This window comes from Acromyrmex echinatior, chromosome 1 (genome assembly GCF_024713525.1).
Source record: "Acromyrmex echinatior isolate Ae372 chromosome 1, ASM2471352v2, whole genome shotgun sequence".
NCBI lineage: Eukaryota > Metazoa > Arthropoda > Insecta > Hymenoptera > Formicidae > Acromyrmex > Acromyrmex echinatior.
In genome coordinates this window covers 24342971-24487149 of record NC_141852.1, presented here as the reverse complement: position 1 = coordinate 24487149, position 144179 = coordinate 24342971, and the positions used below count along the sequence as shown (strand labels likewise).

General features: G+C 31.9%; 14 protein-coding genes, 3 long non-coding RNA genes, 1 other non-coding gene and 1 pseudogene across 51 annotated transcripts in view; 7 read left to right on the top strand and 12 right to left on the bottom strand.

Annotated features, from left to right (window-relative positions):
- Nucleotides 1-20317, bottom strand: part of BNIP3 (BCL2 interacting protein 3) — a 30873-nt gene extending 10556 nt beyond the window's left edge. Inside the window, exons 1-3 of the mRNA XM_011052929.2 lie at nucleotides 20022-20317; nucleotides 5865-6042; nucleotides 1927-2014 (exon numbers count right to left, since the gene is read on the bottom strand). Coding sequence (XP_011051231.1) covers nucleotides 1927-2014; nucleotides 5865-6042; nucleotides 20022-20064 — 309 coding nt within the window. The 5' untranslated portion in view covers nucleotides 20065-20317. The remainder of the gene's footprint in view (nucleotides 1-1926; nucleotides 2015-5864; nucleotides 6043-20021) is intronic.
- Nucleotides 20318-21430: 1113 nt separating this feature from the next.
- Nucleotides 21431-26854, top strand: Paip2 (polyA-binding protein interacting protein 2). 2 transcript variants are annotated; one of them, XM_011052930.2, is made up of 4 exons: nucleotides 21431-21602; nucleotides 22408-22619; nucleotides 22692-22883; nucleotides 23225-26854. In XM_011052930.2, the coding sequence occupies exons 2-4, from the start codon at nucleotides 22443-22445 to the stop codon at nucleotides 23330-23332; spliced, it is 477 nt and encodes a 158-aa protein (XP_011051232.1). In that variant the 5' UTR covers nucleotides 21431-21602; nucleotides 22408-22442; the 3' UTR covers nucleotides 23333-26854. The 2 variants fall into 2 exon arrangements, with proteins under 2 accessions (XP_011051232.1, XP_011051233.1); XM_011052931.2 differs by having other exon boundaries at nucleotides 21572-21988.
- A 122-nt stretch (nucleotides 26855-26976) lies between these two features.
- Nucleotides 26977-36000, bottom strand: alpha-Cat (catenin alpha). Of its 2 annotated transcripts, XM_011052933.2 has the most exons (8): nucleotides 35651-36000; nucleotides 34235-34573; nucleotides 33403-34135; nucleotides 32326-32352; nucleotides 31454-31687; nucleotides 30728-31333; nucleotides 29977-30654; nucleotides 26977-29462 (listed from the first exon to the last, which is right to left on the bottom strand). In XM_011052933.2, exons 1-8 carry the CDS (start codon nucleotides 35659-35661, stop codon nucleotides 29298-29300), a joined length of 2793 nt encoding a protein of 930 aa, XP_011051235.1. In that variant the 5' UTR covers nucleotides 35662-36000; the 3' UTR covers nucleotides 26977-29297. The 2 variants fall into 2 exon arrangements, with proteins under 2 accessions (XP_011051235.1, XP_011051237.1); XM_011052935.2 differs by lacking the exon at nucleotides 32326-32352.
- Nucleotides 36001-38203: 2203 nt separating this feature from the next.
- Nucleotides 38204-46243, top strand: SF2 (splicing factor 2). The gene is made up of 4 exons (XM_011052937.2): nucleotides 38204-38656; nucleotides 39733-40117; nucleotides 40598-40792; nucleotides 43569-46243. Exons 1-3 carry the CDS (start codon nucleotides 38487-38489, stop codon nucleotides 40787-40789), a joined length of 747 nt encoding a protein of 248 aa, XP_011051239.1. The 5' UTR covers nucleotides 38204-38486; the 3' UTR covers nucleotides 40790-40792; nucleotides 43569-46243.
- Nucleotides 46244-46997: 754 nt separating this feature from the next.
- LOC105144228 (farnesol dehydrogenase-like) lies at nucleotides 46998-48515 on the bottom strand (annotated as a pseudogene). The gene is made up of 3 exons (XR_015544353.1): nucleotides 48390-48515; nucleotides 47509-48000; nucleotides 46998-47160 (listed from the first exon to the last, which is right to left on the bottom strand). The product of XR_015544353.1 is annotated as a farnesol dehydrogenase-like (transcript).
- A 2159-nt stretch (nucleotides 48516-50674) lies between these two features.
- Nucleotides 50675-52666, bottom strand: LOC105144197 (farnesol dehydrogenase). Its single transcript, XM_011052949.2, has 5 exons — nucleotides 52536-52666; nucleotides 52021-52233; nucleotides 51448-51701; nucleotides 51103-51249; nucleotides 50675-51008 (listed from the first exon to the last, which is right to left on the bottom strand). Exons 1-5 carry the CDS (start codon nucleotides 52621-52623, stop codon nucleotides 50967-50969), a joined length of 744 nt encoding a protein of 247 aa, XP_011051251.1. The 5' UTR covers nucleotides 52624-52666; the 3' UTR covers nucleotides 50675-50966.
- LOC147911090 (uncharacterized) lies at nucleotides 52602-53914 on the top strand. Its single transcript, XR_015547176.1, has 2 exons — nucleotides 52602-52737; nucleotides 53377-53914. It is a non-coding gene; the product is annotated as an uncharacterized LOC147911090 (long non-coding RNA).
- On the bottom strand, nucleotides 53404-79636 carry Rab3-GEF (Rab3 GDP-GTP exchange factor). Of its 8 annotated transcripts, XM_011052945.2 has the most exons (34): nucleotides 79447-79636; nucleotides 76216-76446; nucleotides 75731-75899; nucleotides 75483-75648; nucleotides 74993-75173; nucleotides 74443-74600; nucleotides 74039-74339; nucleotides 73539-73871; nucleotides 73400-73432; nucleotides 72911-73023; nucleotides 71932-72653; nucleotides 71509-71747; nucleotides 70871-71068; nucleotides 69071-69454; nucleotides 68774-68839; nucleotides 68487-68687; nucleotides 68181-68376; nucleotides 67766-67861; nucleotides 67543-67676; nucleotides 67310-67468; nucleotides 66998-67192; nucleotides 66773-66860; nucleotides 66384-66520; nucleotides 65901-66041; nucleotides 64972-65116; nucleotides 64743-64872; nucleotides 64095-64311; nucleotides 63753-64025; nucleotides 63001-63180; nucleotides 60450-60458; nucleotides 56639-56711; nucleotides 56438-56484; nucleotides 55924-56071; nucleotides 55491-55664 (listed from the first exon to the last, which is right to left on the bottom strand). In XM_011052945.2, exons 2-33 carry the CDS (start codon nucleotides 76309-76311, stop codon nucleotides 55961-55963), a joined length of 5691 nt encoding a protein of 1896 aa, XP_011051247.1. In that variant the 5' UTR covers nucleotides 76312-76446; nucleotides 79447-79636; the 3' UTR covers nucleotides 55491-55664; nucleotides 55924-55960. The 8 variants fall into 8 exon arrangements, with proteins under 8 accessions (XP_011051240.1, XP_011051241.1, XP_011051242.1 ...); XM_011052938.2 differs by lacking the exon at nucleotides 55924-56071 and having other exon boundaries at nucleotides 53404-55664; nucleotides 79447-79635; XM_011052939.2 differs by lacking the exon at nucleotides 55924-56071 and having other exon boundaries at nucleotides 53404-55664; nucleotides 74993-75164; nucleotides 79447-79635.
- A 2168-nt stretch (nucleotides 79637-81804) lies between these two features.
- On the bottom strand, nucleotides 81805-94892 carry bbc (choline/ethanolaminephosphotransferase 1 bbc). Of its 6 annotated transcripts, XM_011052955.2 has the most exons (11): nucleotides 94287-94892; nucleotides 92934-93081; nucleotides 92739-92861; nucleotides 92415-92518; nucleotides 91121-91255; nucleotides 89939-90073; nucleotides 88470-88601; nucleotides 87130-87288; nucleotides 86908-87033; nucleotides 86695-86833; nucleotides 81805-83035 (listed from the first exon to the last, which is right to left on the bottom strand). In XM_011052955.2, exons 1-11 carry the CDS (start codon nucleotides 94521-94523, stop codon nucleotides 82959-82961), a joined length of 1515 nt encoding a protein of 504 aa, XP_011051257.1. In that variant the 5' UTR covers nucleotides 94524-94892; the 3' UTR covers nucleotides 81805-82958. The 6 variants fall into 6 exon arrangements, with proteins under 6 accessions (XP_011051257.1, XP_011051252.1, XP_011051254.1 ...); XM_011052950.2 differs by lacking the exon at nucleotides 91121-91255 and having other exon boundaries at nucleotides 94287-94890; XM_011052952.2 differs by lacking the exons at nucleotides 88470-88601; nucleotides 89939-90073 and having other exon boundaries at nucleotides 94287-94888.
- Nucleotides 94893-96018: 1126 nt separating this feature from the next.
- mRpL21 (mitochondrial ribosomal protein L21) lies at nucleotides 96019-101242 on the top strand. 5 transcript variants are annotated; one of them, XM_087402612.1, is made up of 5 exons: nucleotides 96019-96690; nucleotides 97363-97488; nucleotides 97567-97887; nucleotides 97964-98077; nucleotides 101218-101242. In XM_087402612.1, exons 1-4 carry the CDS (start codon nucleotides 96591-96593, stop codon nucleotides 98062-98064), a joined length of 648 nt encoding a protein of 215 aa, XP_087258738.1. In that variant the 5' UTR covers nucleotides 96019-96590; the 3' UTR covers nucleotides 98065-98077; nucleotides 101218-101242. The 5 variants fall into 5 exon arrangements, with proteins under 5 accessions (XP_087258738.1, XP_087258744.1, XP_011051261.1 ...); XM_087402618.1 differs by lacking the exon at nucleotides 101218-101242 and adding an exon at nucleotides 100327-100646; XM_011052959.2 differs by lacking the exon at nucleotides 101218-101242 and adding an exon at nucleotides 99439-99773.
- Nucleotides 98949-102066, bottom strand: LOC105144201 (DNA-directed primase/polymerase protein). The gene is made up of 3 exons (XM_011052957.2): nucleotides 101585-102066; nucleotides 99333-100120; nucleotides 98949-99215 (listed from the first exon to the last, which is right to left on the bottom strand). The coding sequence occupies exons 1-3, from the start codon at nucleotides 101900-101902 to the stop codon at nucleotides 98993-98995; spliced, it is 1329 nt and encodes a 442-aa protein (XP_011051259.2). The 5' UTR covers nucleotides 101903-102066; the 3' UTR covers nucleotides 98949-98992.
- A 55-nt stretch (nucleotides 102067-102121) lies between these two features.
- On the top strand, nucleotides 102122-120768 carry LOC105144204 (molybdenum cofactor sulfurase 3). 6 transcript variants are annotated; one of them, XM_087402562.1, is made up of 9 exons: nucleotides 102122-104233; nucleotides 113329-113433; nucleotides 114877-115201; nucleotides 115820-115970; nucleotides 116055-116723; nucleotides 116776-117740; nucleotides 119203-119388; nucleotides 119465-119667; nucleotides 119735-120768. In XM_087402562.1, the coding sequence occupies exons 3-9, from the start codon at nucleotides 115105-115107 to the stop codon at nucleotides 119918-119920; spliced, it is 2457 nt and encodes an 818-aa protein (XP_087258688.1). In that variant the 5' UTR covers nucleotides 102122-104233; nucleotides 113329-113433; nucleotides 114877-115104; the 3' UTR covers nucleotides 119921-120768. The 6 variants fall into 6 exon arrangements, with proteins under 6 accessions (XP_087258688.1, XP_087258706.1, XP_087258698.1 ...); XM_087402580.1 differs by lacking the exon at nucleotides 102122-104233 and adding an exon at nucleotides 107845-113251 and having other exon boundaries at nucleotides 119504-119667; XM_087402572.1 differs by lacking the exon at nucleotides 102122-104233 and adding an exon at nucleotides 107845-113251 and having other exon boundaries at nucleotides 119501-119667.
- On the bottom strand, nucleotides 105445-107224 carry LOC105144203 (uncharacterized). Its single transcript, XM_011052960.2, has 2 exons — nucleotides 107086-107224; nucleotides 105445-106630 (listed from the first exon to the last, which is right to left on the bottom strand). Exons 1-2 carry the CDS (start codon nucleotides 107095-107097, stop codon nucleotides 105776-105778), a joined length of 867 nt encoding a protein of 288 aa, XP_011051262.2. The 5' UTR covers nucleotides 107098-107224; the 3' UTR covers nucleotides 105445-105775.
- On the bottom strand, nucleotides 110910-110991 carry TRNAS-GCU (transfer RNA serine (anticodon GCU)). Its single transcript has one exon. It is a non-coding gene; the product is annotated as a tRNA-Ser (tRNA).
- LOC147911088 (uncharacterized) lies at nucleotides 120053-123596 on the bottom strand. Its single transcript, XR_015544052.1, has 2 exons — nucleotides 123509-123596; nucleotides 120053-121654 (listed from the first exon to the last, which is right to left on the bottom strand). It is a non-coding gene; the product is annotated as an uncharacterized LOC147911088 (long non-coding RNA).
- Nucleotides 121381-127478, top strand: mal (molybdenum cofactor sulfurase). The gene is made up of 7 exons (XM_011052967.2): nucleotides 121381-121629; nucleotides 123563-123713; nucleotides 123787-124458; nucleotides 124547-125529; nucleotides 126153-126347; nucleotides 126414-126631; nucleotides 126704-127478. The coding sequence occupies exons 1-7, from the start codon at nucleotides 121545-121547 to the stop codon at nucleotides 126887-126889; spliced, it is 2490 nt and encodes an 829-aa protein (XP_011051269.1). The 5' UTR covers nucleotides 121381-121544; the 3' UTR covers nucleotides 126890-127478.
- Nucleotides 127175-129981, bottom strand: LOC105144205 (migration and invasion enhancer 1). Of its 10 annotated transcripts, none has more exons than XM_011052964.2 (5): nucleotides 129431-129589; nucleotides 129082-129182; nucleotides 128896-129008; nucleotides 127496-127593; nucleotides 127175-127391 (listed from the first exon to the last, which is right to left on the bottom strand). In XM_011052964.2, exons 3-5 carry the CDS (start codon nucleotides 128922-128924, stop codon nucleotides 127231-127233), a joined length of 288 nt encoding a protein of 95 aa, XP_011051266.1. In that variant the 5' UTR covers nucleotides 128925-129008; nucleotides 129082-129182; nucleotides 129431-129589; the 3' UTR covers nucleotides 127175-127230. The 10 variants fall into 10 exon arrangements, with proteins under 10 accessions (XP_011051266.1, XP_011051265.1, XP_011051267.1 ...); XM_011052963.2 differs by having other exon boundaries at nucleotides 129094-129182; XM_011052965.2 differs by having other exon boundaries at nucleotides 129094-129182; nucleotides 129401-129554.
- Nucleotides 129982-130548: 567 nt separating this feature from the next.
- Rab27 (RAS oncogene family member Rab27) lies at nucleotides 130549-135548 on the top strand. The gene is made up of 5 exons (XM_011052969.2): nucleotides 130549-131146; nucleotides 131318-131388; nucleotides 131931-132045; nucleotides 133104-133216; nucleotides 133311-135548. The coding sequence occupies exons 1-5, from the start codon at nucleotides 131003-131005 to the stop codon at nucleotides 133492-133494; spliced, it is 627 nt and encodes a 208-aa protein (XP_011051271.1). The 5' UTR covers nucleotides 130549-131002; the 3' UTR covers nucleotides 133495-135548.
- An 857-nt stretch (nucleotides 135549-136405) lies between these two features.
- LOC147911087 (uncharacterized) lies at nucleotides 136406-143769 on the bottom strand. Its single transcript, XR_015544783.1, has 2 exons — nucleotides 141729-143769; nucleotides 136406-140860 (listed from the first exon to the last, which is right to left on the bottom strand). It is a non-coding gene; the product is annotated as an uncharacterized LOC147911087 (long non-coding RNA).
- Nucleotides 143770-144179: the final 410 nt, after the last annotated feature.

Here is a 144179-nt window from a genome sequence, read left to right as displayed (position 1 = left end):
AAATGTCGTTGGAACTCTCGCTGCACTTGGCGCATGAATAGTTAACGTCGTATTTGCATGTAAATTGTCTTACAATTAGTCGCGACTTGCTCGTACAATTATTTAACCGTCTAACAACACAAAGATATTGTATTATGCGGCATTTTTTTATCTGACTTTTTTATCTATTTATTATGTGTACACGAACATTTGTTTTCATTTTATATGAATTACAAAAATCGATTTAAACATCATTATATGAATTATTAATTTATTTTAAAATTATCTTAATTCTTTTTAAAGAAAATTTATTGTATACAAATATGTCACTTTTTTAAGGAAAATCTTTTTGTGTATACATGTAATAAATATATGTGATTTCAGAAATCTAATTCAATTTAAATAAATGTAAACATTAAAAAATGATAATTCAAGATAAAATGTTAAATTTCGAAGAATTAAATGTTGCACAAAAAATCATATAAATAAATTGTATACATGTAAGATCTTTTGATTTAAATACTGCGTGCTTTGCCGAACAGACAACGATCCCGACTTAGAATTGTATTGCGCAATATCAAAGATCATCGTTCCGACCGAGACGAAGGAGCCGTACAAGAACCGTGCCGAGAGGCATGACGTGTTGCAACGCGATTTTGTTAGTCTCTAAGAAACTGGGGCACGACGAAAGGAAGAATGAGATTGCAGCGGCGTTAGGCTTTGTGCCGATCGATACACGTGGTAATCCAATAGCTCATGGCTACAAGGGACACAGCGCTAATGGAGTCAGTGATCCGCAGACCTTGTACAAGAGAAACTGTCCGTTCGATAAAACCAGTTGCGCATCGTTATAAGCGAATACGGAAACTCGTGCGCGTATAGAGGTATACGAGTTCAATCGATATTATTCCCACCCCATCTTTTATATCTAATATAGCTATATAGCTTTGTTGGAAATTGTTTGCATTTTTTGAAATGAGAGAATTTCGAATTTTTCCTTTGCATTTTTCCTTTACAATTATTTCTCACTCTATATCGCTTTGTAATTTTCTTATCTTTAGTGTATTATTTTTAAAAAGTTATGAAATGACTTTTTAAAAATAATACATGTTATTTTTTTTTTAAGTTCGATAAAGGAAACAAAGTTGGACGTTATACTTGAAATGAGAACGAAGTTTCAACTGTCGCGTGAGATCGGCGAAGTCCTTGGAAATTATAATCGCCATAATAGGGCTTGAAATGATATCTCGATGTTATCAACTTATATTACCAATAGTTTTTTAACATGATATTTTATTAAAAGGGAGAAACGGATTCCACCCTTCTTTTTCGGGGAAATTTTAAAAGTGAAATTTCATGTATTAATTTTTTTGTATCTAAAAAAAAAACATTACAGAAGAAGGGAAAATATCGCAGACGGAAGGTTAAATAGCTGAAACAATAATGAATGAAAGAGAGAAATTATGCAAATTACTCATTAATATCATTCGTAATAGATAGGATTTCAAATTAAATGTATAGTAAAGAAAGATGTATAATATAAATCGCGTGCCGAGATATAATATCTTGCTTCAAGCATATAACTCTAAACTTTGCCAACTTTATGCGACAGTTAAAACTTCGTCCTCGTTTCAATCATAACGTTCGACTTTGTTTACTTCATTGAACTCGAGTAACGTGAGTCAAAAGTAAAATGATAATATATAGTACAGTGAAGGCAATATTGATGGCAGATGTTTTCCGAGAAAAAATCCGATTGCGATTGCAATATATTTCTAGAACGATTCCGATAGTTATCGTGCATATTCGCAACCGAGCATATCGCGCGACATAATAGGGACGAACGTAATTACGCACATATAAATAAACACCATACACGCCATACGTGCTTTTATATAGTCAAGCAGATCGTAAAGAACACGTAGTAAAAAGTCGATTGAAACTGACCTTATTACAGCCGTAATTTATATAGACTCCTTTGAGCTCATCTTCAGTTGAGAGTTCTGTGTTCGGGCTGTTCGGCGGGCTCTTCGGGCTGCAAATTCAAGGAAAAAACTTGTTATGATCCATAAACGTTGCAGACAATGTAAATGGTGACTTCCCGTCACGAAATCCTCCAATAGAGATTGTTGCTGTTTATGCTTATTTATTTAACCAACATTACTCAACACACTTGTCGCTATGGCTCACTTGATTTAAAACTGCGACGATTTTTCACGTGCTGTTTTTACAGATAATCGGAATGTTAAATTATCAAATTATATTGTATAAAATTTAATATTTTTGGTCACTTTTTTAAAATAAAATGCTTTAATTTAATTGTTTGCATTATTGAAATGAGAGAGTTTTGAATTCTTTCTTTGTGAAATTATTTCACGTCCAATCTACATCGTTTTATAATTCTCATTTGATTTTGATATTTCATATATTTAAAATTCTCGTTTTATATATATATATATATATATGTATATACCAGCAATTTATTAAAGCAACAGAAATGGAGTCGACATATTAAATAAATATATCAAAATAAAAATCAAATATTCTATACTGATAGTATTAACCATAAAGAGACTAATTTTGAAATTTATATATATCAAAAATCAAGATAAAGAAATATATTATTTCTATTATATTATACGATTCGTAGAACGCAAAATGAACGTTATATTTTCTCCGCTTTTTTTTGTTGATTAATTTGCGCAAGAATCGCCGAGAAGTGTCGCCAAGTTGCTTATCGCCAGATTCATTCCGGTCAAGCGATAAAACGACGCGCGAAAAATCGCCACGATAATATGTCACCTTGGAAGTTTGCGACCTCTCGCGTATTATGTGTAATCCATCAGTACATCGTAAACCGTGATCGAACCGACACTCGCAGTTGCAATGCGGTTGACGGCTGCGGTTATCCTTGCGCTCCAATATCGATATCACGACGAAGGGCAGCGCAATCACTATCGAGCTCGTAATCATCGATGCATCTCGGTGAAGAGTTGCAAGTCGCGATAAGCGCATTTATATCAAGTGCATCACATATACACGTATTACGCGTTATCGACTCTTCTACTTTGATTTTTCTTTTTTCAAGATAAAACGCATTATGTTTAACTTTGTAATCGTTTAAATATATAAAGATTAATATCGTAGTCTCTCTCATATTTTAATGTGATATCTTAATCTAATGTAGTTTATCGTCATATATATATATATATATATATATATATATATATATATATATACATATATTTAATATTGATTAAATTAATTTTTATTAATACATCTTAGCGGAACAACATTTCTAAGAAACGTTCGTTTTTACTGGATTATGTGTGTGTGTGTGTGTGTGTGTGTGTGTGTGTGTGTGTGTATATATATTAGATATATATATATATATATGTGCGTGTGTGTGTGTGTGTGTGTATATACTATTAAAAATTTCATGAAATTATAAATTTAATATACTTTTAAATTACACAATTTAAATTTAATTTCATGACATTACATTAAATTAATGTATTTATAACTGAAAAGTATATATATTTATGTACCTGTACATGAAATTCAATGTACTTTTCATGAAAATTTATGAAATTTAACGTATACGTTCATTACATTTAAGTAATTACTATAACTTAATTTTCAGTTAAACCATTCATTATTTTTAATTTCGTTCATAATCACAAGCTTCATTTATATAAAAAGAAGCTCATGGTTACATTTCTAACAGTGTATATTTATATAAAAATTACTTTTTTATAATTTTTTACCTTTTTAAAAAATCAAAATTTATTAATTCGTGTATAATAATGATAAAATTTTTCGTGAGAAATGGTATTTAATAAATGTATATTTATTTCCTTGTGTTAAAACGTTTAGCAACGGTCGTACTCGTGTTGTTTGTCAAACTGATTAAATAGCCTATGCTAATTTTCTTCTTCAAAATTTTTTTGCAAAGAAGACGGATGATAATAACGCCGAGTGTACAGACGACGCAGTAAATAATGTCCATTTCTATTAATATAGATTAACTTTAATTTACTTTTAATTAGAGATTTAATTTATTTTTAATCTGTTTCTAATTTTAAATTAATTAGAAAAAGATAAAAAATAAATTAAATCGAAATTGAAATTAATTTACATTAATAGAACTGAGCATAAAGCGAGTTAAATAATTCAATACGACGTTACATATCGCAAAATATCGTCTTGAAATTGAACTGGATATTCGTTGTTGCGCAGATATTGTAATAACAGAATCGTGACTTTCATGCTCGAGATAATATTACTTATTGTTAGAGAAACACATACAAACACAAAGCATATACACGAGTGTGTCACAGATCAATGCTTTTTATTATGACGTGTATAATATTTTTTGCAAATCATTACAAATTTTTTTGCGTCAAAGAATCAGCGACTATACTTTTAATAGATCAATCTGTGCATAGAGATATCGAACTATGTTCCTTTGTCAGCAACAAAGCGTATAAACGCGTTTAGTTGTTCTGCCAAGATATTTACGCGGATCTCTCAATGATGCTATTTTAATCCTGTTAAGAGCCACATGTTAATTTAGCCGTCTAAACAACAAAAGTAAAAATATAAATGTTTACTTGTAACTATAACTTTGTTTACGAGCGATATGCGACATTGCTATGAATATTGCGACACGATCGCAACTGAAAATCAATTTAACGCATTGTTTAAAATCAATTTAAAAGTGCAGGTAATAATGCAGTAATTATAATAATTATACATCGCCTAAATTCTGCTCGAATTAATGAAAAGTTTGCTCTAAAAAAATAGTATGAATTGTTGCAGCCTTTCAATCAGCCGTGCATCATAAAATTCAAAAAATAAGGAATTATTCTTTCAATTATGATTTTGAATTTTTGCTCTAAAGTTATTTCTATGTATATAATTCGCAATTCGCTAAGCGAAATTATAATGTACTCAGTAAGGTCATTCGCTTTCTACAGTTTTTATCTACGCGACCTTGAGCCACACCCCGACGCTTGATGATGAAGCGACTAAAAAAAAAAAATAGTTCTCCATGTGTATGGATCATCATTCCTCGCCTCTGAGTCACGACGCTTCTTTTCTTACTCCGAAGTCCTTCCCAAGAAGGAAAGGGAACGGAAGCGAACGTTTTCTCTCGTTGTACTCGTGCAGGATGTGTGAAAGGAAACGCCGTCTTTTGCCCACCGAGAACTTGCGTGAATATAGGTAGTTGAACGGCCGGCTTTGTTGGCTGAGTCTTCAAACCCGAGATTATAAGAGTTGACTTTATACTGTTTCTCAAAGCGCCTTTCGAATCCCCACGTGCTTGGCTCTGTTGTGTGTATAAAGTACTTTTTCATACTGATACTCAACATTCATTTTTAACGTCAAAATAGGTCAAAAGTGACGTTTGATATTCGTCAATTTCTATTGTACGATCTATTTTGACGCTAAAAATTAGTTGAGTATCAGCATGAAGGACACTTTAAAGGCCATGGCACATAAAAATTGAAGCATTACAATTCAAACAATCACGGTAGATATCGTAAAGCAAGTATCACAACGTATTGATTTTTTTTACTACTTAAATCTCACTGTTTAATTTTTTTTGTGCCATGGCTCTATAAACTCTGCAGAAAGTTAACTTTGGTTAGAACTATCCAAGTTCAATCGTCGCAATTTTCGAAAATCTTAATCCGATTTCTAGCAAATCGGACGATCGAGAAGATTTTCCCAAACTTCTCGAAAAGCGGTATCTTACTCTGAAATCGCTTACTTTCTAGTTGTTAAAGTATCGAAAAATTATGTGTCCCACGCGAGGCGATTTTCGCCGAGGCGTCGCCAACTTACTTGGAAGATAAAAGATCCGGAAAAGAAAGTCTTACCTGTCCCTCGGAGTGTCCCGGCGCGAAGACGCCAGGGAATGCTTCGCGGATGAATGTGTGGAATCTCTCTGTGCTTCCCTGAGAAGTCGCAGGTATTCACGTTCGCCGGTAATGCTAAACGGCGTCGGCGTTGTCCGGGCCGCCAGCGGCGGGTCCGGCACCAGCTCCACCCAGGACTCTGCGCAGTTAGAAAAAAAATTGTTATTCTCTGCTGAATGCTTATCCAATTCCGCGAGCTTTTACAATAGTTGCGGCAATTCGCGCAGCAGCCACTTTTCAGTGTCCTTCGATAATAATACAATGTTTCCGCACACGAGGAAAATTTTATCTCCTAGAAACGAACGAAAGAGAATGAATAACAATTGCCAACAGTAATTTTCTGAATAAATTACTCAATTATATTTTACTCGCATTGTCATGAGCAAATTTCTTACACAGAAATAATAAAATTTATTATTACAGTAATAAGTAATACCAAAAAGAAGAACCTCGTTCTTTCTGTATTGAAAAGACTTTTGATGAAATTGATATTTATGTATCTTTAGTGAAAATTTAATGAGACTCCATCATAATATGTATCGTAATTTTTCAATTTCCTTCCAGAAATAATAAAATTTATTATTACAATAAATACTAACAGAAGCAATTTCTGTATTAAAAAAAACCCTTGATGAAATTGAAATCCATATCTCTTTAGCGAAAATTTAATGAAACGACACTGCATGTATCGTAATTTTTCAATTTTAATTATTAATGTATTAGGTATTGGAATTAATTCGTAGCGTTTTTTAATGAAAGAATGTTATTTATTTCACATGAGCATTAAAAAATACATTAATGAAAGTACTTCCCATCACTTGTAAAACGCTACGAATTAATTCCAACACCTAATACTAATTGAAATATTTTAATGTTAAATGTTGTTTCTAATATCTTTAAAGTGCTTTTAAATTTTAACACGCTGATGTTAATATATTCGGTGCATATTATACGGAGAATGAATGTCGTTGAACGACATACACGATGACACACTATAATATCTTTAAAAATAGCAGCAACAGCCACCATATCGATCACGATAACCCCACGAGGTCAAGTTGAAGGGAAATTTCATATTCTTTTCTTGTAAATAATATAACGTTGATTTTTATATCAATTTTCATCGTACATGTATAGTACTAATCTTTGCAAATAAAATTATCAAAAACATAGAAGAAAAAATTTAATATTTTAAAGCAGATAAATATTAAAATTACAATTTCGAAAATAATTATTACATCTAAAAAAATCATTGCATACAAAGAAAATTATTTTTTAAATGATTCACGCTTTGTACACACATGTATACTTAATAGATAAAAAAAATATGGTGAGTGCGTATTTACGATTTTTCAAGGACAGGCTCGTCTCTTCGATGTACATAAATAAATGCGATATACAAATAAGACCTCCGACGCATTTATTTTAAAATGACTGTTTTAGCGAAAAAATTTCATTCTTCTCACTGTATGCTAATAAAATATTCAGCATGCATTACAAAAGAAATAGTTATAAATGACGCGTAACGATTTAACCGTCTCATTATAAGATCAAACGAGATCAATATTAATTTTTATATTGTATATTTAATAAAATTGAAATCTATGAGTTTGTTAATTAGTTAATTGCTTTGCTAAATGTAGATCGAATGAATCATCAGACTTGGACCGTAAGAGTAATTATCTTGATTAATAATGATATAATGATAAATAATACAAAATTATGCATCTTTTGATGATACAAATCTTTTGCTAATTTAGAAATAACGAAGAATCGTACTTCGCAATTTGCAAATTGTCACATAAATATGCAACTCTTAACTTCTGTGCAATGAACTGGGAATACTAAATAGCACAATACAGAGTTATCGATATTGTCTATAGCTGATGTATAATCGAATAATAGAAGATTTATTTAATGATAAAGCTACTTAAACAAAATATATAAGAATCTTGAGAAAAAACTGTCTTTTGTGTGAGACGGAGAGAGAACAAGAAAATTCTACTATCAATATTCCGTTTTAATTGGAACTGAATAAAAGGAAATTTGATTGTACATAAATGATGCAGATCATAAGACGTATCTATGTCTAATGATAGACATAAATGATAGACTTTTTTATTTTCAAATCTTGCAGTTTCCCCACTTCATTTTGTTATGAAAATTCACGAGATTATAATTGTCATATTAAATAAGAATAAAAAAAAATATTTCAATAAAATATATAAAACGTATTATTAGAAAATAAAAAAGATAACGTTTATAAAATTGAATAGTGGATAGATAAATAAGATTAAATTTTAAATAACAACTTTATGAAATTTTATATTAATTTAATTTTCTTTTATTTATAACTAATTTCATTAAATTGTACTACACTAATATTGTAATAAAAAATTATGTATTACGTCGCGAATTAATTACGTAATTATTTTTATGAGAATTTAAGCTACTCATAACATATAATTTATTAAAGTTTTACATATGTGAAATGGTACGATAAATATCTGCGCTTGCAAGCTCAAGCATAATCACATAACGAGAATGATCTCATCGCCATAAAATCTCGAGTTCATCTACCATCGTTATGACGATAAATTTGCTAACAGCATAACGGGCGTGAATTTATATTTCTCGCTCCAATGTTGCCTTATTCCCTGCATAATTACGAAACGACCGCGCTATCGATGCGCATATATTTTTATCATACTTAATTTTCAATATGCAAGCTTCGTCGTAAAAATGATTAATAAATGATTTTCGTAAACAAGTTTCATTCTTCATAATTCAATTAATATACGTTACAAATATACGTTATCACTGATCAGAGTTCACGTTCCGCACTCCTGATTTTCTCGGCGACGCAACGCGTTCTATTCTAAAACGCGCGACACTTTTTACTTAAAATTTTTGACCTCCGAAAATGTTTATATTAATTATATTAATAAAACAAAAAATAAAAAGATTAACCACAATTAATTAACGGTCAAACTCCTATCCATCACATTCTTATCGATTGCGTAAGCAAATTTCTAATGTATCACGAGAATTGACAGGACGAAGGGAGGAATAAAAACAGGTTGGTCGATTGGAACAATCAGTTTGTCGGTCGGTTTGACCATAAATCGTCGTGATGTTCACGCGGGTCGTTACGCGTCACGTGTGATGCACGTGCGACATTAGCATGCTCTTCCGCTCTTTTAACCGTACAAATCATCCGGGTGATAAGGTTTACTTCGAGTTCGTTCACCTATTCGTAAACCGTCGTTAGTCATGTTTGCACTTTCGCCTAATTGAATGCGTCGATATCGCAGCATAAACATAGTTTTAAAATACCCTCGAGACATTCTGCGGAAAGAAATGAAAATTCGCTCTCTCGTACGATTATTCCAAATAATTGCAGATAAAAATAAACTACAATAACGTCGAATATTGTTTTTCTGTATGCGAGATTAACGCTCTCGGCGATATATAAATAACGTGAAAGACCACACAATAAATTCGTTGTTACGCACGAACTTCCGAAAATTTACGACATGCTGGGTTTATCACGCGATCTCTTGCCTTGGAATGAATAATCGACTGTATGTAGGCACGACTATATGTGATTAATGCTCTTGCAAGGATGTGAATTGTAAAAATTAATAGTTACTGTGCACGCAGCGTTCTATAGCTGGTATTCATAGTGGGTTCTTATATATTTAAGATCGTTTTAAATACAGCCTTAAGATATCATAAGTCAATCATACCGTTTTAACATCTTAAGACATTAAGATGGTTTTAAAATAAGAACCGATTATGAATATATACCTATCTATAATTCGTTCCATTTGTCTAGATATTAACGCATTAAGATTATAAATCAGATTTACGAGATTTTTTTTTCAAGGAAAATGCAGAAACATTGCGGCGATATTTATCTGTTTATCAGATTGAAATAATTATCCATCATTTTAAGCATACTGATTATGAATTATTATTTTATATATTATTTTCAAATACGATAAAAAGAAAAAAATTATAAGACTAGTGGGAATCGACATTGTAGACAGTACGCTAATATTTCAATAAATGATCCTTTTGTTGATATTAAATCATTCGAAATATTTGCTATAAAAAATTTGACAATTGGTCATTTAAATGTACGTTTCGATTAATTTTTTAATCATTATCAAAGAAAATAGCATGATCGTGGTACATACTTTAGATATATAACAAATATTTTTTCGTTGAAATATTTTTAAAACACAATTTTTCCAACAAAGAATTTCCGTAGATATTGTTTCGCTCGAATATGCAAGATTATGTATATTGCAAACAATACAGCAGGTAGATAGGAAGGTCGAATACGACACATCAATTTGCATTGTTAGTCGTTTCGAAAAGATGCGCGCGATAACGCCATAAATGTACATGATGTTAGATCGTAGCGAGGTCGTCGGAAAATAGAAAAGTTGATTTAATAAACGATTGACATCGTTCGAAACGTGCGAGACATGCATCGCTTGACGTAAATTCTTTAGACATACTTCGTCACTCGATGTTTACCGTGCAAGATATAACGGAATTTAAAATTATGTTGCACATTACTAACATTTGTTCCGTTTAATTTTCCAGATGCGCCGATGCATCAAAAATTGTGACAAAAAAATCGAACGTAACGAATTCCTGATATCTCTTGCGCGATATCAGATACACAGACAAGGACCAATCCTGAAAAAATTATCAGGGTTTTTCATTTTTGGTTAACTCGTGGTTGCTCTCAACCTAATAATAATGTAAAAATTGTATTTTTATAGCTATGATTAATTAATAAATTGATGGTTTTGTAGTAACTTTAAAGTTATTATTATAAATCAGTTTAGTGATTAATCATAAAAAAATACAAATTATTAATATTAAGAAGTATTAAAGCCAATGCTGATTCTTTTCGCAAAATAATTTTTTGTTTCGTTGTTATATTGTGTAGTTGATTTAAATTACAAATGTTTTGACTTCTTTAATTGGATCATTTTCAGCGTTCCAAACAATGCATATGCAATCATTAAAATTTTTAAAAAATAAGAGCATAAAAAACCACAGCACAAGTTATAGTTTGTGATATTTAATTATTATTACATTAATTAAAACATTATGCTCTTATTTTTTATATGTTTTAATATTAAAATTTTTATTTTAATTCTTCAACACTAAAGATGATTCAATTAAAGAGGTTGAAACTTTGTTTGTGATTTAAATCAACTACGTAATAATAACAAAACAAAAACAATTTTGCGAAAAGAATCAGCCTTTAATACTCCTTAATATTAGTAATTTGATTTATAATCATAAAGCCTTTTTATAAATTAAAAGTGAGAAAAATACAATTTTTATATTTGAATTAAATGAGCTTAAGTGTAAACTAGAAAGTGAAAAGTTAATCTATATATTAACTTACTTTAATCTCTGTTTTACTTATTATTTATCTTTTTTTAATTCTTAGAGTTAGAAAAAGTTAAAAAGAAAATTAAACCAAGATTAAATAAGTTAGTCTACATGGAACAGGATCTTAATAACCTTAAACGATTTTACGTTATGTCATTGAGCATTAATTTTATACACGTTACATAATGATGGTACGCATAGAAAAACAATCGACGCATGGCGGGAACCTCTTGTTTCTCACGTCAGTTCTGAATCCGTTTTGTCGTCTGGACGTTTTCTCGCGTCGTACGGGATTACATCCCACAAAAATTCCGCACGTTTAAATTCGCAGCTTATAAACGCCAACTCGCAACCTACGCCGCCATTCTCGTTACGTCTGAATCCATCCGGATTCGTAACGGACAGCCTCGACGCGCGAAGCGGAACGTTGTTTACTCGGTATACGTTACCGCGCAAACCGCGTTTACTTGCATAACCCTCTCATATTATTCACGAGCTGCGAGTTAATCGCGGCCACGCGCAGAATTCTTGCTTGATTACGAACGAACGAACGAACACACTTACCGCACTACTTTGTGCACTCAGGCTGCGAACGTCGATGGACGTCGGGAATCAAAGCATCGGAGTGCCTATTCAGAGACTCGACGATTGCCATTATTTGATCAGCGGCGATCTCGTGCGAATCAACGTGGACAGATTACGTCGTTTGGTAGCGCTGACAAATCGGAGCTTCTATCCGCAAGATAAATCGCCCACTAAACGCAAATCTAACGCGACGATTAAGATGGCAAGCCGCGGCAAAAGGTGCATGTAAAACATTTCCGACGTGAAACTGCCACGTTCAGAAATGCAAGGATTAGAATCTCGAAGTATGAAAAAAAAGATTTTATTTTACTAACATAAATTAATATAATACTCGTCATTAATTTTTTTTTTATTCATTTCTTGATTGTTTTATATATAAAAGTTTAAGGCTTCTGTTCCCTCGCCACTATATTGTTAGATGTCAAGTAACCTCTTGAATTAAATAACACTTGGTAAATAATAAATTACTTGAGTCAAATTTAATATATTTTTGAGTTAAATTATTTAACTCCATTGTTTTAGTTAAATTAACATATAGAGTAGAAACAGTGGCAATCTATAGAAATGATTAAAAAAAAAAACTCAAATTGGATATAATTTGACATTATGAATTTAACATTATCTATGGTATGAGAGTCTTTATATCACCTCGAAATAAGACAGTTTTCAATTTATTATATCATAATTGCAAATAATATTTTATTGAAAAGTACAAATATAATTTGCAAGAATTTTTATTGTGCATTTTCGCTTCTGATGTCGCAGAAGATAGTAGTGAGTGAACAGGTGTCTTAAACGTTGCACTAATTATTAATGTATTTTAACGGCTTGTTAACTCACGTTGCTGCGTTTAGTTTCAATTTGACCTCGCGGTACGACTTTGTCTATATAAATATCGCTACAATTGATTACTAAAGATATTTTGCTATTTCACGTTAAGCATGTACGATTTCTAGTCACATCATTTGCTAATTCCTATCTATCCCCATAAATTAATTTACGATAACTGTCGCTTAAACTTCATTAACCTGACTTCGGGCCATTAATCGGTGAGCTTGATTACTTTCAATCGCACTGCCCATTCCAACTCAAGTATGAAAATAACAGCATATTTTTAACGTTTATCCAGAATTTATTCGCGTGGAACGAAAGATAATTTTATTGTTTCTCAGTAAATGTAACATGTTATCAGTCACTCGTCAAATAATCATTCACTTGATACACAGTTGATACAAGTGACAGCAGAAGTACGTACATTTATGAAAAATTTGACTTAATTTAACCATATTTAAAAAATTAAACATATTTCATAACGTCATGATTTTTCATTCCGTACTCAAGATATGATTAAAGCCTGTTCTATATACGATGTGCTTTTTGTTTCTTATTTCTTGCTTTTTATTATTTTTTTACACCTTGTCTTTTTGCTTCTTATCCAGTTTTTTATTTTATATCGTCCGAGATAAAAGTTAACGAACTTCGAAAGAAACAATTGTTGATAAAACGAGAAAAAAAAGCAAAAAGTAAAAAACAAGAAATAAGAAACAAAGAGCATTGTAGGCTTAAGAATTTAGAAAAGCTGTATGTACTCTCTCTCTAAAGTGGCACTTATCAACTAGAGAAAAAACAATGGTAGCGTTCAGCAAATAATTTTGCAACTGTTGCAAAATTCTTTAATATGATTGGTTCTGCCTTTAGTTCCTCACTGGATCTAAATGTATAAACCAAATGATATTACAAAAGTTTACAACGGTTGTAAAACTGTTTTCTCTGCTGAACGCAGCCAATATTGCACCAACTAGCCATAAGTTGACAGTATATGAACAAACACGTGCTTGTCAAGGCAGCACGTGTTAACACTACAAGAGTATCATGATACCGCAGAATGTGCAAGCTGATCTCCAACGCTTTGTCACTTCTTGCGTAAACGTGCCTGGCAAAAGCCTCCATTGTATCAACAACAAACCGCAAGTAGAAGCATCGCTGTATTTAACCTGTTTAAACGTTTGACGTGGTCATACATACTTTAAATAAAAAATTCCGAACAAACTATTCAGTGATAAAGATCATGATAATTATATAATTTGCTTCAAACTGAACATTATTTAATAGCCTTTAAGCCTAATAAGCTTTAATAGCCGTTTATTCTCAACATTATGAAAGTTAATTAGAAACACAATGGAAATATTTCACGCGATATTTAACACATCTAGTCTGCACAAAGAATATCTATTTAACATTTTAAGCGCTTTTATATACTTTTATATACGCTTAACTAATGAAATGAGTAAGCGTACAAATTCTCATCTATTTTAAACCGCAAGTTATAAAACGTGCCGCCATCTCATCGTGAGAAAATTTTCGCAAAATCGCATCGCATTCGAAAGACGTTCACCACGTGTTACGTCTGTGAAATTGCTACTGGGTAGCTTCAATCAATCGGATTAAGGACCGGCGGCGAAGCTCATGGCTAAAAATAGAACCTCTTCCCCTTTTCGACAGTCTGCCGTCATTTCGATTAGTATATCATGCTCATAGACGTGCACGCAGCCGATAATCACGAACGTACCGCTTATCTGTGCGTTAAATTAAACATCCTTTTGTTGACAACCAGATAAAGATGCAAATAGGCGAGCGCAAACTACTCTGTGTCTAAATCTTCTCTTATTTATTTATGCATGGCGGCAGTCATTGCACAAAGTGCAAATTTATTACATTCGAAGTTCGGCGCTTTCAAGTCGACTCTATTTATAGCTGTGAATACTTAGTATTTATCGATACACGTGTTAGTTATCGATCATATTGTGATTTTAGTAGAAACGAGCGACGACATATGTAAATCATTTTAATACTACAAGTATCAAGATTTTTTACTCACTAAAATGAAATCATTATAAAAATAAAGAAAGTGGTGAAAAATCAAATATTTCATCAAACGAAATAGTTTGAAAAATATTGAAAAATCAAAGAATTTCAAAATTTTATCTTTTACATAAAAAAAAATATAACATCAATTTAAAAAATAGAAATAATCAATAATAATCGCTGGATACTTCTAATGTACGACGATAAGTAAATTATAACCGAATAAAAAAAAGTCGTTAAATACTTATCTTAATAATACAAATAATGATCAAATGGATAGTTTCTAACTGATACCGATGATTATAATTTACTTTAATCTATCTATCTAAAAATATCTATTTATACATTTATATATAATGTAACTTAATCACCGATATTGACGAGTGAATCATCATATTGGCACATATACTTAATATTTAAATCCGTGTATTTATCGAAAGTCTTTGTCGAAAATTGCTCAAACAGTTCAATGGAAATTCGGACACTTCTGTCAGGTCAGTGGTTTGACGAGCTGCTCGAGAGAATGTATCCGAGTATTCACGTGAGCCGAGTCACGTAGGCTCCTGAGTACGTTCTCATGATTTCGGGTCAACGCCGCTCTAATAAGTCCCAGGTTCCTGAGGACGATCACGTAGGTCCGTTAGAACGACGTGCAGAGGATCGCGTATCACGTTACCGCGAATGAGAACGAACTCGCGAAGATGACTCACACTCTTCCGAAACGCAGTTTCTCTCTTGCACTAGTTATCTCGGAGACATCCAAGTATTTACTTCATGTTGCGGTATAGTATTAAATTCTCGAATTAAAGAAATTAATTTTCGCATATTAATCGCGCAATTAATAAACGCAATTAATAAACTTATTTAGGCGTGGTTTTTCATTTTCTGATTAATTCGTGATTTAGACTTAACTTGATGATAATGTAAAAATTGTGTTTTTCTAGATATGGTTAAAATTACTATTACTATATTATTAGTTTAATGAACCGTAGCTAGAAAAACACAATTTTTACATTATCATCAAGTTAAGTTTAAACCACAAGTTAATCAGATGAAAAACCGGATTTTATTTATCACACTTTGCAAATCAAAGAGTGCAGACAGAAAAGAGGAGTAGATTTCAAGATTTTTTTCGTTTTCTAAAATCATTCAGAAATTCTGCAATTATTTCATTGTATGAGCTGTAATAATTACGACTTAAATTTCGGGAGGAATAATAACTCAATCTCTTAAATTCAATAATATTTCATTATTTATAATTCCCGTGTATGTCAAAATGTAAATCAATCCATTAATTTGTGTGATTGTAGTTTCAAAGTAAACAATATGATATTAATGTATGCATTTAGTAAATAATATATTAAATTTGAGATTAACGTATACATTTAATAAATTAATAATTAAACTTGAGTCAAACTTATATTTTTTTTTAGTTAAATGGTGCGACTTCATTGTTTCAGTTAAATTAACGATGTATTGAATTGGAACAATGGCAACCAATAGAAATGATTAAAAATAACTTAAACTGGGTATAATTCTTTTATCAGTAAATTTAACACGCGCCGCAAAAATAATATCGATAATTTAAGTAGAACATTCAATGTCATTCTTGATCACAAAGTAACATTACTTATTATCAATATCTAAATTATCTAAACTGATATCGCTCCGATAATTTAGACCTAACAAGTATTGTAACATTATTTTTCGATCAAGAGTGACATTGAACGTTCTAGCATTAGATTGTTCATGTTATTAATTATTCTGCTGCGCACGATACATTATCTTGTTATACGATTTCAATTAACGATGAGAAAGACATGACGATATTCATTATGATAGATATGGCTCTGATCTTGACCGAGTGACGTACTCATTAAGATTCGTCCAATTTAAATAAAACACTCGGGCCACTCGAGTTCGCAGGACATTGATCCAATTCTATTCGATGAACCAGCAGTCAAAGAAGGCAAAAGAGGAAATGATTATTTTTAGAGTATCAAAAATGATTACAATAATTCCAAAAGAAGAAGCAAAAAATTAATACTTTTTTATAGCACAAAATTTATATGCTGTTTTACATTTTCATTCTTTTCGACTTCCATTTCTGCTCTCCGAAGAACAATTAAGATTTTTTGTTAAATTCGCTTTGAAATAATCATTCAGAAATTCTCGCTATTCACTTCGGTCCGACATTTACTCGGCTGCCTCTGAAGTTAAAAGTTAGTAAATACTTTGCCGTGTTAATAGGTGCGAGCTATACACGATTTATGGACGATTTCCGCGAGTCGGAATATACGTGAATAAATCACGCAGTGTAGATACCATTAGACGTTTACACGAAAACAGCATTGCAATTGAATACACAGAAAAAAAAAATTAATGCTAAATTTTAATGCATATTTCTTTGAATAATACTAAACGTTTACTTACAACAAATAAATATTTATTTTAAAAAATGGTAGTTAAATCAAATGATTTTTGTATCAAATAAATATATGTTTGTATTTAATAAATATTTACTTAAAATTATTCAAACAAATATTTATTAAAATTTAATATTTTTTCAGTATAAACTCACGTGCAAAAAGCAGAATAGAAGTTTACATAGAAGTAAAAAAATAGACAAAAATTAATTATTTTACAGCGTTAATAAAGAAATTCAGAAATTATAGATTACAGAGACGGTGTCTAATTTCTCGTAATACGACGAGGGAAACTGGAGGCCGTAATCCGAGCCGTGGATAAATTTAGCGTTGCAGTCTTTATAGCGTCTCGAATACTTTTTGCAAAGCATTATTTTACCTCGCGATTCATATCGCCGAGAACGACACCGGCTATTGTTAACGTTAAAAAGATGCGACTTGTAATTCAATACGTGCGAGAGAAGACGCGTGGCGGCGAAGAAGAAACAGATAGGATCGCGATGCGACCACAAGATGAAAGCAGGTGCCTCTGTCTTTTTTCGTCGGGGCTATCGACCAGACGACACTTTGCAAAACAGAGATAAAGATTGTAGTAGTAAAAGTATATACGCGTGCCCGAGCTCAAGTGACTTTCGTATGTAAGATTCACATGGCAAAGTGAGTATTGTGAGTAACGAAACAATTTAAAATTAATAAAATGAGCACTCTACATAATTCGACTTAAAAGATACAATTAAAAGATTTTATAAACAAAAGCACAGATAAAATTTAATTAAGAAATGTAAAGATTTTATTATCTCGGTGATCTCGGCATAATGATCTTAGCAATTACGGCTTGAAATTTAATTAGGGGAGCAGAACAAAGACTATATGAAGAAAACGTATTGAGTAAAATATTTTTTGTAGAAATCATTACGAAAATGATAAAATTATTTACAAAGTCTCGCATATTTTTTAGATTATTATCGGCATGTTTCATGAAGTATTTAATAGAGCAGCTGACCTCTTTTACTGTAAAAGGATAACCACGTAGAAATATCGGCTTCATCGCAGTCTAAAGTTTCCTGAGGAAATCATAAAGTCATATTACGAGATTGTAAAAAATTGTAAAAAATATTGGCAGGTGTCTACGGAAATTTTTTCGCGCGAAATGCGCAATTTTAGCTATGGAATTAATTTCGCGAGTTTGTCAAATTTCTTTTTCTTTTAATTCAATCAAGTACAAAATAAATGTTTATTAAATATAAAAATTTATTTGAACACAGAAAGGCCATTTTGCTAAAGTATCTAAAAATTTAGATAGATACAAATTTAAACTTATAACTTCATTAAATCGAAAAAATTATGTAGGAGCCTCAAACTAATTGCTAGAATGTTAAAACTTTTTATTCATCATGTTTGAAATTCCTACGTATATTTTCAGATTTGTAACTATAGCTAAATTTTTAAATACTTTAACAAAATCGTTCTTCCCTTGCAAGAACTATTAATTTGATTTAACAATCATTTTTTTCTGGAGTAAATATTTATTTAAATAAATGTTCAATTTATTATTCAAATAAATATTTATTAAAATTTAGTTTTTTTTTTCACGTACAAGTCATTGCTCTTAGATTCTTGATAAAGCAATCATTGATAATCTACGACTCCTTTGACACATATATTGAAACATTCAGCTCTTATCTTACTTTATTTAGAAAAAACGAAAGAAAAAACAGAAATGCATTATTTATGGACAGAAAATAATTAAGTCTTTGATCTGCAATTATAATAGTTATTATTGAACATTTCCACGAATGTCCGTGCTATTTTTATTTCTAAATAAATATAGAATGATTAAATCGCTAACCACAAATATTTTATCTATAATCTGCGTATATCAAAGGAAGCGGACATACGATAAAAGATATTTGCACTGCTTAAATTGGAACCAAACATTCTGCAATACTATACAAAAAATAATGACTATTTCATAACGCTTTATATATTTAAAAAAAAAATCAAAAAATAACTGAAGATAAATCTAAATGTAGAAAAGAGTATCTCGAATGTATCGAAAATATAAAATGTACAAAAGAATTTCATAAAATTAAAAAAAAATCAAATTCTAGAAACAGAGGAGTGCTTCTTAAAAAAAAAAACTAGAAAAAAATAGCGTATCGAGAATGTAGAAGTACACAAAAAATTAAATGATTTAGAAAAAATTGGAAAAATGACACTGAAAGTGTCGGGAGGCAGGCATTGTTACTTCCACGAGAAGCGCGCGACCGGACTTTACAAATCCGGCGTATTTCGCTCCCCGTGCAACTTCACGCGAAGCTCCAGCCGGGGTAAAATATCGATTCACGCGCGCGAGACATGAAAAATTGAATCTTGCACCGGGCGCGACGCGGCGCATTGAAAGTAGGCCCGAAATGGCGCCAAAACTGCGCCGTGACGCGCGGCGTCGCGTCACGCCACTTATTTCGGCGTGACCCAACGGGTTGCTCCGATTATCGGAGACGCGCCGAGATCGTCAGATGACGAACGAAAGCAGAAATTTATCGGAGAAACAATCGTTCTCCAAGAATATCATTAAAACGGCAGCGAGACATCGGTCGAATCTGACAGTCGCTTTTTCTCGACGTTGACGCTCCAGACAAACGGAGCAACATCGGCGATGAAGTACGTTTGTTTACGCTTTACAGGAAGGAGGACGAGAGGCAGGCGGGCGGGTGGGTGGGCGGACACATACATCGCGCGAAATGGCCGTCGCATCTGACGTGTAGATGATCAGTGCGACGCGTATAGTTTTTCCAACTTTTTGCGCTTTACTTACCGCTCAGCTGCTCGTCCGACGTGTACTTCGCCGAGGACGACATCGCCGTACGATGCGTCGTATATGGCACTCGTGGGAGTGTAATCGCTCGCGATGAGGAAATAGAAAGAAACGGAGCTAAGGGGCGAGCAAGCACCAGAAACGAGACGCCAGAAACGCACGTAAACGTATAGTATAATATAGTATATATGCGCGACAGGACGCTCACGACTCGACTCGAGCAACGCTACAATGCAACCTGCCGCTATGGACAATCGCGATAAAATGCTGCCGGGAGGGCAGCGCTGCCGTGCTTTGTTTTGACGCACGTCGGCACGCGCATGTGTCAGCTGCGCCAGCCGTCTCCAGCCGTCTCTCCGGGCCAATCACGTCGCGCCGCGGTGTAAATAGACCGCGTGAGTCGACGCGACGTTCGCGTGCGTGGTCAGCGTGATACGACGCACTCGGCACTACGTGCGTCAACCCGCGCGCCGTCTCGGTCGTCGGCTGTCGGCCGGTCGGCCGGTCGGCGTCGCGCGACTTACCGCCGCGCGTACTTTCGAGAAATAAATGCCATGTCATTCCCCTCCCGCGTAAAAAAAATAAAAAAAAAAGAGGAATTCCTTCGAACGACGCGATGATTCGTGATCGCTTCGATCGTCCGCGATTTGTCGTCAGGGCCGACATCTGTCGGGGATAAAGGCGCCACGATAACTCCATATTTATTTTCTTCTCATCGTTCGTTGTACTATATAATTAGCATTACAATTGGATTACTCTAGATTGCGAAAATAGTGGTAATAATAACTATCGAATGTATAAGAGAGATAATGTTATATATAGGCAAGTAGCAATAAATAGAAAATGTCATGTAGACAGTAAATGTTATATGTACAATAAATACTTATATATATATATATATATATATATATATATATATACATCATCTAATTAATAAACACAAGTGATTAGTGACTAATACAATTTATAATATTTCATATTTCTAACATATCCTATTCTAATTATATTTAAAAATGTGATTTTTGAATAAATAATTATATTTACATAATTTAATTTAAATATACTTATTTATTACATAGAATTTAAAGTAAAATTCTTCCTGTAAAAATCTTTTTGTGCAATTTTTTAATTAAATTTGATTTCACTAATTCACATTATAACGTCGTAAAATCGATAAAATTAAGACGCCGGCGGAATATTTTTATTTTTTGCGAAGCAAGTAGCTTCGCGTTTCCGATTTATCGACAGACGTTTCTCGGGGCTCGGCGATTTCGTCATCTCTCGCGACATAATCCTCGGAACTTTCGAGAACCGAAGTACCTGAACATCCGCAATAGGCGGTCCACTGGTGAAAATTTGGAGTAATCGGAGTTTTACCAACGCTCCCGCTGTAGATTTTAACAACAACGCCGGTGGCAGCACTGTGCGATCGCTAATTTGCGTTGAACGACACGTATTTCGGTACGTGTCCGTGAACTGCGTAAATCACGAGCATATTTCGCGTAACGACCACAAACGATCGACGGGAAGGTGAACGAAGAACATAGAGCGAGTCCGAGGACCCTTTTATTACAGAAGAAGGTACGTTCCGCGTGCGTGATCAAGTTCGATGGGGAAAACGCAACCATCTCCCTGTTACTCCTCGGGAGGGTAATCCGGGCCAACCGTCGTTCGATAAACAATAAGGGGAACAAGAGAGCGAGAGAGAGAGAAAGAGAGAAGAAAGCGAGAGCACGAGAGAGACGCGCCAACCCGTCCGATTTCGATACGATACGAGTACGATACGCGCTCGCAAATATGGTCGCCCGTGCGACCTCATCTGTCAAGTGACTAGGACGATTCTCGCGCCGTGCGTCTCGCTATGTGCCGTTAGCGAGAGGAGCGAGGGAGAGAGAGAGAGAGAGAGCGCGAGAGAGAAAGACAGAGCGACATCGAACTGTCTCGGCGGCCGGGCCGCCAAATTTCAGGTAAACACTCCGGGGGAGTACTAAAAAATCGCTAGAAAAGCCGGATCGGTGGGTCGCCGTTCCCATATGTGCGAAAGTTCGAGAATTTCGCGATTTGTTAACTCAAGACTCCTCCGCGTCCCGGCTCGAGGTTGCGCGCGGCACTCTCGCCTGACGTCGCCTCGAGCCCTCCGCCCGTCAAGGGACCGGTGAGAGCGCACTCGGAATTGACCACTCGAGGGAGTATCTTGTTTATAAGCGGAGTGTTCGTTTGGAGAATCACGTTTCAACACTATTAAAACTGTTTATTTATTTCTGAGCGACTGTCGATAGAAACACGGCGCGGCGCTCGTGTGTCAATAAAATTGTCTTTAAGTCTCTTGACGTTATCTTTAAAACGGTGTTGAGTGGAATGAGACACTGATAACAAGAATTTGCAGGTAATCAGTAGACGCATCGTTCACATACACTGGCTATGAAAATGAAGATCCCAAACGGCGGGTCTGGAAATGGGACGTATTATGGACAAGAGACAGGCATCACTTCCTATGTGGACAACAACAGCGACACGGAGGCTGAGGTGCAAGCGATAGGCGATGGCGACTTTTCGGAGTACCTCTGGATGGAAAATGAAGAGGAGTTTGACAAGCAGGTACCTTATTTATAGATATAAAGCTTCTCACATTATTCTTTATTCCGCACTCGATGTTTTTATCGGCATTAGGTGCTCCAACAATTGGAAGAGGAAGAATTGATGGAGGAGTGCTTAGAAGCCATGCTAGAAGAAGAGAGGCAACATCAAAGAAATATGAGCTCTACTGCTTGGTCCACAGCTACTGGTACTCCCGACAATAATGCTGCTGAACTTTGTCAACAACTAAGCAGTCTGAGGATGCAAGATGATCTCGCCAAGCAGGTACCTGAAGAAATGTTTCTTTTCTTTCAAGTTCTACATTGTGTTTTTGCCTTCTGTTTCTTATATTTTTACTATTTTTTATCTCTTGTCCAATTTCTTTGTTTTCTGTTGTCCAATAAAAAGTTGACAAACTTTGGAAGAGAGGAGAAACAAAATTGTCAATAAAACAATCGCAAAGAGGAAAAAAGCAAGAAACAGAAAACAAAGAGCACATTGTGCTTTAATGAGAGAGAGAGAGAGAGAGAGAGAGAGAGAGAGAGAGAGAGAGAGAAAAGAGAAAGCAATATTCTTTATTTAAATCTTTTAACTAACAATTGCCACTTGTACATGTGAATTTTCAGAGCACGCTAAATCCAGATGCAGCTGAATTTATTCCAGCGTACAAATCGACTGTGGTACCACCTGTAAGTACATCATCAGAAACCACAGTCACTACAGAACCATCGTAGAAATCTTCTGTGTATTTTCTCTCTTGTCCGTTCTCTATTTAAGTCACGTATAAAATCGGGCTACACGTAATGATTAGAATTTACTATTTCCAATCCGACAGTCGTATTAAACGGATCATCGTGTTAGGTGTTCAATGACTGTGACTGTAGGTACAAAGATAAAGAGAGAGATAAAGGGCGCGAATTGTGCATGCGCGTCATCCGAAGCATCAGTTACACAATTAGATGGAACGATAACGCGGTATCCCGAAACTTTTATAGACAAGAAACACGTTCACGTGTATCGTGCGGGACAATTACGTATATTTTTTTGCCAAAATACTAAAGAACGATCGCTTTTACAAATCACTCGTTAAAACAAATTTGCAATTTGCATCTCTTGTTCGATGCCATCTATATTGAGAATCGTTTCTCGCAGAGGCACATGTTTTTAGCATTTTCAATCTTTGTATAATTTGTATAAATTGAAATCAATCATGTACGTCTACGGAAATAACCCACTATTCAAGTTAAACTGAATAGAAGGAACAAAATGCACTGCATGGTTTAAGGAAAGGACTTTCATAAGTTTACGAAATATGTATATGAACAGGAATATAGATATACATATATTATTCTGTAAATTATGTTCATATCTTATATATAATATATATAATATATATATATATATATATGTATATATATATATATATATAATATATATTATAGATATGTTATATATATAATATATACATAAATATATATTATATATATAATATACATAAATATGTATGTGTCTCAATCAGATCTTATCATTCTTGAAACGTATGTAAACCATTTTACCTTTTACAATATTTACTCTTCATCAAGCTGTAAAACCTTTCATGCGCGCGCACACATTAATAAAACTTTTTACAGCCTGAGAAAACGTTTTACAGCTTGGTATTCTATCTGTCCAATAAAAACTTTTCTTAAGAGTTCCTTTTATAATACTTATAGTAGAGAATGATGAGATGTTTACAGAATCATTAGCAGGACATACCTCGCACAATGCGAGATATTATACACGAATAATATAGAGTATGATAAGAAGACTCACAACATCATGTTATTTTTTACTAATATTTTCGATAGATGAATTGGCAACAAAATAATCGTGAGAATGTAATCGGAAAAATCAAAGTTATATTATTTATACAAATATATCGTCTTACTTGAAAATTTACGCAAGCTGATTCTACAGGAACACTATTGTCGAATCCTGCTTCAGCAATCATTTAACAAACTTAAGATCTCAAGTGAAAGTCTTACTTAGGCTGTGAGGGACTCTTTTTACGACTCGTTTTTAGTGACGCTGAGAATCAGGACACACTGCTTACTTATTTTTTAAACCGATTAATATATTTCCACGAGTTAATATTTCGAAATTTTAGACGGTCGTAGATTGTAGAATGTAACTACGATGAAACATGAAAATAGGGTAAATGGTGAATGTACTTCAAATGCTTGAATGGCAAGAAGATTGATTTGACTTTTGATGCAGCATAATATATCTATATATATATATATATAGGCTATTTATAAAAGTTATTTACAAAAGTAGATATCACATCATATATATTTGTACAATATTTGATAGTACCTATTTGTTTGTTTTTTTTATTTCTTTTAAACTTGTATTTTTTTTTTTGAACACAAAAATGATTTCTGAATTGCATTGTCTCGTGAACTCCATTTAATTGATAAAATTTTAACAATTGTATAAATTTAAATCAAACTTTTTGCGATCCAAGATTCTAGTGATTAAAACGCATTCGTGCTTACTTAACGGTGATATCTGCCATTCTTTTTAATTAAGAATAAGTACGAGTTTTAATAAGATCTATACATTGAGATATCTATATATTGTTATGTTTGCATTCTATATACTTTATGTATGGCAAACGTGCACTTTAATCACAATCTGGTTTTAACATGAATGTAGAAATTGTAATTATATATCAAAACAGCGTTACTAAAACTAAATTTGTTGAATATTCAGATATAAGAGATATCATATATTAATCTCTTATAATGTATTTAATTTGGAATTGTTTTCCCTACCACTTTTTGTCTTATGAAACAGATATTAAACATATAATGCGCTTAGCTATAAATCTAATTGCCGACAGAATGAAAATTGAGTAAAAAAAAACGGCTGCACGACTTTGGAAGTAATCGAATATTTTATGATGCGATTAAATGAAGATAACACGAGAAAATAATTAATTTTGTGACGCTCGAGAAAGAAATCAAATCAATGCGAGTGTAAAATAGAGACTGATTTCACGTCCATTTTTACGTCAGCTTTAATCCGAGAACTAGATCGTAATCCATCTTTTAATTATTACTTTACAACTATACAACTAATATAGATTCTGTGTAATATAGAAAATCATTTTGCAATACTATACTATGCTGCATAATATAGTTGATATACTAAATACCAATACGTTGACTATATATTGATCTGTGCGTCTAAAGTTTTAATCATTTTTAAAAAATCTAGTTTATGCTACGTATGTCTTGAAATCTTGTTTCCCAAGACCATTAAAATGAATTGATTTTACAAAGAAAAAGAAACGTATATAAAAAAAAGTGCGATTTATTTGCAGATTATATGAAATAAGGCAATTATATGTGAAAAATATATATCATAAGTGTAACCATGTATATCCATCATTGTTCCATCATTGTTCAAATTTGACTTCGTCTTGACCTCAGATATCAAAACTCAATAACACATTATACGTGACACTAGAAATCGCATCACAATAGACTTGCGAACTGAGATTTATAATACTTATAAACGTTGTATAATTTCTTAGATTTCTTACGCCTATTAAACTTGTCTCGAATTTTTGGTAATTACTACAACACTTCTTGAATTCACGTGCATATATTGGTATCTCTATATGTAACATTAAGAACATTAGGTTATTCTAGATTTAAGAGATGTGCAGCTGTAATCTTCTCGTACAGTACAATATGAAGCAGTACTACAATAAACAGATAGTCATTACAACATCGTGATAACTGATTATACGTATCTGCAGTAACCAATGCGAACGTTGTAACTCGAGTCTGTTGTAAGAAAATTCGACCACTTGAGTGTTTATTGAAAATAACTATCTTTTTAGCATTATGTTAATCAAAAAGAAAAAAAAGTACAAAAGCAAAATGACATAAAAATATAAGTTTTATGTTTAAGTCATGTTTCTGGAAGAATGGTAATTGTCATTCTTCATTATTATTTACCGCATCATATCTTGTGCAATGCAACGCAAATTGGATTGTAAAATAATTAATATGTAATTCAAGATAGGTGATATTACTTTTATATATATACTATTTTAACTTATAATGTATTTCACCACTTCCAGTAAATTTTTTGCATTTGTGGTTTTTTGTGCCTGTACTCCTTATTTTTTTTCTGTAGCATTTAACACGTGTACGTGTAAAACGAGAAATATAGAGATATATGTATTAAAACGTAGATAAAAATTAGTTTTTGTTATTTTTTAATCCCCACATCGTAATAGGAGCTATTTGTGTAACATTATGTATAACATACATTATTTTAAATGAACATAAGTCAACATACATGCTAAATAATAAACAGGTCATTATTATGAGAAATGCATCGCCTTATATTTGGCAGCATATCAGTTACAATGTTTTATTCTTAAAAGTAACTTCAGTATAATTAATACTTATTTTATAATAAAAAAGGCGATGCCGATTTATTATATAATATTGGCATCCGTTTTATATAGTAATCGATGGCTCGATTTTACGTAAAGTATCTAAACTCTAAACCATAATATAAGAATATGTGTATATGCGTCTGTATCAGAATACTGAAATAATACGTTATGTAAGATAAATCGGAAGTACAGCATTATTATCTACATAGTTAGTGCACAGATAAGTAACAAATTATGTTGATATGTGTAGCATTAATAAATCTTGTACCATTGCGCGCATTTTTTGCAATTATAAAAATTATTACGAATCAGAGAATGGCATTGATACATCATAATTCTATCTAAAGAATTATGCAAAACAAAATAAAATTATCCATGTGCATAAAAGGAAATTATCATACCGAAAAAATTAGTTATGAATAAATCGTCTTTGATATATGACATATAATCTTATATCTATGTTATCTTTCTATCAACTCTATTTATAGACGATAGAGAACTATTTGAATGCAATACTTGATATCTTATTTGAGAACTTCGTATATTACAAAATACGAAAAACGTATTTATAAATAGAAAGATATATATATATATATATAGATATATATATATATATATATATATATATATAGATATATATATATAGAATTACTTAATATATAGAGCAATATGTATACTGCTCTAGGTTTCTTTTGGCCTTTCAATAATTGAAATCTTATTAGTATTGCAAATGTGTTGCACGAAGTACAATATCTTTAATATGTAACATCAATCCTCGATTATTACAGTAAAAGATCATTATCGTTAGTAAAAGATTATTATCGTTGCAATATGGACTAAATGGGAATTGAAATTTCCTTTCTTCGCGCACATACTCCTTTTCTCATTTAGTTGTTCGTTATACAAAAATTAAAAATAATATGGGCATATTTTACTTATATACAAGTTAATATACTAAATAGTTTAATCTGCAGTCTCTTTATTTCGATACAATACTGTGTCAATCCATGATTAAGTTTCATCGACTCTATCTGAGCTTCGTATGAGAATTACCAAAAGATAATAGAATTTATCCACGAAAAGAAAAATTTATATACAAAAACCATTTCCAATCTATATATCATAATTGGCCAATATTCATAGTCCGTTCTTATTTCAAGATCGTGTTAAAGTCATGTCTCAATGCTAATACTCTGCTAAGGCTCTCTATTTATAACAGTTTAAAAGACTATTTATAACTACTTATCTTAAATATGAGAACTGACTATGAATGCTGGACATTGTTCGCAAAAATATTAATAATAAATCTTAATGATAAATATACATATACAATAAAAATGACTAAATACACAATATAAAACAAAAATTGTTCTCAAATTAATAAACAGGAAGTACCAGGACCTTTGCAATTTGCTGCTTGAGTAAGCTATACATATCACTCTTACAGCTAGAAAAAATAAATGATATAGGAAATCTAAAAATTCTCGAATATAAAGATGATCATGCAGCATAAATTCATTAACAAATATACTGTAACGTAGAGTCATTATCTTTAATTGTGCCCCTATAAGACCTGAAATATACGTACATATCAGCCTTTTTTAATTCGTAACCTTCCTCTGAAATCTTCCTCAAAATCGAATATTCATCAGGATTATGTGTATTCATCTGTATTATAATTATTGTATTCGCAATTAACAAATAATAACATACTTAAAATACTCATGTATAGCATACCATATAATTATTAATAGATAAATGTAAATATAAATGAAATATGGATTCCCAAACTATTATCATTCACCTTATATTCCTTTACTTATAATGTTCAACTCTCAAATAATGTTTATAATCTCGATAAAACCGAGATATACATGAAATATGAGAATCAGGATTACTCAGAACCTCATCTCAGACTACAAGTCGATCACTCTCACACAGAGAGTTACACGTCACTTCATAATGATTAATAGATATTCTTCTTAAACATCTTAAACATCATCGAAAATAAAATATTTTGGCCTTATACAATTCTTAAAAAATGATGCTGTATAATAATACGTCTTGCAATGTCGTGCTACAGTATTTGTACTATGTCCGATCAATATCTGATGGTTCTAAACATGATTTTTTTTCATGTTGGTCGTCTCGCATTGATCGAGCAAAAATTACAAATATTGTAGTATTACATTATGTTATTCCTGGTACATTATGTTATCGTTTACTTACATCTAGAGAGCTTATACGCTCTCGGTAGGGCTCTGAAATTCTGAGAGTGCATGTATAGGATTCTGCACTTTCTTCTGCGAACCTTTACGTACTTTCGCTCTAACTTCCTCAGGTCTCTCAGGACGCACTAACGGTTTCTTCTCTGGGGCTTTCATCTTCCATATGACGATAGGAGACTAATCAAAACATAATAAATTCGTATTATTATATATACATAATCTATATTTTTGTAATTAATTTTATAATCATATCATGTTCAGATTATATTAATTATTTTGTCGCTGTTATATTTTAACATATTTATATGTAACATAATATTAAACTTATAATATTAAATATAACTATAAATTTTTGAATCTCTAATATTTAATAAGATTATTAAAATTCTATAATATTTGTGCATGGATGATTTGTGTTAAACTGACATACTTACATACTGAAAATCCATGTATATTAGTGTACAGCAAAAAAATTTCATAAAAAAAATAGGATACGCAATTAATTTTAAAGTTTTAAATGGAGATATGTAGCATTTTTATTGTCAAAAATATTATATCTAGTGCTGATGAAAGATAAAGAATACAGGGATAAACTTTAAAAGATGATAAATTACTACCTAGTTTCTAAGAATAAATTAAATTGATAATATATCGAGCTGCTGCAGAATTAATAAATATTAATGCAACTTACCGTTACTGTAGATTGTCGTGGATACTTCGTTGACGCGACGTAGGAAGCTTTGACGGTAAGCACGACGGCGTTCATCAAATTTTTGGCAGCCTGTATGAGGGAGGTTGCGCTGTCTAGGCCGGAAACGATCAGCTCGCCACTGATATTCTGCACATCCGCCTTCACTTTACTTGTGATATTCATCTGGTGGCAATAGAGCGCTATGCGTTGCAAGTATGCAAGGAGATCCTTCTTTGTGGAACTCTCTGGGCACTGATCGGCAATCTGTCTAGTCAATTTATCCAATTTCGTACCAGCTTCGGAGATCTTTTTTGCCGCGTTTATGACATCCATGGTAGTCTTCAAGGGGCCTCGTCCACGAGTAAAGTCAGTCATCTCCATCATAATCATGCACATATGCTTAGCAAGAACAATGATATCATTGCCAGCGTCATCCCATTTCGCTACCTCTTTGTCGAACTTGAGTTTCTCGCTTCTGAAGTACTCAACCTGCTGCAGAATCTTCTGCTTGTCCTCTTCTGGCATTTTTCTCATCGCTTCGCGGGCAGTTGTGATGCCACTGATCTCTGGATACTCATCCACGCCGTGTTCTCCAGTCTGAGCACTAGACTTGCTGCGTGTTTCCAATGTGTAATGCTCATCCAATTCCACATCTTCAGGATCCAGGTCTTCGTCCGCCTGAAAAATGACAACGAATTAAAATAATTACAATTTACAAAATTTAGACAGACATGATGACAAGTTTTCTTACCCTATTCATGAGCACAGCTCGCCTGATCTCACGAACTCCATCGTATACCAATCTGGATGCATCAATGAAGTCATTCTCGTCCACTTCCTGTGCCGGATTACTGCGCAGCGCATTTACAGCCTCTTCCACACGTTGCTCGAAATTGGGCATCACTTGTTTCCTCAGAACCTTCACCGCTTCGAGAACTCGCTTGGTATAGATGCAAGGCTCATAGTTGTCCATCTCGGCTTGCACAACGTTGCACACTCTGGCGGAACGGCCGAGTATCGCGCCCGCATGTCTATCCAGGGTATCGGCGTCGCCAGGACGTACTTGTAACGCCAGTACGCACTTGTTGACATCATCAAGGATATGATTCTCAGAAACCGCTAGAAAATCGTCGATTGTGGTAATGTCATCCACGGCCTCTGTCAAGACACGCATTTGATTCTCCCACGCTTGGCGGAACACCTTCATGTTGTCCTTCGCAACGTCCGAGTTTCGTGCGGCCCACACACGCGCTGCATTAATCACTTGCGGGCACAAGTTCTCGATCTGCGCAGCAGCATAACGAACCATCTTTACGCCATCTTCATTGTTAGACATACTGCATACTAAATTGGCCACCTGTTTCAAAGTAAACAAACAATTAATCTTCTTATCACACAAGGTATTCTAAAATATTTGTGTATGACATATGTAAAATGTGTATTCAGAAGAACATTTATTTATATAAGGATCGTTTACCTCAACTAATTTATTCGCGTGCTCCGTGAAAATGAGTGCGTATTCTTCTACTTCCTTGACCCAGCCTTTTTCCGCAGCTTCATACAGAGCTTGTAATGGTGCGCTTGTTTCCAGAAAACTATCTGATACATGATCCACCACGGCTTTGCGCAACTGTCTACGAAGATCACGGGTCTTCCTACACATGTGATCTATAGCCCTTTCTAAGCCTTCAGATTGTTCCTTAACACCCATCTGTCAACATAGATTCATCGCTTAATTTCGGTCAAACTCAAAAATATTTTTATATTAAAAATTTACAGCTATAAACAATTGCTTTATTCGACATTATTGTTAGTTTAAATCCGATTATAAAAACAAATAAATGTATATATTATATAGGAGAAGGATACATAACCAAATCGTCAAAATAATGTTATTAATATAAATGGGAATAAAATATCTTAAAAAATACTATTTGATCATATGATAATTTTTAGACATGATTGCAAGCGGTATATTTACAAGTTTTATATATATATATTTATACACTACATGAATTGTGTGCATAATTATATATACAGTTCTAATTTTCTACAGTTATGCTAATCTATTATTTCGTTTATTGCATTGTTTATTGTGTTTAAATTTTTGTTATTTTACGTAACTACAATGTGAGATATTAGTTATTTAATATTCACATATAAGAGTGAAGAGAATTACAAAAATAATTAAAATGAATCATAAGCACATAACTAATTACAAGCTAATGATTAGTGCTGGTCATTAAATAATAATAATAAATATGCATTGGTAGTGTGTGAGAGATCTAAGGTAATGTGTATATGCGCAACAAAACCCATAGAAATTGTAGAATTACTTCGCATATTTACCCGTCTCCCACCCCGAGCGCGCTGTAACTGGCCATCACCAACAAAAACAAATCAATAGAATAAATATCATTTTAATAAAAAAAATTAATTGCATCCTATATGTGTAAATACCAGTATGCTGTCTAAAATTTTATGTATTTTTAATGTAGAATATTGTAGAACTAATAACAAACAAAATCTTGTTTAAAGCTTAAAAATAGAATGAGTAATATATATATATTATAATGAGTAATATATATTTATGTAAATAACACCTTGGCTTTTTAGTTTCAAATTATTCCAATTAAAATAATCACTCTATTTCATAGTAAAGATACAATAAATTATTACTAATAATATTATATTAATAATATTATAATAATAATGCTATAATTAAACTTAACTAACATATAATTATTCAATATATTAATCTAGTGGATTTTTAAAACATATATTATTTAGTAGTTAGAAAGGTCAAAAAGCACGAACAACATTTATTGGATCTTTAAAAATGAACTAGTTTATTACAATACATACATTAAAATTAAACTAGTTTTTAATCTATACAATCGGAAATGTTTCGACTGTACTAAGTTCTCTTCAGACTATATACAAAAATTAATTAAACATTAGAAAGAAAGATACATTAAAAGATATATTAAAAAAACATAAAGTCATATTAGTTTCATGTTTTTAATATATTGTACCTTTTTTTCCAATGTTTAATTACTTTTTATATATGAACTGAAGAAGACTTAGTACAGTCGAAACATTTCCGATTAATGTATAGATTAAAAACTAGTTTGATTTTTAATGTATGTATTGTAATAAATTATTAGTTTATTTTTAAAAATCCAATAAACGTTGCTCGTGCTTTTTGATCTTTGTAATTACTATTAAATTTTTGCTTAACAATCACGAGCTAGATATTTTATATATTTCAATATATTTATTTCTTTTACATCTCTTCAATATAATATTGATGTCAACACCATCTAGTGACAAAAAACCGCGGATACTTTTTAGATGACCCAATACAAACGCTATTATATTCGCATATATTTTTTCATATAATTATAATCACAGTTCTCTACTTACGTTATTCATGTATTCGCTTAGAAGGTCTTGAAGCGCCTGTCTGACTGCGTTACACTCAGCAACGATGCGCTCTCTACGTTCGTCCCGAGTGCACGATGAATCTGCCATCAATGCGGCACCGCTGATAATACTCTCCAATCTCTCTTCGAGACTCGGTCGCGTACGAACCTCGTTGTAGGCGAGCGGAGACATCACCATCCTCTCGTCAAAGTCATCCAATGCAGCAGCCAATTCGCCAGGGCCATCGTAAGGATGTTGGCTATCGGGCGGTGTTTTCCCTTGAGCAACATCATTTATCGTATTCACGGCCTCGCATACTTGTTTCAATACATAATCGCGATTTGCCTTGGCCGCCGCTAAATCGGGATGCTGCACGTACACCTTCGACGCAGTGAGCAACATGGTGGAATGCTTCTTCAAGACGGCCCGGGCGGCCGCCAAATCGTCTCTAAGCTGTGGATCTTTCAACTCATGTTGACGCTTAGCCGCCTGGTGAATCAATTCGGCGGCGTTTCTACCAAATTCTTTGATATTCTGAATTAATTCTCCCTGTGAAGAAGCGTTCTTTAATTTCTTCAGATCATCCTCCACAACATACAGCGATTTCAAAAGATGATAGACGTCCACCATGTCTGCTAGAATGAGCAAACGGGTCACTGCTGACAGCAAATTCCTCGCGGCGCGCACCATGTTGCCTCGTTTCAAAGATGAACATGGATCCTCGGAAAATTCTCTGTATAAATAAATTTTCATATTGTATTAATGAAACAGGAACGTGATACTAATTATAATTAGCAGATTGATTATAGATATGTGAATTTATTTATTGTACCTAGCAGCAATACTCATTGCTGCTCCTGTCTTCCTCACTTCCTCTACAGCACTTAGCATCTCCGCTGTGATATCCGGATTTTCATAGGCAATCTTCTCTCCCTTTTCAATAAAATTGGCAGTCGCCTTTTCCACAGTTCCGACAAGCGCGCTTGCTCTTTTTGACTTTCCTTTCTTTTTCTTGCTGGGTCCTTTTGTGTTCACCAATGTAGTAACTTGGAGCACAAGCGGCTCTAGCGTCTTTTCCACAGACATAGTCCGTATCTCCAAGTTCTTGGGATCCCATTTTGGAGCGATTGGTCCAAAGTGGTCGGACATATTTATCGTATTAATATTTATTCTGCAATTGTAAAAAAAAGATTTCCAGTATATAAATTTATAATGCCAAACTTGCAGGTATAAAATAATTCTGAAATTAATGCTTAATACATGTGTAAAGTTTTTTACATTATTAATTTGTATTAGCAATAAAATTTTTTTCTAACATGCACTTTTATATACAGAAAGTTGAACAATTTGCTCATGCATTCTTATAAAGCATTTTCTTTCTTGTTTTAATTAATTCTTCAAATCAATTTAAAATTCTTCTACGACAATTATTTTAAACTAATTATTTTTCACAATTTGAAGTCACAGCACTTATAAATGTTATTCAATTTCATTCTATAACAAAAATATAAATAAAAAATAATTTTAATATAATTGAATTCATACTAATTACAGAATTAACTATTGTTGAATCAAGAGAAGTATCAGATTTTTTTTTTACACAAATGCTGAATTTTCCATTAACTTCTCCTAATATTTCCTTAATCTTTTTCTCTAACTTTTAACTAAGACCCATACATACAAACACAGTTCTACATACAAATAAGATTAATTTTGATCTTAATTTAACTTCCTATTTACTTTTTTTTCTAGTTATTAGAATTATGTCTGTTTCTATCAATCTAATTTTAATCTAAATTCAACTAACTGTTCATTTTTTTCTAATTCTAAGAATTAGAAAAAGATAAAGAGCAAATTGAACCAAGATTAAAGTTAATCTTGCACTGTGGAACTGAACAAGTAAATTTATCGATTCTATGAACAAAAAAACAATTATCGAAAATTAAATTAATTAAAATTCGAGTCAGGAATTATCTTGTCAAACGTAAGTATCATGAATCATTCCTCTTCCAGCTTTGCGTCTTCGGCTAGCGAATGTGTGACAAGAACTCGTGACATTCCAGAATGAAACACGTTCATCGTTTAATTCGATTCTAATGGATACAATGTGGATTTTGCGTATCTCTATCCGTCATGGTATCCATGATAACGACATTTTTGGAAGGAGCATCACGTATCTTCGTATAGCCTTCGTATCCTTGCTAGTGAGAAAGAAAAGGTAACGTAGATAAGGAAGGTATATACGTACGAGTCCGGCATTGAGAAAACACCCAAGAAGATACTCGAAAAGGAAAGCGAACCACCGACGGCTTCAACTGCTGTCAACAACGATAAGTCGGAATAATCGGAACTCGCACGTTAACTATGCGATATAGCAATACAGAATAGTACGAGATTGACCGCATTAAATGGGACGCCGAGATACGATACGATGGATACGGTCAGATGAGTACCGTAACACCCCTTTCGATGTGTCTGGATGTATCACTCCGTTGGCATTTGCCTATCGCTTGCGTCTTGACTTGTTTCTGACGTCATTATTTCCGCTGGGCTGCGCGGAGCTCCTAAGGTCGGTATAGAGCGCGCCCGGTCTACGCCCGAAATCTCATGCCGCGTTTCAATGAGGCGACATAACGAATTTCTCAATAGAAAAATCAAGAAAAAAAAGACGATTCGCGAAGATTGAAATTGTTTCGAAAAAAAAGCGAAATATTTGTAGCAAAAGAGAATATTTTGAACTACGAATATTGTTTCTTTTTCTTTTTAAGCTGAAAATGATTTGCTGACATTTCATTGGCTGGATAAAGTTTTAAGATCACTACGATTTCAGATAAAATCAATGAATATAAAATTAGACGATATACATAAATATCGCTCGAGAACAATCTTAAATATGAAATCGAACTATATATACGCCTAAATGTTTTATTAAGAACCTGTGATCGTGACAATCAATTATTCTTCCTTGTAAAAACAAATTGCTGAACAAAAACCAGACTAACCTATCAGATCATATTTTAGTCAACGCTGTTAGAGGAACAGAGCGCAAAGAATAAGAATTTCAACCTATCAGAAATCATGTATTGTGGAATACACAGTTTCTGATAGGTTGAAATTCTTATTCTCTGTTCTGTTCTCTGTTTCCTGTTCCTTTTATTGTGCGAAGCCCCTTATTCTTTGTTCTCTGTTTCTTGTTCCTTTTATTGTGAGGAGCTCCTTATACGTAAATACCACATAAAAATATTTTAATTTCCTTTTTTTCCATTTCAAAGTTAGCGTACTTTTTTGTTATTCAAATTATTGAAAACTATTTTATTTAGGCTACATTCCAAAACTTCCTCTCCGAGGAAGATTTTACTCAATATGCTATAGTATACGTTACGTGTACTATATATTTCGAATAAAAATTTCCTCGGAGGAAATTTTGGAACATAGCCTATTAATGAAGATAGATGTAATATTCACGCAGAACATCCCTGGAAAATTCCCCCCCCCCCCTACCTATTCCATCACATGCGCGATAAATTTATCGTTGTCATGAAAACTAGTTCGCATCGAGATTTTGATTGCTTTCGATAGGCTGTCGCATTTTTTCTCGGCCTATTGCCTATTGCACATTGGACGCGATAAGCGATGAGCGATGAGCAATATTCAATGAGAGCTTTGCTTTGCATCGTCACGTGAGAAAAAGCAGAGTTTTTATTGGATATCGCTCGTCGTTCATCGCTCATCGCATTCAGTGTGCAGTGGTTATAAAACGGGGAGCAGACTCTTACATAACGCATTAAGCCGGTTCTACATTAGTTGCAAGCCGATCGCAAGTTTATTGCGACAGTCAATATGAACTATTGATTTCAAAATGCAAGCTTCAGATTGATTGTCGCAACAAACTTACGATCAGCTTGTAACTAATGTAGAACCGACTTAATGCATGAGAAAATGTACCAATCGAAGTTTTCCGTTTCCTTCCTTTCCGTGAAATAAAGAACTCTGATTGGTTCAATTTCTTATACCTCATGTGTTATGCGTTATGCAAGAGTCTGTATTTCCCGCTTAAGGGAAATATGCAAGAAATTATCTAATCACATTTTTGTTATAAAGACAAACGTAAAATTGATTTTCTTTATACATATATTTATGCGGCTATGCAAGTTTATATGAAATGACCCTAAACTTCAATGACGATTTTTCTCGTCGGTTACGTTAACGCCAGTAGAAAATATAAAAAGTGTACTTTGTTTTCGAGATCTTTCGGAAATCAAAAGAAATGCAAATTTCTGCATCCTTTTTTTAATAAAACTATTTGTGCACGTTTTTATTTAACACGTATTCATTATCGCGAAAAATGTCATTTTGCGCGTCATTTCAAAGTTACCGCGCTGCAAATGTTTAAAATGGCCACTTCTGATTATGCGCAGAACGGTACGAAATTCGTCTCGAAAACGAGCACATCTTTTAGGGTTTTTGCACAATAAAAGGAACAGAAAACAGAGAACAAGAATTTCAACCTATCAGAAACTTGTGTATTCCACAATACATGATTTCTGATAGGTTGAAATTCTTATTCTCTGTTCCCTGAATATACGTCACGTATGATGTACAACTTATTAATTAACTAAGTTTATTGTCATGTCTCCAAGAGATATAATAAATCGTAATAACTGGTAATAAATCGTACGTTATACGCCAAAGCTTGTGCGTTACTTACGTCTACAACTTAAGTCTCTAAGTAAGTTACGATAATTCTTGTGCTCAGACTTACTATCAGCGCGAGTTCTGATTGGCCACTGCTTTTCCGCTTTCTGCTTTTCCGTCGAAGTGTGAACGCGCCTTTACATCATGGGCTCTCGGTTCATTTCGGTTGAATTCGATTGAGTTCGACCGATGGTGACCGAGGAACTCTTCGATTGCTTCGGATCGCAGTTCGCACGCCGATCAACGCCGATCTTGCCGCCGTTATCGTTTTATCATTCGTAGTGTTCATATTCGTCCACTGATCACCAGTATCCGTATTTTTATTTCCGCGAATACGCCACGTACGCTATACGAAAGTACGTCATCCGCGGGACAGGAAATAGTATACAATGTCGCACGGCGGCAGGAATGAGTGTAGAATATACGTGGGCAATCTGCCACCGGACATTCGTACGAAGGACATCCAAGATCTCTTCTACAAATTCGGTAAAGTTACTTTCGTTGACCTGAAAAATCGACGGGGTCCGCCTTTCGCTTTCGTTGAATTCGACGATCCAAGGTGAGTTATCAGCGTGAGAGATATACATATTACCACGAATTCACGCTGCGTCGTTGTGGCGTGTCTCCGCCTATGCGCTATTTACACGTACACAACTCCCGCTTCGACGTACGTCGTTAATTCAAGTTTGCGTGACCTCGTGCGCGACATCGAACATGAAGCGTCGCGACGTAGTTTATCGAATGAGGATGACGAAATCCATTAATATGTATTTTAATCGAAAATTATTTACTTCTCTTACATTTGTGAAGCAATTTTTCTTGACTCATGCGAATAATGAAAAAAACACTATTGTTTTTGCAAACGCAATAATAAAATTCTTTTTCTTTACAAAAATCGCAAAAGATTTAAATTGTTAACTAGAGAAAGAATTTTAAAAACGCATATAGTTGTTTTTATAAAGAACCGTCTACGTGGAAATATGAAGTAATTCGTAAATCATAAAAAATCAATCAGTCATGAGAGATTGAACGTGAAGAGAACAATCGACTTTGTTTGATCAATTTCTTACAGTTTATAGCTTACTACGTAATATTTCCATTTGTGAATGGCCCATAAAATATCATTTATTTGCTATACAATGAAATAATTCAATATTATTTTTGAGTTGTTTGCAAAAAAAGAACAGCAACATAAAAAATTTAAAAGAACATTTTTATTTCCCTGTAATCGATTATTCTATCAAAATTGCATTTTAAAGTTAATATTAAATTAATATATAAAATAATACATAAAATTTTAATGATTTGAGACATTTAAATTTATTTTCTGGAAAATTTTGTTTTTTTTTTAATTGTATCGTGATTGTAGCAAATGAGCAATATATATTATTTTAAGATAGAAACAAAGTATACTACATCATTTCAAGTATAAATTTTTTTCTGTTGTATATGTTATTTATACCAGTTTTGGTTTATTTATAAATATTTATCATTTCTGTTCATTACAATATTTAACGCGATTAATATTATAATGTTATTTTGCAAGTTCACTAAAGATTTACAAGTAGACATTCTACTTGAAAATTACATTTACTTTGATTTTAGTATATGTAATGAATAATGTTCATTTTTCAGAGATGCCGAAGATGCGGTACATGCAAGAGATGGTTACGACTATGATGGCTACAGATTGAGAGTCGAGTTTCCACGTGGAGGTGGTCCTAGCAATAATTTCCGTGGTGGACGTGGAGCTGGAGATAGTGGTAGAGGTGGTCGCGGTGAGATGAGCAATTCTCGCGGACGCGGTCCACCCGCTAGACGATCACAATACAGAGTCTTGGTTAGTGGTTTGCCACCATCGGGAAGCTGGCAAGATCTCAAAGATCACATGCGCGAGGCTGGTGATGTCTGCTTCGCAGACGTTTATAAAGATGGCACTGGTGTTGTTGAATTTTTGAGACACGACGACATGAAGTACGCTGTGAAGAAGTTAGATGATTCGAGATTTAGATCTCATGAGGTATGATCCTTCACTGTTATCCTAATCATGTATATGCTATAGTATTGTGTCTCTCAGGAATTGCTTCGAATGAACCTATAAGCATAACATATTCATCGTAACAATGAATGTCAGATGTCATATGACAGATGTCATACGTAGTGTGAATCCTATATTTCAAGTACGCTGGATCATTCCGAGTAGCTCCCGAGAGACAAAACGAACAAAACTTATATCATACTATGGGTTACTGGTTTCTAGTTATTCTGTTTTGTTTCAGCCAATCACGATGCAGCACGTTTGGACTTACTGTATCGTAATTGGTTGAAATAGAACCATTAATTAGGAAGAACCGTAATCAGCAACCCATAGTCTGATATCAGACTGTTGATACTATAACTCTTTATAATTCTTTATAAACAAAATGTCTTTCAAATATTTTTGACCAATTGTATATCTTTTTACGTTTTATATGCTTTGATTGTTTGATTTAATATCTAGGGTGAAGTAGCTTACATCCGTGTGAAGGAAGATCACAGTGGTGGCGATAGAGGACGCAGTGAAGATAGAGAAAGGGGTCGTACTCGTTCACGTAGCTACAGTCCACGACGTCGTGGTTCTCCCACTTATTCGCCGTTGCGACGTAATTACTCGCGATCAAGATCTCGTTCCAGATCTCGCTCTTACGACTAGTATGTACGTATGTGTTTCACATGGTAATATAAGTACAGGTTTATATTGATATTTACTCTTTACCATGTTTCATTATTGCCGATTTAAATTTCACTCGATAAAAATTTCCAAATCTAATTCAAACACCGATTTTTGTAAAAAGATTTAAATTATTTTCTTAATATTGCTTGAATTTAATAACTAATTGTATTAAATACAATCAATTTAGCAATTGATTGTATTGTATATCTGATGTATAATTAGAGCACGGTTTATTTCGTACATACATACGTCACGATTATTCTTTAAGTTCCTTGCTTTCCAAATAAGCATATCTTATCATTCGACTCAAAAGCAAGTTAATTTAGCGATTTCATTTTTAGTTGTTATTCTAATAAAAATTTCATATTATGGAACTTTTTAAGATGATTACCTAAGATATAGTTACTGTATCGAATTTTATTAGTCTCAAAAATGAAATCGTGCTCGAAATCACATGTAACTGTTTATCATTCAAATTGTTGGATCTAATCTTCTACATTTAAAGATACATTCCTCCACATATTTGCCAAGTTCTTTTGTCATCACTACTACTGAAATGTGTAACAATTTTGAAGTATTAATGAGCCTTTTGACAAAATCAGACTTAGACCTTAAACTCTTAGCTGTCAATTTATTCTGGCTTTTATTTTGATATAGATAAACAAAAAGAATTGATATCTGCGGTGAATATTTTTACTAGACAATAACTTTTTACTTTTTGTTAATATACGTTTCTAACAATGGCGATTATTTTATTATACTCAGACCTGGAGCCGGATTGCACATTTCGACCGATTTTGTCTACTATCATCCTACTCCTTTTGTTTTATAACATTTAGACTGCGCGCGGAGACATAGAACGATCGAGTTCAGGGACGATATTAACTGTAAATCATATAGGATAATGTAGGGCTATAGGACTTCGAAACATATTGCTCCGCGTTCACTGTTTACAGAGTTTATTATTGTTATTAATATTATTTGGATGTTAAAAAATCAAAAGTTATACTTCAAAATATATTTAGATATATACATATATACACACACATATATATATATATATATATATACAATATATATATGTATATGTATATATATATATTTATATGTTTTATATATATATATATATTTATTTATTATGTTTCGTGAGCAAGGCTCACGAAACGTTGGCATTCCAAGAATGGATTTAGACACGGAGAAAAACACAACAGTTATATATATTTATTTATTTATATATTTACGTACATTATATATTTATATATATATATGTATTATATATATATTAAAAATATATTTTTTTAATCAATTAAAATGTTTTTGAGATTTTTTTTCAGTGTATACACTTAGTTAACCTGTTTTATTTTGAAGTTATTTTTAATTTTCTAATATCTAAATAATATTCATAATAATAATAATAAAACTCTGTAAACAATAAACGCGAGACAATATATTTCGAAGTCCCTACAGTGCTCTGTACGATTTATAGCTAATATCGTCTCTGAACTTGATCGTTCTATGTCTCCGTGCGCAGTGTAAATGTTATGAAACAAAAAGAATAAAAATGATAGTAGGCAAAATCGGTCAAAATGTGCAACCAGCTCCAAGCCTGGCTTAAGTCTTAATTTGTACTTGGATGTACTTTACATAGTAAAATATGAAATTTTTAAGCTTGCCTAACACAAAGGTTTTCACTAATCTCTCATAACTGTTATGTGAATTTATTAACATTCTTTGTAGTCGAAATCATCGTAATATTTATTAAGACAATTTTATCTCTCATATTATAAAAATTCTAAACTTTATCATAGAACACACAAGAATATGGGTAAACTGTTTATACTGACATATTTAAATACACATTTTATAGATACTAATAGATACAAAACATACTTTAGCTTAAGATGCCTTTCTCTCATCATAAGTTTTAAAGTTTACTGATATTATTGTAATAACGCAGTAATTTTATATTATAATATGATAAATACTGCATATTCTAATCGCTTGAATTAACATACTACATAATTGAAGTGGAATAACAGTGATGTTAGTACATCATATATGTTAAAAATTGTATGCTACTGTCTAGCTGCAGATTTCTTAACATATTTCCACTTTCCAACAAACTTTTGTTAAAAAATCCGTAATTTAAGAGAAAAAATTACATAATATGCAATATATTGTGTATATACATGCGTCTTTGGCAATAAAAAATAAATTCAAATAATAGCATGCTATGTATTTATATTTATCTTACAAAATATATATTTTTTATATTTATCTAGAATATGATTTTATATATATATATACATATATATATATATATATATATATATATATAAAACAGATAATATGTATATAGAAATAAATACCTCAAGATTGTTTACACGATTCATTTATGCAACTTATCATTTGAATCAAAATAATTCCAAATCGAATCAGTAGTGATGACAACATATCGCGTATATACACATAACGAAATATATGAGTGTAACAGTTAATATTTATTATACACCACACATAATTATATTGGCACAAAAATCTTTTATTATCACTCCCATACAATCTAATTCACTTTATAACACGCAATTGTATTTGACAATAGATGACCTTTAATGTTTCATAGGTCATTCCCTGATTTTGCACACAGATTGCGTTTTATGTTATTTCAGTACAAAATATCTAACTTATTTAGATCTTTAACATTTCTCGATGTGAAAACATACAGCATTATATATATGAATAATCTGGACATTTACAGCATATCCAGATTAAGATGAATTTCAAGTAACATACACGAAGAATTCGGTGAGAAATGCGGTGAAATAACTACTAATTAATATACTGTCGTTCGCATTTCTCTGTTTGTGTTTTCCTTTCACTTATATTTGAAACAACCGCATAATTAAATGCACATTTGAAAATTTCTATTATATCCTAAAACTCGTGGTACACATTGGAAAGGAAAACATTGGATATTGTGTATTTCATGCTATTTTTGCAAACTAATCCTGTGAGCTTTATTTGATAAATTTTCGCTATATCAATTTTTTTTTCCCCAAAAATGCAATGTCTAAAATTTTATGTCATTCATACAGTCTATATTAGACATACGATGCAATTTCATAGTTATATGTATCACAGGCATTACATTTGCATTAATAAACTATATCTAATATTAATTTACATCACATAAGAAACTAATGTATTTTTTCTTCTTTTGTATATTGGGATTATAACACAATGAATGAAAAACTGAAATCAACACGATCTTACTTCTTGGATGGAAATTATACATTCGCTTGACGTTGGAATGAGATGGATTGCGTTTTGGAGGATTTGCGATACGGAGAGCATAAATTATAAAAGGATTAAAAGACATAGATGAAAATGAGAATAGCGAAACAGGATACTTTCAAGAGGAAATTCAGGATCAGGAGAGAGAAAGGATTCTCAATTGCTGGCTCAGGAAACGTTGGCAAGTCCATTACGAGGAGGCGATGAATGCCGATTAATATTTCTTTTTAAAACTAGTAGAATCCCAGTTTAAAACTAAATATTTTTGTGTGTCGCTGTTTTAAAGAAAAACATAACGAGAGTGGAACTTCCTCATTATGTTATGTGCTTATCAGGATTAAAGTGCTTACAGTTGCGTATTATTTCCGCGTATCGATTTAAAAAGAAAATAAAAGCATTCCGCGCGTTTATTAATTCATTTATAATCTGAGTCAAACTAGTAATGGATTGTCAACTATAATTGGATTCTGTTTGGTTTATAACTAAAGTTTTTTGAACTTTAGTGAAGATTAATTTTTCGGATCATTAAGGATGGATTTTCTGCATGATATTTATCCTCTTCTTGATACAATGTATAACATCAATACTAAACTCAATTTTATTAGCCATTACATATGAAACATTTCGTATTTAGTGAAAGGTGGAAGTGATTCTTTGGAAAAACTGTTGCATGTCTAATAATTGTTCGATAATATCGGCGATCTAAAGTCCAATTGTCAAACAAAACGTGTTTTTCGATAACTATTACTATTTTCTCGACCAATCGTGACCGTCAAGTGCATCTTTTTCTCGCGTACATTGTAAACCACAGTGTCTTCAGGATTTAACTGACATAAACAAGAGGATGGTACATTTGAGTAACACTACCTGTCTGTCATCTTGACGGGAACCGACCTCATAATTTTAGAGCAACTCCTTACAAACGGTACGAAGGACAGGATTCTCCGGATATGTTTGGATTAGGATGCTAGCAGGATTCGAAACGGGATAAATTAGTATGCATGGACGAATATTTTTGGATAAGGATAAAAATTGCCTGCGCTGTATTCACCGGATCACTCGGATTCATTAAGGGAACGATATGTGATGTGGAAGAATGTGGATTTGGAAGCATGATATCGTTCACGCTTCATAGGGTTCATGGATTTATCTCCTAGGTCGGATACGGAATTTGGACTCGTATTTAGCGAGATCAATTGACAAGATAATTGGATGTCATTTTTCTCACGGATGAAATGAAAAGCGGATGAGATGATGGCTGTAAGGTATTTGTGCAAACAGTTTATACCTGAGATACTATCGATATTTATTTCTGCATGCTCTCTTCGAAAATATTCTTACATTCGTATTTTCATTTTTATCACCAACAAGGCAAATGCAACTTAGTAACACGCAATATAAAAAGCCTGCCTCGATAAAAGTCTTAAAATGTGTTTGCATTAATAACCGATCCTCTTTGTGTTTAGCTTCATTCTCATTGTTGTGAAATTTGTTATACATAACTCATAAGACAGATTTTGCAACAATAGCAGTAACTAGTTTATAACATTTTGCCTCTTTTGTTCAATTAACATCACAGATAAGTATATTTTTAATATTTTATGTGTTATTTCTGTGTTATACACATACATACACACACACACACACACACATTTTATATATATATATATATATATATATATATTATATATATTTATTCTGTTATAGTTAATTGTGTACGAACAATGTGTAGTAATAAGAAGAATATGAATAGCGTCAAATCTGTAACAGTCTTGCATAGTGTGTATTTATCCATAAAATTCAAAATGATTATTCAAATTGATAGTAACAGTTTCTCTATTGCGCATTTTTGTTATATTATTATACATACAAATTTATCATCTGCTATATATAAAATTTTATTATTCCGCGCATTGTACATACCTAAATATTTTCTACATTGTACAGGACATACAATTTAGGATGTACTTCACAACTAAATATAACACCGATTGCTTTATACTTTCATTAAATAGGATTTCCCTAACATGACGCTTCTTTGCAATTCTTTTCTTACACAGTACCTTACTCTTTTAAAAAATTCTTGTGAATTATTAAGCTGGCAAATGAGACAATTAAAAATAAATATGTTAAGAATGATATTGTTTTATACAATTTTCCTTCAATTATCGCCTATGAATAGATCTACTTAAAGTAATATCACGCGTTTAAGGTATGAATTAATGCCTTCATGGATTTGTAAATAAAAAAGTCATAATCATGTTTCACCTTGGGTAAGTATTATATTTGAAATTTTTTTATCGAATACTTTATTAGGCTGCTTTGTTAGCGTACAATAGGCGCATGCCTTTTTAAAATTTAAAGCTACAAAGTTAAGCACGCATTTATATGAAAATCTTTAAAGGATAATTGTATTTATATTTGATTTATAATAAGAGATGTATTCTATTTGAACAAATCGAAAAGTTGACTAACAAAAAACGTTATTTATTTATGCATTTTTTGCGTTAATATGAAAAAAATATATATGTATATTTAGAACGAAAAGCTAGAGAAGAGAATAAAAAGTGCGAAAAGTGAACAAATAAATTTATAAAATGTGCATTGAAGTTTTAAAAAATTGTCACGATGATTAATACGCAAAAATATAAAAATTGTGTTGACGTTATTTATTAAAATTTGTTACTTGTACATAATATTGCCAATAAAAAAATATAAAAAATGTAAAAAATAAAAACTTATAAAATCAGCCTGAGAATTTTAAGACAAATACGACGAATTCATGTTTGAAAATTGACATCATATTTGAAAATTGTTAATGCTTTATTTTGATTTGCCACACGATACGTGCTCTAAATACAATGTTCGTCATAAACAACGATTTCGTCCAGTCTCAATTAATCTCCCGAATGGGTATAATAATAAGATTCTTGATAAGCACGTTCTCCAGAGCAGAGAATAGCGTCCGCCACGTCTTTTGGTTTTAGAGCCAATCGTGAATTTTCTTTTAACCATTGCTGGTTGAGCTCGGTCTCCATTAAGCCCGGACAGATATTCTGTTGCAAGAAAATGAATCATGTTAACAGATATAAAAAAAAAATAAACCGTCAAATTTTCAATATACCTTTTTCTGAAATATTTTTTATTTTTATTTAATAAAAAATTATTAAGCAAATTATTATTACTTTTAAGCAATAACTTTCTTAATACTATGTTTTAAATATATTTTGTCCGTAAGAATTTATTCCGTAAGAAAAACCAAATTTTCTTTCAATCGAATAAAATGTTAAGAGATCATAATTTGAAACAGTTTTAACTTTATCATATGTTGCAATGATAAAATTGACTTTATACATAAGTATTTAAAAAAACAATTCGTTACAGTACGATTCAAAGTTACTTACGGTCACTTTGATGTTGGACTCGTTTTGGGCCAACTCCAGACGAAGACATTCACTCAGTGCGGTCAACGCGAACTTGCTTGCAGCATATGCCGGGGAAAGAGGTCGGTCGGAGACAAGAGGCAACAATTTCAATCCGCATACGTCGTTGACATTGATGATCCATTGTCGATTTCTAATATTTTTTTTATTTATCAGAGATATACAAATAATTTTTTTCTAATTTTCATTGATACCTACTCTTGTCCTTCAATTGCAGAATCTTCTTAGTGAGAAGCGAGTCAAGTTGATATCAATAATCTTTTTAAATTCTTGTATATCATCATTGATGTTGAACCCATCTAAGCTAATACTAGCGCTATTTACTAAGATGTCCACACTACCCAGGTTCTTCTCTATCCACTCCGATGCACTTTCGATCTCGTTCGGAAGACTTAAGTCGCATTGAAGAGGATATAATTTGCCGGATTTGTCCTTCAGCTCATCCACGAGAAGCTACAGAAATCATAAAAGAGATTACTAAAGTCTGCGACACAGGATGCTTGTTTTCCTACTGGAAAACTGCTAGCTGGATTAGAATCTTGCCACCGTATTGGCTGCTGTCAGTGTCAGCATCGTAATCAATACGATGGCAAGATTCTAATCCAGCAAGAAAACAAATATTGTGTGCCATCGGCTTAACTCATAATTTATTAATATTATAATTCATTTATTGTTATTAAATAAAGCACTCTACAAATTTGATTCGAAGTATTTGATTAATCAATCGGAAGAAAAAATTTTACTAATTGACTGATTTGTAGCATCAAATAGACCGTAATCATAATTCATAATTTTTATATGCAATTTGATTATATTTTTGACAATGTTAAAATTAAATATACCTTCAGCTTGTTTATATCGTTGGAGAGGTCGATGACTTTAAATCCCTTTGACACTAATTCTTCGGTGACTGCCTTACCAATTCCGGAGCAGGCGCTGGTGACAAGGACGATCTTGTTCGTTAAAGTTCATACTAAAGGTTAATTCAAAGGAACGAAAGAAGATTGCTGTTCACTGTCACGAAAAGCTTCTGCCGATCCATATCCCCGACACCTATTTACATCATGCTGAAAATCTGGTCCTCGATTAGGGGGTCGTGTATAATCTACGTCTAGATAATTCATTGCTTTCTGAATGATGCATTTTTGTGCGGGTATTGTATATTATTTGTGATATTACCGCTTGTTTTTGGCGCGTGGCAGAAGAATACCTCCATCTGAAATACAACACCGTGTTCATATGCCGATAAGACGTATCGTCGTTGTTGAAACTTGAGATACGCTCGCGAATGTTAATTATCACGGAAACGAAATATCATTAATGAAAATAATAATTAATTAAAGTCAATGTTTTGTTTATTTTATATAACTGCATGATCTACGATATGTCTCGTGTTTTTTTTCGAACTTTTTAAAAATTAATATTATCTAAATACATAAAAATATTTTTATTTTAAATTACACATACAATACATATATATTTAATTTGACATTTTATTATAGAGGTTTATATAAAAAATACTTAAATTAAAATTTATAATGGCCTTTTGAAAAAAATCAAAATTATTTAAGAAAGGAGCATAAAAGCGTTGGATATTATTGCGAAATAATTTTTTAAATGAAACATAAATACAAACGTTTAGATCTTTTTTTAGATCATATCTCAATGTTTACAGTAGTAAAATTAAATTAAAATTATGTAGAGAATCATTAAAAGCGCAATATAAATTAAAAAACTTATAATGGTTAGATATATTTTTATTTACAATTATTATAAAAATTTGCATGTTAAATTATATTGCTACCAAGATGTTGATCATAATTTATTGTACATTTTGCAGTAACTACTATTTTTTTAGTTCTTATCGAAATTGTTCTTAAAATTGGAAATTTATATGCAATAGAAAAAGAATTTGAATGCATGAATTTTGAGAACAATTTTCATAAAAAACTAGAAATATATCATGATTGCTGCAAAATGTACGATGAATTGCAATCAACATTTTAGCAGATATAACTTGATACTACAATTTTTTATAATAATTGTATCTAACTTTATAATAATTGTATCTTACAAGCTTTTAATTTTTTGCACTTTTAATGATTCTCTACACATAATTTTAATTTAATTTTACTACTTTAAATACTGAGAATGATCTAAAAAGACTAAAAAACGGTCGAAACGCCTGTATGTTTATATAATTTAATATGATAGAATTCTTTTGCAATAATATCCAGCGTCGGCTTTATGTTCCTTCCTCTAATAACTTTAAAAAATACTTGTTATTATTTCATCTTTGGCGCAAAGTACAATTTTACATTGAGTATTAATGCATGAATATTATAAGATATATATTTTTAAATATAAATATTTTTTATATAATAATTAAATGCACTCAGTAATAGATAATTATTTTATAGCAATAGGTAATCACAAGTGGCACATAGTGCTTACAAAGCATTAAAAAAGTGCATAATCGCTTTTTTAGCACTTTACAAGCACTTATACTGTGCTACTTGAGATAATCAATAATAGGATTACAAAAGTAAGAGCAAAAGGTAATACTTCAGAATTAATTAATGTTTAATATTAAAATAGTATCTTCTTCAGATTATAATAAAAAATAGCATGAGATCGAGAATGCTGACGAAACGAATTTGCACTATTTTCGAAAAAAACGATAAAACGTTCTGCAATATCTTTGTTAGGAACACTACATCAGAAGTTTCAGAGAACGTGAAGGATCTCTCGCGAAGTGGTCTCATCAGCAAATCCGCATACAAACAGTTTGGCGCAGAAAACGAGAAAATTCGTACCTGATCGCGAATATTGCGCGACAGCGCGTCTCCGCGCACGTTCATCTTTTATGTTGATTTATGTCGATCATCTTCGATTCTTTCAGAATCTATCACTATTTTTTAAAATTAAAAATTATGGTAGAAGTCCTTGCAATACTGCAGTTGCATCGTTAAAATGCAGCAACAATGCCCAGCAACACACAAATTTTTCAGTAATGAAAAGTCGCATTATTATGATTTTTCAATAATGGATCTTAATTTAGGACACCTCTATCTCAAATTTTTAATATATGCTCTATTGCGATACGGTATTTAAAAATATATAAAACTTATTATTTAGATTTACATATATATATTTATATATTTATTTTATGATAACGTAAAATCAGAGTTACATAATAAAGTATTATATTTTATTGTATATTTCTATGATTTTTACTAATATAAGCGAATTTTTCAATCAATCTGCCATGCTAAAATATGTATAAACAAGAAAAGAAATATAAAAAGAAGAAGCATAAGTAATGTCACTTTTTTAGCTTGATAAAAAGTTTGAAAGTTGAAAAGCACAATTATTCTAATTACATTCAACATTTCGTATTTGATCGCTTTGAAAATCGATTACCACGATTCGCCCAGAGGTCTCAATACGACATCCTGTATCTGTGGGGAGAAGATATCATTTTTATTTAAGTTTTATTTTATATAACAAGAGAAGACAATGTTTAGACTGTCTAAAGACGTATGTATGACGTACCAACACGTGAGGAGGATTAGACAACACATAAATTACCGCCGCTGCGACGTCGTCGGGATTCAAAACCGGCATTGCTGCCATTGTTTCCGGGGAGAACACGCTATAAGAAGCCATGAATTCCGTCGCAACCAAACCAGGACTAATGTTCTACATATGACAGAAATAATGTAATTAAAGAGGTTTGTTCTTACCTTATGCTTCTTGTTCTATTTTACATATGTATATACTTCTTATCATCAATTGTATAAAAATAATTTTTAATAATTAAGGAAAGAATTTAAAATGATTTCAATAAAAATACATTGTTTTGAGGAACAGTTATGTTTCATTTATCAATTGTCTTACTGTGACACGTATGCGCGTGCCCGCAAGCTCGTGTCGCAAAGTCATGGCCAGGCCGGTGATAGCACGCTTTGATGCCGGATATACGCTAAATCCTGGAACGGAAGGTACCCTCTCGGCAGCCAAACTATTCACGTGAATCACAATGGCATCTTCATCCGCCGTTTCGCGCATCATGCGTACAGCCTCGCGTGTGCAGAGACAGAGTCCCAGAACATTCACGTCGAACACGGATCGCCAGTCCTCTAAAGTACCATCTGTAAAACATGTTGGAGAATTAACTCAATTATTTTACGTTATTCTCTACAATAATTTATTATCTATCTGCATTTTTATCTTTTTTACAATAAAATTGTCTATTTTGTATATTTGATTGAACAGAAGAGTTTAAAGAAAAACCTATGAAAATTTCTTTAGAAATAAAGAAATGTTAACATCGAATTTAGAATTTATGCGAAGCTCTTACAGATCCGTAATAAGAACTCCGCATAAATTCTAAATTCGATGTTTCTTTACTTCTGAAGAAATTTTCTTACGTTTTCTTTAAACTCTTCTGCCCAATATCAAGATCTTTACCTATGAGCGAAGATTCTTTGATGATACCAGCGCTGTTAACGAGAACGCTTATCGGTCCAAGATTATTCTTTATCCATGCGAAAGCTACGGTTACGCTTTCCTCTTTAGTGACATCGCATTCCACGGCATGAAGTTTGTCCGAGGAATCTTTCAAACAATCAGCGATTTCCTTAATTTTTTCCACTCTCCTCGCGAAGCCTGCCACTATCATACCTGACATAAGAAAACGATTATACCAATGAGCTCCATATTATATTAATTCAAATTTTTCACATTACAATAATTCTCTAATAATAAGACTTTGAACGCAATATTTTACAACATTTCAAATAGCACATCAATCATCTTGTTTTCTTTCGAATGTAACAGTGATATTACACTTCCAATTAGTGAACGTTACGGCAACAATTATCTCGCGAGTCGAGATAAACGTGTGCAATCGTAAAGTCAAATTTCTCGCCGGAGAAATTTTTTAACATAATATTAATTTATTGTAATTGGAACACCTTCTTCACCTTGTTTAACAAGATTTCGTGCGATTGCTGCACCAATTCCGGCACTGGCACCAGTTACTACGGCCACTTTTCCGTTCCATCGCTCCATCCTTCTGCAGTGAGACTTGAGACGCAACTGCGGACCAGAAGCCCTCGATAATCCGATTGCGTTTACAAGCTCTAGTCATCAATATGGAGAAAAAGGAGGACAGACATCCAAGAGGTATGAAATTCGATAGTAAAAGAAATTCTTTGTAACTGACCACTGCCTGGCCTTGATCAGATGCAATTACATCTGATTGAATCTCGATCTTACGAAGGAAATAAAAAATCAATAGATTTTTTTTTTAGAAAAACAGGAGAAGAATTCAATCGGAATAAGTTCAATTTATTTCGTTTATGTTTGCATATTATTTATTATCTATATTAATATATTATTTATAAATTGTTTAAGAGCAAAATTTTTATTCAATTTTTTACATTCATCGAGTTAATTAGTATAATTATACTGTATATTTATCGTTTAATTATTTTATACATAGTTATTAATTATAATATTAAAATTCCAATTAAATTTCTTAAATTTAGTCAAAGACCAATTATTGCGTAATATACGAGATGCAATTGCTTCTTTGTCATTTTAAACGCATCTCGAGACCAATTGAAGACTAATTATCAATTGAGTTTATAATGAATTAGCTAACAACTGCATATTTATGAGACCATATGTTCATGTATGTCTGCAATTATCTAATAAACATCGCATAAATTATGAACGGATTTATTTGTTTTCCGTTCCATATGAATATCATGCAAAGTTATGTTAAAAATTCGAATTATACTTATTATAAATCGCAATTAGGTAAAGGGGTAAATAAATACTGTTCAATTCCGATTTGGCTACAAGTATATTTTGGGCATGAGGCGTCTACATGGATGAGTACTATACAATGCGAGGTATTAATTTTTCTCTCCTAGAGATCTAAAGTTTTCTTTATCGTATAACCGTGATATATCTCGAAATGATAATGATCGATCGAATGTGTAGAATTTCTAAACATCGGGACTTAGGCAGACAAACTTGGTACAAAGAATTGTGTATATGTTTCTTCCTTTCTATTTTTTTAGATGTTTAGAAGAGAACGTGTCCTCCCTCTTTCTGTCACTTTTAAAAAACGCACCTCTCACTAACTCAACCGACGAACGAGCTCTAACATGTATAGTCGTATTAAAAGACGAGAAATAAAAAGGGATGTTCACGCCTTTGCTCTCTCTGTACTGCTTACTACACTGCCAATTGTTCTATTTACAAATCCTATTCCTTTTTACAAATATCTATACGTTGCAAGAAAATATATCACTTCTTCTCGTGTAGAGACACGTACGCTACGTTTACATCACGCTGAGTTCGCACCTTCTCTAAGCTGGTCATTGTTGTTCATCTACCTTACGCGACGCGTATTTATAACGTGAATATCGAGAAACATATGTGGCAAGGAAGGATACAATAAAAGTATAAGTTTCCAAAGTGAAGAGAGACATTTGCTTCGCGCTTAGTACTGGTTCCGATTAACCGGTTGGAAACCGCGATCTCATTGTATTTCCGCTGTTCCCATGGCTAACTAAATTTATTAATAATACGCGTCTAAACTAAATCTCGCACGAGTCGTAGGAAAATGCATCAGAGGATGCGAATTTTCACAGCATTTCAGAGATGTTGTCTTACATGTTTCTTTAGTATTGTACAGTTACATTATTATATTATATATAATGTCTATTTTTTTGGGAACATTACATGTACCCTAACGAACGCTCTACGAGCTATCGAGAGATCTTTCTTTTTCCGTATTTGAACTCGTACAAAATAATAACCACAGTATTTACTCGATACATCGACATAGTACATTTTTCTATACATTCTACACACAACGGTTTTCGCTAACATCTCACGTACACGCTGTATGTAAACAAAATATAGATAGAAATCACAGATTAGACTCGATTATAGGCGAGAAAAAAAAGAGAGACAGCGAACGAATAGAGAACTATTTGTTGTTATTTACTTCATTGTTTTATCGTGAGAGAAGATCGAGCATTAAAAGACGATAGAAATAATAGAAATAATATTGGTAATCAAAAGATTCAAAAGTTAGCGAGGCTAGCCATCGCAATTTGGCGTTTACCAACTGCTTACTCTGACTATACACGAGCTAAAATAAATCTTTTATTCTTCCGAATCGCGGGCGATCACAATCTCTCTTTCTCCTCGTGTCATATACATATAAAATTGTACCGCCAATTACGAATACTTATTGTATATAATTGCTTTAAGTGACACGTACACGTATACTCACGTGCACGCACGAATACAAGAATACCACAGCTATCACATCGACGTAGGACTACATAATAAAAATTTGCGCCGCAAAAATCCAATATTAACGAATTAAGCTAAAAATAAATATTAATTTTTTTCTTATGTTTTTAATTATTACGATTTTTCGCAATAATTTCATTCCTGGAAGAGGAAAGAACGTTAGCAAATCTGAAGAGAGAGAGAGAGAGAGAGAGAGAGAGAGAGAGAGAGAGAGAGAGAGAGAAAGAGAGAAATAAAACAAAATTGTTATCTTGCCTATGTCTCATGAATCTTTAAATAAAATACTCTTTGGAAAAGAGATAACACACTTATACCCAGGGTAGGCAAGCGTAAGGGGCGCAACTATTCTTGTCGTGGATGCTAACGAAGGGAAGCGAGTGTCGTTGCTTGTGTCAGTGTTGACGAGGATAGGGATCCAACTGCGTGTTTTTGTGCACCTGCGGTGTTACATTGCTCGATTGTGATTGCTCCTGTCTGTGTTGCTGATAGGGATATCGAATTTGATAGTTTTGTTGTTGCTGCTGATGTTGCTGCTGATGCTGCTGATGCTGCTGATATTGCTGCTGATGTTGCTGCTGATGTTGCTGCTGTTGTTGCAATTGTTGTTGGTGTTGACGTTGTTGATGCGGTTGCAGGTACTGTTGTTGCGATTGCAGTGACTGCGGTTGCTGCTGTTGCTGCTGCTGTTGCTGCTGGCCCTGTTGTTTTCGTTGCTCCGAACCAGCCGCCACGTAAGAAAATACGCAGAGGACAGCGTAGCAGATATCAGACGCCTTCGAATAAAAAGATATTTCGCGCTGTTAGGTACATAATATATATTATTCGTGTCTTTTTATTCATTAAAAGCTTTGATGTTAAGAAAATGTCGTTAGAATGTCGTTAAAATAAATATTAAATTTTATTAATTTTTATATAATTTTTCATTTTATCTATATAAAACCAGCCTGAAATTATTTGAAACAGTAAATTAAATAATAAAAATTGTCTTTTGAATATAATTTATAAAAACACAAAATGAAGAAAAGAACTTACGTGAAGTGTAAGAAAGGAAAAAACTTAAAAATGAGTCTCATGCGGTGTCATTTCCGCGCTTATGTTTCTGATGAGTCTCCAACGGGAGTTTATTAAGAGTAAATGCGATAGAAAATATTCTATGCAAGCAGTGAACCGCCTCTTCAGCCTGTCGTACAGTATATAACTATAGAAATAATAACAAAAATTTAAAATAATAAAATGTCTATCACTTTTTCTGACTCTTTTTATCTATTCTTGGATATACAAATATAATTAATTAACGTAAACCATTGTTTATATTTTATACATTTATTAAACTCTTAAACTATTGTAAAATTAGAAAAAAATGTTATCACGTATAAAATAAATATTTTATTCAGTTAAAGAATATATTATTAACGAAATTAAATTATTATTTCATTTTATAGTAAAACAGACATTTTATTACTTTTTTCTCGAAACAAATATCTTTTCTCATTACGATAGATATTTTTATTCCGACAGTAAAAAGTTTTGAAACACACGTACTCACCATTTGTGACTTATATTTACGTTGAATTACTTGTCTAGTTTTAGGATCTGAAAAAGAAAAGCACTCGATATTCCGACATTCAAAAATTAAATGCTAAATTACAGCGTAAGCGTGTCAGAGAATATTGTGAATCTATTCTTTTTTTTCGAGATATCTACGGCGTAAAAGCATAATCGATGCAGTATTCGATATGTCACTTACTGAATTCTTCCAAAACAAAGATTCCATCCTTTTGAGTAAAGCACTTGCGGATATGATCGAGTCTTACAAAAAACTGCAAATAACACAATCGGTTTGCGTTAGTGATCTGCGCATCGCGTATCATAAATCTGGATCTACTCGATCATGCACACGATTCTGACGTTTCTCTATTTGCCTATCATTATCATATGCGTCGATATAGCAATATCAGTCGTGTGTGCGAACAGCTTTCTAAACGAGGCGTGAAAATGTATCGTGATGCTCGTTCGACGATAAACGTCTGTTTTTACCCTTCGAGCGCTGATTTTGTCGCATCTTTTATCAATCAACAATAATTCTTAGCTATATTTTAATTAATTATTAAATACTCCTATATTATTATATTTATTGCAACAAAATTATAAATTTTTTTATTAAAAATCTAAAAGCGCTCGATGGGTTTTGCACAAGAAGTGTGTTTCACCTACTGCCTGTTTTAATCGATGCATGTCGCCGTACAGAAAATCACAATTATACAAACTAATTACAATTTGCAAAATTATACACTTCTTTCGTATAATTTTGCACGATATTTTTTATCGATAGTTTATTAATGACATAGAGACGCGCGTGATGTATATCGGATAAAAAAAATCACCGATAAAATTTGTAACAATTTTAATAACTATTATTATTATTATTTCATATCGTTTATACAATAATTAAGTATAATTTGCACTTATAATTAGATGCAAAGCAATACTGTTGTAATACTAACATTGTCGCGACCAGATCATGTTTCTTTCGTTTTCCAGAAATAGTTAGAAATAGAAAGATATGTTTTATTCCAAATGTATTTATTTCAAAGATTTGTGATTTTATTTAAAAAAATTTTTTTTTTCAATGTTGTATGTAAAGCGAATGAATCTAACACAGAGGATATTTATTTTGCATGTTAAAACCTGTACATTTTGAATGTTAAATTACTTTATAACATTCGCATTTCAATTATATGTTGGGGTTAACTTTATATTCCCATGTAATTATCTACTACGAAAGGAGAGGGCATTGAAAGATAATCTCGCGACGACGATATCCGTGTGACGAATATTAAATCGCATTGTATGTAGAATATCGCGAATATTGTGTATATATTTAATGAGTAAAGCTGAAATAGAAATGTATCCATTACACGTGCAAAGAGTGTACAAATGCTGTAAATAAAAGAATTGAAATCGGGGAATTCAAACCCTAGAAATATTTCTACGTGCAGCATACGCGGACCTCTCAGGGCTTACAGGGTAAAGCCGTACAAACATTGTCTCATAAAACAGCATGCTCAATATCACTTAATAGTCAATGTCACATTTCGATCGAAATTCAATAGCGAGCAACGCTGTGTATTTTCACAAAACTCAATCTTTACAAGACTGATTCTTGAGGAATACATTTTTTAATTGTTGAGTTCTGCGAAAATTAATTTTCGGTGTAAAGGCCAAAGCAATGTATAAGCAATCCAGAAATCTGTTCTACGACTAAAATCTATCAAAAGACACCATGCATCATTCAGCAATCGCGACGCAATCTCGATATAATTGATTTTTAAGCAAGATCTATAATAGCAGCAGCGATGGCGGCAAACAGCGGCGGCATCCGCAGCAACAGCAGCAGCAATATCAGCGATATATAGCGGCAAGCGTAATAGCGGCAGGCAACTCTGGAGATGGCCTAAACTCAATTGTAAAATGTTACTGATTGCTTAGCGTCGGAGAGTTGCTAAAATGTGCAATTGTATCATCTAATACAGACCGGCGGATGTGATACGGTCGTGATATATATATATTATATTAATCATGAGGGGGGGGGGGGGGTGGTAAAGAGAAATCGAGAAAAAAGGGAAATATGACGGTAAATGTCACTTCTTAGGGAGTGAATCGGTACAATATCGGAATTAGTACAATGCCGTAAACAAGAAACATATTATGTTAGCAGTGCCATGCCAGAGAAGTGTAACAATAATCGTGGCGAGAAGGTCGAGGCTCGCGTGAAATTCACAGTTTTCACAATGTTTTCTTTTTTCACAGAAAGGATATCCTGTGTTTTGTTCGCATTAAATACTTTAGACGATCACTAGACGGCACGAGGAACCATTGCTCTACTACGTAAACTACCAGTGTAGAATGAGTGGATTGCCGAGCGATGTATGTATCACGAGCATGTAAATCACGGATTTGTTCGTTTTTATTTCACCTTGCTGGTCTGTTTGAATCTATTTCACCAAAAATAGAATTTATTTTCTTAGCAATAGTTTATTTAAAAATAAAATAATTTCTCTGGTATTTTATGACTTCGTTTAGAATGTATTTTTTTCTGCATTTTTTCAAAGCCTTTTAATCATCATATTAGCTCATATGATATGATTGTATAATAATAATTGTATAATAATTGTTAAACAAATACTAATAGGGTTAATATTATGTAATTTCTTAAGAAACCCTATCGAAAATCTGGAGTTCTGAAGAATCACTTCAGCATAGAATATATGCTGAAACGACTTCGCGGAATAATTGTTTCGTTATTCTTTCTGCAGAGCTGCTCGAATCTCAAAAAAGACACAGTAAATCCTCCCGTGGTCCGGATAGAAAAATTCGGATGCAAAAATCAGTCGAGAGAATTTTAAGCATTAAATTTTCATCTTTTTTCATACTATTCTCTTATTTGTGTAATCTGTCTTCTTCAATTCTTGTAGCGTCATCCATTTGTGAGTAACCGTTTTGATATCTTTTACGTTTCTTAAAATATTACATCCAATTTTTCGTGTTCGACATAAATGGAAAATGTTGATATATTACGAGTATATATTTGCTGATACATAATTAACGATTTGTATCCCGAAATCTTATGTAAAAAATAGCTTTTGTAAATCATATGATATGAGATACGTTCTATAGATTACGAATACAGATCGACTCTCAATGAATTAACATCTTACTTGCGATTTAAAATTCTCTTAAAATTCTCATTCAATTGAAAGTCAAAATAAAAGAAAGAAATCAGAGGATACAGAATTTATTTTCGAATAAAGATAGATAACCGAGATGCTTGTCATCGATTTTCGATGAAATCGACAGTACGCTTTTTTTGTCACGATTCGATCATATGTCGAATGAATTAATAACGGTAACGACATTTTTGGGTTTCGGTAAAACGAGCTTCTCAAAGAGCTTTCTCAGTCGCGACCGAGAGATACGGTGTGTAAAACGTGAAAGCTGTAAATGATGATCGTGACGCAATGACTTTGTGTACGGACTTTTATGTACGAGTGATTAGGCTATATAGATATATATATATATAGTTGCATTGTGTGTGCATCGAACATCGCTCTCTACAAGTTGCACTAAACACTACTTACAAATATTTCATCTAAACGATATACAATATATAAAGTATATTTTGTGTCGGATTTTTGATCAATGCGGCAAACACTGTTCTGCATTTCATCGTTCATTACTGGATACCTGGAGAGGTATCGGCTTTACGATATACATGTCATATCGTAACGGAGAGATACATATGCGTGTATATATATATTACAACTAACACCGATCGATCGTAGAAAAAACAGTAAGGATAGACAGAGCAGATCAGTGAGTTCGAATGCAATTTAAGAATCTAGGTAGATATATATAGTATAATGGTATATATAATAATAATATATACGGCCAAAAGTAATGGTGAAAATAAATAAGCATCTCCGGAACACGGCCAACATTGAGTATATAGTCATATACTGAATTTATATAACAAACAATGACTTATTTTGATTTGATACCTCGAAATCCTGTTTGCCCAGCCGTAGGGCAATGTCGATGGACGGGACAAGAAAACAGAAAACAGAAAAACAGAAAATTAAAACCTTTGGTAACAGCAGTTATCCACTCAGTCATAGAATATGTATAGCATATATATATATATAGAAAGAGAGAGAGAAGAGAGATACAGCTGTACACGATGATATTACAGCTATGCTTTTATCACCTAACGTCATGGCCAAATCGATAAACAGCAAAGGTATATTCATTGTTCAAGGACCATCTCAAAAGTTCCCCAAGCTGAGAAAAGTCTATCATTCCGATTACTCGAATCGAATGTCCGGATCCCGGATATAATATCCTACGAGTATTTCGTCATTTGCGCGAAATTCTGTCAATATGTGATATATAACGATAGCCGCGAACGTTTATCAGTCGCGGTGGAGTAAGCCAGCAAATAGCGATTTGTGTAGCGTCCGATTTTGTTGTATCATCTTTTTTTTTCTTTTTATTTTTTTTCTCTCGTCTCGAACGCGAATAGACTTTCCTCGCGCATGACCACGACAGATAAAGAAGTTGTTAGACTTATGGAAAAAATATAATAGCATCCAACATTCAATACAAATGATAAGATATAGGAGTATAGTGTTCAAAAGACAGTCTGTATATATATATATATATCGCCCTATACCTTATTTCCTATGTATATATATATATAATATAAATGTAATGGATATATAAATATGTAATATATATAATTATATATAATACAGATAAAAGAGTCTGCAACTGCACATCGAGCTTCCATGCAAGAAAACATTGATTAATATAACGCCTGAACACAATATTATCCAATAAAAATAATCGAGAGGATATCGGAACCGACAAATTATACCGAGTAAATCTCACACGGAAACGATCGCGATTAAACGGAACTTTCGATTAACGAAGTGCTTAATGACGAGCAGAACAATTGTTTTTCTCGTTGAAGAGTTGTATATGCATGTGTGCGACGCGTTATATATATGTATGTGTATGCATCTGGAGACGATCTGATTCCTGATAGGATCCACTTACTGCGTTTATTCGTAATTTGTAAATTTTTACATTATTTATAAATTTTCTTAAAAACTACCATCCATTTACATTATAATCTTTTTTATTCAAATTAAAATATGCATTTTAAATATTATTAAAAAAAAATTGAAAATTCTTTAAGAAATGGATCATATTTCGAACTCAGATGCGCAAATGAAGAATGTCTCAGCTCAAGCGTGTTTTCTCTTTTAAAGTTAAAGATTCATGAATCAATTTTGAACTAATTTTTCGCTATTAAGACCTTTTTTACATAAGATATCTCAAGTTTAATCCCAAGTTTGAAAATTAAATTCGAATCGTTATATTAACGGAATCTAGAGTTAAGGAAATTTTTCATTGTTATCGTATATAATTTCTAAAATAACACATTGATATTTTCATGACGAAAACTTGGCTCATCAGTCAAACAGAACCTATATAGTTAAAAAAAAGAGAAACACGATTGATTGCAACATTCTGTAAATGTACTATGCTGCGTAATTATGCTGTAATGTTTCTTTTTGAAGTGTGTAAGATGTTTATTTCTATATCTCTTCATTTCTTCTGTAGATTTTATCTAGTTTCGTACAGATATGTATCTTTGCAAGTACGAATTCTCGCGTATTTCTTTGTAAATCAACAAAGTAACTTTTGCACAGATTTTGGAACGTATATTGAAAGTTCGCCAGTTAAACCACCTGACGAGCCCGACTTGTCCTTCCACATGGACGCGATGAATCACGTACAGAGATATAAATCAATTAAGCAGATCGTAGTGGCTAGCAGTGGGAGATAATATTGAGTGGTCCTTGCATCAATGCAATAATGGAAAAAATAACATAGAGAAAGAGAAAAAGAGAAAGAGATCGATGATCAAGAGAACATGGTCAAAAAGACAGTGGTTGAACGACGACCAGGTTTTCAATCCTACTAAAACAACGTTGACGGTTTTTTTTGCTTAATTAATCAATGCCTCCTTTTAAATACTATTTAATATCGGATTGCCCGTTCATTGTTACGAGACGAGTATCAAAGCTAGCTGTCACTTCAGACTACGATCGCGATCATTGAACCAAAGCAAAGGATATTTTTTTCTACAACTCAGTTGTAGTATAATACATTCTCTAACGTATATAATTAATCTCGCTGAAATCAATGCATTATTAAATGCATTGACACGTCGTAAAAAATAAACAATACAGCTAGAAATTGATAGCTAGAAAGATCGTAATGTAATATAATCGAGACGTAGTACGGTCGAAGGTATAAAGTGATACTTAATCCTCAAACCAAAGTTCTCAATAAATATGTACGATCGAACATAACACAAACAATTGAACGTAGAATGTAAGAGGGGTATATAGATATAGATATATGCGCAATCCTCGAAAAAAAGAGAGAGAGAAAGAGAGAGAAAGTGAGAAGGAGAGTCGAGCTCTCGATTCTTTCCGATAACAGCGTAATGTGTGACTTTTACGCGAGTGCGAGTCATACCTTGCTATTCGCGAAGAGGAGACCGACGCCTTCCATGCAGACCTGCAGAAGTCCGCCCTCGCCCGTTCGCATATCCTGCACCGGAAACTCACCGCCGAGCTCGTTCGCCACGTTCACGCCTCGTCCGCGAGCTGCTGCCTTCTCCATTGCATCCTTAATGCAGTAATACACGTCCTTACACTGGAAGAAACGATCGATGACGTTTATTCATCGTCAAAAGTGTGCAGCACGCAACTCTAATTGATCTCGACTGGTCGTCCATCAATCAATTTGGAATTCACGGACATTTTCTCCAAATTGTTTAAAACTTTGCGAGATTGCGCCTATAACCGTCTGCAATCATATTTGTAATCCCTCAATCTGCAATCTGAGTCTTCGGTTCAATTTCTTTTGTTCCTAGGTTTTCAAAGAGACACAATAGATCGTGCCCTAAATAAATCATTGGTGGATTCAAAGATGTTCACCCCCCCCCCTCTACCTATTATTATTAGGTTTTCAAAGAATGTGGAAAAATTCAATGGTTTTTTTTCAATATTTTTATTATATTATTAAATTTTTTTGTCAATTATTTTAGGAGGAGACTTCGCCCTCCTTTATTTTGAAGAAATTTAAGAGTGAAATTTTTTTTGCGCCAAAAAAGATTCAGATTACATTTTTGCAACCGTTATGCGTCAGAATGGAACATTTCTTTTTCATTTAATTTTCGTTTATTTGAACTTCCCTTGTTCGATCTTTCTGGGGATCTTTCCTACCTTCTTAGTATAATACTTGTGTAACTTGGTATCGCCGCCACTCTTCTTCCACAAACATAGAACCTTATTCTTCGGACTGTAGGTCATGTTGACCACGCGCTCATACCACCATCGCTCGACTATTACGCCGTTCACCGATCTCAGCACGAGACCATCGTGGCGAACCTCGAGGAAGCGCAGGTCGCCCTCGGCGTCGACCCCCGAGTGCACGGTGAACGATTGCCGGTGCATTTGCCGGGATGTTAAGGGCTTCAGGTCGATATCGTTTCCGTGCTATAGAAGAAGAAGGTCTACGTTCTTAGCGCATCGAGATTGTTAACCGGTCGCACGACCGATACTCACGAGATTGTTTATTTGGTCGAGAAGTAGATTCAGTTCCTGGCTGTAGATGAGGCCGATGTGACTCTTGCCCAACAGTCTCCGTACCTTCCGCTTCAGCTCGTTCTTATCAACGTTTAACATCACCAGTACGGCGGTGAGATTGTGCAGCAAAGTGCACAGCAATCTGTCCTCCTCGTGTTCCAACCTTCGTCTTTCGCTTTCACTCAAACTCTTGTATCTGTATCACGCCCGCAACGTGTTTTAATAATAATTTTAAAAGTTTTTATTATATCTATTTATGTATACATGTATTGATTAATATATCTAACATTATACATATAAAAAACTTTTCAATTTCTAATTTTGAATCAATTGAAGAAGATTATATGTGGCTATCTCCATCCAAGGAAAAATTGGTTTTACTAAAATATTTAGCTAAATATAGATCTGAAATTAATTTTCCAGATCATCAAAATATTATGTAGAACATTCAAAATAATTGCTAGAATATTAAAACTTTTTGCAGCATTACTCATCATACTTGAATTTTCTGCGTAATCATTTTGATAATCCAACAAAATTATTTTCAGATATGAATCTAGCACTTTTAGATATTTCAGTAAAATTGTTCTTTTGATGTAATTTTCGCTCGTTTGGTTATTTTTTTACCTCTCCACCATTTCTCCGGGTCCTTGATCCATGCCCATCATGTCGCGTTCCTGCGAGACGGCGTCCAAAAAGGCGTCCTCCCAGAATTGCATTTCGTCCCACAGAGATGATCTGTCTTTCCCCACTAAACCTAGAGTGAAAATTGCGATAATAAAATGATAATAAAATATCGACGAGAAAATCGTCAATCTTTAGATATCACTTGTAAATTATTATGCATTTATTGTACCTTCAAAGAGATACGTTCTCGCAGTTTCCGGACTTGGTAACGTTGTGGTAGGTATCAAACTTCCGCCGTGATACCGGAATCCGGTGCTTAAAGACGACTTGCTGGACCAGACGCTGCCGGAACGCTGCTTGCCCTGTCGAGGAAACTGAAATCACAGAACCGTGTAAGAGTAAAGTTAATAGCGTTTTAGAGATAATTTTTGATTAAATCATGAAGACTTTAATAAAACAGTCCGAAATTATGACCAGTATTCATAGTCAATTCTTATATTTAAAACCTTAAGTACAGTCTCAAGATTGGATAAACCGTATTAGCATCTTAAGACATTATTTAAGATGGTCTTAAAATAAAAATCGATTATGAATACCGGTCAATATCTTCTATCAACATTTGTCGAGATCATAGAGATTAGAGCATTCCATCTAGTTAACTGCAATACGATGCCACCTTCTAAAGTCAAAAGGTAGCTCGCTTGCACGCACAAGAATCACGGAAGAAACCTAGTAACATCACAAACAAGACATTGATTTTTTTTTAATATGATAATAATTTAAATTACAGCGAAACGCGATATTGTTACCCTTCGATAATGATTTTCTATGCGATCTGTCAGCGTCCAGTGTTCCTGTCTGATGAATGCCGAGATATCGATGCAATTCGAGAATTCGAAACTACGAAAAGTTTCTGTTGTGCGATATATGTTACACATCCGAGTCAGTCTAAGGACTCTTTCTCCTAAAGAATGTGTTAACCGTACAATTCAATTTGAAATTGTTAACGCGCGATTAACAGACATTCCAATGAGTTTTGCGTTGTCGGGCATCTATTTTACGGGAATGAACGGTGCTACTAGCGATGTGTGCGTTGCTCTCTACCAGATGTATCTAACAACTATGTAAGATTATATTAATTCAATATAGATAATTTACATTGCCTTGCTCGACCTCGCTATCAGACACGGTGCTTCGGAAGGAAGCTTGGTGCGCTTGCCGAAAAGCAGGATTAGTGATAATGCTACCTCCGTCAGTGGATAAAGCTTCGCTGCTCCCCGTTCCACCACCCCGCCCACTCTAAAAAAACACATGACAAAACACGTGTGCGTTGCATGTTACAATCGAAAATTGAGCATTTTTGTGATGCTTTTTTTCTCTCTTCATGTTTACTAGCTTTAAAAGGACCGTCAAAGAAACTGCCAGGCCGAATAATACATTCTCTAATAAAAAAAGAAAAGAAGAAGTAGTATTTCTCGTCTGTTTAGGACGGGGGGAGGAGATGGTATTTTTACCAGTTTCAACAATTATATTGATCACGCCTGCAGGATCATTGCGACACCCAAGTAGGACTACTAACCAACTTGAAATTTGAGCTTAAGATATCGAAATATATTTGTACACTAAAAAAATTCTTTCTACCTCCGAGTCGAATGAAGTGAGCTTGCTTAGAAATTTTCCTTTCTTTGTGAACATGTCCAGGAACATGTCGGTCGTCGATTGGCTTGTATCCCCCGCCGATGGTGCCTGTGGCACATCCAAATGCACTTGCGGTAGTTCTAATATTTTTAAAAAATAATTAATTACTAATTTTTGTATATTTATTTAAATTGTTGAGTTACATTTCTTTGATCAATCAATTCTATGTCTATTCCAAAATTAACAAAGTTATATGAAATTAATCTTATTTAATATCGCGATAATATTGAATCATTAAAAACATTAAATATCAAAATTTTCAATAAAAAATATATCTTAATAAATTAAGAATTGATAGAAATTTTTTATCGATAGTGTGCTCAAAGACGTACCCGATTTTTGCGTAGGATCCATGAAGTCAGGTTGATTCGGGGATTGCGGGGATTTTAGATTTTCTCTGCTACCGAATGGGCTAGACGCCTGCGAAATGAGCGCTTTCTTTCATCATCGAACATCAAAAATCATATACACATATACACATAATATGAAAGTATTTAAAAAATTAAAGATGAATTTTGAATTATGCTACATTAAAAGAGTGTTTTTTTTTATTGTACCTGCGACATCAGAGAGCTGTCGAAGCCGCTACCTTCGGACAGATCTTTACTCCAGTAATGTGTATGAGCGATTTCCATCAGTTGAAAGACAGAAGCCATCCCGCCTAGTCCGAAATTATTATACGTATGCGCGAGACCGTGCGTTACTGCTTGAAGGCACTTTAACATTCCCTTATACACGGGCTTTGATATGGCCTGGTGAGAAATTAAAGCAGACACATAACATAATCAAACAGTGTTCTATTTATTTCGAAGTAGAAAAATGTCAGTTTAATAATAGTACTTTATCTAATTGATATATTTAAAATTTACCACATCGTCAATGTGATCGTTCGGACTGATCTTCCTATTAAGACCCTTATTTAGCTTTGTTACAACTAAATCCCGATAATTTTCATCCTCCATTAATTTCTTTAATCTGTTCAATTTGAGCCAACCAACACCTTCGCCAGCCAACACTTGCGTCACCACCTAAAAATTCCACCGAAAGACCATAAAATTAAGCACAATTGTTTGTTTTTCATGTAACATTTGCGAATACTTGCATCATTTAAAAAGGCTTGATTGTCACTATTTGTGCTGGAACGTTCTGCGTTTTGCATTCTCTGCGCGTCTTCTTGATTAACTTTGTGTGTAGAATGTTTTATTAACGAGGAACGCTCCACCAATCCTGTTTTTCCTACAATTGTTAATAAACGTTCGCATTGTTCTGAATTTTATCTTTAAATGTAAGAATTTAATTAGAAATGGTTTGATATTATCATTTACCTTTAGGAAATGGTCCAAGAATTGGATTGGTCTTTTCTTTCGATTTCTGATTTTGTGGAAAGAAGCTACTGCCTCGATTGGAATTATTTTTACTACCTGGAAATCGAATAATTTCGATATTTTTTAGAGTGTGCATTTATAATAATTTTAGTAAACTATAGATTTTAATAAAAGGTTTAATATCGAATAAAAAATATTTTTTTTAAGAGACGGAGAGATAAAATTCGTTAATTTTAACACTAACATGATATGTTTTAACATCATGTGTTTTAAATTCACATTTTATTATGGTATTGATAGAAACACCAGGGATTTTAAATCCACACCGACATTTTTTAAAGTGCAGAATTTTATAAATTATAATATTAATATATTGCAGTTTGATAGTGATTGAAAGTAAGATTGCGAAACATACCGAATAAATCGCTGAACATGCTGCTGGTCTGTGCGGCGAAGCCGTTCAGATCGCTGCTAATATTGCTGAAAAAGTCTCGTCCAACCCCACCTCGAGAATCAGACGCGACTAATTGATTACTGATCGAATCCTTCCGCTGCTGCGTATTGGGAGATTGCGGCGAATGTGTGGGTGATTGTTGCGACTCTCCAAGACCCTAAAAGCAAATGTAAAGATTGCATTCGATAAACCAATTTCGAAGATCAGCGCAAAAGATTTAAGATGCTTCAGCGCGACTCTATCAGAACTAAGATACTACTCACATACCTTGAGCAAGCCTTTCTTTGCGGCGGCTTCTTTAGCACTTTTTGTCAAATCTCCTAATGTGCTCTTGCCGACGTACGTCAGATCATCCAGAGTATTTTTACTAACACCCGCCGCGGTTTTACTCGCCTCCAGCGCGGTTTTCGATACCTCTTGCACTGACTTGGTGGCCTCACCCACCGCTTTCTTCGTTTGTTGCGTCAACTATGATTTAGAAAAAAGAAGACAAATAAGCATACATTTCAATTTTATATATTTTATGTATAACGTAACATTTCACAAAAACGTACTTGCTCCAATGGCGCGAATAGACTGTCTTCGCTTGCCTCTGTAATTTTTTCTTTTGCTTGCTTCAGCTGTGATAAATAGAAAATTAAATAAATAAATAACTACTGTCGCATTTATAATAAAATATGACATACACAATTGATTCAATAAAACTAGAAAACGAATATTAGTAGCAATTTATTGACGATTGCACTTAAACAGAGAGTCATATATTAAGAACATATTGGACCAATATTGTACTAGTAAATTGTGCTAGAGAAGCAATTGGACCAAATATTTTATTATCACGCATGCTTCACCTTGTCCATGTGTGCAAGTAGCCCATCCTGGCTGCTCTGTCTAGTTTCGCGCATTAAGTCTTTCGCCTGGCTAGCAATCTGCTCGAACAGAGAACCCTGCGAGCCCTGTCGAAGAACACCGTTTCCGGTAGCGGTGCTATTGCCGCTGCCACCGCTGTTTTGCCGTTGCACTAAATTATCATTGCTAGATTTCTGCATGACCGTTGATCCTGCCGATGCCTGACGTTGAAGCTGCATCGCTTCGTGATGCTGAAGCTCGGTGGTGGTGACCGCGCTTATCTGTCGTGGCAGGAGAGGCCCACCAACGGTATTAAAGCTGGAGGCTCTCACCAGGACGTTGCCAACGCTTGGCTGACGCTGTAGACCCGGTCCCGTGGGTGGTACCTGGAAAAAAGTACGTGAACGTTTATAATTGTTCTCAATTGCTATGAAAAAACAGACAATCTTTTTATTAGAAAATAATGAGAAAATCGGGGGTTCAAATCATCAATAATCCCGCATGTCTCTGAAAAATTCTTTTCTCGAAAAAAGTCAATTGAAAGTAGAAAAATGCTTGTATAATAACGTTGCTTCTGGGAAATTATTATTAATAAATTCATTATATATCACAATTTTATATCAATAGAAAACTTTTAAGGCACACGGGATTGCAGCAGAAAGAACTCCAACTTTTATACTAAAAAGAGTGTTTTTTTTTTCTGAAAATATTACACATTTATAATTAACACAAGATTTAATAAATATCTATCATAGTCAAGATTTCAAGATTCAAGATATGAGTAATAAAGTTAGTCATGCTTCAATAGAAGACGTCACGTTGAAATAGTATAGATTTAGGTCTAAATAAAACAATTTGTATTTGAAAATACAAGTAATAACTACAAAAAGAGCCGTACTTTTCACTGTAATTTAAATAGTGCATTATCTCTGTGTATACTGCATATACATGTGTTGAAAAGATCAAAATCGTGTTTCTTACGATCATTTTAAAATCAATGAAACATGATTCGTAGACGTGTATCGACAAGAAGATGAAAAGATGAATATGTAAATGTATCTGTAGATGTATGTTTCATATATGTTTTATGTGTGGATGAGAAATAGACACTAGCATCAATACAATAACGTACCTTCAAAGAATAACATGAAAAGAATATGCGTATCATAATAAATCTCATTCGTTCGTTTCATGCTAAGAAGAAATGGTGCGAAAATATAGATTGAAGATCAGACAACTATATATATAAACTTCTCGCAATCACATACTTAATGCCAGCTATGGGACGTGAATGGGGTTTACCATAATGTTTGTGTTGTCAAAGGCGAACGTGCAAAGAATACTCAAACAATGAATATATCTCATAAAACGAATGTCAATTAATCGTAAAAACAATAATGCACCTTTAAAATAAAATGCAAAACAGAGACGAGAAGCTTTAACATTCTCCTCAAACAATATTTTTAACGAGAAATATGAATTAAGAAAAGAAAGAGAGAAAAAGATGAGAGAGTGATAGGCAAACATTTCACACACTCCCTGGAAATTATTCCCTTCAGTATCCAATTCGATTTCATTCTATCATGCATCAACCCCCAAATGATACCAAGGATGCGTTCCACTTAACGTTCGCAAGCAACGCTTGCGAGCATCATTTCACCTTTGTCGTCATCCAATGTTAAATAAGGATGAAATGATGCATGTGAATGTTGCAAACGTTAAACTGAACACATCCCAAAGTGACACTCTCGAGGAGATATTCGAAAGTGACAGAATTAAAGGTACATATGAAGATGACTCACAGGAGTGACATATCTACTGATACGCGAGGTCCTGTGAGGTGTGGTAGGACGTTCAGTTTCGTTGAGCGAAGATTGAGTGCCTAAAGATCCCATGCTTATCCCTGTGAACTGTCCTACCGAACTTTGTGCGCTCAGGATAGTGCGCGGTGTTATTGTCGACGCGGAGTCTGACTCAAAGCTACCACCCTCCTCTTTATCCTATAATCAAGCTATCCGTTAGCGCACACCGGAGATGCCATTTCAAGATTTAACGTAACACGTTATGAAAGTATTTCGTAGATATCGTATTTATGCACGAATCGAAATTATTGTGTGCCGATTTATAGAATTGAAAAATATCTACGAATTTTTTATTTTAATTCGATGTATGTGAAATCTTTAATGATATTATATCTGTTACCTATTATTATAAAATTGAAATCCTATTAATGGATTACATGTTACGGAACCAAGAGATTTTCGTTATTTTTAATTTTTTAATTCTGATGTCGTGCATGCGACATGATTTATGTCATACGATGTAAACTATAATTACATGAAATATAAAGTATCATTTAGCATATAGAAAATAGTGCATTTAAAAAAAGAGAAGGAAAAAAAACAAGAGAAGGAGTCAGGGAAAAAGTTTGTGTACTTACGTTAGTAGATTGCGAACCCTCGAGAATTTTTGGATTCAACTCAAGCTCGGAGTTCCTGTTAAAGCTCGGGCTACTGAGATCACTGTGACTAGAAGACGTGCTCGGCGGACTCTCGGGTCGTATCGGTGAGTCTTCCTCCACCCCGGGATATTGCAAAGAACTTGGTGGATTGTAAACGTTCTTCGGATCCACTGAGAGCGACATTTGTTGAGGCTGACTCACTTGCGGGCAATTGTACCCTGCGAAAAGTAATTGAACAATAAAAATACTTGAACTAAAATTCACTTTAATAGAATATAAAATTTTTTTTATTTAAAAATATTTTAATTGTATAAATGTTAAAATGCTTCACTACTTTAATATAATTTGTAATTTAAATTTTTAACATTGAGTACCCTTTTTACTTTTTTATAAAACACTCACCCGGTGATAAATCTGATGATGCCATCTCAGAAACGAAATCGCTCAGGGAGGAATAAGAGGAGCTGGTGCTTTCGGCGCCCTCAGAATCGGAGCCGCTTTCGTCTGTAGGCTGAGTCTCGTGTTCCCTCATCGCTTTCAGGGCGTTCGCCAGCGAGCTACCGGAATCCCAGACGGGAAAGTAGATTGGCTCGAGATTGGTCGCGTACCAGCGCGGCTTGTCGCCGATTTGCGCTGGGTCGAACACCCCGGTCTGCACCCGGAGGAAGGCCACATTGCTTGGCGTGAGGGACCATTCGGCCAAAAACTCGACTGCCTGCGTGCGCGCGAATCTGTTGAGGAAGCTGCTCTTCCTGGGTCGCGAGCGAAGGAACGAGTTGATTTGGAAGGCTACCACTGGCCGGGGGTATAGTCGCAGGGTGCGAGTGTGTTCGGTGAAGTTGGCCAATAGGTTCTGTGAGTTAAAGAATCGCACCATAGCGACCCGCGTGGCAATGTCTACTGAATCCACGTCGTTTCCGTAGATGAAGGGATTGAAAGGTGCCGGGCTCTGTCCGGTCACCTTCGGCGGATACGGACCGGCTGGTCCGGATCCACCGATCGTCTGTGACATTGACGGCCGACGAGGTGGACTCGATGATGAGCTCATGCTAGACGAATTCAACGGAGTGTGCTGAACATGTGAGCACTGATCGATGCTTGGCCTGTGCTTCGTCGAAGCTACACTGTAGGGTTTATTGGTAGTATTTTTATTGGTAGCATTCAGCATTGTAAAAATATTTAAAGTTTAAGTAGTGGCGGTACTTTACAATTGATAAATAAATATATCTGTCGATAATTTTTATTCAAAGAAAAGCATAAATCATTTTTCAACTACATTCTGTAGTCAAAATTTCATTTTTATATTATTATTAATAATTTTATTGTATAGATTTACGATATAGGTTTCATTAAAAGACAATAGGTAATTATATTGACATACCTTAAACTGGAAAGATGGGAGGTTGAGCTTTCTCTTCTGCTCGGCGCCTGAAAAGACAGACGCATCGAAATGTCTTGCGGGGGCAATGGAGGGCCTGACATACTGGCCATCGCCTAGAAATTCGTCAGAGTAAATTAACAGTTCGTTACAATGCTTGTTGCTCATTGCTACTTCGTTGCTAGTTGCTGCTTCTACTTCTACTTCGACTAATAAATTATCTACAAACAAAAAGTGGCGAACGTTATGAAAAGAATTTTTCGATATCGATTTCTAGTTCTTGAGAAGCAAACCATCAATCTTTTGTGGATCTCTCTAATTTATATTTGCTACTTGTAATTATTTACAATATTATTTTATAGCATTAGCAAATGTGTGCGGCTGTCATCAACCTGATTCTATATGACTCTAAACGTGATAAGTCATGCATGCGACTAACTACGAAATAAGGGATACGCCACTAAGCGGACTGAGAATTAGTAAAATATTTACACTAGAGCCAACTTGATCCATCAGTTGCATTGCCTGTGATGAGGGTAAAGAGTCATTAAATACTCTTCATCAGTCAGCTTCGTAATAACGAAAGTGTATATGTATATCGCCGCTTAATTGCTGACAAGAATCTCATTACCTGCTTCAAATGATTCTTCAAAATGGTACCCTCTGGTTCCGGCAAAGGCGGCAAATTGTCTTCACCCAAAGCGCCTGGCGCCGTTATCTTATTGCTATCTAAGTCTACCAGCCAGATATCATCGGGCATCTTGAAGTTCTTTTTGTACAATAGGAAGGACGCAGGTATTCCAATCACAAAGGGAGTCGGAGCGAGCAGCAATTGTTCCGCGCAGCTCATGCACGTGGGAAGTAAGGGTATTGCGGGAAACATGTATTCCAACGGATAGATCATCGTGACAAACGCCATGACCGACATGGATAAAGCGTTATAATCCCGTGACTGAAGTACAATCTGAAAGGAAGGATATTATTCTGTTTTGAAATTTTAACTCTGGATGTTTAAGGTACAAAAAAGGCGCTTTAATGAAAAATATACATTCTATACAATAATAATAATTAGAAGAATTAGAAGAATACATTTTATATTTTTTCAATATTATTTATTTTACACTTGTTTACCTTGTTTTCCAAGAGGATCAGCGTGAGGACCTTCAAACATATGTCGACGCCGAGAAGTTCCAACGGCAGGTGCAGAGGAAAATCGATCAGGGAGAATCTGGTATGATCCGGCAAGGCGAAACACAGCGGGGGTTGCAGACTCGATGATATTATCTCAACCTCGACGCGTGTCTTTGCTGGAACGGGCACGGGGCTGCTGAGTAAACGCAGTATCCATGTCTCAATTTCGCGAACGTCGTGAAGTACGATAGACGGCGTGTCGCCCAAAGCCTGACCCGTCAGAACACTCCATACTGTATCTCTGTAACGGAGGAAGTTCAGTTGACATAGAAATTTTTCACGCTTTTTTTCTCCTTTTTAGAAATTGTGAAGCATTATATAGGATTGATAAAATTCGAGCACACCTGTTGGTCTGTCGAGAAGCTCCCACTTTCTGCGGCGAAAAACTCTCGTTGCACGCGTCGATGATCTTCTTCAGAACGAAAAGACATTCTCGGAACATCGAGAAGAACGGATGATGAGAAATTATGCATAGTGAAGTCAAGGAATGATTGCGAACCCTCTGCGAGAATATTGTAAAGTTGTTATTGGCGGACTTTAACATCGTTTTTATGTAAAATTATATATTGTTTTCAATCCTTCTAAAATACTTTTTAATTAATACAAATTAATTATTAATCCTGATGATCTGTTAAAATTTACTATACAATTATATCGTTTTTTTTTATTTTCAATATAATTAAAAAATTCTAAAAACTAAGAAGTAAAAAATTTTCACAGAAAGAGAATCTTAAATTACATTAACGGATGAAGGATCAAATATCAGAGAAAAAAGTTTAAAATAAAATATTAGTAAGAAAATAAATGACATTTTGGATCAAATAGACTCGAAAAAACTAAAAGGGTCAATAAAGAACTGTTTCTAATGCTGTTATATTAGTCAGTGGTATCAACCTGACGTCTTCGAGATGCACGTGGCGAAGGAGAATGACTGCCGCCGCTCTCGCTATCTCCACTCGGTGCGATGAATTCTAATCTCGGGGCGTGGGGTACCTGCGGGGTGTCCGAATCTCTCCTGCTACTAGAGCAATCTTTCTCAGAGTCACTAGGACCCACTGCACTGCTCCTATAGTCGCTATAACAAACGGCTAGAGATACAGTCTTATAAATGGGACAATCTGTCGGGTGCAAATTGTATACGCGCGAATCATTCGGATTGTTTAAAACAAGAATCTTCATCTCTTAAGAATCTTCATTTCTAAAAAATTAACTATTTTGGAATCTCTTCGTTTTGAGAAACAAGAAGTTTCGTCGTTTTTTATAACTATATAAAATATAATTTCGCCGAGTATATATATATATATATATATATATATATATATATTGGAATTTTTTTATTAAATGTAAAAATTAAAAGAAAGCTAATAATTATAAGCCATTTCACCTAGAAAAAGCGGAATCCGTGCTTCTCTCCATGCTTTTCCTCCAGCTTTCTCTACGAAACGTGGTATTGTATTTTTCTCTCTTGAGCGAAATTCCCCCGCCAGCCACGACCCCCGTTCTTTCAGTAGGTCGATAGAAATTCACACAGATCCCATAACGCGTTTTTCCTGCGTTTTGCAAAATATTTGTAACGTGGTGCGGATACTTGAAAATCTCTCTCTCTGCGACGCAAGTAGAACGTATACAAACCTGAATCTTTATCGGTGAGGGTGAAGGTAAAGGACGTTGCCTCTCGTAAGGCCGTGCGCTTTGGTCCCACGCTACTGCAACCTTCCGGTTGACAGAAGTACACCATATCCAGAGGCAGAGGAAAATCCTTGTGATCCTCCACTGGATATCTGCGTAGCAACTCCGGGACCTATGTTAAATAAAAGTAATTATTTTCTTTCCCTAAATCAATTTTAATATTTTATCAATTATTTTTTTATATTCCAATTTCTCGAAGGTGTAGTTTATAGATTGGCAAAAAATCGATTGGACGCATATTAAAGCCGTCGTATATAAATTGACATAAAGATGTCATTATTTAACATAAATATAAAAACAAGTTAAACTGTGAAATCCTCAATACATTTTAATGTGTTGTTAAATAAAATATTTGTAATTTATAATTCCAAAATTCTACATAAAATTTTGCAAATACAGACTCTAAAATTTCGCATTAATTGTTGTACCTGTACGGGCTGACGAGAGGCAGCAGGCATCCTGGCCCCCACGATGGCGAGATAATCTACCAATCGGGGACACAGGAATTTCTTCTGTATATCCATAGCTGTGATCTATGTGTGTACAGCTGTGTCACCGTTGTATACAGTGTATACAGGACATCCGAGCTGCTGAACTCTCTTCAGGGTCGTTTCCAGCTTGAATCATGATTATACCATTCTTTCGCTTATTTATCCCACCTGTAATAGAACGTTAGAGAGGTTGCAATTAATTGACGTCCCTGTCTCACTATTTGCTGAATTCTCCAGATTAATTAAACTTCCGCTATAATTATTTTCGAACGGAATGAATTTGTAGATAACATCCGTTTCTATTTCGTTTTATTTTTAATAAAGTATTTCTCGGCTAACATGGTAACAATATTTTTTCTTTAAAAGAAAATATCTTAAGGATAATCATATTTTTAATTAAACTTCATGCTATTTTCTCAAGTTAAAATTAAAATTGTCGTTGACGTAGATTGCTTCCACTTCTTAAGTTTTAATTACACTGCATAGTTATCTCGTTTTCGTAAAGCTTCAACCTAAGTAAGTAAGTAACATTTGTTTATCATGATAAGGTCAAAATGAAGTAATATGACTGAAACTTGACGAAGTCAATTTATTTTATATCAATTTAACATCATTTAACTGTAACATTGCGTGTTATTTGGAAAGTTAATATTAGAATCAATAAAATAAATGCCCAACCATTTTAATCTTTAAAAATTATATACCAAAGATTAAAATAATTGGACGTTTAAAAGAAAGGATTATTTATTATTATATTTCAAAATCTTAAATTTTAATTCCAAAAGTGAAACGTTGAATATTATCGAATCAATTTCTTTAAAGCGATGATCGCGAAGGACGGATAGGCAAAAAGGATTCGAAAGTTTCACTGAATTTTATATCAATTTGACGTCATTGTGACATTACTTGGTAAGTTAATATCAGTATCATTAAATGTTAACTATTTTAATCTTTAAAAATGATTCAAATTACACACTAAAGATTAAAAAAAGAAGGGATTATTTATTGTTACATTTCAAAATCTTAAATTCTTTTCAGTTACCAAAGTAATCGAGATGTTTGGCGGTAACAGATCAACTTCCTTAAAGTAAAGGGCGGATGGGTAAATGAAGCCGAAGCGCAGCAGCCGATTCGGACGAGATTTCAGAAGATCAATGATTCCGAAGGCCCAAAAAGGATATCTGTGTCACCGTGTCGGGGGTAAAAGGGAACAAGGGAAAGAGCGTGCATGCGCGTGGCATGTTTAATTCCGATATCGAACCTCATCTTGTATTTCGCGCCGTGGCGCAACGTAGACGGGGACGACAGAGTCATGTGCACGAAGCCACGTATTTCCGTGTTCGATTATACCGCCGACGTATGACAAACGATTACAGACTGAAACTGTACGTGGTCGCTTGATTGTCGCGGAAAAAGAACCGATCCGGCGACAAACGAGATCCGATCTTTCGGATATCGTCCGAACGTTTTCTATCTGTTTTTCTAATTCCGATGTTTCATTGACATCATCTAGGCGATCATCCTCAAAGAACTCTTCTTTTTTTGTTTTTTTTTTCGGTGCATGAAAGAAATTGATCGAAAAGTTCAGTGATCTAATTCCGTGTTCCGTTAATAATTTGAAGAACTCAATCTTAATGAGAAAATCGCATTTAATTCCCATTTATTCTCATCTTAATTTGAAAATTTCATTTAAATCCCATTTCTCAGGTTCATTAGAAGAAAACGGATTACGTCGCTGACGTGATAGAGAATCTTTCAATTTTGAAACGATAAACTGGATAATGATGGAAAACTTGAGACAGTCAATCTTGAAGTTAAGACATTTATTTGCAGACTCATTTTCTCTCAAGTCTTCAAAAAAAGAATAAAGCGCGGTGATATTAATTGAACTCTTCGATCTTAAAGGAATACCATTCATACGTACGAAGATAGTTTGATAAATCAGTGATTTTTTTGAAAGAAGATTATGTTGAAAAATAAATCGAATTTTGGTAAAAAAAAATTTTAAAAATATCACTGATTCATCAAAGTGTCTTCCTATATGTATAAAATTATTTGCAAAAATTATGCAGAATCGAATGTCGCTAAACAAATTGCAAATGTGGATTTTTTTACGTGTGGCATCCTAAAGTTGCACATTAATTGCAATATGCTTCGTTTCGTGATCTAGATTTGAAATTCTAAAAATCAATTTCGCATAAATTAAAAAGTAAAATTATGCATGACATTAACGCGCGTCTCAAATGACAGCAAAATGAAAGTATTGATCACATTAAAAGCTCGTTTGTCAAAAATTCAACGATGCATTATCTGGTCGAAGGTCGCGTTTAACAATTCACCAAATCTCCCGACTCCCGAGCGTGCCGCGATCAATTATTCAACCCACCTTCCCGAGGCGCGAATGGTATCGCCGAGATACAAAGCCAGCAATAATGACATCCGGAATTATTTCCGTCCAGATGTGAGAAAGTTGCATTCAGCTGTGGCGTTAAATAGCACGTAATAACTGCGGGCGACCTGTTTCGATAAGAACGCGACAGTTAACGAGTTGACCTCGTCGAGTTCTCTGCTGCTTCTGGAGAGTGACTTCAATCATACTATTGACTTGAGGAACATCGATTATGATTGTACAGCGACTCGTACATTTAGTTAATCAATTCGGCAGATTCGCTAAGGAACGTTCCCGAAGGAACAATCCCGAATTGTGACGAAGAAAAAATTCAAAATCGTCTCTTTACCTCAATCAAAAAATATCAGATTCTTGTAGCCATCATCGTGTGAGCAACTCAATTAAACGGACTCGCGCTTAAGTTCGCAAATAATTACGCCGTGCCGAGATTATTTCATTGCATCGATCCCAAGGCATGAACGAGCCCCACCGGAAGAGACGGTTTCACCTTTCTGACATCCCGACATCCACTCGGGGAGCATTGCTCGGATTCGCGAATCGTAACGAGAGATTCGATTGACCAACCCTTCCGGGAAGGGAGAAATTAAATATTTGTGCAAAGAAAAAGAAGTATCCGGGATCACTTCGTCAGCTCAAGGCCATTCCGAAGCAAATCCGGGATCATTCTACGAACAATTCTATTGAGAAATAATCCCTTGACGTCGGCATCGCGACGTCGTCTGCTCCTCCGCCACCATCATCGCTCACAAGACACTTACGTTTTGCAATGCGTATTAACGCGGAGAACGACCGCGTTCGGTCCTCGTCCGACCGCCATACGAACGATTGTCAGGCCGACGGTGTTCCGTATCAGCCAAACGGCGATATCGCACTGGCGGCTGCCGACGCGCCCCGGAGCCTCGCGGCCGTCGCGCGTCGTCGCGACGCTGATCGTTCGCCAGAAGCGGTACCAGGCAAGCGCACGTCTGCGGACGCCGGACGCGCCTCCAGTAACGGCGCAAGCCATTTCCTGATTTCGCTTCTGAAAGTGAATTTCCATTATTTCTCATTTATTAGGCCTCAACTACCATCGCGTCCGACATCTCGTCCGTTTTGTCGCCGGTTAAAGCGCCGAGTAACAAGCGGAGGAAGAATGGTCGGGTCTTCTTCAGTTTCAGCGCGGACTTAAATTCTTTTAATTTTTTTTTTTTGCTGTACAGATATAACACATAGACCATATTAGACTGTATTGATTTTTTGATATAGGGCGTAGAGCAGAGCGCGCGTGTAATATTTGTCTTTGTGTATGGTATAGAATACGCTGTGGACAGAGCAAATATTTTTGTACTATATTGATCACGTGATTTTTCTTTTCTTAAGATGTATGTATGTGTGGGACGTACAGAAAATTGCTGTTAATAGCGATCGAAGATCTCAAACATAATTTTATTTTACATCAATTACAACTTCAATACCTCATTCTTATAATGTCACGTTTTATAATTAAATATAATTATCTAAAATCCAACTAAAAGAGAACTCATTATGATATTAAGTAATAATTATCTTTCACTATTATAAAAACAATAGTAACTTAACTTTTTTAATACGACTTACCTGTAGCATCAAAATCGACAAATTAAAGTTTCTTTCATTATTAAGTAATATCGTCTCTTTTCTTTACATTTTTAATAAAATAAAATATTTTTAACAGGATATAATCGACAAGATTTTTAGATTACAATTTACAATATGTAAATTATATAACAAATAATTTCTAATGTCTAATTTCTCTCTCTCTCTCTCTCTCTCTCTCTCTCTCTCTCTCCAACATTTTAATTATTTTCAAGTTTATTTGAATTGTGTATTAATTCCTTTAGACATTATGTGTACATTGCAATAATTTGAAGACATTATCCGTTAAAATTTAATTCTATTAACATCATCTAAAACCAAATGTATAAGTACATAATGTACGTAAAAAATGATTAAAATTAAAAAAATCTTTTAGCATAAATTACTTATTAAAGTGCCTTCGAATTGATAATTAAAAAAAACTTCTTTAACATAATTCTATTAAAATCAGATTTAAAAGAGTTAAATTCGATATATCTATTTAAAAATGGAAAACATACGTTACAGGGAAAAACATCTCCAGCAAGTTCGAATGTTTTCGTTATCTCTACCCTAAAAATGTTGCCTTCAAAAACGATTAATTACAAGCTTAAAAATGAGCTTTTTAATTCGGCCCTGCGTTCAGAAGTACGTCGCATGGCCCGGTTGGCGTACTCGCGGCATCGCCAGTGGATCAATAATCCCGTCAGATTCAGCTGAACGTCCGGGAGTACGCAGGAAGGTGGCGGGTGGCGCGCACACGAGGCTAGGAACGAGGCCAGAACCTTGTGGGGCGTCGACTAGGTCGACCGACCGACCGACCGACCGACCAGTGCCAGGGCGAAGGACAAGGGTGCCGTCTTCGATATCTTTTTTCGGAGGGAGGAGGGAGGCTACATAGCACACCCAAAATCTTCCACGTGGGAATTCATGCGAGAAGGTCGCGGACAACGAGGGGTGGCTTCATTCGGAAACCCATAACTTATACGCCAATAACTGTAGCTCGCCGCCCTCATCGTACAACGAGTAAACGCGCGTTGTTCATCGATTAATCTAATACTCAAACACATTTTATTCCAAGGAGCCATGACACGACACAAAGAGAAATTATAATATCTTTTATAATCCAATTTAATTCGAGTATTAAAAGCATTGAATATAATAGGGTGCTTTTAATATTGAGAATAAAAAATTAATCACTACTCTTTAGTATTAAATTTTTATAAAGAATTCTTTTAATATTAAAAGTGCTAAAGATAAAACATTTTTGTACATGATTTAGTTTCCCAGAGAGAAAAAAAGTTGATAGAGAAAAAAAGTTAATATGTAATATTTCAGTATTAAATTTTTATAAGGAATTCTCTTAATGTAAAAAGTGTCGAAGATAAAATGTTTTCATACATGATTTAGTTCCTCAGAGAAAAAAAGTTGATAGATATTATATGTAATATACCCTTTTGTCTTCTTTTAAGCTTGAATAATTTGATCTTGGTTGAATTGGGAAAATTTGAAGGAAACTCGTCGCGCTTGTATAAATTTTATTAAATACCATACTTTATAATAAATTACGCGATTTCGTTGAGATATCTTAGGACCAGTATTATCTTCTACTGTGCGAACACCACAGATTAAGTAGATTAGTAAATCATCATCCAAGATGACAGACAATAAATCTCTAACGTTTGTGAAAATTAAATGAATCAACATTATTAGTGATAGATTTAATCTTTGCAAATAAAGATTTCGTGCAAATAATAGACATTAAAATACAGACACGCAAAAGAATTAAAAACTACAAGCAACATTTGTAATACTGTAGTGTTCGTTCGTCTTTCTAACTTATACATATATTTAACGATTTCCTGCAAGCTTTCGAAGTTGCTTTTCCTTCCTACGTTCGTTACATTATTGTTACTGTATAAAAGATGCCAACAACTTTTCTGCTGATATCACACGCAAGAAAGAAACTGCGTCACGAACGATCATATTCAAACGATTAAAAAATCAGCAAGTCAAAATATCGCTTCTATGTTTAATCAAAATGCTACTTTCAACAATTTTTACATTCCGAATACATTTTGCTGGAGAATCTCGGGATCCTCTTTGACGAGATCTTAACAAGACAAAATTCGTTGATTCTGACTTTGTTACAAAGTTACGTATAAATATCTTCAAGTTCGCTAATAGCACACATTGCGCGAAGAGAGTAGACTTGTGGACTATATTGAGGACTATATCTTCTCTCGTGTTCTCCTATATATCCATTTAAGTAATGCCATTTAAGTAGCCTCACTGATAAGCGCACATATAACAAGAAAGACAGCGACTTCGCTCGTACAATTGTATCGCCAATACTCGCTCTTTGTACTGTTTCCGACGAGAATCCAATATAATTGTATATATAGTATCGAAACGACACGTACAAAATATTGCGGTATAAAAGGGAGATGCAGGACAAATCTCTTCTCTACACGCGAGCACGTATGCGAGATACACCATGCATTTATAGGGTAAGACACACAAGTTTCATTCCTCGTGCAATCGTCGTTGTCTCGCGGATGTTGTCCAACAATATCGAACACCCTGCAAGACGCGAACTTTATTATTTTCATAGACTTTCCGACGATGTGGTCGCGTGTAGCCGATCGAAAAACCAATAGCTTAAAGCTAATATATATCAGAGGTCGACGGCCGTGTCGGATCCGTAATGGTATTCCTCGTCTAACAGCGGCTCTTCTTCCACCATCATGTGAACTGTGAACAAAACTCGTCATCATGCACACCAACGAATACAAACATTGACACATATATTCTAACGGTTTCTATGACACCTTCAACAGCATTTCCCATAGTTCCTCCGTTTCTTTCCTTTTTTTTTCCAGAATATTTAAACGCGCAAAAATTCATGTACAGTAAGATTAAGGAATGTAGAAGCGAAATCATCGTTCTCCGCTCTTTCAAACTTGAAAAATATTTCCAGATATAATTAGATGTTCACTGGATACTTTCCGTTCTTTTTTAATATTATACAAAAGATTGATTAAAATTTTCCTTGCAAAAAATAATGAAGGAAATAAAATTAATAAAAGCAAATTAAAGAACAAAAAATCCCTTTTTCTACTTCTACATTTCTCAATTCCAGACACGTTTTGATTTTTGTTAGAAGATGTGTAGACATAGACAAATCCTATCTAAGTTTTTTTTCTGTCTAAAGTACATGCTGAGAAAAACAAATATAATACTGTTTGCTTTTATATGAGCCGAACACATATGTGTCTTTCTTAAAATATTATATAGCTTTAAGCAAGCAATATTGTTTAATTAATCTTATGTATAATCTATCGTCTCCTCTACTAATTAAAAGTTTGCTTCTTCTAAAAAAACCTTTAAAAATATGAATGTATTACATTGTACAAGTTTGCTCAATAATAGTATTATATATAAAATGTGTTCTGAACTTTTCTTTCGTAATGACTTAAAATTCAAGCAGCAGGCAGAAAAACATGCAAAAAATAATTCTGATATACAATATCCTGCAAAAATAAAACACAAAAACTCGTATAATTTTATATACAAAAATAATTCGCAATTTATGTTAATATTGTAACACTCAAAAAAGATCTTTTTAAACAAACAATAGAATATTATTTTTTTTTATAAAAAATTTGAGAGAAAAAGAGAAGTGTCTTTATCAATGATCTGAGCATACTTTACTATTATTATTATTAGTTTTTTACTACATTTAAGCCGATTCTTAAAATAATAATCAGTCCATACAATATTATTTATTTTACATCGATTAAAGCTAAGAAGAAAGCTTGTAATTTATAATACGCTAACTTTTGATATAAATTTTGAGCATCCGTTCTTTTTTATTTCTTATAAAAAAAAATTTAATTAGTCTAAATCCTAGCAAATTGTACATTAATTTTATTCTACAAATGTATAGATATATTAAAGCTTATTTTGAGACCAATTAGTACATGCAGATGACAATCCGAAATCATGCAAGAAGTTCATAACATGCATAAAATACACAATCTGAACAATATATTGGCATACGTAATAAGTTTATAAGTATAAGGATGAATTTCCATTATATATAAAATATATTAATATTAATTCTAACACAATTTTCCTTCTCCCCTCTCGCATACAATGACAATCATATTACTTTCATATTTGCAGCGAATTTTGCATAACAACAAACTAAAGCACAACCATGCATATTATCGTCTGCGTAATATTCTAAATAATTATTTTGTTATCATTAACTGTATTTCTCTAAAAAAATCGGATGCATCACAATGTACAAAATTTCTCACTATTGATACATTTTCTTCCGATCTATTTCTTTCTTTTTATAAACACAATTTTTATTAGATATTACAACATAACCACAAAATCAATATTAAATTTTTTAATGATTTGAACAAATTAGTCTTTTCCAAAAAACTTCTCTTGACAAGATCGGTTAAATTAGAATGAAAAATGATACTTTGTAATAATAAATGATTTATCCAGAAAATATAATACAGTTCTCAAAGAAAATTTGAAATATAGTACAATTCGATAAGATTACATTTCATTTACACATAATGTAACGTTTACATGTACTGTCTTTAAAGAAACATAATTAGAATAATAATTTTACTATTTATAGCAATAATCAATTCCCTTCAATTACTCGGAATTATTATTAATATACGATAGAAATAAGAAAAGAATTCTATATTAGCATTTTGAAAAAAGCTATCGCAGTTAAGATATCTGGTCAATATGAAAACGATCTTTTTGTTATACTTTACTTTCCTACATCAACATTTCTTCAGGAATATATAATACAATAGAAAATTATAAATTCCTATCATTACTTCTTATCATACATTAAGATTTTGCTTTTTACATTCAACTCTATTAGAGAAATGATTAATTAACCATTATTTATGAAAGAACATTAAATTAACAAAATTAAAAGTGTAATATAATATACAAATAAGAGTTAAGCATGTATCTGCCATTTGCTTGTAACGTTTCATATAAAATACATAGAAGTATATTTAAAATACGCTTCTCACAGAATATATATGACACTTATGTAAAGACTCTCTTAATAAAGTGTTTGTCTTAATTGTATCTATTGTCATATCTATTGACGTAGAAGTAAACAAACATATCTAGTGTCGAAATCTAAAGTCGAAATTGTCTTTAGTCTCTTTATGTTCTAACATGTCTCACATACTTTAATTTATCATATCTTCATTAAAAATGTTCTTTGTTATCAAATACACGGACATACGCATAAAAGCAGAAATAGAAAATGTTCACGACGCATTCCATACAATCGAAAACTATACATTTCAAAATGTATAGTTTATTATAGACATCATGTCATAGATATCATACAAATTCATTTTACAAGCTTTACAAAGCTTTAACGAATATAAAATATAAATATAAACTTACTAATTCAAATTTTTGAAAAAAAAATTTAGTTTTGTCAAAAACATTATCAGCGAATTTTGCTAACAATAAGTTATGAAAAAATAATAATCAAATCAAATAATCAAATAAACAAATTTTATTAAAAATTATAACTCATTAAATGAGTATTTAAGCAAGTCTAGATATTAATTGTCGAGAAACTTACTTCTTTACAAACGATGAGATTTTTGATCTTGCCATATTTGATGTATATGTAATTTTTATTATATTTTTATAATAAACGTCCTATGAACGAGATATATCAGAATAAGACACACCGAAAACAAAGATTTAAAAGTTTAATGCAATTCATATCAAACTTATAACATCCTCATACAGACTTATTATGTATCTCATGTGCCTCTCGTCTCGAACACTCTGAATTCTAATTTATCATTTTCTTTTCTTATAAGTATGGAGCAAGTACCGTTTTTATTATACGATCCGGTGGCACTCTCTTGCTTTGATACACAGTATGTTTTACTAAAAATTTGTAATAATCGCTAATCAATTCAACTAATGACTTCTGCACACAGAACGTGTGGCAACGTTTGCCGTGCGACAGAAGTTAGCATGAAATTAGTCAATCGTTTTTTCGCTTTTATGGAAAAGTGATAAATTAATTGATTATCGCGTTAACTTCTGCAAGGTTACAAGCGTTGTCGCATTCTATATGCAAAAGTTAAAATTTTAATTATAAGTTATTAATTTTCTATAAATTCTTATAGTTTGAAACGACAAGTTCATAAATCACAAACGTGATAATAAATGAGCTGTACTGTTCGAACTATGTACACAGAATTCGACAAGCATTTTTACTTTGTTACATCATGATTTCTTTATACACGAATCATACAGAGCATTCATTATCACCAGTCAATCCTAATGATGTTTCTTATGCAATCTGTTACGTTGTGACCTATTAGTACCATTTTTCTCGGCGGCGTTGATCTGGTTAGCGCCTGTGTGATGGTTGCATGGTATCCTGAATAATTTGATCTTCATATGATCGCAAATTTCAAGACATACTTGAGCACTATACCGGAAGAGATCCAGAGTAACCCAAATCTAAATATATGTGTTTCGTTATTTATCGAGATCATCGAAGATTATGTTGTAAAGATGGTCAAATATTGACTTACGAAACACAGCCAAAGAACATAATATTCTTTGATGAAAAAATTGAAATATTGATTAAGGAACAGCATAGCTGGACCAATTAACGAACTGTCCAAGTATTGCATTTCATTTTTAGTCATATGAGCAACCTGAAAAGTAATATTATAAAAAATTGGTATATCATAAATATAGCAATATATTGTCACAAATAAGAAAGGATATTATTACACAATCAATATACATACCACTAGCCTATTCGTAACTTTGGCCGCCACCATTCCAAACGCAAGTATATACAAGGCTGGGTGGTTTTCGTAGACGTGTTCGGCGCTTTTTCTATATATTATAAAAGCCGGTACTACCACAAAACTAAATGGTATAATTGGCGATAAAACGGATGTTCCCTAAAACAAAATCGGTCTTATGCAGACAGTCTGAAGAAGATATTTAAATAAAGCTACGTGTGGAGATTTATATTTGTAAGAGAAGAAAATACAGTCTGATTAAGTGCAGAGACCTAATTTGATAGATGTTACATATTTAAAAAATGTATGTTAAAATCTTTTTATATTGTTATTTAAATAAATGATATGTGTCAGTTGACACACATCACATGTCATAAACTTGAGATATGTATAAATTTACTTTGTATTCGTAAAACAATTTCTTTAAAAATATAAAATCACATTAATAATAGATTTTATAATAGATATAAAGATAGCTATTATATACTGCTCTGTGCGTTTGATAGGAAAAACTGCAAATGTGTGAAAAAAAAATATAATAAGTTCTAAGTAAAGTCTATATTTTAAACATGTAAAGAGAAATTAAAGTTTGATTATTATATTTATTCGAATTGCAATACAGTAAATAAATTACTTTAAATGCATTAAACAAGTCAGGTAAATTTTTATAAAGTCATTAAGGAACATAATTTTAATTATTATAATAATTAATAAAATAATTAATTTCGTTTGACACATGCAATATATACTACATCTATATGGGTAAAATGTACGAATAAATAAAATAAAATTCGCAATATCATGATATAGAATGTCATTAGTAATATTCAATTTTACAGCTTCGTAACATGCGTGTAAGAATTCGGCTTCAAATGAGAATCGAAAATGAAATGAGAACTATTCTATAACTGCAAAATATAAGGAGAAAGCGAAAAATGAAGGGATATATAATACATGGATTCCTCTGTGGGAAAGTATGTAATATAACAAATATTAACATAAGTGAAAACAGTAACAGTGATGAGTAATCTTATACGACGCCGTTAGATTTAGGCCCACCGTCGCGTCTAAAAGAAACAAATAGATCTACGATTATTTATTATTATTATTATTATTATTACTAATTATTTTTAGACCATATACAATTTTTTATATATTAGTAAAATTAAAATGTATTATTAATTCGCTACAATAATAAAGATTTCTCAAGCAAACTCTTTTCATATCTATGCGACTTGTTCAAAAAGCATGGGCCTAAATCATGAATTAAAAAGAAATCAGACAAAAATATTGTGCACTACACAATTGGTCCCACTACTTTTTTTCTTCAGCTGACTTACTGCGACGGTGGAGCCATTTTTTCCGACACCACCGGCGAGAATGACGGATATGCTGCTCTGTGCAAGTAAAATAGCGATGCCCACAGCAGCCCATAACGGAAACACCTTCACCTCTGTGCCAGTGTATGGCAACTGTATAAGAGCGACACGAAAGATCTTTTGATTAGTCATCAGAGGCTATCCTCGTATCAAAGACTTTTTCTAACATTTCGTATTCCAGATATGTTAATATGTTAATAAGTGAGTTTATATAAACGTGAAGTCAAAAATTGAAAAAAATATTTGCTATTTTTACTTTTGAAACAATTTCGTACATTACATTTTAATCACTATTCATAATGCTTACACAAAATTAATAGAATATATAATATATATACACACAATATTATGTATTATATAATAAAATACTTTTGTATTATTTTATATGCATTTAAAACTGAACAAATTTTATTGTTTCTCTTTCTTATTGTTTCTATAAATTCTGATTGCTATTCGTAATCATATTACACAATATACGCAAGTCTCTCATTTGTTATTTAAGAAATCTACACGGAAATTTATATATGAAATTTTGAAAATTCTTTCTTCTGTTATCTTGAACGATGAGCTAATTGTTCATAATCTTTGTAACCGAACAAAAATAAAAAGAAGAATAAAATTTATTTATAAATTATAAAGGTGCAAGGCAAAGTGTTGTTGCTATAATATCACCAACATGTAATTAAATAAGTGAAGAAACACAATACATAGTAACACAAAATCCAAATTTAAATTTAAAAAATAAGACTTGAAGAAATTAAAGCTATCATTGTGCAGCATTCGGTCATACACAGAAGTGTTGGTATTTTTGTTTCACATATAAAATAACACACATCATTTTCTTTGCAGGCATCAACTTCACAAAACGAATTACACATAGCAAGTTTCAATAAATGCGAATAATATTCTTTTTACTCAAATATCTCTATTGATATAGAAACGTAAAAACTGCACAGTAAATAAAGCCTCATATTTTGTACAATTAAATATGGCATATTATAAAATTCAGTATGTATAAATAGAAGTTAACTTAGTATACCTTTTTTAGAATTAATCATTTTTCAAATCCAAGTTAGTTATTTAGTTGTTGCAACAATAGAAGTAAAGAAGTATTTCTCGAGTAAAGAGATTATTGAGAGCTTGTTATACTAAGAGCGATATCTATATTAGACAAAAGAAGCGTTTATATAAATTGTGCGAGATACCGAGATATATCACTCTGATGGTTTAATATGCAGATGGCCATACACAGACGTTTAGTAATCCAACCAAACATCCGACACAAGTTCCCAGTAGAAGAGATCGATAGAGAAGACAGCAAGCAGAAAATGAAGAAATGTACCAAACAGACAACATCTCTACTGTACAGAATGGCAAAAGATATGAGAATATGTTGTTCTAGGAGAACGCCATTTCGTTAAGAGACTTACTGCAATTGTGGAACCGTTTTTTCCAATCCCACCAGATTCAAAGACTTTACAGAATTCAAGGAACACGTGAACGTAGCCTGCATAAAAGGCCAATGCTACGTAGTTACTGAACGTGCCTACACCGAGCATGGGAATCTAAACAAAGTGACAAGATCTTCGTTCGTTATGAGAATTGCTCATTACAATTGTTCTTGTGTATGTAAATGCCTACATATATATACACAAACTGATATAATTATGTCTCTCGATACTATTGCCACAATAATATCGCTCTGGATGGGCTTAGTTCTATCTGTGGTCGTATTTGCTGTAAGCATGTACAAATAGGACACGCTTATCTCTCATTGCAATAAAACTGCAAAATTGTAAGGCACGAGGAAGCAGCTGATTTGAGTAAGATAAGTTGAATGTTAAAGACCTCACCCTAATGTTATAGCTTTATGTGAAAGAATCAATTTTTTATTATATCTAATGTGCAGATTTCGCAGACTCATTTTATCTATATAGGCAAATGTGCTTATTATTGTATTTTCTTCAGAAGCGTAGTGTGAAAAAGAATATAATGTATATATGCTACAAATAAGAAATTCAAAATTTCTTAATATTTATCTGCGTTAGATTCTTTTACAAAAACTTTATACATAATTTATAGACTTAAAATTCTTCAACTATTTGACAAAAATCCCTAATTTGAAATTGTTTCAAAAGAGAGTATTATTATATATTTATAAAAAAAGTTGATGTGATCAAGATCGAGATTTTCATAATATCAAAAGGCGATCATAAGATTTTTCATCATAAATATAACATCAAAAGACGAACATAAAAGCTATGATTAATTTTACATTGAAAAACACCAGGAAAATTTTTTACAGTTGTGTTTTTAAAATACGTTAAAACATTAATAACTTGCTGAAAACTTGGAAAATATGAATTTACATATAAAAGAAATATAATCATCAGTCATATAATGATATATATACAATTCATTATAAGAGTTGTAGGATGTGGAAGTATTGAAAACTATAAGGGGGCATAATTTAGTAGGAAATACGGAAGTAAAAATGCGTGTTAAAAATCAGTCAATATTTTGCAGTAAAGAAGTAATCTCAGCGCCGTTCCTCATGCCATGCTGCTCCCATTTCTGCATGTTCAATAAAAGATTCTAGTTAACAGACTTACAGCCACAGTGGAACCATTCTTGCCCACTCCTCCGGTGAAAATCACCGAAAATATGGAATATAAATTTGCCAGTGCACACACCACTGTCATAACTCCTAATAAATACTTAAACATAAAACCATCTAAGAATGGTATCTGCAAAAAATACCTTCATTAAATGACATTATATGTATATATGTTCAATGATATTGTTTCATTAAGTTTTTATCATATATATCATGAATGCAATAGTAAAATCTTTCAAGGCAAAAATTATTTGAATAATAATTTTTAAGCACAGCACAAAATGGAAAAAACTGCAGCGATGATTACTGTGCCGAGAAAAAAGTTTCACCGCACAGTAACAATTACTGTGCACGCGTTAGTCGCTGTCCAAACAGTGATCATCATTGCAGTAATTGTCACTGTGCGGTGAAAATTTTTCTCGGCACAGTAATCAGTGCTGCGCGATTCAGCGATCATCGCAATTTTTTTCATGTATAACCTTTTGTAATGTTGTAATATATATGTTTCAATTTGTATGTATGTGTATATATGTCTAAAAAATATATGAAATGTAAATTACACAAAAAATTGAATTTTAGAGCGTAATAGCATACATTATATTCAATTTCCGTCATTGCGGATTTTGTTCAAGTAAAGAAGATTAATAATATAGGCTAGTAAATTAACTTAGTTTATACATGCTCAACAGATTTAATAAAAATGACATTGAAAAGATTATGTTATTAATAATAATATAATCTATATTTTATAGAAATGTAGTAGATTTACTACACTTTTTATATAAATTTTATTATATAAAAAGATTTTATTATATAAAATTTACATAAATTTAGGCTAAGCTATCAAAATTACTTACCATAAAATCTGAAACCCATAGCAACATAAGCAAAATTTTATCATTTTGCTTGCACTATGTGTTACATTTTTAAAAATACAAATTATAATTTCGAGCTATTTAATTTTATCTTTGACAAATATTGCCATAAATCATTTGTGTAAAAACTTAGTTACACAAGCAGTTACATAAGCATATATAATATAATGTGTGATAAATGACTTCAACAATTCAGAATAATGTGATTATCTTTAAAAAAACACAAGCAAAGCAGGATATAGTATTCATGTATTATGTTTATCAAACTGCAGCCATGCAAAAAATTAAAATTAAATAAATAAATAAAGATTATTAAAAGAAAAAGATCATAAAACGTGTTAAATTGCTATACAAGATATTCTTGCTATGTAAAATACAGAAAGGATAATTCAGGGTAATTAAACACAATACAACCTCTATCATCCAGATTTGTGGACCGAAGATTGCAGAAATCAGATGAATAGTTATGATTGTAAACTGTGCTTCTGTTACATCCACTTTACCAAACCTCAAGGAACCTATTAAAACGATATTTTAAACAAAGTTAAATAATGCACTGTATTGTTTTATTTTCATATATTAGGTGTTGGAATTAATTCGTAGCGTTTTTTAATGAAAGAATGTTATTTATTTCACATGAGCATTAAAAAATACATTAATGAAAGTACTTCCCATCACTTGTAAAACGCTACGAATTAATTCCAACACCTAATAAATTTTTTGTTTTTGATTTTATACCTGAAACATAGGTCTGCCAATGAGCACAGTAGAAAAGCGTCATTGCACAGAAACACTGGAAAAACATCCACGTTGGGTAGTATCCTAATTGTACAGCTATACACGCCGACAAAGCTACAAACACTGAAAAGAAATAAATATCAGAAAAAATGTTTCTAATGCATAAGATTATTAAGAGACAGTGCAATTATCTACCCGTCGATATCGAATCGCATCCATGATCAAACAACTCGCCCAATGGTGTAGACGTGCCAGTTCTCCTGGCTTGTTTACCATCGATAGCATCTAAACTCTGATATATAAACAGACCAAGTGCACATAAAAAACATGCCCACCTAGGTGCCTGAAAAAAACAATAGCCGATTTTATTGTAATTATAGCATACTTTACTATATTATATAGGATTCATTGTGCCAAGGCTTTTCATATAAAGATACATTTATTCAATTGCTTTAAAGTTAAGATATATTTGAATACAATTGTGCATAGATTTTTTTTTGCATCAATAACAGAGTTATATGGATGAGTCATAGATTTGTATGACATTGCATTTTCCAGTAACAATACTTCTTCAGTTAAAAAATTGATTCCTTGATGAGATTCAATACTAAGACAATAATAAGACAATAATGTCTTTTATCCTGATTATAATATTATAATATTATTGACTGTGCAAGATTTGTTCAACAAATCAATCAAATTTAAAATAATAATTTCAAATGCATTAATCCTTGAATAAAAATATCCTTGAGAATAAAAATATTATCTTCCCACAGCCTTTTATTAAAATTTCTTTTTTTTTAATTTGTGTCCTTGTTATTTACTAATTTTAAATATATTATCCTATCCTGGTTAAAAAAAATTCAAATTATACAGAAAATAATACAACAAAATTGTTTAAAGGAAGACAACAGACACATATGTGTTCTGATTTGTAACTTCATGTTTTACTATAATTAACATATCAGAAATATTAGAAAATTCTCAAATTAAGAGTTTTTTTTTACAGATTTTGTCTGTGACAACTAATAAAAGAGCTTTCATGTGATAAAAAAATTTCACTTGCACAAAATTTGAATGACAAAGAGTTACTATGAAATATTTCAAGTCAAACATAAATAAAACTGTCACAGCTTTTTAATTAACCTTTAAGTACATAGATGATTTGAAGGTATAAATATTAATAAATAAGGGTGTTCAAAACATCCTTAAAAATTATAATTTCATAGTTATATGTTAGTTATAAATTTACATCAGTTATATCCTTGAAATAGAGAAATGTGAAAATAATCAGAACTTCAAAACTTCTGAGTATCTGGACGATATCTTTTTTTCCTTTTCTTGAATAAAGTTTTAAAGAAAACTGTAGCTACAAAGTGCTATGGCTATTTCTACTCACTTAAAGATTACATGAAAAAAAAATTTTTTTTTTCGTGATAAGAAAAATGTTCGTCACAGAGATACAGTGGTGTTCAAGAAGAACGAGGAAGGACGTGTCTCATGAAGAAACAGGTTAGACAAGTTAGAAGCTTCTAATGTCAAGCTTACCTCGGTCCTCGCGTCCGGGCTATAATATACAAGGATCAGGGTGGTGACGATGTTGACAATCAGACCGAGCACGGTGATGAGATTGGGTGCGAGCCAAAGCGGCACCTTGCTGACCAGCCAGTCCCACCATGGCTGAAGGAAGCCGTCGAGGATGCTGTTGCTCGTGCAGCTATACTTGTGCTCACTGAGCCGTTTCAGCTGGCCGGTTGACAACAGCCTGTCTTTGTAAAACTGCATGCTTCTTCGAGCCGCACACGTCACTCCGTTGCCGTGTCACCGAACCGTGAATGCCAAAGGTAACAGCAGGGAGACGAGAAAGAAGATGGGGAAACCGTGAGGTCGATGGGATCGGACTGCGGTCGTTTCTACGACGGAGACGCGACGTGGACGCGATACACTACCGAGATCACCCGCGACGGGACGGTCGAACATAACAAGCGACCGTCGCGTTACGCGTACGACATTTCTGCGTGATTCGCAAGTGTACGTAAATCTCACGCAGTCCCACGAATCCCACGATATTGCCACGACCAGAAACTGACCAAACTGACTGACCGGCTGCCAGTGACTGACTGGTCCAGTTTCCACTGAAGGTTTAAACCGGATCAGAATGTAAGAACCAATCAACTATAGTCGAGTTACTTCTGTTACAGTCGAACGATAGGGAAATGCTCGACTATAGTTGGTTGATTCTTACATTTTGATCCGGTTTAAACTCTCGATGAAAACTAGGCCAGTGTTGGCAGTGACGCGTGCGTGTAACCGGAACTGATATGCGCGAATTCGAACGATCTCTTCAGGGGCTGCATTCCGTTTCACGCATGATGCGCATGCTGCATTATTTATCCTTGTTATTCACCAAATGTTAAACAAGGAACAATAAATGATGCACCATTTCTTAAAATAGGCCATGAATATTGGGTCATCTAAAAAGTATCCGCGGTACTTTGTCACTAGATATATAACCATCAACACACATCTAGTGACAAAAAACCGCGGATACTTTTTAGATGACCCAATATTATTCAAAATTGTGAATAGAAAATTCATTGTTTCATTTAAAAATACATCATGAATGTTATTTTCAGAATTATGAAGAAATTTTTTGTTTTAATTCAACTGAGTTAAAAAAAAGTTGTACCGTAAAAATATGAATCATGAATTCTACTTCATTTAATAGTTAAAGGAATTTAATAGTTAAAGGAAACATAAAAAGAATTACGTATAATATGTATAATAAATGTTACATATGTAAATTCCTTATTTTTAATAATTTAATAAATTAATCGCTTTTATGTATATTTTATATTAATACGTTTCCTTTATTATACAGCTAGCGTATATTTTTTTGTATAAAAGTTTTAAAATAATAACTATAGAATTTCATGCAATTACTGCTTTAATTTATTTAAACTTTTACACATATAAAAATTTTTTACATGGAATCCAATTCATTTTTATAGATTTAAAATTGGGATTCGGATGGATATTGAAAATTTCTAATCCATTTTAATCCATTTTCGTTTGCTGGATACAATTCTATGTATACGTTCTGCATTAATTACACAAATTCACTGCTCTAAAAACACATTTACTGCTTTAAAAACACATTTACTGCAGTGAATTTGTATTTTTAAAGCAGTAAATGTGTTTTTAGAGCAGTGAATTTGTGTAATTAATGCAGAACGTATACATAGCGCTATATATTGAGTCGGAATGACAGATATCTTAACCTCTAAAGTCTCCAACTTTAGGAACTTTCCAGCAAGAAACACAAATCTATCCTTGTTCAATAATCAATAAAAAACAAAGACGGAATGATTCTTGTGTTGATTTGTGCTTCTGTTGGAAAGCTCCCTTAAACACTTAATAATTTGATTCACGATCGCCGCATTTTTTTGCCAAATGTTTTCGTTTTGAGAGTGAAAAGTCGAATAAGTATATTTTTATTAAGATTTGAGGTGGGACGGGGGATTATTCTAAATAATTATCTAATTTTTTAATAAAAATGCACGTCGCAAGATGTAAACAATCAACCTTTGAAAATTCCCGCCAAGCAATTTTATCGTCCAAAAACATGTGGCTCAAAAATATAAAATATCGAAAACATCAAGAAAACTTTTTTTAATTAATTACGATTCCCGTGATTATTTTCATATATTAGACAACCTTTTGTCTAATAAATTCGGAAATAAATTATTCTGCAAAAAGTTGATTGCCAACATTAGATTTATTCGCATTTTCCAATCACCGATCTATTTGTAGTTTTCCATCGCCGCACATCGCAGTTTGTTACGTATCGCGATGGCGACGTTGTTCAATTTATCAAGATTTTTTAATTATACGGCGAGTAATTGTGTGAGAAGAATAGTGCCGGCCATAATTTGCAAACAATATTATCCTGGTATGTAATTAGAAATTATAAAATGCAGAAAGTGCGCAGCAATATAATATAACCTCTCTCTTGAATGCAAACATAACCTCTTTCTTACCTACTACACTCTCGTCTGTATTCAGAATGCGCTTTTATCTCTGAAATTTTATAATATGCGTAACATAAAGTATAGTATATTAGCACGCTAACATTGTTGTAAGTGCGTTCTGAATACAGACCTAAGAATTTTATTTTTAAAGATAAAATAATAGATTGATAAAATAAGATCGTTTTTTATTATATTAAAATTTTATAAAAACCTAATAAAAAAGTTCACAAAACTTAAAGAATTTTATATTTAAATTCTGAAACAAAGTGCCTGAACTCTAGTATTATACAAAATATAGATTATATAGATTATACATTATATAGATTTTACAAAAAATTGAGCTTTCATTAAATTAAAATTTTATAATAAATCTAAACGTATATACATAGCGCTATATTGAGTCGGAATGACAGATATCTTAACCTATAAAATTTTCAACTTCAATGCTTAATAACCTAATAAAATTAGGTAAATAAATTTTATAATAAATCTATTAATGCAATTTTATATATAAATTCAGAGAGACGAAGACACGAAATCATCCAGATTTTGTATAGTACAAGAAAGTTTTCAAAAATTGTCTTTTGTTTCAGCATTAAGATTGTGGGAAACACCAATAGCAGAATATCGGACAGTTAAACCACCATGGATGAAGCCAATCCCAAATTATCAAACGGAAATACAGGAATGGGATGAAAAGAAAGAGAAAATATGCATTGGTTGGTTAACTTATTCTATAAGCATGTATAAATGTTCAATTTTTATGAATAAATTCTAATAACTTGTCTTGTTCATAGATGTAACAAACGAAATCAACAATCAGATCACAACAGACAGTATTGGCCGTATGTTCGCGGTTGTCCAAGTATGTGGAAAACAATTTAAGATAACAGAACATGACATTATAATTATTGAGGGATTCTGGCCACCGAACATAGGCGATCAACTAAAACTGGAAAAAGTGTTGCTGGTTGGCAGTAAAAACTTCACTCTCATAGGCAGACCAATTTTGAATAGAGAATTAGTTTCAGTCGATGCAACAGTTATAGAAAAAACTTTATCCCATACAAAAACTCGCTTTAGGTTCCGGCCAAGGAAACAGTATCGCCGTATAAACTGTAAGATACTTTTAAAGAGATATTTTCATTTCACTCCTCATGTCTTATTTATTGAGTTCAACGTTTTGTTTTTCAGTCTACAGAATACAACACACAATGCTACGGATTAATTCCATAAATATAAACGGAAACATCAACGAGAAGAAAGAAGTGGAGGGATTAGACAGAGTGTATTAATAATATAACACATGTATGTATATATAAGTACGTTCTGTTTTACGTATGTTGTGTAAGGTTGTTTTATGTTTGTTTAACATTCTGCGAACAACAAGAATAAAAAATGATTATTATGTACATAAAACGGAATGCATCCTATATGTCACATTTATGACGTTTATTTGTATGTGTGTGTGTGTGTGTATATATATATAAACACATATATATATATATATATATATATATATGTTAATAAATATTTGCATATGTAAATATAGTGTATTATCCTCTGTATATTCAGAGAACAAAAGATAAAAGTTATTTATATTAAATTGAATGACAGATTGTGCTTATTAAACCGTGAAAACGATTTAATAAGAAATCCTGTAAATTTTTACAAATGTACAAATTAAACTCCCTGAACATAGTGATCCAGAAGTGATTTTTCATAATTAATCACAAATAATCGTAAATTAATCCTTAGTACACACGATTGGATCATTCATATTCTGCGTATTTTTTTTTTCTTTGAAACTACAAGTTATACTAACATTTATACATAGTATAAAATTTATTACAACCTTTTACATTTTTTAACTTTCGTTATACAATTTTTTTAATACATCACCTTATAAATGCTTTTTAAAAATGTTAAGTTATATGTAAAAATCTCTTAATAATGTTTCGTACTTATATAAGCTATACTTGTAAATTGATATAAATTAACATCCGGGACACGAATGATTGTGTAAAAGACCTAAAAATTATTATTACTAAGGATTAATTATATAGCTTATATTTTATATATTAATATTATATATATGTACAATATAATAATATTACATTATATATATATGTATATATATATATATATATATATATATATATATATATATATATAATTTTTGCATATCTATATTTGTGCTTATAAAATCATATTTAATAATTTTTATATCTTCTCTGTAATATCTTCATCTATTATTGCACCAGTCATAAAAGTATCACCTTCTATGTCTAACTTAAAAAGAATTTCTTCTGGTAAATTCTTTGGTGTGGATAAAAATTCCGAGCAATCTTCATCGTGACATTTCTGATATACCTTTTTCGTGTTTAAATCTACAATCCAATATACGTTGTTGCTCTTATGATATCTACCAATGTTTTCACAGTATCTGTAAAATAATGTAAAAACATTATGTACTATCATTTACAATAGCAAGACGAATGTGTATAGAAAAATAAGAACTAATAAGTGATCATTATTTTATCATCGATTATAGTTACATTACCTGTTGCCATAAATTTCATATCTCAGCGTTTTAGTTTTATCAAAATATTTAGCAACACGTATTTTGCCAGGATCAATGAGATTACGAATGTACCTATCTATTTCAGGATATGGTGAGCTCTGGTCGTCATTTTCGTGAATGGATCGTATTGGTACATTTGAATAAAGTTTAGCTTTTACGTCGCTTCGATTAAAAAACTCGAGCAAAATTAAATTTTGTTTGTTTGGAAAGTACGATATCAAGGAATCCAAAAAGATCCCCAACTCCTTCTCTCTGCATTTATTCACTGCATTATGCATGCAATCTGTAGAAACTGTTAGGTAGGATTGTTTTCCCCATTTAGTGGACAGGTATATTCGAAAATGTCTATTCTTTGTATAGACACCATTGTCAATAAACAATTTTTCACCGTGCTGTGTTTTCACGAGCATTTCCTCAATATCTGCTTTGTTAAAGTGATTTAAAATTCCATGCGATAGCGTATCCGACTTCAAATAAAGTAAAATATCATTGTATATAGTTTTGATGAACTTTCCAATATGTGAGTTGTCCTTAAAAGCCATATCCTTCATAGTAAAAATCACGTGTCTGCTAAATTTCTTACTGGTTGTAGAATCTAATATTAAAAAGTTACTTCTATCGCATAACAGGTGATAGTGATTGAGTAAATACGCTCGTATGATATCTATCAGCGTTTTAGTCATACGTGGTCCATTGCAAAGTGGATTTAGTTCAATTGGATATTCCAAGTCCAGATATAACCAACATGGTGAATCTTTTGGTATTATCTGTAAAATTGATAATTTTCTTTAAGCTTTATATACACACATATATATATATATATATTATATATATATATATATATCTTTTATATATATCTTTTATATCCAGAGTATGCGAAAGTGCCTTAATATTTCGCAAACTAAGCTTCTTTTCAAATTTGGATCTTTTTTGTATTCTAGACGTTACATTGTGCAATGTTTATGTTGACTAGATTAGAATGGAGTGGAAGAGAGATTGGAACTGCGTTTGCTGTTACTAATTTGTAGATTGAAAAGGACTCAAACTGGAGTAGAAACGTTTGTAATTTTATATAAATTTTGTATGTATTAATTAATTAGCATCAACAACCAGTCTCATAAATTTTGGTGATTTATTCTTGAAGACAAATATAAAACATAAAACATACATACATACATACACACACGCGCGCGCGTGTGTGTATGTTTTTTATATGTATGTATTATTAAAATATATTGTGAAAAGGCATTTATATGTTACATGACACAATTGAAATTTTGAAACAGAGAAAAATGTTTATGTATTATTAGAATCACTTTCAGACGGCTGCTACCTTCACTATAATATTATTCCAGCGGAAGTTGATTTAAAAAAAAAAAGAAACAGAGGAAATATTCAATAAGTTGTTTCTTTTAATTAAATCGGCTATTGCATAAAGAGGATGAGTTCAATTTTTTTTCAAAAATAAGTTTTTCTTGAAATACATTTTCGGAGCAAAAAAAGTATTATTTATCACAGACTTCTAAAAACCTAAAATGAGCATTGAAAATGTGCAGAAAAATATAGTTCAGAGAACTTGCAAGCACTTCATGATTTAAAAAAATTGAATAATAATACATCCTATCAGAATGTAGAAGCTTTTTGATAAGATTTTCGAATAATCAACGATTAAACTTGAAGATCAACCTGAAGATTTAATAAATTTAATGGTGTGTGTTTTAACTTCAGTGTTTTCAAAATTGTTTTTTTACAAATTATCTCATATTGTTCAACATATTAAAGAGATATAATTTAAAATAAATAAAGTAACAGAATAAATCCGTAACAGAGTATATTATAAAATTTGTGATTTTTTTTTTTGCAGAAAGATCATTAAAATTCATCAAAACAATTAGTTTTTTGCTTAACAAAGAATTCGTCCAAAAAATTAAGATATCCAATCGAACAGGTAACAACTATAATTATATACTCTTAATTTTCTATAAATTGTAACATAATTATATATACTTGTTTTTTTATTTATCGCTCCTTGGCGATATAAATAGCCGTTTAAAGCATGTTTTTTTCAAGAAAAATATTTAAACGGTTTTTTTTCTGTAAGACGTAAATCTATAAGACGTAACTATAAATCTACATGTTCATCTCGTATCTTTTTCATATCTAAAAAAATTGAAATATCTAAATATTTTTCCTAAGTAAGTGCAAATAAATCGCAAGTTTTGCATACTCACCTCATATGAGCATCTCTCTTCTTGCGGTTTAATTTTGTAATACCACCAATAAACTTCCGGATGCGCTACGACGAATCTACGACTACCGTCGCTAGGTCGTTGATATACAAAGGTACATAACACGTCCGTTTTTGTGCTGCGTTCAGCAGCCACGGCTAGAGCATCAGCCTGTTTGTGAAATTCCTGCCAGTATTGGGTCGGGCCCAATATGTGCGATGGCATGACCCGATACGTTTTCACCCAACAAATCTTGGATTGGGATGGTGATCGCTTTTGTACCTTGCTACCATAAAATCTGCTTGTACAAATCGGTTCCATTTCGATCGATGCTCGAATCGATGAAATCAATCTCAGTCAATCTCAGTATTATCAGTCAAACAATTTGCGTAATCACTGTTATTCTTTTGCGATGGAAACATACTGTAGGGCACTCTGTTAACTATGGACAGCTAATCTAAACTGGTGTTTCCCGCCAATTTCGTATCAGCTGATGATCGCTACAGTCGTTCGCAGATGACGACAGAGTTTTGACGACAATGGCGGCAATTCAATCAGAGACGCGAGATTAAAGAGATTCCTGCGTTTCCCTGGTGAAAATAAAAATTGAAGCATAAGTTTACCGTAAAGGAGAAATAACAGAAGTGTAAACGAAATTTTTAGAAAGTGAAAATTGAGACAATGAAATCTAAAAGAAATATAAACGCCTTTTTACATTTTTTATTGTCTCAATTTTCGCCTTTTAGAATAAGTTTTATTTATGCATTTGCCACTTTCCTCTTAAGTTCGATTTCCAATTTTTATTTTTGCTAATAAGTTGCAATGTGCTTAATATATCTCTGCCAATGTTCTTGTTGTGTAACGAGTTTGTTTTATCAATAGTTTTAAAATCGTTATTGAAATTGAAAAGATTATATGTCATCTCTTAAAATAATATTTCTCGAACAAAACTTTATATTGCACTTTTGCATTGCTTCACTTGATATGATACTATCATCATATATACATAATACATTCTAAAATTTTTGAGCCATTTGAACAGCATTATTTTCCCGAATTCTTCATTTTAAGAATTCATGTTTTTTTTTTTACTTGAACCATTAATTGATGTCTGCTTACCTGAAATGACGCGACATGTGTTAATTAAAAAGTAAAAGCGTTTTCGTTACGTTAACAAGTCCACTTTACTCGCTTTCACAATTTTATAAAATAATGCGAGCGGTTATTAATTTGTAATCGAAGGATTCTTTACTACCAAATACTTAAATGTCAGGGTTGACAAGTAACACATTACTTGTAGTGCAATTACTTTGTTGATCATTACCTTGTTGTAATAACGATTTAGTAATGACATTGTGAATTTTATGACGATAACAGTCATCAAAATTATAAAAGTCAATTATAAAAGTCGTTACTTATAATAGATTGAAAAAATCATTCGTTATTGAAAAAAATAACTCCAAATTTGCAACGCATTACTTTTTACTTATTATTTGTAACATTACGCGTTACTCGTTACTTATTTTTTTCAGTAGGTGATAACGCAATAAAAAAATTTGTCATGCTTGAACATATATAAATATATATAAAGATGTATAAATATTCATAAATATATATCATTTTATATTAAATATGTCCATACGTGTTCATACATCTTCTTTCTTTTATAAAATTACTTTTTAACAAAAATAATAATAGTAAAATGTGAAAACGTTAAAAATAATTAAAAGATTAAATGTCGCATTATTGTTTTAGAAAAAAATCGAGTTTGGAAAAATGTAAAAAAATTAAAAATGTCTTAAATAAAAGTGGTTATAATTTTAAAAATTAAAAAAAACGAAGAACATAAAAAACCACAGCACAGGTTGTCGGTTGTGAAGATTAAAACTTCACTAAACAATAGAATTAAAACTTTAGCAAATAGAATTAACTTGGAAGAGAACCATGGTAAAAATAATTCGAACTCTAATTAAAAAAAATTTTTTACGATACCGTATTTTGGTGGGGTATCCGAAAAATTCAAAAACACATTCATGAAAACACTTTCACACATTCATGGGTTTAATATAGCCTATAAATCCATGAACACAATGAACAAAGTTTATTAAGACAGGAAAAGATTCTCTTTCAAAGCATGAAAAAAGCGGTTTAGTTTATAAAATAAATTGTATAAACTATGAATCATCATATGTAGGCAAACGAAACGAAAATTAAAAACTCGGATAAAGGAACATAAAACCGACATAAAGAAACCGTCCTCTAAGATCTCCGTAGTTTCGCGTCATCGTCTTAGCGAGATGCATAATCTAGATTGGGAGAATTTTAAATACATTACATTAATTACATTAAAATTTTAGATACAGAAGATCGTTGATAAAAAGAAGAATTTCAGAAATGATTCATATAAAGAAACAAACAAAAGGCATCAATAAGCAAAGTGAAGGTTTACCCGATATTTGTGATCTTCCTTTGTTTAGATAGGTTCTCTTTTTCCTTCAAGGATTGTTCTGGTAGTTTCGAAAGTTTCACTTGGTATAAATAGTGGTAAAATACGTGATATGACCAGTAACAACACACAATATCACGACTAAATTTTAATTGTACGAAAGTAATGTCTGAGATCCACCGCTTCGTTGTTTGACTGTAAAACAGGTAACGCATCTACTCTTTATTTTTCGTGTATAATAGATTAACGAGATTATAAATTTTATTCTGATTAGAATCTGGAAATTCTTGTTCTACTGTGTCCTGGCGTATAAGTTGGTGTTGTAATATTGCCGCACGATCACACTAATAAGAACACTTTTAATCTATTTTAACATATGACCGTTGTACTTATTTCGACTAAATGTAAAAATTTTGCGTTTTAAGAGGATGTTTAATTACTGAAAATGGCCAAATTGTGGCCGAAACGTTTAATCGCTTATTTTTTGATATGGGTATTGATAAACGCTTAAATAATTTATTATTGAATAAAGTTTTAATCTTCACAACCGACAACCTGTGCTGTTTTTTATGTTCTTCGTTTTTTTTAATTTGTAAAAAAATTACTTATGTATAATTATATATAAAATTATAATAATTGTGTATGAGCAATTCTTTTATATTTTTACAAACTTATTTTTTTCTAAAATGGACAAAGTAATTGAAAAGTAACATTTGCCAATCCTGCTAAATGTAAACATGATTAGGTAGAATTAATAATTTAAGATCTTCAGAAAAGATCAATTATATATACCTGCAGCGAAACTTATTTATAAATCTATAGCGTTGACTAAATAAAAGAAAATTCTGTTCGAATGAGAAACTATATCACGAATCGATCATTTCATCATTATGTTCTGATGTTTACGCGAAAAACCGGTCATACGTGAAAGTCGACCTGTAAGCCGACTATTCAAGTGGATTCGTGCAACAACGTTATGGGAACAATCGATGTATTTTTCGATCATCCATTGTATGCAAATTCTTTTGAATTCCAACTGGAAATTAAATGACACTTCATTCATTCTCTTCTATATCGGGATGCTTTTCAGCTAGCTCATTCCTAGTCTTTTGTGCTTACTGCTTAATCCATGTACGCACGTGACTTTCTTTCCTGTATTACTTTCCGAATTAATGATATTCGATGGCTCATGTAGATATACGATTCAGTCTCGTGCTCTTTAACACCAAGATCAATACGATCATCTCCTCATTCACACTTAAAGAAATATGCAAATAGGAAAACAAAATTACTCATGTCGACTTCGTAAAGATGACTGATCCAGACTGATCGGAAGATCATCTTTCGTTATTTAAACTGCCTGCTTATCTGCATTAGAAATGACGTGTTACATGTGAATTAAAAAATAAAAAAAATGTTCTCGTGTTAACAAAATTGTTTTATTTATATTTAATACAATAAAATTCCTGTTCGCAGCTAATCTGTAAATATGGACAGCACGTTCTGTCCTTAAAATACGTGTTCCGCGTGAAGATTTCTTATGTGAAGGATTCTATTGAAAATTTTCATGAAACAGAATAGAATATACGTGTATACAATGAGGTATAAATATAAAAATATTATATACTATAAATATTATATACACATCTACGTAGACAATGTTGCGCGTGTACCAGAAGAAAATACGATACTGTCAGAGGAACGAATCACGCCAATCGATCGTGAAAGATTTGCAGTTTTGGAATCATTTACCAGGCATAGCTAGTGCCGAAGCCGCTGAAGGTGGCGTGTACTACGGGTGCAGCCGTCTCGTACGAGTAAGGAGCGGCATAAGTCTTGGCGATTAGTGGCGCGGTATGAGCGGAGTATGCGAGAGCCGGGGCGGCGGCGATCGGCGCGGCGGCATAGGACTTGGCTAGGAGTGGAGCGGCGAGTGGAGCGGCATAAGCGGTCTTAGCGATCAGGGGGGTTGCTGGCGCGGTGTAGGTGGTGTACGCAGCGGTCTTGGCGATGAGCGGGGCTGGGGCGGCGTAGGTCTTGGCCAGGAATGGGCTGGCGTAACTGTAAGCAGCGGGTGCGGCGGCGTATGCCGTCTTCGCGGCCAAGATCGGCGCGGCCGCGGCCGCGTATCCGTAGGCGGGTGCGGCGGCGTATCCGTAGCCGGATGCGGCGGCGTATCCGTAGCCGGGTGCGGCGGCGTATCCGTAGGTAGGTGCAGCGGCGTACGCGGATTTGGCGAGTAACGGGGCAGGGTGAGCGGTGTACGTCGCTACGGCCGGGGCGGCGGCATAAGCGGTTTTGGCGATCAGGGGCTGTGCGGCGATTAGGGGCTTGGCCAAGGCCGGCGCGGCATAGCTGTAGCCGATGGCGTGTTGCTCCAGCAGGGCGTCGTTGCTCACGTGGCTGTTGCTCACGCGTACCGACGAGTGTGCGGAATCCTCGGCGCGGCTGTACGAGGACACCACGTTCTGACCGGCGTAGCCCTTCTGCGTCGACTCCTGGGTGTAGCCGATGCTGCTGTGGTCAGCGGACAATGTACCGATGTCGTACGCCGCTGGTCCGCCAGCACTCGCTACCGCAACGAAAGCTGCGAGCAATAAGAACTGCGAAAGAGAATGGATTAATCATAGATAATATATCAAAATTGTGAGGGAATTTGATATATATTTCTATACTGTTTTATAGATTTAGCTTTCAAAGAAATGTGAGATAAAGTAAGATAGCAAAAAAAAATCAGAGTTTATTTATACGCACGTCATCTATTTATGTATTTCATTTTACTGAATTAATATACATTAGTTTATTTCTTTAGCTCTATTTCACGTTATTGTATTCGTTACTATTTCGTAAAAATATGATAAATATGAATAGAATATAGAATGTGTGAAATAGATGCTTTGATTATTTGTTTGACTGTAGTTCTTTTACATATTCTTTCAATATATTTTTTTTCTCAGAATGCTATCATTAAAATTTTGAAATTTGCAATTTATTATTTTCTTTCCGACCGTTATCAGAAAATACCGATATATTTTCCCGACAAAGTCGACGTGCTTACCTTGAATGCCATTTTGCTCGTCTGAAGTGGAACAACTACTGAGTTTCTGCCGAAATGGTAGCTGTCGGCCACTATTTATACGCGGGTAAAGTTGTAGGGGGTTCAATCGAATTTTGAGAGCACTTACCTTGCTGGAGATGATTGGGCATGGTCGATGTATGGTCGAAAGAGGGAGATGTATATGGGACTTCTTTGTGGGATATCATTAAGAAAGGAATATACGAAAGGAGGCGTAAAAGAGAGGTAGAATGATCGCTCGAGGGGGAACACGAATGAGCAACGGGCGTGGCTCCTCACGAAATTCAAATTGCAGATAATCTGGCGCTGTACGGTTTATTAGAGAATGTCGAGGGCGCGCGACGCTTACCGCTAATTACTTTTCACTCTTGGTATCATGACAGTGCAATGCATTCGACAAATACGCGCGACATTTACAAATAAGGTAAACGTGTATCGATAACATTATGATGCATTTGTACTTTCGATTTCATCGGTTATGTTACTCTTGTGCGCCCCGTTTCTTTGAATAAACATATCTGTAATCTGTAACGTTACAAATAGAATTTTTCTCTTAAAAGATATATACTTGCGTAATTAAATTCTGCGTGCAATTAGCAATTTTTTCTTATATAAAAATAGAGAGATTATGGCACTTTTTACGAAGTTACGTGAATAAATTGAATTCTTTTTCGACATTAAAGTGACAAACAGGCAATTTTTTCCTCTTAAGCTAAAATCACGATGCATAATTCCTTGAATGATAAGCATGCTATTATGCTCTAATAATGCATGAACATTCTAAAAGTGAGATCTTTAATGCTGTAAATGCTTCGTTGATTAATCAGAAGAAAGAATTTTACGAACTGATCAAAGAATACTTCAAAGTGTTTGCATTGTTAAGTGAATCAAATTCAAAGATATACTTATGTATCAGAGCAGACATGCATGTTTATTATTCAAGAAATCATGTGATTAGTTTTATATGCTTTAGCCTTGACTTACATGATACTTTTTTATTAGCAACTAGTCTTCTAGCAAACTAAAAGACCAGTAGCTAAAAAGATATAATTATATAAGAGATAAAAGATATAATTATATTTTCGGTGCTAATTTTTTCTCTTCAAAAATTTATAGAATTATATTTTTTAGCTGCTCCTTTTCTAGCTAGAAGATTAGCTAGTCGTTAGTAAAAAAAATATCGTGTAAATCAAATCTTACTCTGTTTTAATTACCTACAAATTACATACAAATTATATATATATGAATACGTAATGACATGTACGTGCGATTAATCTAAATAATTTTAAAAAGAAGGAAACTAGATGGTGTGCGATTCTCGTATATACTTTTGTAAGTCTCTTCTTACGTAATATATGATACATTTATATAAAACTCACCATGATATTGTAGGACTCGCCAAGGACGCACTTTCTCCAAATTCCCGTATCGGCATAAGCGGTGTCATATGTGTAACAGTGGAGATACGTAATACTTTTTAGGTGCTCTGCTTATGCTATTATTATAGATACAAAAATGGGCGTGATCGCCTGTGGACAATTTCGCAGTCTCGAGGAGAATAAATTTTAATTTTAATTCGAATGTTACACTAAAGGAAAAGATTTCCTACGAACGTGAAAGAATTACAAAATTTGATTGTTAAATTTGTTTGATATTTATAGAAAACAAATTTGCATATTTGATAAATATTTTGCATTTATTGTAAATAATTTTTATGATTACGAAAAAGAATGAATATTTGTTACACGTGCAAATAATTTGCTATTTTTATATTTGCAAATGGAATTTGCTGTTATATATGGCGTAGATGGAATTAACATCCATGGTGAATTTTTTCTCCCCCCGTGCATGTATTTTTAAGAAAAACAATGGTTTCTGTTATACATTAAAATGAGGCAAAGAGACCATCGCGCATATAAATTCGCTCTTTGTCTCGCCAATTTTAAGAATTGATTATTATATCTCAATGAAACAAATAATGCAATTAAGTTTAACGATGAGCACATACAAATGGAAAATTTTGAATAAATTTACAGGAGAACTTAATCTTTTTCTTTCGTAAATACTCGACAGTAATACCAGCGTAATTACAATATATCAGATTAAAGCCAATAAATGATAAATGGAACGATAACAGATACGAGAAAAAATGAATGATTTCTACTCAACGTTCCACTTATAAATTACGTTTAATCGATTTTTAATATAATATCGATAAAAGACAGGCAAATTGTCATGTTGCAAAGAGTAACATTTTACGAGTATTATCTTCATAAGTTGTTACTCTTTATAAATGCTTATGTAATTTGGACCTTCAATACGTCAAACGTAGGGCGTTTCAATATAATTGTCTGTTTCAACATTTATGAAAGATACCGAATCATGCTATGTTTAAACCAAACCCTGCTATTACAATGCTTTTTCAATTTCTTTTCAAGAAATCATCTTAATAAATGTCCCTGAGACCTTCAAAGACTCAATCAAGTTATTTACGAAAAGTTAACAAAAGTCGTATGACACAAAATTTGTATGACACAAGAGATCGCTATGATCAGCCCTTTGTCATAAAGTTGGTCACCACTGCGCTTTAGGTGATGGCGCTAGGTCATGGACAGATATACCCCTTCACATAAGATGTCGAATTTTTTCCTTTGTAAAAGTACACTATACACGGAGGTTACATTCGTTCGTCTTTCCGTCCGTGACCCAATATTATCCGAAATTCTTTATTTTCAATAAATGTAACGATTCTTGACCTCTTACAAAAATATAAAAAATATCATATGCAAAACAGTTCTTATTATTAACGTTCTTATTGTTATATACAAAATGTTCCATTAATATCACAAATCTTTTTAACATATTCTTGAGGTAATTTAGAAAAATCCTAATACAAAAATATCGAGATATTTTTAGTAGCAATTAAAGTTCAATAATTCCACAACTGACATTTCATGCGCTCAGGCATGATCATATATATGACAAATGATAAAGATGCTACCACAAGATTCTTTTAACGTTGAAATTATCATACATATCATCATAAATATGCAATGATATTTTTATTAAGAATTTATTTCTTTATGAAACTTATTTATACATTACGTATGTATAATTAATATCGAATTATCATAAAATGTTAATTTTGTGATAAAGTTTCCTTTAAATTTAACAAATTTTATTAAATCCAAAGAAATATATTCATTGAAATAGTCTAATTAAATTGATGTTTAAATTAAAAAGTGTGGTCATTTAAAACTTTTTAAATGCATATCTTACTTTAAATTATATACATCTTATCCTATATCTAAAACTAAATATTTTCTTGCAAAGAAACATTTTATTTCATAGAATAATATTTAATATAATCAAAGAAAATGTTATTTCATCGAAAAGTATTGTTCCAAATAATCGTGTTTCTTTTTGCTAAATAATATAGTTTTAATATAATAAAATTAAAAAATTAGTATTAAACAAAATAGTATTTTATATTGAAATGTTATTTCATCGAAGAGTACTTATTATTTCAAATAATCATGTTTTTTTTTTGCCAAACAATATAGTTTTAATACAATAAAACTAAAAAATTGATATTAAACAAAATAGTATTTTAAAATTAAATTGTTTCAATGAATGTAAGCCAAACAAATAAAAATCTCGAAAAAAATTTGTTTCTGCAGAATTTGTTAAGTTTGTTATTGTATAAATATTAAATTTCATATAATACACAGTTGATAAATATTGAATTATTAACTGTTTTATGTAACATTAAATTTGCTCTCTGTGAAAAAAAATAAAAAAAAGTTCGACGAGGATGGGATTCGAACCCACGCGTGCAGAGCACATTGGATTAGCAGTCCAACGCCTTAACCACTCGGCCACCTCGTCACGCACGTTGAGAGGTTCGAAATGTTTGTAGTAAATCGTGGCATCTTGATTTATTGCAACATTATTATTTTACAATTTTCATAAATTACAAAAGATTTGAACAATAGGAGGACCTACTATCCGATAAAATATATATCTGCAAATGTACGGCGTGGCATGTGTCTTACATAAAGCAACAGTTAGCGATTGACGTGTGTTGTATAAAAAACAATTAATTAAAAACGTAACTTTTATTAGAGTTGAATAAATTGGCACGATTTTGCAACTTATTAATTTCTCTCTTATTAATTTCTGCAAATGTTGTATAGCACTGATAAATCTTTTATGTAAAAATGCGAGATCGATTAAAAAAATATTATTTATTTATTAATATATAAATTATTATCCGGGAAAGAATGTTATTATATTATTATAAATATGTTACATATAGACATATTTTATATATAATTATATATAATTATATATAATTATATAAATTATTTAAATTATATATCACTAATTTATATATTTATCAATGAATTTATAAAATAATATGATACCGTGTGTATGGTATGAAATATTAATATTAATTACTGATTGTATAGCTGTTCTTCTCTACTTGTCTAATCATTTATTTTATGTTTATACATATAATAGCGTCTAAACATAACGTGTCGAAAAATTTCAACCAACAAATGTTGAGATACTTATATGCGGGATGTATTATATTATATAGAGGAAAGTCTCCTGTTATAAGATAAGCGCCTAATCTGAGATAGCGGCGTTTTGCTAAATTAATAAACGCTATCTATTGGTTCCACTATAAATTTATTGTTCTTGGATTGAAAACTATTTAGTAGAAAATTCATTATTAGATCATGCTTGTAGTTATTGTAAAACAAGATTTTAGAATTTGCATGTCTTTAAATTTCATTGAGATGAACCTTTAAATCTTGTTTATCATTTAATAAATAAATAGTCGATAATAAATTCTTTATGTTGTGATAGAATAAGGTTAGAAAAATACGGGATAGTTAGACTTGATGATCGTAAAACCATAGGGCATGGAAATCGTAATATGAGATACCCAAGATATTTCTAATATGAAAACCCATACTCCTATGTTATAGTGAAAATCATTGCTAAAGTATTAGGTGTTGGAATTAATTCGTAGCGTTTTACAAGTGATGGGAAGTACTTTCATTAATGTATTTTTTAATGCTCATGTGAAATAAATAACATTCTTTCATTAAAAAACGCTACGAATTAATTCCAACACCTAATATAAATGTTATTACAATAATAAAAAAGATAACCGGAATGAATGTCATTGACATTTCCACCTATTTCTGCGATGCTTGATTCTAACTACTTGAAGACGAGTTTTGGGAAGACGAAAATAGTTTAGAAAGTTCTAGTTAGAAGTTTCTAGAATTATTTATTAAGTGCGAGAAAGATCTTTCTTTAGAAGAGAAAGATAAACAGACATTTTATATAAATTATTCGATTCATGGGTATAAATAGCGGAAAAATATGTGATACGACCAATAACACATAGTGTCACGACAAATTTCTATGTGTGAAATGAGTATACTTGTAATTAATCGATTATTTTGCTGTAAAATGGTAATGTTTCCTTTGTTTTATACTCCGTTTTAAAAGATATTAATAATAAAATAAATTATTGTAAATTAGAATCTGGAAATTCTCATTCTACACTTTTTACTACATGACTTCTGACGTTCTAACATTATTATGAAGCAGCGTCGCTTTGATGCAAACACGATCTTTACAATTATAATACACGAGGGTTGAATTTGATTCCAACTTGATGTAACTCTGCGTCTTAACAATATTATTAATTTTACTGAAGATGGCCAGATTGTGGCCGAAACGTTTAATGTTTTTATTGTAATTCGTAATGCAAGAATAATTAAATATCACTAACTACACCTTGTGCTGTGGTTCTTTATGCTCTTTCTTTTCATATTAATTAAAAAGGTCACTTTGATTTTTATCAAGTTAAATAACGTGCGGATACTCTTAATTATTCATTATGATATAAATATCTGAGCATATTATTAGTTTTTTTTCGATCTACTGACATATATAAACGAACTAAGCAGTAATATAATTACTGTAGAATAAGAGGTAGTACACAGGAGACAGTTTAACACGAAACAGTTAAGATAGCAACAGTCGGCATCTTTAATGTTATGATTTGTGAATAACATTTCTATCGCCATATTTTTTATATAAAGAGCGTCTTTTTAAAAGATAGGTAAATATCGGGATTAAATAAGTTAATCTTTTTTTACTACCTAAGTTGAAGTTAATGATCTATAAAATTAATTTAAGTTTTAGATAGAGTCCTAGATATAACAGAGAAGCGCAACCGCTGTCTCGATTTCTGATTGGTTCCGCCATTTTTTTCTACGGATAATCTTCTAGGATTCTATCTCGGTAAGTATCACTATTTTTAAATCTTGATATGTACTGTAGTCTCCAAAGAGAATCAGTATTTCTTTATGGTCAGTAGAAACACTATTGTTATAGAAATCACACTCCGTTTGTGGAATGACAGATGTAAACACAGGTCGCCATTTTTTCTTTGGACGATTAATTATAACCTTTAAATATGCTTTAATTATGCTTCTGTTAAGACTTAAACATAATAGGCACAGGTAACAGGGAATAATGAGTCGTCCAAAGCTCTAGTGTGTAAGTTCGATATTATATTCCATAGTTCTGATTAGATGGCTCGTTATTCCCTGTTGCCTATTGCCTGTGCCTATTGTGTTTAAGCCTTTATCTAGGACTCTAGTTTTAGATTAAAAGTTATTTTATAAAAATACTTTATATTAAAATGTAATTTTTGAAATTAAATTATTTTAAATGAAAAAATAATTACAGTATGGATTATCGAAATTTAATAATTTATTGTAAAAAAAGTTTGCATAAAATACCAAGGAAATATATTATTTTTTATTATTTTTATATAGAAATGTATTTTTTTCTTTTAACTAATTAACAAAAAATTAACGAATAATAGTTAATAAAAAATTACATATAGAAAAAATTAAACAAGAAATATAATGATTATTATAGATAATATTAATAATTAACAAAAAGAGATATCTATAATATATTTTAATAAAAATATTTCAATAAAATTTTGATTAACAAAATAGTGCTTTTAAATAAATTTTTCTTTTCCAATATAAATAAATAAATAAATAAATAATCCAATATATAAATAAATAAAAAAGTTACGAGTTAAAAATAAATTAAGAATACATTTATACATAATATTCCGAAATAAATATAAAGAAATATAATAACAAACGTTTTGATGCCGATCAGGTCATTCTCAATGTTAAGACGCTTTCAAAATTATGTAATATTAGAATTTTTTGAATGTAACATCTTAACATTAAGAATGACCCGATCGGCATCGAAACGTTTGTTATTGTATTTCTTTATATTTATTTTGGAATATTAAATGTTCTTAATTTATTTTTAACTGGTTCGTAGTCCTTCTATTTATTTATATTAATTTTTTCTTTTTCCCTCTTTTTTAGAGGAAAATCGCGATCCTAATTATTCATATATATATATATATATAAAATGAATAATAAGTGTATTCAGTAGTAAAAGCGCTCACTGAGCGGCTAAGTAGCAGTGGCAAGTTGAGATTATCTTACCTTTAGATCCAATTAATTATGTTAAATTGCTATTCACAAATAGCAATACTTAACTACTTAGTGAGCGTATAGTAATGAAATTATAGTATTGAATGCACTCTATATATATGTTGATGGTTCGATTTCTTTCATTAATCCTTGTACGCAGCGGTTGTAATTGAAACTTAAACTGAACAATTGTTTGCATATTTTCGATTTTCAGCGTATCGATAGTGCAGCTCTAGAATTCAGTGTGTTTGATATATTAGGTGTTGGAATTAATTCGTAGCGTTTTACAAAGTATTTATAAGTTTTAAAAGTACTTTCATTAATGTATTTTTTAATGCTCATGTGAAATAAATAACATTCTTTCATTAAAAAACACTACGAATTAATTCCAACACCTAATACATCACAAGATCCTAAGATCTTACACGAAATTGATCGATATATGATGGACGCCATGATAGAGAATATAGTGAAATTTACGCCGGTATATGATGATGACACTGCGCGATCACTCGCTCGCGAATTCACGAGACTTGAAGGTAAGATGCTTGGAGGAGGAGATTTTTTTAGAGCGATATTCATAATCCGTTCTTATTTTATAAGGCTATCTTAAGTAATGTCTTAAGATGCTAATAGCCTATTAAAGTTAAACTGCATTGGTAGAAACGGGCATTAGATGAATAATATTTAAATACTGAATGGTGCGCTTACTAATACTATCACACGCGTAATTTATAGATGGCAGGTGATCGTCTAAATGTGATCTATAATTGATTATATTTAAACCCTTACGTCTCAGTAACGACTCTTTAAAATAAAAACGTTATACATAACATTTTTACTTAATTTTTCGAAAACTTTTTGCCATGTTATTTTGATTTGAATTTGAGTACCTTATATCTGTCAAATTTTATTTATTTTCAGAAAATTTCTAGAAACATATAAATACATCATAACCGTATATATATATATATATATATATTCTTGTACTGTAGGTGCGGCAACGTGCAAGAAGATTAATAATACAATTTATTTGATAACAAATGCAGATCTTTTTTACATTTGTTTTATATTTTAAATTTAATTGAATACAAAGGAAACATATCAAATGAATGTGATATTGAAAAATGCTGTTATTTCCATATTTTTTTCCTTAGGCGAGTGCTATGTGGATCACGCGGGTGCAACTCTGTATTCAGAAACGCAGGTCAGGGACGCTAGCGCCAATCTACATGGTTCTCTCTATGGAAATCCACATTCCATTGGGAATTCACCGACGCACGACATTATTGATCGTATGAGATATCGGTGAGAGATTACAGCTGCAGACTGCAGATAAATGAGCGCGTATATAATAACAAATTTATAATTAGTTTGAATCACTATTCTCAGAATTCTAAGTCACTTCAATACGAATCCTGATGAGTACACTGTTATCTTCACCTCGGGCGCCACAGCGAGTCTAAAGATAGTTGCGGAAGGATTCCGTTTTACGACGGATGAAAATAATAAGACAGCAACGTCCTTGCATTCGGGAAGTTTTGTTTATGTGCAGGACAATCACATGTCGGTCCTTGGCATGAGAGATGTTATTGCGGCCAAAGGCGCTGATGTCATTTACCTGAATCATAATCAGGCGTTTCAGATCCTCAGTCAGCCTTCGTCTCCTTGTGATTCTAACGAGAGACAAAGCAGCAATTCTCTTTTCGCGTTTTCTGCGCAATGCAATTTTTCTGGATTGAAGTATCCCCTTAAATGGATCAGTGATGCGCATGCTGGGTCGCTTTCTATTTTTGCTAAAAAACCATCGACCAGATGGTACGTTCTACTCGACGCAGCTAGCTTCGCAGCAACGAATAAATTGGATTTGTCTATTTACAAACCAGACTTTGTATGTCTATCATTTTATAAAATGTTTGGATATCCCACCGGTATCGGCGCTCTGCTGGTTAAAAACAAAAGCTCAGATGTTCTAAATAAAATATATTACGGTGGCGGTACTGTAGACATCGCTCTGAGTTCTGAAAGATTTCATAGAAAACGTTCAATATTGTATGAAAGGTAAGTAAGAACAGCATTTTGAAATAATTATCTGAAGCAACCTGATTTGCAGGTTTGAAGATGGAACTGTGCCATTTCTATCTATCGTGTCATTACAATATGGTTTCGAAATACTTTCGAAGCTAACTATGGATCAAATATCAAAACATGTATTTTCTCTCGCCAAAACTCTACATCACTCTCTATTAACATTACACCACTGTAATGGTAAACCAGTTGTAAAACTCTACTGTGATTCTGATTATGAAGATCGTAGCTCACAAGGAGGGATTGTTGCATTTAATGTTATGCGCTCCAATGGTGAATATGTAGGATACATGGAAGTTCTAAATATGGCAGCATCATTTAAGATACATCTTAGGACAGGCTGCTTTTGTAATCCCGGTGCATGTCAAAGACATTTATCCTTTTCGACAAAAGAGATTCTTAAATATTACGAGGCCGGATATATATGCGGTGGTGAAACAGATTTGATAAATGGGAAACCGATTGGAGCAGTGAGAATTTCCTTCGGATATATGTCTACAATTAAAGACGTTCAGACTGTTTTACTTATGATTACCAAATTTATTGACGAACCGTGTATCAGAAAAATTCCTGAATGGTGGAAAGAGCGCAAATTGAGACTTTTTAAAAATCATGAGCATTTTTACAATTCTAATGTAGATTATTCTATTCCACGTATTACAAAAAAAGAGAAAAATAATTTTCAGAACAATTTCCATAATGAAAATGAAAATCTTGATCGGATTAGAAATTTTATAAATTCCAGCAAAATAAATATACAAATAAACAAATGTACCTTGCAACGGTTACTTATATATCCTATCAAATCATGTGGAGCATACGAAGTTATAGATTCGTGGAATTTAAATTCGAAGGGTCTAGAATATGATAGAGAGTGGACAATAGTAACATCTTCTGGGACTTGCTTGACGCAAAAGTATCAAACGAATCTATATTTGCTTAAACCTATTATTCTTAGAAAACAAAATATCATGAGACTAACATATCCAGGTACATAATAATGGCTAAATTTTATGAATAAGTTACAGTATTCTGCAATAGCTTTATAGTATTATATTAGCAAAGTTAATGTTTTTTTAAACTAAATTAAGTCAAAGTTAATGTCTTATAAAATAAATTTAATTAAGTTAAAAATTGAATGAACTCAATTAAGATTTAATTAACTGAAGTTAAATAAAAAGTTAATTTAAAAAAATATTATTTTTATGAAATCAGACTATACTAATTTTTCTTGAAATCAGATTGATTTAAATAACGAAACAATTACAATATAAATCATCAAGATAAATATTATTTTATTTGTAAATTATATAAAGTAACAAATATATTTCTTGTACAATAAAAAAAATGATTTTTAGTATTTTTACATAAGTATTTTCATATTTAAATATTACATTATAAAAGAAAAAATAAGACATAATTTTTAAAAATTTAAGTAATTTTTGTTCTTTTTTGTGTTGATCGTGCCAGCACATTCTTGACAATTATATACAGAGTATCCCGAAATTCGACAATATTATTACAGCGTGAAACTTCGTGAAAAATTGAGCTGAAAAATCCTCTACCAGTTTATAATTTTCACAATAGTTGACAAGATATTAAATATCGCTGAATATTGATTTTCAATAATTTTTTACTCAAGTATTATCAACTTTACAGAAAAACAGCAAGAAACAAAAATTATTTATTTTCTTCTCATAGAGCTCTAAGAATTTTTCCAGAATTTTTTATTAGCTTTTCAGTACTGTATTTTCTAATTGGAAAATTGCCAAAATTGCAAAATGGTGGTAGAGGATTTTTTGACTTAATTACAAAGTTTCACACTGTAATAATATTTTCCTCAAATTTCGAGACACCCTGTATAAATAAAAAGTTGTTATTCTTTCATTATTGCTCGTTAGACATAAAATAAGGATAATATGACACAATAATATTGACATCCTGGTGAAAATAAAAATCGGACCGAAGTCGAATGTAATGAGAGAGTAATAGAAGCTTGAACGAAACTTCTAAGAGGCGAAAATTGAAACAATGGAATGTAAAAGAAGAAACGTCTCTTTTATGTTTCATTGTTTCAATTTTCACCTCTTAGAAGTTTCGTTTACGCTTCTATTAATCTTTCATTACATTCGATTTATGCTCCGATTTTTGTTTTCATCAGGGCAGCGTTTTATATGTGTAATGTATGTTCATTTGTGGGCACTACGAGCATCGCGCCCAGTAATCATTTAGCTTTTTCAAAACTAATTCTTTAATGTTTAAGATTTTATAGAAAATGAAATATTAGCGCGATTAGAGAGATAAAAATCTTAATTTAAAAAGAAAAGTTAATAAATTAAAATTTGAAAGTAAATAAAGTTAAGAGTTATTAATTTTTTAACTGTTTATGTGACTTTTAACGTTTTAACTAGTTAGTATCCAATCCTGCATAAATGATAGTAAATTATTTTAGGAAGGCCAACAATTGACGTTTCTTTAGAAAATGTTTATGAAAAGTCAATGGAATATCAAAGCAGAGTACATGAAAGTAAAGTACAAGGTATTGATTGCGGATCGGAAGTTTCTGAATGGTTAAGTTTAGCATTGGGCAAACCAAATCTTAGATTAATTCGACAGAATCGTGAGAGACAAAAGAATGGTACAAATGTCAAAGTTTTAAGTTGTAATTATTTATATTATATACAAAACTAATTTTTTTTCTTTTATAAGATTAGATAAGGCAGAGTTATCTAATCAGGCATCTTATTTAGCAGTAAACGAAGCAAGTGTATCATTGTTTATTGATAAAATATCTGATGACTTAAATTTTCAAAAAGATATAGTACATCAATTTAGAGCAAACATTATTGTGGAAGGTTGTGAAGCCTTTGATGAAATGCAATGGAAACATGTTCGCATTGGAAATAACAATTTTAAGGTATGAACTTTTTATATTGACCAAGCTATTAATCCAAAGTATATTGTTATAATGCATTTAATGGTAGGTAAATGACTCTTGCACAAGATGTCAAATGATAGGTGATCAAATAATTGACGAAAAAATCATCAAGCAACCATTGAGAACATTAACGGAAGAGCTCCATGGAAAGCTGAGATTTGGAATCTGTTTAACTAGATTGGACAACACGCAGAGTATACTTAAGATTGGCGATCACATCTATTGTTCTTAATAATTTCTATATAATTATTTGAAATTTATCACGAGCAAAATACAAAAGAATTTCTCTATATATGTTCCATTAAGTAATATATCTTAATATGTTCTATTAAATATTTAGTACTGTATAAAGAAAACAAGGGAATTTAATTTTATGGACTTTAGTTTTATTGAAATAACTTTCTGTAGAAATATATGCATTTGACATAATTACTTTTAATACAAGTTTACTAACTATAGAATGATGATATTAATTATGCTTATAAGTAGAAGTTTTTTGCATATACAGAATGTAAAAAAACTAAAGAGGAAAAGAAGATTAGGATTATAGAATAAAATAGGAGAGTATTGAATATTAATTACTTAATTAGTAATTACATTGTCCGATAAATTTAAACTTCTTTCTAAACCACGAACGGACAAAGTCTTACAGAGAAAAAAATTTTTCCGGAAAATATTCTTATAGATTTTCCTATAGATTTTTTGTCGCTAAAAATGAATGTGTAAATAAAATTATTCTATCACGTCACGTTTGTGAGAAAATTTATTCTAAAGATACTGCAATTGCAACATTATTTTCAGCATCTGTAAATCTATAAGAAACATCTATCTAATTCGATTCAAAGTAATTTTTACTATAAACTACATAGTATTATTTAAATGTTGTTCTTACATTCTATAAATATTTTGAGATATTCTAGAATATTCTTGGAATGATATTTTGAGATTTTAGGAACATTTTACGAATATTTAAGAAATATTTAGCATTAGCTGGGAAGATAGCTTGATGTAAATATAGCCGACATATTTGAATTTTTGTCAATTTGATTTCATGTGAAATATACAATTATCATTACTAAACACTGACTTCTTGCTCGACTATCATTGCTCTTTATTCACTATTTTAATTTTTATAATGTTTTTAACCATTATAAAATATTATTTAACAAATATAACAAAGTTAAGTAAAATACAGTAAGTCATTGATAATGTTCTTGTTATGCAATACCATGATAAGTATCATTTATTTACTTTCGAATTTGTATATCTCCAACGAAGCGATAAAGTATCAGAACTTTTTTTATGTCATTTTATACGTCTTTTATACGTCTACAATAGATATCGTGTTGGAGAGGGACGCAAGTTTCTTGTTCGATAACGATGTTTGCCTTTCGCATGAACACTTTTAGAACTGGTTCCATCAATGTAAGATTAACTTCAATCTTGGTTTAATTTATTTAGAAAATAATAAAGAGAAGGGATGCACCGGAAATCCAGTGCATAATCCCTAATAAAAGGTAAATTGAACTAAAATCAAAATTAATCCTACATTGGTGGAATTGGGCCTTTATCTGCGTTAATTACTCCGTTACAATGAACATGCGAGCGAACATACAACATGAAATAGCGCGCCGCGCGAGCAGTCGCGCGTGTCCACGTCGTCCACGATTGCTTCCGTCCAATCTCTTTTACGTCATTACTTGGTTGCGACGATGTATAGTTACCGCAGTTGAATCTTAAAAACCGGTTGAGTAATAGCTTACGTGTCTCTAATCTTTGTCGCGATAGTGGAAGTGGACCTCTGGAGTTCAGTGTGTGCTACAAGCTCCTAAGATTTGGTACGCAAATCGATAGACATGATGGACATTATAGTGGAATTTACACCAGTTTACGATGATGCCACCGTACGATCGCTCGCGAACGAATTCTCAAGGCTTAAAGGTGAGATGCTCAGGGAAGACCCGTACTAAAATTTCGTTAAATTTCAAAAGTTGAAATATGTATCTGTTTCATTTTAAATATGAGTGTACATTAGTTCAGTTACAAAAAACAGACTTCTGATTTATTGCTTTATTTATAAAATTACTAGTTTGGTAATTTATTAGACATCGATGCATTTCCATTAATGGTTTCTTGAAATCTTTACATTTATAATAGATTATTTTATTGATACATGATTCAACTACGTGACAGTGACATGACAAGGACATGCGTGATGACATCATTATAAGTTATTTACGTAATGAGATTTTATTATTGTACAGTACGTCTCAAAGTTTCCGGACACTCTTTCCGCCGGTTTTCGTGTGAGTGAGTCATTGAGTCATTGAAGAAATTAATTTTACTTCTCGTATTCTTCTAAATTTTAAATATTTTCGTGACTTCAGGCTTAAATAATATTAAAGTAAATAAATTTCGTCTATTTTATATTGGGTCATCTAAAAAGTATCCGCGGTTTTTTGTCACTAGATAGTGTTGACATCAACACCATCTAGTGACAAAAAACCGCGAATACTTTTTAGATGACCCAATATATAGATTTGGAACTATTTTATACGTAGATTTAGTCATCCATGTATAGAAATGAGTACATTCAGATAGAGTATAAAAAGTAAATTAAAATTGCATAAGTATCAATAGTTAAAATAGCAGCAGTGTTAGGAGCTCAACGTGATGTATGAGGTATATTAATTTTGTTATTTTTACTTGTGCTTTTCAATGTGCTTTCAATTGAATGATAAAATCTTACTAGGTCAAAAAAGATTCTAAATCACTCATTGAATTTTATACATAAAAATGGTTTTTACAAATTTTTTTAGAACAATGATAATTATTCCTTAAAATAAAAACTATCATGCTCAATAACTATTCTGTTACCAGTCTGCTAGCTGTGTTTAATTAGACACTATTCGTCTAAACGGCTCTATAAGTCCTATCGCACCCGATATATAATCCTTATCTTGTATAGTTTAATTACGGCTTATTTCGTTCAATGAAACTTTTCTTGCCAGGATATGATTCAAAACTATTGAGTAAGTTGAGATAGACTGTCGTGAGTTCTTCGCGTCTAAGGAGTCATTTCATCAGATGATGAAATACGACAGTTGACAGTATTGGTAATAATAGTGACGAATGGTTATCGAAGATGATTTTTATTTTAAAGAATAATTGTTGTGGTTTCTAAATAAATTTATATATAAAAATAAATTTGAAAATAAAAACGGTGGAAAGTAATTCAAAACGTTTTTGACTATTTAGTATAATATTATGTAATTAAAAATATAATACTTCTTTTAATCACGTCTTTCTCGCTTTCTCTCTCTTCCTCTCTCCAAAAGATTTATTTCTGTGTCTAAGGCATTTCGTAGCGCCATCACTGCACAATGACGGTACATGTAAGAATAATACCTGCACTGTGCATTGATGTGCCTATATTACGTCATACATTTGGATAATTTAGATGATATGCAACTTTTCTTAATTGTATTATACTTTTTCTCACTCGAAGTTTCTTAGTTTCTCACTTTGTTTCATTAATTGAAATAAAAATTATAGATGCTTTAACGTTTTCATTAAGATATAATCCAAATTGACCAAAAGATCCTAATGAAAGAATGTCCGATAACTTTAAAATGTTTTGCAAATATATTTCACTAATATTTTCTGCATTCTTTTTACTATATTAAATATTTCTATCGTGATTAAAAAATCAATACTGGATTATTGATTTATCACTATAAGATTAATAATAACATTTATATGATAAAAAATGATCTTCAATTTAATATTTTAAATTTAATTTAATACAAGGGAAACGTACCGTATGAATGATGTTATATAAAAAATGCTGCTAAATTATTTCTGTGATCCTTAGACGAATGCTACGTGGATCACGCGGGCACAACTCTGTATTCGGATACGCAGATTAGAAATGTTAGTGCCAATTTGCATGGCTCTCTCTATACAAATCCCCATTCCACTGGGAGTTCGCTGACGCAAGACATTATCGAACGTATGAGATACCGGTGAGAGTCACAGATAAATGGACGATTATAATATAACAACGAATTTACAATTAATTTGAATAATTATTCTTAGAGTTTTAAGTCACTTCAACACGAATCCTGATGAGTACAGTGTCATCTTCACTTCGGGTGCCACAGCGAGTTTAAAGATAATCGCGGAAGGATTTCGTTTTACAACGGATGAAAACAACAAGTTAGCAACGTCCTCACATTCGGGAAGTTTTGTTTACATACAGGACAATCACACTTCGGTTCTCGGGATGCGGGATGTAGTCGCGACAAGAGGAGCCGACGTCATTTGCCTAAATCATGATCAAGCGTTTAAAGTTCTCGGTCAACGTTTAACTACTATTCATGATTCCAACGAAAAACGGAACAGTAATTCTCTTTTTGTGTATTCTGCGCAATGCAATTTTTCTGGATTGAAGTATCCCCTAAAATGGATCAGTGATACGCATGCTGGGGCGCTTTCTGTTTTTGCTAAAAAACCATCGACCAGATGGTACGTTCTACTCGACGCAGCTAGCTTCGCGGCAACGAATAAATTGGATTTGTCTATTTACAAACCAGATTTTGTATGTCTATCATTTTATAAAATGTTCGGCTATCCCACCGGTATTGGCGCTCTGCTGGTTAAAAACAAAAGCTCAGATGTTCTAGATAAAATGTATTATGGTGGCGGTACTGTGGATATAGCTCTGAGTTTTGAAAGATTTCATAGAAAACGTCAAATATTGTATCAAAGGTAAGTAAGAGTAGCATGACTTCCAAAAAATTATTTGAAACAGGCGTTCTCATATCATATTGATTATCTGAAACAATTTGATTTACAGATTTGAAGATGGAACTGTGCCATTTCTATCTATCGCATCGTTACAATATGGCTTTGAAATACTTTCGAAACTAACTATGGATCAAATATCAAAACATGTTTTTTCACTCGCTAAAACTTTGCATCATTCCCTGTTAATATTACATCATTGTAATGACAAACCAGTCGTAAAGCTCTACTCTGATTCTGATTATGAGGATCGCAAATCGCAAGGTGGCATTGTTACATTTAATGTTATGCGCTCCAATGGTGAATATGTAGGATACATGGAAGTTCTAAATATGGCAGCAATATTTAAGATACATCTAAGGACAGGCTGCTTTTGTAATCCCGGTGCATGTCAGAGACATTTATCTCTCTCGACTAAAGATATTCTTCAAAATTACGAGGCGGGATATACGTGCGGTGGTATCGCAGATTTAATAAATGGGAAACCAACTGGAGCAGTGAGAATTTCCTTCGGATATATGTCTACAATAGAGGATGTTCAGACAATCTTACTCATGATTACCAAATGTTTCATTGACAAACCATGCATCAGAAAATTTCCCGAATGGTGGAAAGATCACAAGATGGGAATTTTTAAAAATCATATATATAAGAATTTTTACAATACTAATATAGATTATTCTGTTTCATGTATTATAAAAAACGAAAAAAATGTAAATAATTTTCAGAATAATTTCCATAATGAAAATAAAAATCTTGATCATAATATTAGAAATTTTATAAATTTTAATAAAATAAATACGCAAATAAATAAATGTATCTTACAACGGTTATTTATATATCCTATCAAATCATGTGGAGCATATGAAATTACAGATTCATGGAATTTAAATTCAAAAGGTCTAGAATATGATAGAGAGTGGATGATAATGACATCTTCTGGAACTTGCTTGACGCAAAAACATTATACGAATTTATGTTTGCTGAAGCCGATTGTTGTTAAAAAGCAAAAAATTATGAAATTAACATATCCAGGTAATAATGATTAAGTTCTGTAGATTTAGTAATCTGCAATTTAAGGAAATGTTGAAGCGACGGTTAAACTTCGATATCGATAATATAGATTTTTTTTAACTCAGTTTCTTACATTATTTTTTGTCTCACTCAAACGTGTAGATCATTCTAAACGTGTTAGATCCTTATCTGATATAGTGCAGTACTCTTGCAAGCTGAAACATTTATTAAAGATACGATTACTGCTCTGTTTATCATTCTTTGCTAAGTAATACACGTGAATTACATTCAACCTAAAATATTTTCTTTTAGGCTCTTTCAATCTACAAATTCAATATTGTTCAAGTAATTCGAGGTGGATACTTATGCTACTCATATAAATTATAAAACTTTTATATCAAGTAAGCTTTAACTTCAGGTAATAATTATCGAGCCAAAAGTAAATGTTTTCATTTTTGTGCGATTTTCTTGTGAAATCAAATACATCGGATTTTTTATTTGCACATATCTTAATTCTGTAAAAAACAATGTTGGAATCCTTCAACCTTCGAAAATTTTTGTTGCACAATTCGTGATAATTGCCTTCGTTCCAACATTTCCTCAATGTAGCGTTACTTAGACATAATAATAATAAATTATTCTAGGAATGCCAATGATCGAAATTTCTTTAGAAAATACTTATGGAAAGTCAATAAAACATCCTATATGTCAAAGTAGAATATGTGAAAGCAGAGTAGAAGGTATTGATTGCGGATCAGAAGTTTCTGAATGGTTGAGTTTAGCACTTGGCAAACCAAAACTTAGGCTAGTACGACAAAGTCACAGAAGAGAAAAGAAAGGTACAAATGTCAAAATATTCAAGTTCAAAGTTACGATTACGTAAATTCCTTATTTTTTTCTTATAGGACTAGATAAGACAGAGTTATCATTTTCTAGTCAGGCACAATATTTAGCAATAAACGAAGCAAGTGTGTCATGGCTCAGTGATAAGATATCTCATGACTTAGATTTTATAAAAGATACAGCTGTGCATCGCTTCAGAGGAAACATTATTGTGAAAGGCTGTGAAGCTTTTGATGAAATGAAATGGGAACATATTCGCATTGGAAATAATAACTTTAAAGTATGAATTTTTTATATTCACAAAGCTATTAATTCGAAGTATATTGCTATAACGCATTTATTTAATTGGCAGATAAATGGTCCTTGCACAAGATGTCAAATGATATGCATTGATCAAATAACTGGTGAAAAGACTATCGAACCATTGAGAACATTAGCGGAAAAGTTCCATGGAAAGTTGAAATTTGGAATCTACTTAACTAGATTGGAGAATACGCAGGGTATGCTTAAGATTGGCGATCACATTTACTGTTCCTAATAATTTCTAAATGATTATCTGAACTTTACGTATAATCCTGAGCAAATTACAGAAGAATCTTATATTGTTCTATTAAGTACTTAGTACTGTAGAGGAAGGGAGGGATTATGAAAATAATCAATAAAATACTATTATATTTTATTGAAATAACTCAGTAAATATTCATATATTAGCTACTTTAATACAAGGTTGTTAGTCACAAAGAGATTCCAATAAAAAAAAAAACTATAGAAGAAAAAAGATTATGGTTATGGAATAAGAGGGCAAAAGAATATGTGGGCCTCCTTTCCTCTATCAATAAAATGATTTTTATTTTATACCTGATTTATAATAAAATGTGTTTATAATAATATACAGTCTGCAGCCTGATGCTCAATTTTCTTCACTGGTTTACCCGCAGATACATCTTTGATCATATCCGCAATTGCACCAAAGTCTGGAAACGCGAGAGTTTCGAGTTTAGAGTATACTAGCTCATCGTTGACTTGCACTTCGAACGAGGCTAAAAATAACAATTATAAGATTTTCATTTGCTCGATATTTGTGTTTTGTATTTACTCTAGTTCTGATTATATGCTTCATATTCGTGTTTTGTTTGTAACTTGCCTTGCCTTCCTGCTGTACCAGAGACAGTGGCATTGGGGACATTTTTCTTTATTTCCTCTGCCAATTCAAGAAAGTGTTTCTTGTGCCCGCACGAACCACTGCAAAATTATAGTAATTTATTTAGTCAGAAGATATATTTATAAATAAAAGTCTTTTAAAAAAGTACGTTTAATATTCTTTTATATTCATGTATATAGTTTACAGAAATCTTAAAGAAACAATTTCAATAAGTATATATTCTTTTATATTAAATGAATTTATATTATCTTTTATATTAAATAAATTTGGAAATGATACAAGGCAAACTTCCCAATATTCACGACCACATTAAAAAAAAATTTATTATTTACTTTAACAATTATAAATAAAAATAATAATTGTTGTAAAAAACTTCTATTTGATAATTAATTAGCAAAAAATAAACCAAATTAAAAATTTTTATATTTAAAAAATGTATTAAATAGACATACATTTAAGATTTAGCAAAATGGTGACAATCGTTAGCAAATTTATTAAGCATAAACATGCATCTAGCTCACAATATAAAAATTGAATATTTAATTACATTTATAAAAAAATAATTTTTTAACTGATTTGTTTTATGATTTGTTAAACTATTAGGTGTTGGAATTAATTCGTAGCGTTTTACAAGTGATGGGAAGTACTTTCATTAATGTATTTTTTAATGCTCATGTGAAATAAATAACATTCTTTCATTAAAAACGCTACGAATTAATTCCAACACCTAATATAATATCTAATATTAGTAAAGAAATTTTTTTTGTTTCTTACACTTTGTTTAACTTATCAAAATTTAAATTAATTCTGCAACTGTATTTTAATGTCGTGTTTACTTTTGCTTCTTTCTTAAATATTTCAATTTTATAGATTTGCTATTCTTTTCAATTATCTAAAAATGTAATGGAGCAAAACAGCTTACGAATTTAGAATCAGTTATTCAAAATGTATAATAGATAAGTACCTATTCTAACTTGTGTCCAAAAATATTTTTGTGGTCCTAAGTATTATTACAAAGATCAAATATTTTTTCCTTGCTTAAGAGAATCTTAAGTTTCCAGATAAATATAAATATTTATATTAAAAATCTTTCTAATATTATAAATTGTATTATTTATATAATAACTTATGTTTAAACATCTTGCTAGGATATTTATAAAATTTCTAAATTTATTCACTTAATATATAATATAACGTGCTCTATTTCTTAATTAAATTATTTCTTTCTTATGATTTCTATAAATAATATAAATAAATATAATATTAACATTAGGATTAAAGAATAAGATGTACTTTTATATCTAAAAAGAGAATTTAAATCCTGTTGATTATAATATGGATTAATGAAGAATTCTATTAAAATTAAATGATTGTGGACTCACCAATATTCGACGTCAACTTTTACATTCATTTCTTCTGCTATTTTATCATATTTTAAGTCATGGATCTGTAGTACATCAATGTACTTGTCCACCTACTATTGACAATTTATCCACTAAAAACAGTGTTTTATTAGAGCATAATCTAACCTAATCTATGTATACAATAATCGATAATAAAAATAATACCGATGTGCATACATTAACATCACGTGTTTTTTTGTTTTTATATTTTGTTGACACACGCAGTAGCTGAGTAGCATCATCAAAAATAGAATCCAGTACAGCAACTATGCACAGTAAACAATCATTTTCGTTCTCATTAAGATATCAATTTATCGTTTAATCAATCGCGTTATGGACAAATGTAACTTCGTCTTGTAAAAGCTATATTTGCGATTAATCGATGAATTAAAAAACTCACGTGTTGCGTGATAAAAGAAAACAAAAATCGGGACGTATATATACAATAGAATGAATGAATGAATGAATGAAACAATATTCTTACTCGTTATTAAATATACATGTTTATACATGCCTATGGTACTTATTAAATTCTCTCTCTTGATCCCGGATCCCAGATCCCAGATTCTACTTGATTCCGTCAGAAACTGAGAGAAACTTAAGAAAGGCCATGTCTGCCTTTTTCTTGTCACCGTCGAAATCGCCAGTACATCCATTTTTGGTTGGAAACTACGTGACTACATCCATTTTCTGATCTTGTCGATAAAATAGCATAGAGAATTACGTTAAAATGTATGTACATGCAATTTTTACGGCACAGTACTGAAGGTACGATGCTGCAAACGCTTTGAAGCGTTTTTTAACAGTTTGTAAAATTTTTTCTTCTATTGTAATTGGTCCATCAAATGCTTCAAAGCATTTGTAAGCGAGACTTTGACCACAGTCAGAGTAATAAGGAGATCAAATCATAGTGGAAGGAATAAAATGGTGTACTCACTTTGCAAACATCTCTCTCTAAATCTCCGCCGTCTCTGCTAGGAATGTCGCGTCAGGGGAAAAGGCTGCCAACTGTGAAACGCTAAACATGGAGTGATATTAATAGTCCGTGTTTATTTTAAAAACTGTCTTAAGTAATGTTTTAAAATGCTAATACAGTCCTCGGATTGACTTATGACATCTTAAGATTGTACTTAAGCCGGTCTTAAATGCAAGAATCAACTATGAATACCGGCCTGTTTCGCGTCGTAAAATGGATACTGAATCTTTCCTTGTTAACTTTATGTTTCTCTTTCTATAGAAAATGTACTACGTTAAGGTTTAAACACAATAGGCACAGGCAACAGGGAATAACGAGCCATCTAATCAGAACTCTGGAATATAATATCGAAAATTATCCAACTGCATTTCTCTTATAAAGACGCATGTAAAATGTGATAATGGATAATTTTATTTATGTAGATATACTCTTATGCCCATTTCCATTAACATAGATTAACTTTAATCTCGGTTTAACTTACTCTTTGTCTTTTTCTAATCTTTAGAATTAGAAAAAGACAAAGAGTAATGCCCATTTCTAAATATTTTTAAAGATTAGAAAAAGCAAAGAGTAAGTTGAACCGAGATTAAAGTTAATTCTACGTTGGTAGAAATGGGCATTAGTCTCCGCCTGTAGCGGTGTTGACAGCCCTGTGCCACGCGCTAGCAGCGCCATTGCTTTCTGCGCGGGTAGTGCGGGCCTGTCTGTCGTCTGCCATCACGGACGTCACGATCTGTTGTAATCGCGGAGTAATCGGGTTGCGGTTTATTGGGGGTGCGCTGACTTGACACGCGTCAGATTTGACTGGAGATACGAGCTCGGGCATACGAGTGATTGATTTTTGGAAGACGATTGCTTGGTCCGCGACGTAGTTTGACGGCGTACCGCGTCAATAAACGCGGACCTTTTGAAAGTGGCATATGTAGGCAACATTGGCAACAGGTGTCCACGTTGATAGCCGCGCGCCTTTGATAATTGACGTCGATAACGAGAGACGAGACGTTCGACAACAATCATTCACCCTCCAGCTGGATCGTTTATTCGACACGTCTTATTGACAATCTTCTCTGGGACCATCGTGGAATTCTCGACCGAGGCGTTCACGACAGAATGAATTATGACTATTTGGTGAAGTTCCTGGCGCTCGGAAACTCCGGCGTCGGCAAAACGAGTTTTCTCTATCAGTATACAGACGGTACCTTCAACTCCAGATTCATATCCACTGTTGGAATCGATTTCAAGGAGAAGCGAGTGGTGAGAGAATGACACTACTTTTTTGGTAGCGTCGGTCATTTAAAGTCTACATACTTTTGAGAAAGCCTCTTGTGTTTGAAAACATGTCTGCGATGGCAGTTTTTGAATAATTAATGATCCCACACAAGCTAAATAAAAATGTATCGAGAAAAATTTTATTTATTATTATAGATATATCAAACGGAAAATGGTAGAAGCCAACGAGTGCATTTGCAGCTTTGGGACACAGCCGGTCAAGAAAGGTAAATATACCAGAGAAATCTAGGAGCATTTTCAGGAAAACCAATGTACAATAATTAACATGCATTTGTTGCACTTTGACAAATCAGCATTAAATTTTAACAAACGAATGAGATATACTTGCATATTTATGTTATATTCATGATAGAGACAATGGATATTTTCCACACATGACATGGTGTGATATAGTGCATCATTATATCCTTGTTCGTCAATGTTAAACAAGGATGAGGTGATCACTATGTTGTACTAAGTCGCTTGTTAGAAGGTAATATAAGAATGCGATTTTGAATTATATTATATTCTGCATTATATTATATTCTGCATTATATTATGATATCTCAACTCAATTACGTTACTGTGAAAGCTTGCTAAATACAAACTATTTAATACAAACTATTCCAAAGATGAAAGATCCAAAGAAAAAATGTATTGGTATAGTTCTAATCAATATGTATGATATTGCATCCAGCATGTGTAAACAGAGGATTAAGACTCCCAATCTAACTTTCCACACAAGTAGCTTAACATTGTTAATATCCAGGTTCAGAAGTCTAACCACAGCCTTTTATCGGGATTCTATGGGTTTCCTACTAATTTTTGACCTGACCAATGAATCGTCGTTTCTCGAAGTTAGAAACTGGCTGGAGCAGCTTCGGGTATTTGTCATTTATTAGCATTATTATTTATAAATGTCGCACATTGATGCATGTGTTTTAATCTAACGATTCTTCTATCTTTTGAATTATCGTCAACTGCATGTATTATAATATTTGTATTAATAGTCATTGTAACATTTATGTGATATCGAAATGCAGTTATATTTAATAATTATTTGCTGCATGAAAATAAAATATGTAGATAGAATTGACTATTATTACTAATGTACAATTTGTTTAAACAAATACGATATTTATTGTTAAATTCCTGCATTAGAATAAAATTCTTTCACAAAAATTGTTAAAAATCCTTAAAGAATTAGCCGAGGAACTAGCGTAATTCAGTATACCTAATTGAAAAAATCAGATAATCTTGCATTTATTTATTTATTTGACATATCTAATGGAGAAGTATAAAAATATGAAAATTCAAGTATATAAAATTATACAGATTTTTACAGTAAGATATAATTCATAATAATAATAAATAAACAATTTTTTATAATAAAGAATGATATAATTATTATAATAATAAATAAAAATGGTAATTAAAAACAACTAAATTATGAAATAATATCTAAAAGTTTTTAAAGAATATGTTACTTTTTTGTCTGTGACATTTTGAATGATTACTTCTTTATAATTCTTTGATGTAACATTTTATAGAAATTAAACACATGGAAATTCTTCCATAATGCTTTAATTAGGTAGTGATCAATACTACTGTTTATAATAGCACGTATATATGTTTAAAATGTATATTTAGAACATGATACCTATGTGTATATATATATATTTTTTTTTATACTCATAAGTTATCGTTTAATTTAAAAATTAAACATCTGTAATAAAAGTTTTATTAATAAGTGCAAGAAATTTAATTCTTGAACTATAAGAAATTAATTTTTAATCTGAAACGTGCTTGAGTTCTGTAATTGCAGAATTCAATAATAAATGTTTTGTCTTGCTTAAAATTTTCCTGTAATCTACAATTTTCTCGGGAAAGTTTTGCGTTTATTGAATTAATGTATCATATTTTTATGTATATATACGTGTAGACACACGCATATTGTGATGACCCAGACATAATTCTCTGTGGCAATAAATCTGATCTTGAGGACAAACGCGTCGTCAGCGAACATAAAGCGCGGGATCTTGCTGAAAGACACGGGTAAGTCAAGTCAGAAATAGTAAAACGTATGTAACGTTATTTAAAAAAGAAATATATTTATTTTTGAGTTTCTATCGTGTTGTACTTTTTTTAGCTTGGTTTATCTGGAGACGAGTGCTGCAACCGGGCAAAATGTTGAACGCGCCGTGGAAATTTTACTAGATCGTGTAATGCGCAGAATGGAGGCTACGGTGGACAAGTCGCCGTTACCACATCAAAAAGTTTTAAGATGTCACGAGCGCGATACTCCGCCACCCCGGAGTTCCTGCTATTGCTGACAGTGTCGATACATGTAGTTTTCTAAACTACATTCTGTCTGCCGAAATCAAAGAAAAAAGTATATTATGAAACCGACGCCTTCGATTTCTAAAATCAATGTTAATCTCGTCATAAACTTTTTCGATTAGCATGTTCGTTGCAGAGGATTAGAACATCAGAAAATAATTCCGTTAATTAATTAATTTCATTTGTTTGAAGTTTTTAGCAGAAAGTTTGAATGGAATAAGATAATCGAAGGAAAAAATTAAGAAAAATTTTCGAATAAAGATCATGAAGGAATGATTAATTTAATTATTTAACTGACAATAATCAACATATCAGTATTACACGAATCTCATTATAAATAATATTTGTGAGGATGTACAGTAACAAAGTATTCCGAATTATTTTCTGTTACTTATAATAATAAGTATTACTCATAATAATATGCTGTAGGGTGTTTACTATTTGGCAAAATCTGAAAGCTCTTAAATTTTCGGGGGATTTCTTTTTTTACCCTAGGAAATCAAACATTTTTATGGAATTAAGAAAATTTTTGAAATTTTACTGTTAAATTAAAATTCTGTCTGTTAAAAAAAATTGTTCATTTTTTTAATAATGTAAAATATTAACAATTAATTAGTGATAAATATTGCATACACATCTGCATATATTTACGTACATTCTCATGTGTACACTCGCAAATTTTTATTTAAAAAAACTAGGATTTGATAGTAGGACACAATATAAAGCAAACATCGTATAAACTGATACTAAGTATCACTGATACTAAGATATAATAGTATATAGTGAGTATTCTCCAAGTAGCACATATTGATTTTATATCTTTAAACGGTTATAAAATATTAGATACTTTTAGAAAACATAAAATGTATATATGTATCAATATATGCTACCTAAATCTTCGTACTTATTTTATAGATTTCATTTTAATCTCTATATTTATCTCCAATTGTAGAAAAAGATATAGTCTCCTGAAATTTCTATTAATTTACTATATAGCTTGTTCGTGTTGCTTGCACTCTTAAGTTATTTCAAAGTTGCATTTTAAAAACTCTAATTTATCTTTTGAATAAGAGTACTTAGAAAATCCGAAAATTTTCAGGAAATATTTTAGTATGATTTAAGTAAACACCCTATATATTAGATCTATAATTTTTTATTTTATTGTGTTTGAATATTTTTATTAATTTTTTAATAATATATAGTTAAATTGTTTCGATTGCAACATATTTTGTAGATCTGCCTAATATTGGCTCAGGTTTCAAATTTAATATTATAGAAAGCTTGTTTTGTGTGTGTGTGTGACTCTAAATTCACATATATTTTAATAATAGCAGCGCAACGAACATGTTAAGCTTAAAATATATTTCTATAAAATGGCTATCCCGCGTGTTTTACGAGAAATTATATATTGACATTCAAGATTTCTTGTTATATTCTGCACATATTGAATGTCTTCCACTGTTGCTTATTATTGAATGAAAATATCATTCAATGGATCTATCAATGAACTTTCGATTATATTTATACAATAATGTTGAATCTTCTACAGACAACTCTATATTATTTCTTTTTTTTTAATGAACTTCTATCTTTTATAAAATTTCATCTCTTATAAATTATTTTATAAAAGTCTTTTTATATAATTATACCGCTATCGTCTTCCAATGTTGCTTGTTCTTGAGTGATGGCGTTCACCGACGAATTTAAATATCACTTAAAAGTGTCTTTCATCCTGCGATAAACTGCTGACCTTTTCTATCACTATTATTATACGCACAACGTGTTCAATAAGTCAATCTTTTCTTACTTGCGAAAAGTGTGATATGCGATTTATGTCGCAAAAGAAATTTTGGAAGTTAAAGCGAATCACTTTTGACTGTATGTAACATATTTTTGATGATGTTATTATATAACCAATCAGAATTAATATATATTTAATCATAAGTGATTAAATGAGCATAACCGAGATATCATATATGCGCGTATACCGGCAAACTAATCTTTTGTGATATTTATATGAATAAAATTATAAGTCATTGTGTTGTGATTAATCATTAATGCCTCAATATTATGAATTAATGCTACTAATGTTAAAAGAAAATTATGCAAGAATATGTAGTAATTATAAGTGTTTATAAGAGAACTATATATATAAATGACATGCATACTCTAATTATAACAAGATAAAATTGCAAAAGGTATAATTTACAAACTTTTGATTAATATTACGACCAAGAATGTATAAAATTTGAGAACTGAAAATGAAAAAGAAGAACTTTGACGTATTATAAGTCTCGACAGTGCAAATAGATAATAAAGTATCTTGCTTTTTATTCAATTTTAATTGGATATTTACTTAAGATTATTCATGAGAAAAAATTAATATAAGATTATAAATTTCTAACTTTGAAAATTTGTAACTAGTAAATGTCTTTCACAAAATTTTCACAAAAATTAAGAGAAATCAATTTTTTAAAAATAATATTTAAATGCATTTGATGTTTATAGGAAATCTTTATTTTTAACAAATATCAAAAATTTTGTATCTTTATTATGTCATTAATTGTGACTTAGCGCTCTGAATTGCTTTACTTCATAAAATGAACTGCTGAGAGCGTAAATAAGCAGGTAAGCTTATAGAATTATGCGTGCTATGGAGAGAATGTAATCAATCTTAACCGTGTAGTTTATACGAAGTTTCCACTCATCTCGTTTATATCTTGGGATATATTAATACTAAATTGAGCACGTACTAATTGAAAATTATGAACCTTACGCATATAAAATAAAAGTGCTTATTTTTTATTGAGGGGTTGTAACTGTAATTTATTTTGTTGGTTTTTTGTATATGATTCTATTTGACATTTGAGTAAGCGAATTACAGCACAATTAAATTGAAACAAATAACGACGTAATATTGTTTAAGTATTGGAATAATTTATATTGTTTTGATTAAAAAGAAATGGAAGAGAGTTAATTTAAAAGTCTGCCGAAAACTTGTTTCATTGTTCACTCATTAGTCTAATAATAACATGTATGGATTTATGTTTATAATAATTAATATATCTCCATGTTTTCGTTATATAAAAATTAATAGTAACTTTTTTATTTTAATCAGAATCATTTTGAGTTATATTTTTCGATAAAGTTTTTTAGAGATGCTAAAACTCTCCTAAGGAAATATTAGATTTTTGAAAAAAATTTCTTTGGAAAACTATATGTTTATAATTATTATTTCTTTAATAATATTTTAATTATATTTAATTACTGATTTACTGATACAATTAATGATTGAAACAGAATGATTAAATTAATGATTGAAACAAATGTTGATAAAATGTAGAACAAAAATTATATTCTTAAAATTTTGTTTAGTCGATAATTTTGTTGAGAGAATAGAATTTGATATCATAAATAACAGAAAAGAAAATTATATAAATAATTATATCAGGGATTCTAACAATCATACTAAATAATATATTCTTGGAAAAAGAATACAAGAGTGATATAATAGTGATATATCAATATTATTGAATGTTAAATGTATTTTTAAATCATATAAATATATTAAGCTAATTGTGAGTTGCAAATGTACAATTACATCTCGTTCGTTAAAGATGCTACTTTAAACGATACACTGTTTAAGGGATTGAAAGCGTTATAAATGTCAACGCGCGTACTTATTAATGTATGAAAAATTTCCACATAATTGTTGAATGAAAAGAAATGTTATTAAAATATCATGTATATGAGTTGGTTGAATAAAAACTATCGATATTAAACGTGCTGTTTTATATATTTTACTATCTCGATTGATGTCGACTTATTTGTTAATTAATGTTTTTTTTTGTAATTAACGTTAATGCGTATAGTTATTATTCTTTATTGTGTATCACGAATTTTCAAGTACACAGAATTACTAGCGTGAGAGAAATTATTAGAATACTAACTTAGGAAACTCGCATACAATTTATAGAGCTAGAAGAGAGCACTGGCGGAAGTTGGAGCGCTACAATACCGTATTATGTACTTAAGAAACCATCTCGGAGTTCCTAAATTGAGTTGTTCATGAGATAAGTTTAATCTGTATAATTAGGCACATAGCTTTACACGTGTTATAATAGTTGTATTAATTGACTGATTCTTTAGCTTCTCACTTTACTTATAATGGTATTATTGTACATGAGATATTTAAAGTAAAAAGAAAAATTTATGAAAGAAGTTTGCATATCGAGATGTTCAAAATTACACATTAACGAAATTTCATCTGGCGCATTACATTCAAATTTCAACTTGCTTGAAAGTTTTACAAGTTATAAAACTTGGAACAGTAACGTTTCAGTATTAATATATAAAAGTTTTCATATTAATACATATATAAGTTGCAACAAGAAAATTATGCGCAGGATTAATATGTAAGTTTAATTTTTTGATTTCTTGGAATGCATAAATGGAGACTAATATCTATTAAATGATAAAATTAATCAGAAATAGAAATTGCACAAGTAATTATTGAAATAATTGTTAGCAGCGGAAACAGCTATTACTTTTTCGAGAAATATTATTTAAACTCGTTTAACCGACGTAATAAAATCAATCTGCAAATTTTCAAGCAGTGCCTGATCTATCGAACGTGAATATATAATGTGTAAAATATCAAATGTAAAATTGTTTAACGTGGCCTACCGCTGTTAGTAAATTAAACCGACGCAAATTTATTAAATAACTTATTAATAGCGGACCATTTATCGAATTCGGCCACTTCGTTATTTGGGCTATAATCTCCCTTTCTTTCCTCTCGATTGTCTCTCTTCCTCTATCTCTCTCTTTCTGCTTCTCAAGGTGAGAGGAAGTTTCCGCCAAGTCTTGGCGACGGGTGTAACTTCTGACCGGAAGTTTCACCGTGCTATCTACCTGAGTTCTCCTCGCTGGCTTATTCGCCAGAGACGAGCCGGCTATGCTATAGGTACTCACTCTGCATGAATTTTCGTCGCACGTAGCAAGCAGTCAGTTTCAAAGATGACATGAAGCTGCTTGGTTTCGCAATTCCGCGAGGTTTGTTTTACGCTAGTAAAGTAGAGCCGAGACCTACCTCTGCTGTGTATATGCATACGAGTTTCGTACCTGCATCACGTGCTTTGCTTCCTTTTCGCTCGAACTATATTTATAAATATGTGTATACGTACGTGTCGTTTTCTATACACTTTTCATTGCACGAGCGAGTTTATTATTTTACATTTGAATATTGTGTGTATAAAGCGCTTAGTTATATAGCGTTCCCTTACTTCAAAAGTGCAGACACAACTAAAAAAGATTAAATTTCTCAGAAATGGGAAAAAAATCTTTTTTAACTTAATAGGAAATTATTGGTTAATCAAATAACATTGGTGAAAAAAATTTACCATTAGAAAATGACCAAATATCATTTTTGTTATTTTTGTTTCATGATCATTAAAAAAAAATTATTATGTTTTTGATCGAGTTGTGATCATTTTGTGACACACACACACACACACACACACACACACACGCGCGCGCACGCGCGCGCACACCTACATATGTAAAATTATAATAAATCCGAAATGATTCATCAAAAGTAATATGAAATATTATCATGAAAAATACACAAAATAGATTCCAAAAACTTATTTAAAATATTAAAGAAATAGGTCAGAAAATGTTTCTTAAAATAATAAATACTCTAAATTAATAACTTATTTTTTAAATTTGAAATATATATTTTAAATAAAGTTGTTTTAAATATAACCGAGCTCTATTTTTTTAATAAATGGCTAAAATCTTTTCAATGACATTCAGAGTGATAACATGTCAAGATCGAGATTGAAAGGGGCTCTCCTAAACAAGCGTTTTAGAGCAATCTTTATTTAACTTATATCAACAAATTCGTTTTATCTATCTTACGCTATAAATTATTTTATTATATTATCAATCGGCATAATTCATATATGTTTAATTATCTATATATTTAATTAATTACATATAGAGCATTTAATTTAGCAAATTAATCAACATTAATTTTATATATTTTTTGTTTATAATATTAGGAAATTTAAGTTTTATATCAATTAATATATAATCTGCGATACGTAAATTTCATCAGAATAATTTGTAAATAAATTGCGAATAATAAATCCATATATTGTAACAATCCATAAAACATTATTTGATTAACAATAATTAATTTTTCAACATTTAATACAAATATAAAAAATAGTGATATGGAATAAATAAATCCTATATCATAAAAATTGTTAGGTTAAATAAAAAAAATTATTTTATTAATTAAAATATGTTTATTTATATTACAATCCGTTTACATATATTAATTGTTGAATAAATACAAACAAATATAAGTAAAAGCAAAATTAAAATGAAAATTCCAAATATGTCAGCAATAAAATAAGCAATAAAATATTAATATTTCTAATAATTCGTAAAGTATTGTTAGATTAAAAAAGATTGGTTCTTTTTCAATACATTTAATGCTAATAGATGATGATAACACTAATAGTTAAAGAACGAAATAAATCGTATGTTATGACAAGTTTTATATATATATATTGTTGATTAATTATTGATAAATAAATAATTGATAAATAAATAAAATTGTCTTGTTCTTCCAACACAATTCTTCAAATTAAATGCGTTAATTATGGTATATTAATTATATTTAATCAATATTTCAACTAACTTTTGAACAAATACGAATACAAATACAAAAAATATTATATATAAAGTATTATAATTTATTTCTAATAAATATTTCTAAAATTTCTGCAGTAGCTTATTGAAATAAATTAAATATTATATACAGATTAGACAATTATTAAAAATATATAATTCTTATTTCGACGTCGGAATACGAATATTAGATTTATTTAAATAATTTGTCAAAATGACAGTTATTTGAAATATTTTCAATATTCGCATAAGTTTTATACTTCTAATATGTATATATGTATACATGTATAAATTATTATTATAACATATTCATGTGGATTATATGAAATACACAAGTTATGTCATATAAAATATACAAAAAAATTGATACATTATGATATAAAAAATATTCAAGTATTTGACGATATATTATACATTAATTAATAAAAATTTAATAAAGCAATCAGTAAATTATATATTCGTAAAAAAATTTAATCTTTACATATAATCATAAAATCGTTTTATATTAAGGAACAACGCAAAGCAAATAATTACTCATGATATATGTTTATATATTCTAATATCCAAGTCAAGATTATTATTACTACTAGAAACAATATTAGCTTGTTGCCTTCATTATTAGAGGATTTATATTTCTGTTGACATCTCTGATTGGACCTGTATGCATATACAAAATAATTATGAAATAGCAAAAATATCAATTAGAATTAAAGAACCATATATTGCAATCACGTATATTAGTTGAAACCAGTACTGTTATTATTCGTTTATCTTATAAAGATATTGTCAAGCTCAATAACTATTTATATTCTGTAATGCTTGCGTAATTGTTTATATATGAGAATGTATTAATCACTGAATATTCAGATAATAGCATATATTTAAATTAATGACTAAATAAGAATATTTAATTAAATAATAACAATATATAAAAAATACATTTAAATCTTAAATATAATAAACATTAGATTATCAGCACATACATTTTATATATTTATATTTTTAAATGTTAGTATTGAATATTTGAATGTACTTTATATATATACATATATATATAATATATTAGGTGTTGGAATTAATTCGTAGCGTTTTTTAATGAAAGAATGTTATTTATTTCACATGAGCATTAAAAAATACATTAATGAAAGTACTTCCCATCACTTGTAAAACGCTACGAATTAATTCCAACACCTAATATTTATTATTATTATTATAATATATATAATAGAATATATATTAACTACTAGAAAAAATAATAGCGAGTTCAATTGGATGTAATCAGTGCTCACTGATGCATATTAAATATTATATATAAACTGAAGATATGTGTTTAATATAAATATAGAAACGGGTTGAACCTTGAAGTCTTCAATACATTTTATTGTTTTATTAAGTAAAATATGTATTTTGTAATTCAAAATACTTGCATTTTACTTTTACACTTACATCAATATATAACGATTTTAATATGCATCACATTAGTACAACCAATTTGTTATAAAACATTAATATTCGTAACATTTACCACTGTTGATTTTCTTTGACTTGTGTATCATAATGATGAAACCTTATAGTCGCATTTTCTTCAGCTATAAATTGTGTTATTGTATCTACATTATAATCTCCAGTTTTTCCATCAAATTTTGATTCTACTTTTATATTATGAGATATATTTAAATGATTTTTTAAAATGTTTGGTCCATTATATATTTTAGAAGAATAATCGCAATGTATGCAGTTTATATTACGATTTTCCATATCGAATGTAAAATGTTGTGATAGCCAAGTATGTGTAATTTCTTTTTGTATAAAAAATATTATATCTGGATGCCTTTGTATCAGATGCCTTCCTAAACTCGATTTATCATATGCATTATAAAATAAATTGTCACAAATTTTGCATTTTGCAAGAAATAAGTCTTTTTTGAAGAAATATTGCCACAAGAAATGAAGATCGTTATTCCATTTTGAAAAATCTTTTTCATCATATATTTTATGAGTATTGTATAAGTGTGTTTTCATACACATTATTTTTGTATATCTACATTTATATTTATAAATAATTTTTATACAATACTTGCACTTTGTCTGAGACTGGTCTAATTTATTAAAATGATTCCATACCCAATTACGTTGACTATCGTTCCGCATCGCGATTATATCTGTGCAGTATCACGGAGTGTGTATTACTAAGTACGACATACGAATTATTCTGAGGAAAATATTCAAAGAAACTGTTTGGAGAAAGTTGAAGGAGAAACATGTGTCTCTATTGTATTAAAATGTAAATATTAAAATTTGAATCTTGCTAACAGTTAAATATATATATAGTATAATAATATAATCTAATTATTCGATGTCTAAAGTTATATTTATATTAAAATACAATGAACTCTATGAATTAATTTAATTTTCTTTTGATAATTGATGAAATAATCTTTACTTTACTCATTCATAATAATATCTCGAAAATCACAAGTTTTGAGTTGTGTTACTTTGAAGTAAGGAAACCATATAATTTCTAGATTGGAGAATAAGGCGAGATTTGGTTGATTCAAAATTTATTTGTTCATAGTACTGTTGAGTTTACTTCGAGCTATTAAAGATTCTTTAAAACGAAACTGGACACTGTTGATACTTTTTACATATTGACAGGAATGATCGACGTTCGTTAAATCGACAAGATTAATTGGCATTAGCCGCAATTACTTTCACTCACGTTGAAGATTGAAAAACGAGGAGCGAGAGCGAGAACGTCGCTCGTCATTTATCGGAAACTAGATATTAGTGGTGTAACGATGATCGACTTCCTGTAGCAGCGGTAAGAGAGTAACTTTTAACACGCTCGATCGCCACGGGGCTGAAAACTATCTACATCGACCGTTTGCGCTAGGTGAGAATGTTAGAAGTTTTAACATGTTCGATGCCAAGCTGCAAGAGCAGCATCAGTTTGAAGCTGCCGTTGAAGTTCCAAACATTCAGTTGCGATTTTCTAAAAACAGTTTTCGCGATTTTTGGGATATAACTTTATGAAAGATTACAACAGATGTGATTTTTTTATCTAAAATTTACATAAAACGTTTAATATAATATAAAAGAATAATTAGTTTTTCATTATTGTTATTTATTTGTCTCATTATTTTTTTATACATGATTTTTAAATTATATATAAAAGTATCAGGCTCGTATAAAGAATAAGAAAAATAATCAAACTATTTATTACAGTTTTATTATTTATTTTATATTAATTGTACTATTTTTTTTTATATTAAGTTTCATTTGAAAAAACTATTCATATTTGCAAAGACTAAAAACGTCTGTCTATTCAAATTGATGTTATAGTTTACATTGAAAAAAATTTACTTGATTTGAAAAAAAGGGTGTACGGAAAAATAGATTTAAGGAGTGCAATCATCACTCTTTATAGGTAACGAAAATTTTAGCTTTCTTCATTATATCTCAGTAACCATTCAAGATAAAAAAAATGTTTATACAAAAATTTTATAATAATCTTAACAAAGTCACCTTTTTAAAAAAAAGTAAAAAAAAAGCATCAAGTGTGCGCGTACCTCCCATAAACCCATAAAAAACTCTTACGTAAACTGTTACGTAAAAAAATCGTTACATAAATAATATAATTCAAGTTGCAATATTGCTAATTTTTTATTATAAATTATCCCTTAGTAGTACACATGTATAAAAAAAAATGAAACAAAATCTTTAAATTATGCCAATTGCAAAAAGAATATATATTTTCTTGTGCAATATATAACATATACTATTGTACTTTGCAAATTGCGAAAAGAACATATATATATTTTATTGCAACATATAACATTTAATTAACGAGAAAAAGTGATACGTATCTTTATCATTCTATTCAAAAGTCTTTTATATTTGCAATGGAATACAACATTTAATCTCAAAATATTAAAGACGAAGCATCACAAAATGAGACAATTTTATTAAAATAACA

Coding starts and splice junctions, on each gene's coding strand:
- SF2 (XM_011052937.2), top strand. CDS start 38,487: ATGTCGCACGGCGGCAGGAATGAGTGTAGAATATACGTGGGCAATCTG. Junction 38,657..39,732: donor GTTGAATTCGACGATCCAAG/GTGAGTTATCAG, acceptor TTCATTTTTCAG/AGATGCCGAAGATGCGGTAC. Junction 40,118..40,597: donor CGAGATTTAGATCTCATGAG/GTATGATCCTTC, acceptor TTTAATATCTAG/GGTGAAGTAGCTTACATCCG.
- mal (XM_011052967.2), top strand. CDS start 121,545: ATGATGGACATTATAGTGGAATTTACACCAGTTTACGATGATGCCACC. Junction 121,630..123,562: donor CGAATTCTCAAGGCTTAAAG/GTGAGATGCTCA, acceptor TGTGATCCTTAG/ACGAATGCTACGTGGATCAC. Junction 126,632..126,703: donor TTGGAAATAATAACTTTAAA/GTATGAATTTTT, acceptor TTTAATTGGCAG/ATAAATGGTCCTTGCACAAG.
- alpha-Cat (XM_011052933.2), bottom strand. Junction 31,334..31,453: donor ACGCGAATAAATTAGTTGAG/GTAAACGATCCT, acceptor ACTTTGAAACAG/GTGGCCAATTTAGTATGCAG. Junction 30,655..30,727: donor GAGCTGTGCTCATGAATAGG/GTAAGAAAACTT, acceptor GTCATTTTTCAG/GCGGACGAAGACCTGGATCC.
- LOC105144205 (XM_087402633.1), bottom strand. CDS start 129,572: ATGGATGTACTGGCGATTTCGACGGTGACAAGAAAAAGGCAGACATGG. Junction 129,183..129,400: donor ACATGTATATTTAATAACGA/GTAAGAATATTG, acceptor TACTGTGCATAG/TTGCTGTACTGGATTCTATT.
- Rab27 (XM_011052969.2), top strand. CDS start 131,003: ATGAATTATGACTATTTGGTGAAGTTCCTGGCGCTCGGAAACTCCGGC. Junction 131,147..131,317: donor ATTTCAAGGAGAAGCGAGTG/GTGAGAGAATGA, acceptor TTATTATTATAG/ATATATCAAACGGAAAATGG. Junction 131,389..131,930: donor GACACAGCCGGTCAAGAAAG/GTAAATATACCA, acceptor GTTAATATCCAG/GTTCAGAAGTCTAACCACAG.
- LOC105144201 (XM_011052957.2), bottom strand. CDS start 101,902: ATGGAACCGATTTGTACAAGCAGATTTTATGGTAGCAAGGTACAAAAG. Junction 100,121..101,584: donor AAGAGAGATGCTCATATGAG/GTGAGTATGCAA, acceptor TCAATTTTACAG/ATAATACCAAAAGATTCACC. Junction 99,216..99,332: donor TATGAAATTTATGGCAACAG/GTAATGTAACTA, acceptor ATTATTTTACAG/ATACTGTGAAAACATTGGTA.
- Rab3-GEF (XM_011052938.2), bottom strand. CDS start 76,311: ATGGATATACAGAAGAAATTCCTGTGTCCCCGATTGGTAGATTATCTC. Junction 74,340..74,442: donor GCTTCTCGACAGACCAACAG/GTGTGCTCGAAT, acceptor CCTCCGTTACAG/AGATACAGTATGGAGTGTTC. Junction 67,677..67,765: donor TCTTGGACCATTTCCTAAAG/GTAAATGATAAT, acceptor TAACAATTGTAG/GAAAAACAGGATTGGTGGAG.
- mRpL21 (XM_087402612.1), top strand. CDS start 96,591: ATGGCGACGTTGTTCAATTTATCAAGATTTTTTAATTATACGGCGAGT. Junction 97,489..97,566: donor GAAAGAGAAAATATGCATTG/GTTGGTTAACTT, acceptor TCTTGTTCATAG/ATGTAACAAACGAAATCAAC. Junction 97,888..97,963: donor ACAGTATCGCCGTATAAACT/GTAAGATACTTT, acceptor TTTGTTTTTCAG/TCTACAGAATACAACACACA.
- LOC105144197 (XM_011052949.2), bottom strand. CDS start 52,623: ATGGAGCGATGGAACGGAAAAGTGGCCGTAGTAACTGGTGCCAGTGCC. Junction 51,250..51,447: donor GCACGCGCATACGTGTCACA/GTAAGACAATTG, acceptor TGTCATATGTAG/AACATTAGTCCTGGTTTGGT. Junction 51,009..51,102: donor CTAATCCTCCTCACGTGTTG/GTACGTCATACA, acceptor TTCTCCCCACAG/ATACAGGATGTCGTATTGAG.
- bbc (XM_011052955.2), bottom strand. CDS start 94,523: ATGCAGTTTTACAAAGACAGGCTGTTGTCAACCGGCCAGCTGAAACGG. Junction 91,256..92,414: donor CACAAATCTGGATGATAGAG/GTTGTATTGTGT, acceptor TATTTTTTGCAG/ATACCATTCTTAGATGGTTT. Junction 90,074..91,120: donor AGAATGGTTCCACTGTGGCT/GTAAGTCTGTTA, acceptor CACTTTGTTTAG/ATTCCCATGCTCGGTGTAGG.
- LOC105144204 (XM_087402562.1), top strand. CDS start 115,105: ATGATGGACGCCATGATAGAGAATATAGTGAAATTTACGCCGGTATAT. Junction 119,389..119,464: donor TCGTGAGAGACAAAAGAATG/GTACAAATGTCA, acceptor TTATAAGATTAG/ATAAGGCAGAGTTATCTAAT. Junction 119,668..119,734: donor TTGGAAATAACAATTTTAAG/GTATGAACTTTT, acceptor ATTTAATGGTAG/GTAAATGACTCTTGCACAAG.
- Paip2 (XM_011052930.2), top strand. CDS start 22,443: ATGAAAATGAAGATCCCAAACGGCGGGTCTGGAAATGGGACGTATTAT. Junction 22,620..22,691: donor AAGAGGAGTTTGACAAGCAG/GTACCTTATTTA, acceptor TATCGGCATTAG/GTGCTCCAACAATTGGAAGA. Junction 22,884..23,224: donor AAGATGATCTCGCCAAGCAG/GTACCTGAAGAA, acceptor GTGAATTTTCAG/AGCACGCTAAATCCAGATGC.